The 142998-nt window shown below is 40.3% G+C and overlaps 3 protein-coding genes and 1 long non-coding RNA gene across 7 annotated transcripts in view; 2 read left to right on the plus strand and 2 right to left on the minus strand.

Moving 5' to 3' along the window:
* Positions 1-17586: 17586 nt before the first annotated feature.
* LOC134293736 (uncharacterized) lies at positions 17587-25991 on the plus strand. The gene is made up of 5 exons (XR_010000700.1): positions 17587-17617; positions 17952-17987; positions 22769-22921; positions 25003-25053; positions 25794-25991. It is a non-coding gene; the product is annotated as an uncharacterized LOC134293736 (long non-coding RNA).
* A 6009-nt stretch (positions 25992-32000) lies between these two features.
* Positions 32001-119752, minus strand: LOC103279937 (free fatty acid receptor 2). Of its 4 annotated transcripts, XM_062962442.1 has the most exons (29): positions 64433-64546; positions 58487-58507; positions 58190-58246; positions 56912-56935; positions 56284-56340; positions 53281-53304; positions 52414-52470; positions 52238-52261; positions 50642-50698; positions 49398-49421; positions 48923-48979; positions 48748-48771; positions 47708-47764; positions 46486-46509; positions 46056-46112; positions 44466-44489; positions 44012-44068; positions 43701-43724; positions 42918-42974; positions 42743-42766; positions 41754-41810; positions 37814-37837; positions 37336-37392; positions 36774-36797; positions 35456-35512; positions 35112-35135; positions 34123-34179; positions 32751-32780; positions 32001-32155 (listed from the first exon to the last, which is right to left on the minus strand). In XM_062962442.1, exons 1-29 carry the CDS (start codon positions 64505-64507, stop codon positions 32153-32155), a joined length of 1158 nt encoding a protein of 385 aa, XP_062818512.1. In that variant the 5' UTR covers positions 64508-64546; the 3' UTR covers positions 32001-32152. The 4 variants fall into 4 exon arrangements, with proteins under 4 accessions (XP_062818512.1, XP_062818513.1, XP_062818514.1 ...); XM_062962443.1 differs by lacking the exons at positions 42743-42766; positions 42918-42974; positions 43701-43724; positions 44012-44068; XM_062962444.1 differs by lacking the exons at positions 37336-37392; positions 37814-37837; positions 41754-41810; positions 42743-42766.
* On the plus strand, positions 87177-94869 carry LOC107983260 (uncharacterized). The gene is made up of 5 exons (XM_062962494.1): positions 87177-87390; positions 89005-89056; positions 90668-91041; positions 92416-92517; positions 94379-94869. Exons 1-5 carry the CDS (start codon positions 87177-87179, stop codon positions 94477-94479), a joined length of 843 nt encoding a protein of 280 aa, XP_062818564.1. The 3' UTR covers positions 94480-94869.
* A 20530-nt stretch (positions 119753-140282) lies between the features above and the next one.
* The window catches only part of LOC100568262 (free fatty acid receptor 2), a 19382-nt gene continuing 16666 nt past the window's right edge, over positions 140283-142998 (minus strand). Inside the window, exon 2 of the mRNA XM_062962754.1 lies at positions 140283-142998. This exon is cut by the window's right edge and continues 1320 nt beyond it. The gene's annotated coding sequence lies outside the window, so the exon portion shown is untranslated.

A 142998-nucleotide genomic window follows, 5' to 3' on the forward strand; every position in this document is an offset into this window, starting at 1 on the left:
TTTTATGGTTATTGTGTTGATGTGAGTGCTGTGTGTCATTGGGCGAGTAAGTTTAAAGATGTTGAGGTGGGAACAACTGACTTGCGTGACAAACAAAGAGTTGGACGTCCTATGACAGCAACCACCGAGTTTCACAAGCAAAAGGTTGAAAGATTGATTCAGATGCACAGTACTCACATCAACACAATCACCATAAACAGTTTGCATTCTCTGATGAATCTCCTTTGAGGTGACACCTTCTGCTGTCAATCATTCAATGACTGCATGTTGCTTAAGTTTTATTGACTGACTGTCTGCACAGGGTTCTATACTTCACACTTTAACAACACAACCGTTCAATGCTAAGGCTTCCCGCCAAATGGAACTGTAGAGGAGAGTCTACTGAACAGGCCAGTACCTGCCACATACCAGTACTGCCATCTGTTGAAGAGTTACGAAGGTGGAGGCATTACTTTTCATTCAGCCTTCGTATCTCATATTCAAACGCACATCAAGGGAATGTTGAACCACCATGACATTAGCAAGACAGGATTTGGGGCTATATGAAGGGGATTCAATTGCACAACCACCACCATTTTTTGGGAGGGGGTTTCATCATCTTCTGGGCAGAAAAGCATTTTGACAGAAAAGCATTTTTCCTAGAAAGCCCACAAATAAAACCCAATATAAAACACCCTCGTAAGTCCATACCAGTATGTAGTGACAAAATAAGTGCAGGCAAAATAAGTCAAATGAGATCACTGTATTAACATGTTGCTTATATTTACGAATATTAAATCTTTCTGAGGATTGTTAAGGCAAGAGTATTGTATGGAAGGGGGGCAAATTAAATATCCCTTTATCTTATATTCCAGACACAATAGTTAGTAAATTAATTCCAGAAGAAGAATATAATTATAAGGAAAAAATGGAAGTAATGGTAATCGACTTACCATAAGGCCACCCTTACCACCTCCAAGTAGAAACCCTAAATTCTATATAAAAAAGAAAAGGTGTCAATTACACTCTGCAGGCTAAAGATGCCTAGCTCTTTGAGCCGCTCCTCATAGGGCTTGTTCTCCAGATCCTTGATCATTTTAGTTGCCCTGTGTCATGGTTGTTATGAAAATTAAAGTGACGGGAATATGTTATGTAGGCTTCCTCACACTTTACAATCCATTACTTCCCTACACTCCTTAGAATCATGTTTCCTAATCCAATGTCCCTAAATAATTTTGGATTAAAATTCCCAGAATTTTCTGCAGTTTTTGAGATTTGAAGTCCAACAACACCTGAAGACCCAATGTGGCAAACTCATGCTTTAGAAGTAAACAGGATACCGTATATACTCGAGTATAAGCCGACCCAAATATAAGCGGAGGCACCTAATTTTATTTAAAACTGGGAAAACATTGACTCCAGTATAAGACAAGGGTGGTAAATTTCAGAAATAAAAATAGATACCAATAAAATTACATTAATTGAGGCATCAGTAGGTTAAATGTTTTTGAATATTTACATAAAGCTCAAATTTAAGATAAGACTGTCCAACTCTGATCAAATCATTATTCTCATCTTCTTCAATGTAAATGTGCTTATGTATCCTTTTAATAAGAATAGAGTAAAATAATACATATAATAATAATAATAATAAATACAGGAAAAATACATGTAATAATAAAGAGAGTAAAATAATAAATGCAATAATAATAATAAGATCAGAGTGAAATAATACAGTAGAGTCTCACTTATCCAAGCTAAACGGGCCGGCAGAAGCTTGGATAAGCAAATATCTTGGATAATAAGGACGGATTAAGGAAAAGCCTATTAAACATCAAATTAGGCTATGATTTTACAAATTAAGCACCAAAACATCATGTTATACAACAAATTTGACAGAAAAAGTAGTTCAATATGCAGTAATGTTATGTTACTGTGTTTACGAATTTAGCACCAAAATATCATGATATATTGAAAACATTGACTACAAAAATGGCTTGGATAATCCAGAAGCTTGGATAAGCGAGTGTTGGATAAGTGAGACTCTACTCTACATGTAATAATAAATAGAGTAAAATAATAAATGCAATAATAACAATATCAGAGTGAAATAATAAATGTATTAATAGTAAAAATAGAGTAGAATAAATGTAATAGTAGCAACAATAATAGAGAAAATAATAAATGTAATAATACCAACAATAATAGAGAAAAATAATAAATGTACCATATATTCTCGAGTATAAGCTGACCCAAATATAAGCCAACCAGGACCCTCACCCGAGTATAAGCCGAGGGGGGCTTTTTCAGTCTTAATAAAAGGCTGAAAAAATGGCCTTATACTTGAGTATATACAGTATATGTTTGAGAAATCATTATTTCAAGAGTATGAGAACTGAGGAGGGTAGCTTTTCTTTAGAATTTTGGAACAAAACCACTGTGTCTAAAAGCTTTATTTAACGTAAAGTTTTATTTAACTTACTGGCATCATTTCATCATCATCATCATCACCATCATCATCTCCAGTGTCCTGTAAAATAAACTCTCCATTATCTTCACTTATCAGGGGGATAGTTTAAACTAGACATAGTAAGAAACAAGATTCTGGAGGTGCATAACCAGTTGTGGCTTCTAATCCAGTCTATTGAGCCCTCTCATAGGTCTTCTGCCTTCTCTTTAGATGGTTCTTCTCTCTCACAGTATCGTGCGGATACTGAAAAAGAGGGGTGCTGGAGAAATTGGAATAAAAGATTAAAATATACATATGCATATGAATTAAAAGAGAACTGGTATGACTGATGTACCGTTGGTACCTCACACCACAAAAATTGTCAAGATGTTATAAAAATTTACAAAACAACTGTTGGAAGTGCGAAACTCAGGAGGGATCTTTTTTCCATATGTGGAAAAAATTGCAAAAAAAAATTGGACAAAAATACATGGGAAAATTCAAGAAATATTAGGAATAAAATTCCAAATGAAACCAGAATACTTTCTCTTAGGAATGCCAGATTTTGAAATGGATTTAAGAAAATATATTCTATTTAATTATTTGGTGACAGCGGCTAGAATGATTTATGCTAAAAATTGGAAATCGAAAGAAGTACCCCAGATAGAGGATTGGATATTGAAAATATTAGACATTATGAACATGGACAATTTAACACAATATCTTAAAAGAAACCAAGGTATACCAAAAAAAATCAGCTGACTGGACTCTTTTGAAAGAATATTTTAAATAAGATAAGAAGAATTGCAGATTCCCAACCAAAAAAATTGTATGAATATTTGGGAGGTGGTGTTTTTTTTTTTAAGAAAAGAAATGTATATTTCTATATGAATATATGGACACTCTTTTTTTTCAAACCTCGATGTAAGAGATTGGAAGTCGACAAACTTTCCATTTTTTTTAATTTATTTTTTTATTATTATTTTTCTGCAGTACTCTTTTGCTATTTTCCTACTTTTCTCTATCATTTATGTTCTCCCACTTTCAATGTAAAGAAAAATACTCGCGGATTTGTAATTATACATTCATAATTTTATTCTGCTTCTATTTTTTTTATTCTTTTTTATTTTTATTTTCATTCAATAAATCTTAATAAAAATATTATATATATATATATATATATATATATATATATATATATATATATATATAAAAGAGGGGTGCTGGAGGATTGATCAAGACTATTCCCGCCAAATCTGGAAAATTGGGAGCTGTACATTTGTAATCAGGACTTAAAACCAGATGGAACTGTTGGCTCCAAAGTTCATCATTAACCCAGTTAAGAACTGCAAATAATACCACTATCCTAAGGGATCTAGGTCTTTCAGGGCACCAATTGAAATGCTGTTCCAACCCATAGGACTGATTCCCTCTTACCCAAGAATTTGCAGAGGCCACAGAAAGAAGGATAGCCACGAAAAAGATCCGCATCTTCTTTGTCACTCTTGGACTCTTCCAGACCTTAAAGCTCTTGGAGTGGCACTTTGCCCTGAACAGCTACATTTTATATACTTGATTTGGGAGGCTCCACTGATCAAACCTAATGCTTCTATTGTTTTCTATCTGTTTTCTTTCTCTATAAGGAAATACTGGGGATCAAGCATCATGCTTGAAGCTAAAAGAAAAAAAATAACAAAAGATACATAATGCCATTGCCTGCAATTCTGGAGGTTCTCAGAGCATTAAATCTTCTTGGTTAGACCCAGCTAGAGGATATTCACTGAATCAATTGGTGTCTATTGAGTCAATATGTTGATAAATCTCATTGATTCAATACATATACCTGGTGGTGGCGCAGTGCGTTAAAGCCCTGAGCTGCTGAACTTGCAGACCGAAAGGTCCCAGATTCAAATCCCGGGAGTGGAATGAGCGCCCGCTGTTAGCCCCAGCTCCTGCCAACCTAGCAGTTCGAAAACATGACAATGTGAGTAGATCAATAGATACTGCTCTGGCGGGAAGGTAACGGCGCTCCATGCAGTCATGACCTTGGAGGTGTCTACGGACAACGCTGGCTCTTCAGCTTAGAAATGGAGATGAGCACCAACCCCCAGAGTCGGACACGACTGGACTTAACGTCAGGGGAAAACCTTTACCTTTACTAACGGAGGTTTAGAACAGGATTCAAGGCATCTTTCTTTCACTTAAAAATAATAAAATTGTATATACTGATCATGCAAAATGGCTATTTTACAGCATGCAGAAACATTTTCATTGCACACAAATACATACCTCTCTTCAATCAATCCAGTTTAATGTGCTTCTCTGAGCATGAAACAAAGACCAAAAAGACTACAAAGCTATTAGTAGTTTTTTGTTTGAAGCAGCTTATTTCACCAGGTTGTTGGGAAATGACAACGTAATGTGTGGCCAAGAGGATCTTGTATGAGGATAAGGCTATTAGTAATGCTTATCACTAAATAAAATTATTATATATTTCAAAATCTTAATTTATGGATTTAGGTGGGGGTTGCTATCAAGTGACTTTTGATGCTTGACAGCATTATAAATGAAGGATATCCAGAAGTCATGAACAGTCCTGCTCTGGTCTTGCAAGCTCAGGACTGTGCCTTCCAATACTGAGACTAAGACTATCCACCTGTAACATGGTCTTCCCCTCTTTATCTATTGTTGTCCACTTTACTGATAATTGTTATCTTTTTCATTGAGTGATGCAATATTGTTTTGGACTGAGTGTCCTACACTATCAGGACGGAATGGATTATATCAAGATCTGGATGTTCAGTGCTTACTAGGCCAAATTAAACTCGACATCCTTAACTTGGCTATCCAGTGTCTTTAGCTCAGTGATGAATGTATGGCATATGGATCATAAATCCAGGGACAAATGCAAGATACTTAGGCAGAAAAAATGAAATGCAAAGATACAGAATGGGGGACGCCTGGCTCGACAGCAGGATGTGTGAAAAAGATCTTGGAGTCCTCGTGGACGATAAGTTAAACATGAGCCAACAATGTGATGCAGCAGCAAAAAAAAGCCAATGGAATTTTGGCCTGCATAAATGGGAGTCTAGTATCTAGATCCAGGGAAGTCATGCTCCCCCTCTATTCTGCCTTGGTCAGGCCACACCTGGAATCACACTGTGTCCAATTCTGGGCACCGCGATTGAAGGGAGATGTTGACAAGCTGGAAAGCGTCCAGAGGAGGGTGACTAAAATGATTAAGGGTCTGGAGAACAAGCCCTATGAGGAGCGGCTTAAAGAGCTGGGTATGTTTAGCCTGCAGAAGAGAAGGCCGAGATGAGACATCATAGCCATGTACAAATATGTGAGGGGAAGTCATAGGGAGGAGGGAGCAAGCTTGTTTTCTGCTGCAGACTAGAACGTGGAACAATGGCTTCAATCTACAGGAAAGGAGATTCCACCTGAACATCAGGAAGAACTTCCTGACTGTGAGAGCTTTTCAGCAGTGGAACTCTCTGCCCCAGAGTGTGTGGAGGCTCCTTCTTTGGAAGCTTTTAAGTAGAGGCTGGATGGCCATCTGTCAGGGGTGCTTTGAATGTGATTTTCCTGCTTCTTGGCAGGGGGTTGGACTGGATGGCCCATGAGGTCTCTTCCAACTCTATGATTCTAAATCCCCACAGTGTCCACAGAAGGAAAATGTAAAGACAGCATTCAATAGTTTAGACTTCGCAAATATAGTCTCTAAAGCACAATATTCATTCTGCCACCTCATTCAGTTGCATGCTTGGTCATGTTTTAATCAGTGCTTAGACATAATCTTGTCGATAGGACCTCAAAGACTCTCTTCAAGTGTTTGTGCTTTATCTACACCTAGTGTCCATGCCAAGAACATTGTGTTTTTGGCTCATTTTTCTGATCCACAACATGACGGTCAAATGACTTGTGTATACAGGATGCTCATTCAACTAGATGCTCTTTTGCTGATAATGTTCATTTTCTCAATTTCACTTATCATCCTATTACAAATAATGTTTTAAGACTTAAAAGAGTAACAAAGTCACTTGATTCAACTGAAGTCCTCAGATGACATGGTGGATATATTGCTTGGAGCCAAGTTGGCTCCAAGCAATATATCCACCATGTCATCTGAGGACTTCAGTTGAATCAAGTGACTTTGTTACTCTTTTAAGCCTTAAAATATTGTTTGTAAAAGCAGATTCTGAATTCTACTGTACTTAACCAGACGTGAATGCGTCTGTGTATCCACTTGTAGCCAGTGTTTTTCCTGATTGGTTACATGGGGCCACCATAGTGTCATAGATGTGACATAATCCTGAATTGAGCAGAATCAGATTAATGAAGAAGCATTTAAATAAAAAGGATGGGCCTAAAGGAACAGGATTTGAGGGAAAAGCAGCTGCAAACATGTGGTGGGAAAATGAAAAGAGGGATTTGAGGTTTCAAATACTGATTTACCTAATGAAAATTAAATAGGTAAAGGTAAAGGTTTCCCCTTGACAGTAAGTCTAGTCGTGTCCGACTCTGGGGGGTGATACTTATCTCCATTTCTAAGCCAAAGAGCCGTCGTTGTCCGTAGACACCTCCAAGGTCATGTGGCCAGCATGACTGCATGGAGCACAATTACCTTCCCGCCGGAGGGGTACCTATTGATCTACTCACATTTGCATGTTTTTGAACTGCTAAGTTGGCAGAAGCTGGGGCTAACAACGGGAGATCACCCGTCCCACAGATTCGAATACTGACCTTTCGTTCAGCAAGTTCTCCAACTTATTGGTTAAATCCACTGTGCTACGGCGAGCCGTGGTTTAACCAGGTGTGCAACTGTGGGAAAATCGAAAAGCAATTCTATATATTTATTTTTATTATTATATATAAAATCACAGAATAACTTTAAAGTAACTTATCCACTAACCTTTTAGTAGTCACAAGTCATTCTGCCTACTCTTTTTATCTATGACATTACCACCACCAGATTTTTTTATAATCATTTTTATTGAGAGTAAAATAATAAAGAAGAAGCAAAACAAACAAAAAAAGTAGTATTTACTACTTTTTAAAATAAATTTTATTGTAAAAGGAAAGACCACCACCAGATTTTTGAGCTCATTATTATAAGGCCAACATTTGTGTTTGAATTAAGAAAAAGCCAGGTCCTTTAATACAGTAGAGTCTCACTTACCCAACATAAACGGGTTCTGATTTTACAAATTAAGCACCAAAACATCATGTTATACAACAGATTTGACAGAAAAAGTAGTTCAATGTGCAGTAATGCTATGTTGTAATTACTGTATTTATGAATTTAGCACCAAAACATCATGATATATTGAAAACATTGACTATAAAATGCATTGGATAATCCAGAATGTTGGATAAGCGAATGTTGGATAAGTGAGACTCTACTGTATATCTAACATGTTCCTTAGCTATATTGTGGTATGAAATGGCTAAAACTGGTGCTGGAAAAATTCAGTGAGGCTTATACATTTTGATACAGCCTTCTCCTATAATCTGAGCACTAGATTGATTGGTATCATTTTAAAAGTTGATCATAATATTACCTTCAGACTTTATGCCTTTCTGAATGTTGTGATTCAAATATAGAAATTACAAAAAATGCAAATATTAGAGAAAATTCACACTTGAATCAGATGTTTATTAAGGCTGGGAGAACTGCATGCAGAATATGGGTGAAAATTATGTATGAACATTGATATTACTTCTGTGTGTATATGTTTGTGTGTTTTAATTTGACATAATATATGCAGAACTAATACATAATTTGAATTGTCCATATTAATTTACAAAATAGTATCAAAGATACATTTCCTTTGCAGAGGAGAAAAAGAGAGGCTTGCAATGTTGTCTCTGCTAGACAACCAAAATTTACAGAAGAGTCCTTCACAATCTTGTCTATCAGGAATGATTTGTAGAAAGTAGAGCAACTGACATTGGGATTGTGTGCATTTGGCATCACAAAGATACAAAAATTAATAATATCTTTGTGACTGGCCCTTTAGGTGTTCTCCAAGCATTAAAGAAATCGCACATAAAGTCCTGGCCATGTCTGCAGGAACAGTGCTAAGCATCATGTCATGCGATGTCCATTAGGTTGCATGCCATGATGTTATTCTTATAATGGTTAGAATGATGAGTCCATTCTTTGACCTTTCCTTACTGATAAAGCTATCATCTCCCCTTTAAACAATAGAGTCAATGGTTCAGGCCCACTGAGGCTTGCAAAGTCATGTATAAATGCCACAAACTGGACTAGCCAGTATCACAAAGAATAGTTCTACCTGTGAAGTAGTAAAACCAAAACAAGAGCAAAGATGATGCTTTTTCCATTGGTGGTTGCTCTTTTCGTGGTGGTATCAGCTAATCCTAAGGTAAGGGGACATTTTTGCAGAATAAGGACTTTAGTTATTCATTTGCAAATTTAGAAGTAAATGAGGTTTATCCATCTAAAGATTTATATGATATCAAATTGATATTCAGCTGTTTGTCTTTGATGTTGTGTGAGCCTCTGCTTTCAGTCTGTATTCTCTTCCAGATTTTCTGTTCTCTTCTCTGACTTCATCCCTGGTTTTGTTTGCATCCTTCTTGTTCTACATTCATGACATTTTTGTATTGGAATAATGATTTCTAAACACCCATTTCCAAGGGTTTCCTAAAAGCAATGTTAATGAGCCTCTCTAAATTTTATCCCAGATTTGAAGTGCTATCCAAGGTGCTGAACTTAGTTAGGATCTAGAGCACTGATGGCCAACCTATGACATGTGTGTCAGCACTGACACGCCTAGCCATTTTTGCTGACACGCTGCTGCATGCAGATTGATTGGATGACTAATGCTTTTTGTGGCCAAATTTGGTGTGATTTGGTCCAGTGGTTTTGTTGTTTACTCCATGGGAATTATGCACATTACATTTTTATATATGTGTGTGTGTGTGTATAATATCATTCTATTAGTATTGTATTATTCTATTATTATTCTATTATTCTATTGTTGTATTATTCTATTATTATTGTAGTATATTATTATATTATTACTATTATATTATTATTATATTGTTATTCATGACTACATCGAAACTACAATAGAGAGAAATCAGCGTGGAAACTGCAAGAGGTACCATAGATTGTTGTACATGGAAATAATGGTAGTAAATAGTTTTTGATTTATACAGTTATATATTACAATTATATATTTTTGGTATTTAAACTATATATATTGTGAAATTAAGGTTTTTTTTCTCAAAGTGACACACCACCAAAGTCATGCTAGGAATTTTGGTGAATTTTGACACACCAAGTGCAAAAGGTTGCCCATCATTGATCTAGAGCAGGGGTTCCCAAACTAAGGCCCGGGGGCCACATGCAGCCCTCCAAGGTCATTTATCCGGCCCCCGCCCTCGGTTTTAGACTTAGCCTTGCCCTAAGTCTGAAATGACTTGAAGGCACACAACAACAACATTAACAACAACAACAATCCTAATTAACTTGACTATCCCATCAGCAAGAAGCAGGCCCACACTTCCCATTGAAATCCTGGTAGGTTTGTGTGGGTTAAAATTGTTCTTATTTTTAAATATTATATTGTTCTTTTGTGTTGCGGATTGTAGATGGTAAACAGAAACTCTTACGTGTGCCCGTGAGCCCAGAGTCACCCTGCAAAACAATGATGCACCACTCAGATTTGCAGAACAAATAATACAAGAACTTTACTAATTCCAAGAGATCCAAAGAACAATGGTATTCACAACAGTCCCTCTGATTGCTTACAGAAACCCAGCAGTCACAAACAGTCCTTTTTCAGTCCATAAATCTTCTTCAGTGAAGAATACAGTCCTGGTTCTTCATCCTCTTTTTCCAGTAGCAAACAAGGCCTCAGAAATAGCAAGGACTCTCTGAGTACAGAGCCATCTTTGCCAGGCAGCACTCAGTCACCCCACACACACTCACACTGAACAAAAACTTGTTCAAACCGGTTCTCCAGCAGCAGAACAGAAACAGTTTCAAATCAAATTACAGGTATTTGCAGGTTCAGCCAATTGGCTGTTTCAGTTAACACACAAATATAGCACAGTGCCTTTGCAAACCATAACATTTTGTTGGCTTTTTTGTTTTGTTTTTTGCACTACAAATAAGACATATGCAGTGTGCATAGGAATTTGTTCATATTTGTTTTTAAACTATAGTCCGGCCCCCCAACACTCAGGGACCGTGAACCGGCCCTCTGCTTAAAAAGTTTGGGGACCCCTGATCTAGAGTTTAGTACCTTGGATAAAACCATTGTATTTTCCCTATAAGTGTAGTGTGCATATCCCTTTCTTTCTTGGCAACTTTGCATGCCTTTTGCTAATACAAAGCAGCTAGAATAACAGATCCATGGTCAAAATGGAATCAATAACATTTTATCTGGAAAGTTTCAAAATGAATTTGGACATAGAGCAGATTAATGAGGATTTCGCTCCCACATTCAGTATTAGGCATGTAGCACAAAACTTCATGTTGGGATGTAATATTATGCTGTATTTATTTATCTGGGATTTCAATTGGACCTCCTTACCTGTAGATCAGTATAGAATTACACCATTGAGGTCTCATTCAATTCATTCAGTAACTCCCCTACTTTATTTTGTGTTGGTTTTTTGTACTGTTGGATCTGCTTCTCCTTCTCATTAGTTTCCTTATGACTGGAGAATAGTTTCTATGTTTTTTGGGATAGCAACCAGGCTTCTCTTCCTTCTTTTCTGTCTTCCTCCCCCACCGCTCCTTTCACCTCCTTTCCTTTCCCCATAGCTCTGTTGAGCCTTATGTAGATTGACATTTACTTCTTCTTTCAGCATGGCCCTGGTGAAGGGGGAAAACGTGAGCATGGTTTAGGACATCCACATGGTCGTCCACATGGACAGGGGAAGGTATGTTTGATGGGCTATATTTCCATTTTGACTATACATGCCAGTTTTTATAACACCATTCTGTTAGTTCTCATCCACTAAACAAAAGATCACAACGTATTTTTAACCTAACAAGATGACTTGTCCACATAACAACATATAGTTCCCAACATTTTGTTAAAAAATAGAACCCTAAGTTTGCCCAGGTCAATCTATCTGGCTATAAATAGGCTGAAGATTTATGCACTGTTAAATTTATGCACAATTGAATAACCTTGTCTCGGATTTACATATACCATATATACTCGAGTATAAGCCGGCCCAAATATAAGCTGAGGCATCTAATTTTACCACAAACAACTGGGAAAACATTGACTCAAGTATAACCCAAGAGTGGTAAATTTTAGAAATAAAAATAGATACCAATAAAATTAAATTAATTGAAGCATCAGTAGAGTAAAGGTTTTTGAAAATTTACATAAAACTGTAATTTAAGATAAGACTGTCCAACTCTGATTAAATCATTATTCTCATCTTCAATCTAAATGCCCTTATGTAGCCTTTTAATAATAATAGAGTAAAATAATAAATGTAAGAATAACAATAATATCAATGAAATAATAAATGTATCAATAATAATAAAAATAGAGTAAAATAATATGGGAGCCCCGGTGGCGAAGTGTGTTAAAGCACTGAGCTGCTGAACTTCCAGACCAAAAGGTCACAGGTTCAAATCCCGGGAGTGGAGTGAGCGCCTGCTGTTAGCTCCAGCTCCTGCCAACCTAGCAGTTTGAAAACATGCCAATGTGAGTAGATCAATAGGTACCTCTCCAGCGGGAAGGTAACGGCGCTCCATGCAGTCATGCTGGCCACATGACCTTGGAGGTGTCTACGGACAATGCCGGCTCTTTGGCTTAGAAATTGAGATGAGCACCAACCCCCATAGTCGGTTACGACTGGACTTAACATCAGGGGAAACCTTTACCTTTACCTTAAAATAATAAATGTAAGAATAACAATAATATCAATGAAATAATAAATGTATCAATAATAATAAAAATAGAGTCAAATAAATGTAATAGTAACAATAATAATAGAGTAAAATAATAAATGTAATGATAATAATACAGTAGAATAATAAATGTAATAATACCAATAATAGTACAGAAAAATAATAAATGTACCATATATACTCGAGTATAAGCCAACCCAAATTTAGGCCAACCAGGACCCTCACTCGAGTATAAGCCAAGAGGAGCTTTTTCAGTCCTAAAAAAGGGCTGAAAAACCTGAGTATATACAGTAAGTTAATTTAGCAGTTGAATTGGTGGATCTACTATGCTTGGAATGTCCAATTGCTATTGTTTAGCAATTGGATAAAAGATTGATATTCTCCCTACGTTGTCCTTCTGCATTATCTTGTATCTATTGAACAGCAGTCATTCACTGCTTTTTGGGGAAATAAGTTATGGGGGTGTTGCACTGGATGGAGGAGGAAATTACACACCGATAATGATACTGAGCGCTGAAACATCTGAACTTCACAACCTATAGATCTGGACTACACGTTTAAGGTTGCCCATCTTTAGTATCCTTCTATGAGCAGGAAAATTGATATTATTGTTTTATTGTTGTTTACAGGGATATGGAAAGAAAATTATTGTAGGATTGTGGCTTGCTTTAAAGTTGGAGTTACACATAGTTGCACATTTCCTAATGCACAAAAATATCTTACTTGGGCCACATCATTAGGAGAAATTCACATACCAAAACTGGAGATAGTTTAATGCAAAATCCATGTTGTGATGGCAGCTTTATTGGGTCAATCAAAAGGCACAAAACACATCATAGCCTCCTAGGCTTCTTGATCATAGAAAGAAAGGTAGTGATGGTATTTTTACCTACATATTTTTTAAAAATTTAGCATAAGCTTTATTGCATATGAACCCACTTCTTTGGATGCACTATGGAGTCAAGACTCATACTAAAATAAAAAGTGCTGCCCTTTTCGCTTCCCTCTGAAATATAATATTATTCTTCTGCATTTCTCTAAAAGCAAAAGGCATCATCAATATGTTTCTCAGGTGTTTTATAATGATTGTGATTTTTTAATGCCTTTTAAATTTATTTGTGTGTTATTGTATTTGATATTATTGTATGTTGGTTTTATATCTGTAAGCCGCCCCGAGTCCCTCTGGGGAGATGGTGGCGGGGTACAAAAATAAAATTATTATTATTATTATTATTATTATTATTATTATTATTATTCTCAGCAACTATTTTCACTATCTTCACTATCACAGTTTACCTCAATGTAAAGAGAAGGCATAGGCCAGGGGTCGCCATACTAAGGACCGGGGGCCGGATGCGGCCCACCGAAGCCATTTATCTGGCCCCCACAGCACAAGGGCTGAAGGGGGTTGGGCTAAATGACCCAAGGGTTCTCTTCTTCTCTTACAACCATTATTATTATTATTATCATCATCATCATCATCATCACCATAAAAGCTGGGTGGCCATCTGTCAGGGGTGCTTTGCTTGTGCTTTTGGTCCACAGAGGCAGAAGGGGGTTGGACAAAATGGCCCAAGGGGTCTCTTCCAAGCCTCTTTATTATTTATTTATTTATTTATTTATTAACATTGAGGCTGGGTGGCCATCTGTCAGGGGTGCTTTGCTTGTGCTTTTGGTGCACAAAGTCAGAAGGGGATTGGACTCAATGGCCCAAAGGGTCTCTTCCAGCCTTCTTTATTATTATTATTATTATTATTATTATTATTATTATTATTATTATTATTATTATTATTATTTTATTGTATGACACAGCAAACAAGATAGACATGCTGGATTTCATATCACAAAATCACAAGTCGAACACTTCCCAAGTGTCTAGGACTGTGTGATGTATTTTCGGATGATGTGTGCAGATCCCAGTAGGGTGGCCTTTTGCAGTTGGCAGATCGTAATTTTGTCAATGTCTATTGTTTCCAAATGGCAGCTGAGATCTTTTGGCACGGCACCCAATGTGCCCAAGGCTGGGTGGCCATCTGTCAGGGGTGCTTTGCTTGTGCTTTTGGTGCACAAAGGCAGAAGGGGATTGGACTCAATGGCCCAAAGGGTCTCTTCCATCTCTCTTTTTATTATTATTGCTGTTATTATTATTGTTATTCATTATTATTATTATTATTATTATTATTATTATTATTATTATTATTATTATTATTATTGCTCGGTGGCCAACTATAGTCCGGCTCTCCAATGGTCTGAAGGATTGTGAACTGGCCCCCTGTTTAAAAAGTTTGGGGACCCCTGGCATAGGCTCTTTGAGATTTTCCATGATACGCAGTCCTTGCCTCTATAGGTCTCAATCATAATATGTGTTATCTTGCTAGGATAATAATATTTCCTCTCATAGCAATGCAATAACCCCTGATAATGCCTGTCTTCTCCACTACTGGAAATAAATATGACCCTTGATTTCAAAGAGAGTTCTTTGTAGTGAAACCCATGTTTCTCATCCACAGAGAAGGTTCAATGTAGGACATCCACTTCCACCCAATGATGAAGACGTAAGTTTTCCCCTCAATTATTGTTTTCTTGGTTTTCTTCCTAGTTTCCCCATTTATTAGTCACAGAATAAATGTCTAATGGAGATGAAATGGAAAATGGCTTCCTAATATTCTCCACTAGTCCAGTTTGGGGCAACTCTTGATCACTATTGTCTTGTGGAATGAGCTTGTGTGAGAAATATTGAAAGAAAGAATAGGTATAATCCTCCAGTACTTTAGCTGGACATGAAATGTGTTGTGGTAATCTCTGAGCGGTTAGACTCAATTTAACCCTCTCTGGGGGAGATTCCACCAAAATGTAGCAGAGTAGCAAAAGCAAAAACTTTCAAATGCAGCAGTTACTTACACGTGGTGAGCAAAGAGAAGCCTCTGACTATTTAGGATTGCAATGGACTGCAGAGTCTCAATAAAAGTTCAAAAAGTATTTATTCAGGTAAAAAGAACTCCATTGTAGATAGAAAGGTTTGGGAGCTGTCTAGTCTACTCTAGACTGGTTTCTAAGGAAAAATAAGAAAGGAAAAATAACAAACATCTAAATAATTACATCTTGCCAGGAGAGATGGCAGGACGTGTTGTTAGCTTGAAGAACAAAGGGAGAAGAGCGAACCAAAATGGTTCCAACCTCATGGTCCAGTTTGTTGGGGCCATAAAAGACATTCTGACCAATGGGAAGTTAGTGTCCCTAAAGATTCACATTTCTACTAACTTCAAAGTAAGGGATGTGACGTACACAGGATAGAGGGAAACACAGTAAAGCCTGTCTAGGCATGCTTTGGAAACAGGGAAAGGATTCCCTCAATCTAACTCTATCATCTATCTAACTACATCTAGACTTGAGTAGTCCAGGATGATTCCCAACAAAATGGACACACTTACTCCCCAAAGAGATGTTCCCATTCCCCTAATAAATGCAGTTTTACCTTTTTTCTCTCCTCCTTAGTCTGAAGACGAGATGGAAAGACCTGTTCTGGATGTAAGTAATAGTGTGTTGCATTTGCCAGCAGGAGATACACAAGACATACTAGTTTGGGTACATGAAACAGCTGAGCACAATCTGCCCTTTTGTAGACCTAGAACCTGCTCCCTGGCTTCTCCAGATGACCATGCTCCTTTCCCATGAAATAACAGAGGAGTTTGAAACGTTTTTCCTAAAGGTTATAAGAGCTATTTTTTGAAAGTGCACACAGACAACAGGATGAAGACTAATCTTAGTAAGGTTTTCCCCAACATTAAGTCTAGTCGTGTCTGACCCTGGGGGTTGGTGCTCATCTCTATTTCTAAGCCAAAGAGCCGGCATTGTCTATAGACACCTCCAAGGTCATGTGGCCGGCATAACTAAATGGAGTGCTGTTACCTTCCCGCCTGAGCGGTACCTATTGATCTACTCACATTTCCATGTTTTCGAACTGCTAGGTTGGCAGGAGCTGGAGCTAACAGTGGAAGCTAACCCCACTCTCCAGATTCAAACTGCAAGTTCAGCAGCTCAGGAGTTTAACCCACTGCGCCACTGGGGGCTCCAATCTTAACACATGTTGAATTTTATGTTCTTGGCCTACCTTAAGTGTCACAACTGGGAGAAGTTTGCTATGTGATCTCAAGTCAGCCCACTCATACACACAGAATGCTATAAATCCCAGGATGGACTGTTATGTGATTGGATCAGGGTGTATTCAAATATTATTCCACAATCCAAAGACCATTCTCCTTCAAGTTAGCTACTACAGGGAGGAGGGAATGAAGATGTTGTCCTTCAAAATTATTTTATTTATTTATTTATTTATTTACAGTATTTATATTCCGCCCTTCTCACCCCGAAGAGCAGATCACATTGCACACATATAAGGCAAACATTCAGTGCCATAACATAGAACAGAGACAGAGACAGACGCAGGAAAGGGCTGGCCTCGAACTCATGACCTCTTGGTCAGAGTGATTTGTTGCAGCTGGCTGCTAACCAGCCTGTGCCATAGCCTTCTCCCCCCAAATTTGTGCCATTGCCAAAAGAGAGACATTCAAATTAAACACTTCTCTTTTTTGTATTTGCATTCCCATAGTCACTTTACCTGTAATTTTTCTTTGTTTCTGAATGCTTAACTGGTTTTATATTAAAGTTGGAGATTAAAGGAAAAAATCCACCCGGTAGATCAGAATTCTTATTTGGGGGGCAATGCCCTTACATACTCACCCATTTAAAGTGACAACTTTGATTTCTACAGTACCAGTTATACACTTTCACATATTAAATAGGAGCCCCCAGTGGTGCAGCAGATTAAATCCTTGTGCTGGCACGACTGCTGACTTGAAGGTTGGGTTGCTGACCTGAGGGTTGCCGGTTCAAATCCAGCCCGGGGAGAGCATGGATGAGCTCTCTTTATCAGCTTCAGCTCCATGCGGGGACATAACAGAAGCCTCCCACAAGGATGGTAAAAACATCAAACATTTGGGCATTCCCTAGACAACGTCCTTGCAAACAGCCAATTCTCTCACACCAGAAGCATCTTGCAGTTTCTCAAGTAGCTCCTGACAAAAAGAAAATAAAACAGCTTCAATGGTCCACCAGCATAGCAGGGATGAGAGTAGTTATGATCAAGAACATACTAAGAACACAATTTCCTGGTCAAATATTCTGTTCTTGCAGTTAAATGCTAAATTCAGAAATGACTACCAACATTTGTTTTTTTCTCCTCTTTCATTCTGCAGCCATCTACACTGGAAGGGGTGAGTATTAAGAAAATGTTACAATAAACACTGTGACAAGGCAGCACCATAGAAAACAAAGAAATAGTTTAGTTAGCAAAGTAGAGTGTTTATCCATTGCATATAATGGTGAAGTAAATTATCCCTTATATAAAATGGCAAAATCAAGATTTGCTTTTGGGATTTTTTTAAAATCATGATTACAGAACTTTGGATATGGAAAACCAACTGTATTAGTACAGTATATAAATAAATAATAATTCTAATTAACACACACACAAATAAAGCTTTTCTTACTATCATGTCTGGGATGGAAAAACAGAAATCAATAGCTTTTATTTTCCTCTCCTTTCAGGTTGATTTGGAGAATGGATTTGGGGGAAGATTTCCCGTGAGTATGCATTATTGACGCACAGGGATTATATGGATCAACACATTCCATCATCTCTTAACCATAAAAAGCAGCCCATACACGCTGTAGTAGTCTTATCTATTAAGCCCATATGAGGGGCATATGAGCATTTGTATTTTTTCTTTTGATCTGTGATGCCAGTTGTCATCAAACTGAAACCAGGGAAGGACTTAAGCATTTTTTTCAGCATAAGGTATATAATCGAGTTTTGAATTCTAATTCACATCAGCCCTGAGTTCATGATGTTTGGACTGTGAAGAAATATAACACATACACATCCACCCCATGACCCAAATCTAGAGAACCTTGGGGATGTGGAAGTGGAATAGTGGTAAATCCTGAACAGTAGCCATGAATTAGGACATTCTACATAAAGTTATTATCACAGGGAGAGTTCAAAGAGTTGCGTATTGTTGTTGTTGTTGCTCAGCATATGAACAAACCTGTTTAGTTGATTTCATTTTCCTGAGTGGATATCTCTTGTAAAGTGAGTGAGTCCCGTAAAGCTAGGGAGCCATTGGAGTGGTTTACATATATGATTATGGCTTTGGAGGTCAGAATTTGCACCCGTGATCAGCCATGGAAACCTACTGGGTGACTTTGAGCACACACTTTCTCGTCCTCAAAGGAATAATAATAATAATAATAATAATAATAATAATAATAATAATAATAATGTTTGACATGTGATCCAATACAACAGCCAACGAAGTGTCTGCTGTGGACTTATCTTGTTGTGTTTCAAATAATAATAATAATAATGGGACCCTGAAGAAGGAGACAGAAGGCCTGATCCTTGCAGCCCAGGAGCAAGCCATCAGAACAAAGGCAATTAAGGCCAAGATCGAAAAGTCAGCTGATGACCCAAAATGCAGACTGTGCAAGGAAACCGACAAAACCATTGATCATATCTTCAGCTGCTGTAAGAAAATCGCACAGACAGACTACAAACAGAGGCACAACTATGTGGCCCAAATGATTCATTGGAACTTATGCCTCAAGTACCACCTCCCTGCAGTAAAGAACTGGTGGGATCACAAACCTGCAAAAGTATTGGAAAACGAGCATGCAAAGATACTGTGGGACTTCTGAATCCAGACCGACAAAGTTCTGGAACACAACACACAAGACATCACAGTTGTGGAAAAGAAAAAGGTTTGGATCATTGATGTTGTCATCCCAGGTGACAGTCGCATTGATGAAAAACAATAGGAAAAACTCAGCCGCTATCAGGACCTCAAGATTGAACTTCAAAGACTCTGGCAGAAACCAGTGCAGGTGGTCCCGGTGGTGACCGTGGGTGACCGTGGCACGGCCTTTTGGGTGCCGTGCCAAAAGATCTCAGCCGGCATTTGGAAACAATAGACATTGACAAAATTATGATCTGCCAACTGCAAAAGGCCATCCTACTGGGATCTGCGCGCATCATCCGAAAATACATCACACAGTCCTAGACACTTGGGAAATGTTCGACTTGTGATTTTGTGAAACGAAATCCAGCATGTCTATCTTGTTTGCTGTGTCATACAATAAAATAATAATAATAATAATAATAATAATAATAATAATAACAACAACAACAACAACAACAACAACAACTTTATTCTTGTAGCCTGCCACAACAACAACAACAACTTTATTCTTGTAGCCTGCCCCATCTCCCCAGATGGACTTAGGGCAGCTTACATGGGGACCAAGCCCAGCAATATAATACTAGTAATACAATATAATAATATTAATTATATATTATATTGCATGTAATCTATATATATAAAAGAGTGATGGCATCACGGCAATTCACAAAACAACAAAAGTACAGGCCCCCCAACCTCAAAATTTGACAACACAACCCATCATCCACGCCTCAAGGTTGATACAACAAAAAGAAAAGAAAAATAAAGTCCTAATTAGAGGGAGAGCAATAATTTTTTTTATCCAATTGCTGCCAGTTTAGAGGGCTAATCTCTGCCCACTTGGTTGCCTAGCAACCAAGGGACAGCCAGGTTTCAGTTAGGGGACAGGCAGATTTTGGCCTCACTTAGGCTTCTTCCACAGATTATCTAATTTGCACTGGATTATATGGCAGTGTAGACTCAAGGCCCTTCTACACAGCTATATAACCCATTTATAATCTTATATTATCTGCTTTGCACTGGATTATCTTGACTCCGCACTACGATATAATCCACTTCAGTGTGCATTTTATACAGCTGTGAAGAAGGGGCCTCAGATAATCCAGTTCTGAGCAGATAATATAAGATTAGAAATATACAGTAGAGTCTCACTTATCCAACGTAAACAGGCCGGCAGGATAAGTGAATATGTTGGATAATAAGAAGGGATTCAGGAAAAGCCAATTAAACATCAAATTAGGTAATCGTTATACAAATTAAGCACCAAAACATCATATTATACAACAAATTTGACAGAAAAAGTAGTTCCATGCGCAGTAATGCTATGTAGTATTTACAGTAGAGTCTCACTTATCCAACACTCGCTTATCCAACGTTCTGGATTATCCAACGCATTTTTGTAGTCAATGCTTTCAATATATCGTGATATTTTTGTGCTAAATTCATAAATACAGTAATTACTATATAGCATTACTGTGTACTGAACTACTTTTTCTGACAAATTTGTTGTCTAACATGATGTTTTGGTGCTTAATTTGTAAAATCATAACTTAATTTGATGTTTAATAGGGTTATTCTTAATTCCTCATTATCCAACATATTCGCTTATCCAACGTTCTGCCGGCCCGTTTATGTTGGATAAGTGAGACTCTACTGTACTGTATTTACAAATTTACCACTAAAGTATCACAATGAATTTAAAACACTGACTACAAAAACATTGATTATGAAAAGGCAGACTGCATTGGATAATCCAGAACATTGTATAGCGAATGTTGGATAAGTGAGATTCTTCTTTAATATGAAATAATTACTGGGATAGAATAATGCAGAACAATATAATCTCTAAAACCAGGACAGTAAATAAACAGGGGAATTCCACACAGGAAACAATCAGGGCCAGCTAACACCTCCCAACAAAGTATTCCCATCATCAAAGTCTGGCAAATCCTGTTTTCTCAGGGCCACAGACAGTAGAAGCACATAAAATATCGCAAACAACACCACTCTGAAAACAAGGAAATTCCAGACAGGAAACAATCAGGGCCAGCTAACACCTCCCAACAAAAAATTCACTCAGGGAGGAAACAGCCAGGCTTTAAAGCTGCAAGGCCATTACATCTTAATCATTTTTCCTAATTGCAGCATTCATACTTGCCTCCAACAAACAAAAAAACCAATCAGAAATATTGTATATTCACAACCTTTAGGAAATAATATCCCCTGATGGCGCAGCGTGTTAAAGCGCTGAGCTGCTGAACTTCTGGACTGAAAGGCCACAGGTTTGAATTGGGGGAGCGGAGAGAGCCCCCACTGTTAGTTCCAGCTTCTGCCAACCCAGAAGTTCGAAAACATGCAAATGTGAGTGCATCAATAGGTACTGCTCCGGCGGGAAGGTAACGCCGCTCCATGTAGTCATCCCACATGACCTTGGAGGAGTCTACGGACAACGCCGGCTCTTCGGCTTAGAAATGGAGATGAGCACCAACCTCCAGAGTAAGACACGACTGGACTTAATGTCTGGGGAAAACCTTTACCCTTGACCTTAACTACCACCAATTCCTCAGTACTTTATTTCCCATACCACCATACCTCGCCACAGCAACGCGTGGCCGGGCACAGCTAGTATTACTAATAATATTACAATATATTGACATAGTACAATATAGTAATTTATTGCCAGTATTGTGCTATGCTAATAATATAATATTGAATGTAAATTTAATTTATAAGCTGCTCTGAGTCCCCTTCGAGGTGAGAAGGGTGGGATATAAATGTATTAAATAAATAAATAAATAAACAAACAAACAAACAATAGAATACAACAACATAAAATACATTCCAATTGCAACAAATAAATGCATCAGAATTATAAAATCACAACATCACTCAATAATAGCCTAGCCAGTAGCCAAGAAAGGTGAAGGCAAACCACCTCGGAACTAATTTTGTTGAGAAAACCACATGATAGTAATTCACCTTAGTCTCATCATGATTTAGACGCATAAAATAACAATAATGACTTTTGATTGCCCATTCACAATTTTTTGCTTTATAACATGAACAACTTGTTCAACTGTCAGCAATTCTGAAGTTTTATTTATTATTTATTTACAGCATTTATATTCCGCCCTTCTCACCCCGAAGGGGACTCAGGGCGGATCACATTACACATATAGGCAAACATTCAATGCCTTTTAACATAGAGCAAAGACAAGACAAACATAGGCTCCGAGTGGGCCTCGAACTCATGACCTCCTGGTCAGAGTGATTCATTGCAGCTGGTTGCAGCTGGCTTGCTCTCCCGCCTGCGCCACAGCCCAGGCCTAAAGTTCTGTAACCTTCTCTCCTTTTGCTGGTCTATGACTGTAATAAAGATTGGTTTGTTTGAAGTTCAAAATTTCTGGAAGACCAAAGGTTGAGAACTACTTATAAGTCCAAACACTTTGAACCCAAGATCCCTAATTCCACTTCTACATCTACCAACTTGATTTGCTTGCTAGGGATGATGGGCTATATAGTTCACCATTTCTGGAGGACAACCATTTGAGGTGCCTCAGGACGTTCATTTGGACCAACTCAAAAACTCTAAACATATGAGAATAATAGCAATGTTATATTTTTCAGTTTGGACCAGGAGGCCCAGGAAGAGGCCAAGGAAGAGGCCAAGGAAGAGGCAAAGGAAGAGGCAAAGGGAAAGGCAGGGAGGGAGGCAAAGGAAAAGGAAAAGGCAACGGAAAGGGGAAAGAAGAGGAGAAAGGATCAGGAGAGGAATCTGAGGTGAGAAATGAAGTTTCATTCCCAAAGAGCATGTTATATTTGTAGATTTTGAATTGTATTGGAGTGCTTTTAATGTAAACCTCTTTGTGGAGAGAAAAATATAAATACACATAATAATAATAATAATAATAATAATAATAATAATAATAATAATAATACATGCATACCCAATAATAATACATCACACAGTCCTAGATACTTGGGAAGTGTTCGACTTGTGATTTTGTGATACAAAATCCAGCATATCTATCTTGTTTGCTGTGTCATACAAAATAATAATAATAATAATAATAATAATAATAATAATAATAATAATAATAATAATAATCCATCTGTTTTGGACTCACTGTTGTCTACCAAACAGAGAATCCACTATTACCTGCACTGTTATGACAAGGTCACAGTTGAAAATGAGATCCCACATGACTAGAATCCAGTTGGTGACCTATGCATTAGACATGTCCAAAAAATCATTTTGAATCGTATATCGAATTTATTTCGGATTGTTCTCGCTTTTTGATACGCATTCCGAGACATTGTCTCACAGCGCAACCAACAATGTAATTCGAACCATTGTTGGCCCATTCTCTAATTGTCTCTTAATGTTTCGTTAATTTTTTTTCCGTAACCTACCTTGAATGGGAGCTTAGCACAGCCTAACATGGCTGCCGCTCCCCGGCCAATCAGAAGCTTCCACAATGGACACAAAGGTGGGGGCTAGGGTCCTCTGCGTCCATGTGGAAGATTTCCATAAAAGCCCATTGTGTAGCCTGGGCGAGCTATTCTGGGCTGGGTTTTGCGCAGAGAGGGTGGTGGTCTGCAAACGGAGAGCAAGCAATCCTCTTGAGGGAGAGAGAGGGTGAAGGGACCCAGTCTGGCTGTTCCCACAGAGGACTTTGGAGAAAGGGTTAGGGTTTTGTTGCTGGTTCTTTCTCTTAGCAAGGGAATTTCTAGTTTTCAAAGTATCTTTGTACTCCTTGCCAGGGCATTGCTTGGCGTGGTGGTCACTGGTCCATTTCTAATTGAAGGCATTGGGTTGAGGCTTGTGGGATTACATAGTCAGAGACACCATTGATTTCCAGTGTCCTTCTTGCTTACAAATATAGCAAGGGAATTTCTAGTTTTCAAAGTATCTTTGCACAACTTGCAAGGGCATTGCAAATTTGATGAGGATAGCTCAAGAAATGAGGGCGGGAGAGCCTTGTAAAAGCCCCCCCCCCCCCCCCGGTTCCTTTTTTTGGCGATTGCGCATGTGCGTCCGCCATTTTAGAAACATTTAGAATCATTACGAATTTTCGGAAATATCTGAATTTTTTGGGTGAAAAAATCGGAAATACTTTCTATATCGAAGCGCCAGTGCCCCCTACTTTAGAAATGAGATTTGAAACATTTTTTTCATCGATCGGACATGCCTACTATGCATGCCTTACAAATGTTCAAATGCTCAAGGAGTGAGGGGCCATTCCCCCTCCCCTTGTGATCTGCACTCATCTATTCAAGACAACCCCCCGTAGAGTTTACCTATACTTGGGAAACTGATTTCTAAATCTCTTATTAAAATATTTTATTTGAATATTCTTTCCATTCCTAATGGGCAGACAATAGATTGCTCTTGCTCCAAGGGATTATAAGCAAGAAAGCATTAACTTCTGCTATTGTTAGGATTGTTTCATGTTATTAAATTGGTATGACTAATCTCTGACTAATCCCCGGTGGCGAAGTGCATTAAAGTGCTGATCTGCTGAACTTGCAGACCGAAAGGTCCCAGGTTCAAATCCCGGGAGCGGCTTGAGTGCCTGCTGTTAGCTCCAGCTCCTGACAACCTAGCAGTTCGAAAACATGCAAATGTGAGTAGATCAATAGGTACCGCTCCGGCGGGAAGGTAACGGCACTCTATGCAGTCATGCCGGCCACATGACCTTGGAGGTGTCTACGGACAACACCGGCTCTTCGGCTTAGAAATGGAGATGAGCACCAACCCCCAGAGTCAGACATGACTGAACTTAACGTCAGGGGAAACCTTTACCTTAATCTCTGATTTAAAAAACCCCAGGATATATTAAATTCCATTTCCTTTCTAGGCTGATCCGGAAGAGGTACCTGAACAGTAAGCAATAAGGACCACATCATGGGTAAGTTCACTCATTGCTTTCATTTTCCAGATATACATTTCTTGACCTAATTGCCTCCTCACATTTGTGATTTTGATTTTCGCAGAATTGAGTATTTACCAATATAATTTGAAATGTTCTTCCTAGCAATTTTTTGGTCTTCCAATGTGACTCTATGGTCAACTTCTTCTGGTCATTCTGGAGGACTAATGGTGAATATACACTGTAGGGTTAATGCAGTTTGACACTACTTTAGCAAAGGGTGAGACTAGAGTCATGTTGGAAGACATAGATATTCATATAGAAGTGTTCTCTCAGGTAAAAACATATTAATTTCAAAAGGAATTGGCAACATGCGCTCCTCCTGCCCCCATATTCCCTGTATCTGCTTCCCAAGGACTTTTCTTCACTTAGAATCATAGAATCATAGAATAGTAGAGTTGGAAGAGACCTCATGGGCCATCCAGTCCAACCCCCTGCTAAGAAGCAGGAAATCGCATTCAAAGCACCCCCGACAGATGGCCATCCAGCCTCTGCTTAAAAGCCTCCAAAGAAGGAGCCTCCAAATGGCAAAACTGGACCATTAAACAATTATGTTGATGGGTGATGGTTAGCATTGACTAAGATGCACATAATCTTTTGTACCTTCACCATATGGCTGCAGACATGACCCCCTTTTTTAGACAAACATCCATATTTGTTATCTCTGGAATGTATATCTTTGTGTCTCTCCAAATTGATCACATTTTTTTCTTTTACAGCATTCACCTAACATCTCTGTGATCAAGAACTGGCAACTTGATTAGATACCTTGTTCCAATGATACATTAATGAAATAAGCAATCTTTAGTAGTTATTGAGGGCAGTGCCGATGTTTGATTCCATTTCATTCTCTCGTAGAACATATTCTATAGGAATACTTGATGAGAATAAAAATTAAAACATTTATTTCAAAGCAATATTCTTGTTACACATTGTTTCTAAGAAATGCTTTCCTAAAATCGCCAATTTGCAAGCAATTCAAAAATTACCAATATTCAGCAAAAATAGCTACCAGTTTTGCTATTTCCAGAAACCAGATAACAATGGGACCCTTTTTTCCAGTTTGCTTAAAGCTTCCTTCCTTCACTCAGCAAAGGCCACTATCTCTCCCTCCCCCCCCCCCCAAATGAGTGAGTTAATAAAATAGAAAATGTTTAATAAAATGTAACACACACAAACACAGGGTGAACAGAGACTCTCAAATCCTTTCAAATGGGTGGTGGGGAACATTTATGGCAAAACGAGTCCAAAGGGATTTAACTCATTCTGACATTTTTTTAACCCTGATCGGGAGCCGATGTCCTCACTGTGGAAGAACATGCAAGTCAAGAATAGGGTTCCACGGTCACCAAGATACTTGGAGGGCCATCATACTCGCACAACGAGGGATTGTTTAAGTGACATACATACATAATATTATTTATTATATAAATATATATGTTTGCATGGGGCCCCTGATGGCACAGTGTGTTAAAGCGCTGAGCTGCTGAACTTGTGGAACAAAAGGTCCCAGGTTCAAATCCGGGAGCAGAATGAGCACCCGCTGTTAGCCCCAGCTCCTGACAACCTAGCAGTTCAAAAACATGCCAATGTGAGTAGATCAATAGGTACTAGGCTTGCTCAAATAATTCGTTTTCCCCGTTAACCGTTATTAATTCGTTATTTTCGTTTGTTTTGAAGCAATATACGGCATTGGTTGTCCACACGTCTGGATATCGCGGTTTCGAATCGCGAGAGGCCGTTTTTTCTTATTTCTTCGTTTTTTTCGTTAGGAAAAAAAAGCTTTTGCAAATCACCCAAACTCCCACCATTCAGGCCCTTTCCTTTTGCCCCTCAGCAAAAGGGGCGTCACGGGCTCAGCCAATGGGAGGGGGCGAGGGGGAAGGAGGCCGAGGAGGAGGAGGAAGACGGAGGGGGGAAATGGCCGCCGCCGCCGCCGCCTCGCCTCAGCTCAGGCCTGATACTCAGAGGTTTTGACGTCTGTGCGAAGCTAGGCAAGTGGGGTTTATATATCTGTGGAAGGTCCAGGGTGGGAGAAAGACCTCTTGTCTGTGGGAGGCAAGTGTGAATGTTGCAATTGGTCACCTTGATTAGCATTGAATAGCCTTGCAGCTTCAAAGCCTGGCTGCTTCCTACCTGGGGGAATCCTTTGTTGGGAGGTATTAGCTGGCCCTGATTGTTTCCTGTCTGGAATTCCCATTTTCTGGGTGTTGTTCTTTTACTGTCCTGATTTTAGCTTTTCTGTAGCTAAAAATGCATATAAAATTGATTCTATAGGGAGGATAAATGATTGGATTTCAACTCCTACAGCTTAGCTTTCTCTGCCAATAATGGTACCATATCAAACTAAACCTCCCAAGATTCTGTAGCAGTGAGCCATCTTGGATATTGTAAGGGATTTTTTATTATTATTATTATTATTATTATTATTATTATTATTATTATTATTATCAACACAACGACGTTGTATGGCACAGCAAACAAGATAGAGATGCTGGATTTCGTTTCGCAAAACCACAAGTCGAACACTTCCCAAGTGTCTAGGACTGTGTGATGTATTTTCTGATGATGTGTGCAGATCCCAGTAGGGTGGCCTTTTGCAGTTGGCAGATGGTGATTTTGTCAATGTCTATTGTTTCCAAATGCCGGCTGAGATCTTTTGGCACAGCACCCAGTGTGCCCATCACCACCGGGACCACCTGTACTGGTTTCTGCCAGAGTCTTTGAAGTTCAATCTTGAGGTCCTGATAGTGGCTGAGTTTTTCCTGTTGTTTTTCATCTATGCGACTGTCACCTGGGATGGCAACATCAATGATCCAAACCTTTTTCTTTTCCACAACTGTGATGTCTGGTGTGTTGTGTTCCAGAACTTTGTCAGTCTGGATTCGGAAGTCCCACAGTATCTTTGCGTGCTCATTTTCCAATACTTTTGCAGGTTTGTGATCCCACCAGTTCTTTGCTGCTGGGAGGTGGTACTTGAGGCATAAGTTCTTCACTTTGCTTGACATATTCTGCCAGGGCATGTTCTTCTTCTTTGACTGCTTGCTTTACTTGTAAGAGTCCTCTGCCCCCTGATCTTCTAGGCAGATATAGCCGGTCAACATCACTTCGAGGGTGCAGTGAATGATGAATGGTCATGAGTTTTTTTCTGTCCAAATTGTCCAGTTCCACCTGTGTCCAATTTATAATGCCAGCAGTATATCTTATGACAGGTATGGCCCAGGTGTTTATGGCCTTGATGGTGTTGCCTCCATTGAGCTTGCTTTTGAGAATTTTTCTGACCCTTTGTGTGTATTCTTTGCTGATCACAGTTTTCACATGTTCATGCTTGATGTTGTCCAGCTGTAGTATGCCCAGATATTTATAGGCCTCTGGCTGGTGACACTTTATTGTTTGGCCATTGGGCATATTTATGCCCTCACTTTCAATGATTTTTCCCTTCTTCAATGCCACTGTCGAACATTTGTCCAAACCAAACTCCATGTTGATATCAGTGCTAAAAATTCGGACAGTGTTGGTCAGAGACTGGATTTCAGTTTCCGTTTTTCCATATAGCTTCAGGTCATCCATGTACATCATATGTGAAATTTTGTGAGAATTCTTAGATATTTGATAGCCGAGATTTGTTTTTTGTAAGATTGTTGACAGAGGGATCATGGCAATAATGAAAAGCAGAGGGGACAATGAATCTCCCTGGAAAATTCCTCTCCTGATGTTGACAAGTCCATAGCTTTCATTTCCAACAAACAGTTCAGTTTTCCAGTGCTCCATCATGTTTTCAATGAAGGTGCCAACGGTTTTACAAATCCCGATGGCGTCCAGGCACTTGATGATCCAGCTGTGTGGGAGTGAGTCAAAGGCCTTTTTGTAGTCAATCCACGTCATGTGAAGATTAGCTTTTCGGCTCTTACAGTTCTCCAGAATCATTTTGTCAATCAATAACTGGTCTTTTGTGCCCCTGCTTTTCCGTTTGTTGCCTTTCTGTTCATCTGGCAAGATGTTTTTTTCTTCAAGATAGTCTTGAATTCTGTCAGCTATGATGCCAGTCAGTAGTTTAAACATAGTGGGCAGACACGTTATTGGCCTGTAGTTTCCTGGTGCTGCTCCTTTTGCTGGATCCTTTTGTATCAGGTATGTTCTTCCAGTTGTTAGCCATTCACTGATTATTATTATTATTATTATTATTAGACCTTGCTCCCAGGAAGGTGCCTTCGCTGTGGCTCCCAACTTATCTATCTACCTTTCCACATATTCTCCACATTGTGTGTATGTGTATGTATATTATATATACATGAGCCCCGATGGCGAAGTGTGTTAAAGCACTGAGCTGCTGAACTTGCAGACCGAAAGGTCCCAGGTTCAAATCCCGGGAACAGAGTGAGTGCCCGCTGTTAGCTCCAGCTTCTGCCAACCTAGCAGCTTGAAAACATGCCAATGTGAGTAGATCAATAGGTACCGCTGTGGTGGGAAGGTAATGGCACTCCATGTAGTCATGCCGGCCACATGACCTTGGAGGTGTCTATGGACAACACTGGCTCTTGGGCTTAGAAATGGAGATGAGCACCAACCCCCAGAGTCAGACATGACTGAACTTAACGTCAAGGGATACCTTTACCTTTACCTATACACACACACACACACACACACACACACACACATTATGCAGGGACTATATATATATATACACAGTATATATCACACACACACCAATTTAACAAAGTTTCAGCCACAAAAACAAAGTTTCTGAAGTAGAACAATGACTTTCACAGTAAAGACAACCCAATTTAACAGGAAATAAGACTTTCAAACCAGGAACAGATTTCTGCAATTATTAAAAAATGGTTTATTATAAAAGCTATGAAAATTCGCCAAAAATCAGAGGATAAGGGAAACGTTCCAAATTTTGGTGAGCTATCAGTGTTAAATGTGTTCTACCACTGTACCAAGTTGGAAGAAGATCACTCAAAAAATGAGGGTGGGAGAGTCCTGTAAAGTCCTCTCCCTCTGTGCTGTTTTTGGGAATTGCGCATGCGCGTCCGCCATTAACGAATTAATTTAGAAAATAACGAATTTTCGTTAATTTCCAATTTTTTTGGGGGCCAAATTCGGAAATACCATCAGAAACGAAAAGCTGCCCCCCTCTAGTTTTGAAACGAGTTTAGAATCAAATTTTTCGTGGATCGATCAAGCCTAATAGGTACCGCTCCGGCGGGAAGGTAACAGCGCTCCATGCCGGCCACATGACCTTGGAGGTGTCTATGGACAACGCCAGCTCTTTGGCCTAGAAATGGAGATGAGCACCAACCCCCAGAGTCAGTCACGACTAGACGTTAAGTCAGGGGAAACCTTTACCTATATGTTTGCATACAGATATATACATGTTTGGATATTGAAAGGCTCACAGAACTTCTGAAATAGAGGCATCAGTTCAGATATTCAAATATGCAGAGATCTGCATCCATACAACAAACTAAGAAGAACATGTTGATACTTTGAGATCCTTTCCATGAAGTCTGGCCACTTCCCACTCATTTGTACATTGAATATTCTGAAATGGATACTTCTGTTCCAGAAGTCTTGGTAGCCTCCTGTTATTTCAATACACATTACCTCTAAATAAATACATAAATAGTGACACTATGCATCCAGACCCAGGTGACCAAACACCAACCTGTCCCAACTTCAACTATCCTGCCTTCAAGATTCCACACTGAGATCACTCGCTGGAGCAAACTAGTAGCGTATTTTAAGACATTTTAAAACCCATATGAGCTGGGATTCTGTTAAGATAACACAAATTCACAAATCACAGTGATTTCTGGTTGGCGCTGAGGAGAGAAAGTGACTTGAAGCCTAGGCATGCAACGCACAAATTTATCATTATACACTGGCAATAGTGGTGGTTGCACAGACCGCATACTCATCATTGGCTAGTCTCTGCAAGTTGTACATCCTATAGTTTTCACTGTGGTTTTAAGCTGTGCCACTGTATTGTTTAGATGTTTTTTATTCTCTGACAACAATGATTGTCTTCCTCCTGCCACTGTTCCTTCTGCCAGTGACAAAGATCATCAAAAAATCAGATTCCAGGTTCAGGAAACAAATGAAGTGCATTGCACATCTGGGGTTATCCAGTGTCTTCTGGCCTTTTTACTGCAATATATAACTAAGGACAGATAAGTCATCTTTTGTAAATGGTCCATAACGGAGAGCTAGTTAAAGTGCAAATCAGTGGCAATATGACTGAAGACCATTTATATGATTTTTGGGCTGTGAGACCCTTTAGGTAAAGGGTTTTCCCCTGACATTAAGTCCAGTCATGACCGACTCTGGGGGTTGGTGCTCATCTCCATTTCTAAGCCAAAGAACCAGCATCGTCTGTAGACACCTCCAAGGTTATGTGGCCGGCATGACTGCATGGAGCACCCTTACCTTCCCTCCGGAGCAGTACCTATTGATCTACTCACATTTGCATGTTTTCGAACTGCTAGGTTGGCAGGAGCTGGGGCTAACAGTGGGTGCTCATTCCGCTCTCAGGATTTGAACTTGGGACCTTTCGGTCTGCAAGTTCAGCAGCTCAGTGCTTTAACACACTGCACCATCACCAGGGGCCCTTTACCTATCAAAATTATTCTATTTCAGTCAAAAAGATTAATAATTTCTGTGAGAAGCCTTAAAGGGCTTTTATATAGGTAGTAGTCCCCTACCATCACACCTGGAAATACCACTTCAAATTATAAAACACCTGCAAGTCAACTTCCGGTCATTTCTGGTTTCTTTTCTTTCTGTTATTAAAGTTCTTACGGCTACCAGGAGATCCCAGAAGGCAAAATAAATGACCATCAAGTGCAGCACAGTGACCCAGCCCTGCCCTAAAGCAACAAATATTGGTAGAGACCAGAACAGAAAGAGACAATTCTTATAGCTTGAATATATTATTGGTTTATTTATTTGTAAGGGGGACAGGGGGGATCTGTAGTGATGTCAGGGTAGTTTCCTTCAATGGTCATTCAAGATGAAATGATCGAAAAAATGCTGAATGGCATTGGTTGGAGAGTGTCTGGACTTCTGTGGCCATTTACTGTAAAAGAAAAGAAGAAACGTTAATAAGAATTAAAACCCAGAGAGATTTCAAATGGATCATTTAAGAGGGAAGGGAATAAGAAGGCACTTAAGACTTTCATAGAGATGCAAGGAATATATTCATCCTTGAGAAAACTTCATTGCTCTCTGAAAAATCAAAGTTTTCATACAAAAGCAATCCCAAAATATGATAAAAGTGCAAAAGCTCTCCTTGCACCTAGGAATAAATCATTGGTATTTCCACAGTTGCTCTAAAAACAGCAACACCAAATTAATGGTTGTCCTTCCCTGTCACCATTTTGTGAGTGACAGAAGTCAATAAGTATTTCAGGTCCTCAATACTTTCAGATAAGTTACTGGCAATACTTAGATATGGCCAGCATGGAATAGTGATTTGAGCATGGGGCTATGACCATGGAGACCTAGGGTTTGAATCCCAGTTCAGCCACTGGTGACCTTAGGTAAGTCACATTTTCTTAGCCTCAAAGGAAGGCAAAGACAAAATCCCTCTGAACAAATCTTGTCAAGAAAAAAAGTTTTCCTTAGAGTCCCCATAATTCTGAAGTGACTTGAAAGCACACGTCAATACTTACATAGAATATGATAGGTTCATCATTTGTATTCTGTAAAGCAAAAAAACAAAAACAAAAAGCCAAAGGGTTTTATTCTTGCACTGTCAGTCAGATTTATGTTTCCAATGAGGGCAGCACACTAAACAGATAGATTTTCAGGCTTTCCACTTGGCTCCAGAGAAGTTAAAGTTCATATGAAAAACTGTCAAAGAATTGTCTACTCTATGTTGACTTGGAAATAATTTAATATGTCTGGCATTTTTACAAACAAACCCAAATTAAATTCTTAAACTAATATGTGAAGAGGAAAAGAACAACCATTTGGTTTTTCACACTTTGCTAATATTTACCTTAAATGCTTTTTTAAAAAATTAAGATAAATTATATTGCCAGTAACTATGAGTTGGGTTTAGATTTCAAGGGGAGATCCAAGCAGGGAGAAGGGGTAAAGAGCTCTTTCCTTTACATTGATCAAGAGATCATGTAACTGGTTTATTTAAATTTGGCAGTGAATCCTTTGAGGTATGAGGTATATTGTAAAGAATATTCTCCCATTTATTCATACACAGTAAAAATAATTTGTTAACCACTGAAAGCTAGTTTGCTTTCTTGATTGTTTTCTTGCTTTCTTTGGGTTCATCCAGAGAGCACCGAAAGTGCGTGCCCCCTTGCGTTTTTCCCTGGGGCGTCCAGATGATGCCTCAGGAAAAAATAAATGGTTTCGGCACAAAGCAGGAAAACCCTGCTTTGTGCCGAATTAATGTGATACTCCTTCATTAATTTTTCACTAATTTTTCACAGAATTTGCATGAAATTTTGTGCAAAACCAAATGTCCAGGAACCTACATCTTTCCAGTGTAGTATAAATCTACCCTTGCATGGTTACGTGTTAGTTGGCCTATGGCACCCTTATGCTGAATACTGGGAGATATACAACACTAACAAAAGGTGCTCACTTATCATCCCATTGTGCAATGGGAAATTCACAGTAGCCGTCTTTGCAATCCCTGTGAATTTAGTGATACAATGAAGGTTCTGATGAATAGTAATACATCATGTAAGAATGCACAAATGCACTGCTAGAACCTTGTTGGTTGGACTCATTGACTCCCTTATTGAATGGTGAATCTCGTACATAGGCAAATTCTGTTTATTCAGTCATTCTTTTCTAATCACAAATAATAATTAAATAATTTGTGGAGCTCCACATAAGCAACCATGAACTGGATATTTTAATAATAAATAAAATAAAATATGCACAACAACCAAAGAGATGCAATTGTGTATGCAAGGAAGCTTGGAGTTGTGTTTGACAGCAAGAGGATGTCATCAACAAATCTAATCTTCACTGCCATATAATGCAGTTTGAAATTTGTGCATTGCCTATACTTACGCCATTGTTGTTGAAGCTGTCATCACCCCCTGAGTTACCATTAAAGCTGCCAATATTCTGTTTAGAAAAAATAAAATAAAATGATGAATTAATGTTCAGTGACTCCCTCTAACTCTTGAGTCATTCCAAATAGTTCTTAACAAGGTCTGTTTCCAGGGTGTTAAAATATCTTTTGTAAACACAAAGCATTTTTGTGGTCTAAAACAATGCCTATCTTTTTGAGAGGAACTACAAAATTCAAATTTCTGTCTCCATTGAACAACTCCTTCCTGTTACTTGTTCTATTCCAATAACATGCTCCAGAATGGATCCAAATTGGCAGATTACTGTCAATATTTTGAACCTGGTTTGCAACTTATGCCCTCTTTTATGATCTCTTGTGTTGAAAATTATCTTGGGGATCTCTATTAATGGTTATCCAAAGCCCAAATGAAAAATTGTGCTTTTGAAATGCTTTAATGCAATGCCAAGGATAGTGAGTAATTTAATATAATTTTTAACGAAATTATAAAATACATGACAGTCACTGCCTGAGCAACTGTGGTCTTGGGTTGGAAAGAACATAAAAAGCGGGAAGGCAAAAAATGGTTTGAATATCTAGAGGACTTCATGCTCCAGGATTACATCTTTGAAAGGAGAACTAAATAATACATCAGGCCGAATCAAGAAGCACTGGGATCTGAAATGGGGAAGATTTACAGATAAAGTAGAAGTGAACTATTCTCTCTCCATGACTGATCAATGAAAATAATATTTGAATGAAGAAAAGTACTGTTCCCGGAGGGTAGGGAAAGAGAGGGGTGGGAGGGGAGTAATATCGATAGACATAGGTGGGAGATACATGTGGAATCGGCAATGTTAAGAATATCAAGAGAATGGCATTCTGTATGTATTTTGAAATGGTGAGTGGTTTTGATATTATACCTGTGTTTACAACAAAAATGTTAATTTTAAAAAAGTCAAATAATGAGTCATGTTTTCAAACTTACCCCTGGAGCTGCTGCAAAGCTGTTCTGCAATGAAGAAAAGAAAAAGAGTTGAAAGGGGAGCAAACATTAAATATGTCTCTAAACAAGCAAGCTTTTATCAGTAGAGTAGATACTACATTCAAGAAAAGTAACCCATTGACTGTCTTCAGGGATATTGAGTAGCCATGACCATTGTGTTTCAATTCACAGAATAGGGATGGGCAAATATATGGGATCCAGGGGTGAATTTCCCCTTGGCCCACCTGAAAAATGCCAAAAGGAAGCTGACAGAAAAACAGCCACAGGGTCCCTCAAACTGGTTGCAAACAAGATTGGACAATTGACAGACTCCTTCTTGTACTTACCTGATTGCCATCAAAGCTGTTACCACCAATGGCATTGCCATTAAAACTGTCCACACTCTACAAAAAAGTGCACAAAGTGATGCATTAGTATTTGGTGACTCCTTCAGGGTATGAACAGTTCCTTAAAATGTTGTAAGACTGGTCTGTGGCGCAGGCTGGTTAGTAGCCAGCTGCAATAAATCACTATGACCAAGAGGTCATGAGTTCGAGGCCAGCCTGTGTGAGAGTGAGCACCCGACCATTGAAATAAAAAATAGCCCTGCTCGTTGTTGACCTAAGCAACCAAAAAGATAGTTGCATCTATCAAGTAGGAAATTTAGGTACCACTTATGTGGGGATGCTAATTTAACTAATTTAAGGTAAAGGTAAAGGTTTTCCCCTGATGTTAAATCCAATCATGTCTGACTCTGGGGGTTGGTGCTCATCTCCATTTCTAAGCTGAAGAGCCAGCGTTGTCCGTAGACACCTCCAAGGTCATGTGGCTGGCATGACTGCATGGAGCGCTGTTACCTTCACGCCGGAGCAGTACCTATTGATCTACTCCCACACTGGCATGTTTTCGAACTGCTAGGTTGGCAGAAGCTGGAGCTAACAGCGGCCGCTCACGCCACTCCCGGGGTTTGAACCTGGGACCTTTCGGTCTGCAAATTCAGCAGCTCAGCGCTTTAACACACTTCGCCACCAGGGCTCCCTAACAAATTTACAACACCATAAAAAAAATCATCCAGCAGCATTTGGAATGAGGAAGTATCCAAGGACCCGGCGTCACAGTGGATAATGAAGCAGCTGCTCCCCCTGTGGCCACAATCGAGCATACCCTCAGGAAGCTAGAAGCTGGAGAAGGTTAAATTGCCTCTGTGTCTTTGTCTCTGTCTCTATGTTCATATGGCATTGAATGTTTGTCATGTATGTGTACATTGTGATCTGCCCTTTGGGGTGAGAAGGGCAAAAAATAAACACTGTAAATAAATAAAATAAATAAATTGTACCTTTTCCTACACATGGAGAGACATTATTAATTAATAGTCCCAGTCATAGTAAAGCTATTGACTCAACTGGTATCACCAGTTATGTTAGAACAGTACTGAAATTGGGATTCTAAGAGGATGTGGCCTTAAAACGTTCAGTCTATTTTCTCGACAAATCAAATAGATGCCAAATTTATTTCTTTATATTGGGGATAGGGAGAGGCAGATTTTAATTGAATGCAATCACAGGGAATTTTTAAAATAACTATTCAATTTCAAAGAAAGCAATCATTGGACATGTTTTAACCTAAGGCTAATTTCAGCTGTTCATTTCTATTGCTGATACTTACTCCTGGATCAGCTGCAAAGCTGTTCTGCAATTTTTAAAAAGGAGAAAGGGAAGAAGTTGAGTATGTCTCCAAAAAAGGCAAGATTTCATTCTGTTTGTTCTTTTGCACCAGAGAGAGAATAATCTTCTATAGTAAAATCCACTACAGTAAATAGTAATAAAAGTACAGTTTGTAGCAGAGACAAAAAAAATTCCCTAGTAAAAGGACACTTCAGTATAAAAGGAAAAGTTAAAGGTTTCCCCTTGACATGAAGTCTAGTCGTGTCTGACTCTGGAGGCTGGTGCTCATTTCCATTTCTAAGCCAAAGAGCTGGCATTGACCATAGACACTTCCAAAGTCATGTGGAACATTTGCATGTTTTCAAACTGCTAAGTTGGCAGAAGCTGGGGCTAACAACGGGAGCTCACCCCATCCTGTGGATATGAACTGCCAATCTTATGGTCAGCAAGTTTTGCAGCTTAGTGGTTTAACCAACTATGCCACCATGGCCCTAAGGAAAGATAGCCTCCCTCAAACTGGTGGTCAAACAAGATTGGACTATTGAGAGACCTCTTGTACTTACAGCATTGTTGTTGAAGCTGTTGCCACCAATTGCATTGCCATTAAAACTGTTGGCACTCTATAAAAAAGGTACACAATATTATATATTAGTATTTAGAGACTCCTTCAGTCTATGAGCAGTTTCATAAAATTTTGTAATATTTCCTATACATCGAAAGACATAATTAGTAATCTCACTTATAGGAAGGCTATTGAATCAACTGGTGTAAATATTGAAGTAAATCCAAATGATAGAACAGTATTGGAGCCGGGATACTAAGAGGATGTGGGTTTAAAACATTTTGCCCATTTTCTCTAGAGAAAATATACATATTAACAAATCAATTACTCTGTATTGCAAATAAGGTGAGGCAGGTTTTTTTCTTCCATTAAATTTTAAACATTTTTGAAATAGCTATTCAAATCCAAAGAAAGTAATGATTACAAATATATTAACACAATGCTAGGTTCAATGAATCATTTGTATTGCTGATACTTACTCCAGGATCAGCTGCAAAGCTATTCTGCAAATTTAAAAAGGAGATAGGGAAGAAGTTTAGTGTGTCTCCAAAACATACAAGCCTTTGTCAAGATTTAATCCTGTTAGTTTGTTCATTTGCAACAGAGAGAGAAAAAATATTCTGTAGTATAATCCCACTTCAGCACGGCCATTCAAAATAATAATAAAACATCTACCGTATATACTCGAGTATAAGCCGACCCGAATATAAGCAGAGGCACCTAATTTTACCACCAAAAAACTGGGAAAACATTGACTCCAGTATAAGCCGAGGGTGGTAAATTTCAGAAATAAAAATAGATACCAATAAAATTACATTAATTGAGGCATCAGTAGGTTAAATGTTTTTGAATATTTACATCAAGCTCAAATTTAAGATAAGACTGTCCAACTCTAATTACATCATTATTCTCATCTTCTTCAATGTCAATGTGCGTATGTTTCCTTTTAATAATAATAGAGTAAAATAATACATGTAATAATAATAATAATAATAATAATAATAATAATAATAATAAATACAGGAAAATAATACAAGTACAGTAGAGTCTCACTTATCCAAGCTAAATGGGCCGGCAGAAGCTTGGATAAGCGAATAACTTGGATAATAAGGAGGGATTAAGGAAAAGCCTATTAAACATCAAATTAAGTTATGATTTTACAAATTAAGCACGAAAACTTCATGTTATACAACAAAAACTACAGAAAAAACTACAGAAAAAGTAGTTCAATACGCAGTAATGTTATGTTGTAATTACTGTATTTACGAATTTAGCACCAAAATATCACGATATATTAAAACATTGACTACAAAAATGGCTTGGATTATCCAGAGGCTTGGATAAGCGAGGCTTGGATAAGTGAGACACTACTGTAATAATAAATAGAATAAAATAATAAATGCAATAATAATAATATCAGAGTGAAATAATAAATGTATTATTAATAATAGTAAAAATAGAGTAAAATAAATGTAATAGTAGCAACAATAATAGAGAAAAATAATACAGTAGAGTCTCACTTATCCAAGCTAAACGGGCCGGCAGAAGCTTGGATAAGCGAATAACTTGGATTATAAGGAGGGATTAAGGAAAAGCCTATTAAACATCAAATTAGGTTATGATTTTACAAATTAAGCACCAAAACTACATGTTATACAACAAATTTGACAGAAAAAGTAGTTCAATACACGGTAATGTTATGTTGTAATTACTGTATTTACGAATTTAGCACCAAAATATCACAATATATTGAAATCATTGACTACAAAAATGGCTTGGATTATCCAGAGGCTTGGATAAGCGAGGCTTGGATTAGTGAGACTCTACTGTAAATGTAATACCAATAATAATAGAGAAAAATAATAAATGTACCATATATTCTCGAGTATAAGCTGACCCAAATATAAGCCAACCAGGACCCTCACCCGAGTATAAGCCGAGGGGGGCTTTATCAGTCTTAAAAAAAAGGGCTGAAAAACTAGCCTTATACTCGAGTATATACAGTAATTTATGGGAGGGGGAGGGAAGAATATGTTAAATGGAGAAAATGGCAAAAATTGTGTTTCCCATGTGTATGCAAACCATAAAAATTAGAACTGTGGATTAAAAAATGTTTTGCAATTTTGGACTTAATCTTTACAAAGAATCTACATGAATTCTTTGCACCCTTTTCTGGTCTGAACATAGGCCTCTTCCGCACTGCACGTTTATCCCAGGATCTGATCCCAGGATATCTGCTTATCCCAGATTATCAGGCAGTGGAGACCCAGGGTGCTTCCAGAATGGAAACGTGGGTTTAAGAAGGAGGGCAAAAAATCCTGGGACCTGAGAGAAGGTTCCCACATAGACCTGTTGGTCCTGGGATTTCTTCCCCCGCCGTCCTCACTGACCTCCCCTGTAATGGAACAGGATGGAAGGTAAACGGGGACATCCAGCAATTTTTTTAATCACTCTGTTATGTGCTGAACTGTATATGAACACATGCAAGTATCTTAATATAAATATAAACAGATTTGCATGTGTGCATATAAGATTCAGTACATAACAGTGATTTTTAAAAAAATATTTGCCAGACTTCTTTTTTTTTTGAAATATTTTTATTGGAAATTTTGTGTTTGAGGTTAAAAAAGAAATCTGAATTAGCAAGTAATAAAGTTTTCACATCGAAAGTGGGAGAAGACTAATTGTTTATAGAAAGTAGGAAATGAGATATAAGAGAAAGAAGAAAAGAAAAAAAAAGGAAAAAGAGAGAAAAAATATGAAAACTATATGGTAAAAAGAAGAAAAAGATAGAAAAATAATAATAATAAAATGGAAAAAATAAAAATAAATAAATAAATGTTGACTTCCATCTAACTTTAACTGGTTCATCATAGATTTTTTTTAATATAATTAAATGTTCGTAAAAATTGGTAAATCACCACATCCCCTTTGTCCTCATCAGTCTCTAAAATTGTATCTATTCAGCAGATAGGGTCAAATTTCATTTGTTTTAAATAGTACCAGGTCCCAGTTGGTTTCTTCCTTTGGTAAACCTTGGCTTGGAGATAACCAATATGTAAGTTTATCCAGACTTCTTGCTTCCCCTAATCATTTATTCAAGCTCCGTTTCACAGAGTTCTAGTTGCTCTCCATTTTAGCATTTTTGGGCTTTTAAAAAGCAAACATGTGCTGCAGCAGTGGGGAGGAAAGGAAGCCATGTGTTTTTGGTGAATGCAAAGATATACAGCGATGTGAATATGCTCATTTTTGGGGCATTATCGGGATAAAAGGGGAACTTTTATCCCATGTTTTTCAGTTGTTGCAGCAAATCAGTGCACATTTAGCACTAACATCATGTAGCCAACCCATTTTTTAACACGGGAAATTTCATTATTTAGGTCCTGTGTAGATGGGCTACCATCATTCAGTTTAAAGCAGATCAGATTCTGGGGTATAGGACAGTATAGAACGGGCCAAAGTCTTTGATATATTTTCTCTGTGTTGAAAGAACAGGAAAATAATCTTTTTTGTTTGTTAAGGAACACCACACTTCTTATAAAATGAAAGACCTCCACTAAAGAGGTCTTGTGAGCTTACTCAAAAAATAGGGAAATGGTGTTTTTCATGCATGCATGTGAGAGAATCAAATAACTGAGATAATTTTTTTTTCATGTCAGGAGCAACCTGAGTTGCTTCTGGAGTGAGAGAATTGGCCGTCTGCAAGGACGTTGCCCAGGGGACGCCTGGATGTTTTGATGTTTTTACCATCCTTGTGGGAGGCTTCTCTCATGTCCCCGCATGGAGCTGGAGCTGAAAGAGGGAGCTCATCTGCGCTATCCCTGGGTGGGATTCGAACCTGGCAGCCTTCAGGTCAGCAACCCAACCTTCAAGTCATGAGGCTTTTATCCCCTAGGCCACTGGAGGCTCCTGAGATAATGCAAAGTTGTGTATATTGAAAATGTGCAAAAGGAAAGCAGGAACCATTTGATCATTGAATTTATGGTTAGTAACCACAGAACAGGCTTGAGCACCTGCTCTTAGCTCCAGCTCCTGCCAACCTAGCAGTTTGAAAACATGCCAATGTGAGTAGATCAATAGGTACCGCTCCGGCGGGAAGGTAACGGCGCTCCACGCAGTCATGCTGGCCACATGACCTGGAGATGTCTATGGACAACGCCGGCTCTTCGGCTTAGAAATGGAGATGAGCACCAACCCCCAGAGTCAGACATGACTGGACTTAATGTCAGGGGAAACCTTTACCTTTACTACCCACAGAACAAGGGTGGGCAAATACATGATATCCAGGGGTGAATTTCCCCTGGACCCACCCATGAAATGAGAAAAATTCCTAAGACCAGCTGACAGAGAAACAGACACAGGATCTCTCAAACTGTTGAGCAAACAAGATTGGACAATTAACAGACTTCTCATACTTACTTGATTGCCGTCAAAGCTGTTACCACCAATTGCATTGTTATTAAAACTGTCTACACTCTACAAAAAAAAGCACAACGTTGATGTGTCAGTATTTTGTTCAATGAGCAGCTGCACAATTTATTTATTGTTTCTTATACATTGAGAGACATAGTTTATATTTCCAGATATGTTGTCTTATTGAATAAACTACAGTCAACATTTATGTAACTCCAAATGATAGAACGGAAATATTGTAGTTGGGCTATCAAGAAGATATGGGTTGTCTTTAAACATCCTTCACATTTTGACTTCAGAGTTCAGATTCCTACCTACTTTCTTTGTTATTACAGTAGAGTCTCACTTATCCAAGGTAAATGTGCCGGCAGAATGTTGGATAAGTGAATATCTTGAATAATAAGGAGGGATTAAGGGAAAGCCTATTAAACATCAAATTAGGTTATGATTTTACAAATTAAGCACCAAAACATCATGTTATACAACAAATTTGACAGAAAAAGTAGTTCAATACACAGTAATATTATGTTGTAATTACTGTATTTACGAATTTAGCACCAAATTATCACGATATATTGAAAACATTGACTACAAAAATGGCTTGGATTATCCAGAGGCTTGGATAAGCGAGGCTTGGATAAGTAAGACTCTAGTAAGTACAGTAGTCTAAGTACAGCATCTAATTAATTTTAGTGAATATGGACTAAATGTTTGAAAGGCATCAACAATGTATCATATCGGTTAGTCTGGAATCCAGTAAGTACAGTAGATTCCAGACTAACCAATATGATACATTGTTGATGCCTTTCAAACATTTAGTCCATAATCACTAAAATTAATTAAATGCTGAAATCAATTGCTTTATATAGCGGATGGGTTGGGGCAGGTATTTTACAATCAAAACCCTGGGGATTTTTAAAATTCAAAATGCAAAGAAAGGAAATATATCAAGAAAATACTAGGTTGAGACAGTCATTTCTATTGCTGATACTTACTCCTGGATCAGCTGCGAAGCTGTTCTGCAATTTTAAAAAAGAGATAGGGAAGTAGTTTAATATTTCTCTACAACATGTAGGCCCATATCAAGATTTCAACCTGTTTGTTTGTTTGCAGGGAAAAAAACAAATCTTCTAAAGCAAACTGACAATTGACTGACTCTCCTGTACTTACCGCATTGTTGTCGAAGCTGTTGCCACCAATTGCATTGCCATTAAAACTGTTGGCACTCTATAAAAAAAGTGCACAAGATGATGTTTTAGTATTTGGTAGTTCCTTTGGTCTAGAAGTAGTTTATAAAATTTTGTACAGATACCTATACATTGAAAGACATAGGTCCCATTTTTTATCGTGTCAGAAGCGACTCGGGAACATACTGCAAGTCGTTTCTGGTGTGAGAGAATTGGCTGTCTACAGAGACGTTGCCTAAGGGATGCCCAGATGTGTTTCTGGGAGGCTTCTCCAATGTCCCGGCAAGCTAGAGCTGACAGACAGAGGCTCACTCTGTCTCACAGATTTGAACTGGCAACCTTCAGGTCAGCAACCTAACCTTCAGGACAGCAGTTCAGCCGGCACAAGGGTTTAACCCCTTGCACCATCGTGGCTCCTATAGGTCCCACTTGCCAAATTGCTCTCTGAGGTAGCCAGGATAAGACAATTTCCCTTTTTAGTCTTAGGTTGAAACTTGCCTTGTATATATTTGCAGTGTTTTTACCCTAGTTGTTGTTGTTGTTGTTGTTGTTGTTATTATTATTATTATTATTATTATTATTATTAGTTCATATGCATCTATCATTGCACTTGTTTTGCTTTTAAGCCATCTTAACAGTTTATGAATCTGCTGTGCATTTTTTCCACTGTGCAAATTGGGTCTTTGGACAATGATAAAGATTGAAACTGATAAATCTGATATCATAATGTTAGATTCATTCAGTAGTTAGTACTGCTGATACTTACCCCTGGATTAGCTGCAAAGCTGTTCTGCAGTTTTAAAAAGAAGATAGGGAAGAAGATTAATACGCCCCCAAAACATGCAAGCCTTTATCAAGATTTCATCCTGCTTGTTTGTTTGTTTGCAGCAGAGAAAAAAAAATATTGAAGTCAAAGAGCATGGGATTGTAAATACAGGGACCCAGGTGTGAATTTCTCCTGGACCACCCTGTAAAATGAGAAACTTTGCCTAAGACCAGGTGGCAGAAAAAGACAGAAGGTCTCTCAAAATGGTGGGGAAATAAAATTGGGCAGTTGAAAGACCCCCCTGTACTTACCGCATTGTTGTCAAAGCTGTTCCCACCAATTCTGTTGCCATTGAAACTGTTTGCACTCTACAAAAAAGGGGCACAAAATGTTGTGTTAGAATCTGGTGGTTCCTTCTGTCATTGAGCAGTTCCATAACATTCATTACAGAGAGACATATGCATTGAGAAACATAGTACAGTAGTCCCAGTCAGAATAAATGTATTGAATCAACTGATGTCAACACTTATGTAAATCAAAATAAGAAAACAGTAATGCAGCCAGCCATTATTTTCAACAGAAAATAGATGATCAAATCTATTTATTTATATTGGAGAGAGAGAGAGAGATGATAGATGATTGATAGATAGATGATAGATAGATGATAGATAGATAGATAGATAGATAGATAGATAGATAGGAATGTTTTGAAATGTGTTAACATAATGCTAATTTCAGTTGATTGTGTGTATTGCTGATACTTACTCCTGGATCAGCTGCAAAGCTGTTCTGCAATTTAAAAGAGGAGATAGAGAAGTTCAGTACATCTCCAATGCATGCAGACCTTTATCAAGAATTCATCCTGCTTGTTTATTTGTAGCAGAGAGAGAAAAGTAAAGGGCCACTACAGTGCATACAATAGTAGTAATAGTAATAATAATAATAATAATAATAATAATAATAATAATAATAATAGGAAAACGAGCACGCAAAGATACTGTGGGACTTCCGAATCCAGACTGACATCAGAACAAATGCAATCAAGGCCAAGATCGAAAAATCAGCTGATGACCCAAAGTGCAGACTGTGCAAGGAAACCGATGAAACCATTGATCATATCCTCAGCTGCTGTAAGAAAATTGCACAAACAGACTACAAACAGAGGCACAACTATGTGGCCCAAATGATTCATTGGAACCTATGCCTCAAGTATCACCTCCCTGCAGTTAAGAACTGGTGGGATCACAAACCTGCAAAGGTTGTGGAAAATGAACACGCAAAGATACTGTGGGACTTCCGAATCCAGACTGACAAAGTTCTGGAACACAACACACCAGACATCACAGTTGTGGAAAAGAACAAGGTTTGGATCATTGATGTTGCCATCCCAGGTGACAGTCGCATTGAAGAAAAACAACAGGAAAAACTCAGCCGCTATCAGGACCTCAAGATTGAACTTCAAAGACTCTGGCAGAAACCAGTGCAGGTGGTCCCAGTGGTGATGGGCACACTGGGTGCCGTGCCAAAAGATCTCAGCCGGCATTTGGAGACAATAGACATTGAGAAAATTACGATCTGCCAACTGCAAAAGGCCACCTTACTGGGATCTGCACGCATCATCCGAAAATACATCACACAGTCCTAGACACTTGGGAAGTGTTCGACTTGTGATTTTGTGAAACGAAATCCAGCATATCTATCTTGTTTGCTGTGTCATACAATGTCGTTGTGTCAATAATAATAATAATAATAATAATAATAATAATAATAATAATAATAGGTGCAGTTTATGTGATGGGAAAGAATATTTAAAATGAAGGATTGGTTAAAATAGTGTTGGCTGTGTGTGTAAAAAGCATAACAATTTGAACTTTGTTTTGAAAAAATATTTTGCAATTTTGGATTTAATCTACACAAAATAACACAAGGATTTTTGCAGTCTTTTTTGTTCCGAACACAGTCTTTCTTCACAGAATCTATTGAGGTGGTTCCTGTGCTATATAAGAACAGAATAAAAATGATTTTTGTTTGCTAAAGAACATGACACCCATTATAAAATACAAAACTTCCACCCAAAGAACTTTTGTGGTTTAACTCAACAAGGGGGGAAATGATATATATAATTCCTGAGCAGATGCAGAAGGCAAGCTGGAATTGATCAGTCATGATTTTTTTTGGTTTGAAACCATAGAGAAGGAGTTTGTAAATACAGAGGGCCCAGGGATGAATTTCCCCTGGACTCACCTATAAAATGGGATAAGAATGCATAAGGGCAGCTGACAAAGAAATAGACATAGGGTCACTCAAACTGGTGGTCAAACAAGATTTAACCATGGACAGACTCCTTGTACTTACAGCATTGTTGTCAAAGCTGTTTCCACCAATTGCATTGCCATTAAAACTGTCCACACTCTACAGAAAAGAGCACAAAATGATGCATTATTATTTGGTGACTCCTTAAGTCTCATAAGATTTTGTACCATTTCATATATATCGAGAAACATATTTACTTTGTAGTTCCAGTCATAGTAATGCTATTGAATCAACTGATGTCAACACCGAAGCTAGGATACCAAGAGGATGTGTGCTTAAAATATTCAATCCATTTTCAAAGAAAATAGATGCCCAAACCCATTTTTTTATATTGGGGATAAGGAAAGGCAGATTTTTGGAATAAAATCTTGGGAATTTATAAAATAGCTATTCAAATCCAAAGAAAGCAATAATTTGAAATGTGTTAACATAATGCTAATTTCAGCTATTCATTTGTATTGCTGATACTTACTCCTGGATCAGCTGCAAAGCTGTTCTGCAATTTTAAAAAGGAGAAAGGGAAGAAGTTTAGTATGTCTCCAAAGCATGCAAGATTTCATTCTGTTTGTTCATTTGCAGCAGAGAGAGAATAATCTTGTATAGTAAAAAATTCACTACAGAAAATCTATTCATAATAGTAATAAAAAAGTGCAGTTTGTAGCCTAGACAAAAAAAATTCCCTAGTTAAAGGCTACTTCAGGACAGATATGGTTAATAATAAAAAGGTATAGCTTATGAGTGGAAAAAGAAAATGTTTTAAATGAAGAAATTGTTAAAACTGAGTTTAATGTGTTATGCAAACCATGGGAATTAGAACCCTGGATTAAAAAATATTTTGTAATTTTCTACTTAATCTACACAAAATTAAGGTAAAGATAAAAGTTTTCCCCTGACGTTAATTCTAATTGTGTCTGACTCTGGGGGTTGGTGCTCATCTCCATTTCTAAGCTGAAGAGCCGGCGTTGTCCATAGACGTCTCCAAGTTCATATTGTCAGCATGACTCCATGGAGCGCAGTTACCTTCCTGCCGGAGTAGTACATATTGATCTACTCACATTAGCATGTTTTCGAACTGCTAGGTTGGCAGAAGCTGGGGCTAACAGCGGTAGCTCACCCCGCTCCCCAGATATGAACCACCGACCTTTCGGTCATCAAGTTCATCAGCTTAGTAGTTTAACCCACTGTGCCACCGGGGGCTCTTACACAAAATTACCAAATGAATTCTTTGCACTCTTTTCAGTTCAGAACACTTTCTTTTCTTCACAGAATCCATTCATATGGTTTCTGTGCTATGAAATAACAGAACAATAATCTTTTTGTTTGTTAAAGAACACCACACCTGTTATAAAATGCAAGACTTCCACTAAAGAACTTTAGTGAACTTACTCAAAAAATAGGGAAATTATGCCATTCATGCTTGCATGTGTGAGAATGAAAATACTGAAATAATGCAAAGTCGTATATAGTGAACAACATGTACGAAAGGAAAGCTAGAATTGACTGATCATGGAATTTATGTTTAGAAACCATAGAGCAGGAGTGGTCGAATACATGGGACCCAGGGGTGAATTTCCTCTAGACCCCCCGTAAAATGATAAACTTTGCCTAAGACCAGCTGACAAAGAAACAGACACAGGATCCCTCAAACTGTTGAGTAAATAAGATTGGACAATTAACAGACTCCTTGTACTTACCTGATTGCCATCAAAGCTGTTCCCACCAATTGCATTGTTATTAAAACTGTCTACACTCTAGAAAAAAAAGTACAAAGTTGATGTGTTATTATTTTGTAGGGTTTTTTTTTTGGTCTATGAGCAGATGCACAATTTTTTAAAGTTTCTTACACATTAAGAGTTATAGTTTGGAGTCCTAAACAAAGTAGACCTATTGAAGCAACTACAGTCAACACTTTTGTAATTCCAAATGATAGAATGGAAATATTGTAGTTGGGCTATCAAGAAGATATGGGCTATCAAGAAGATAAACATCCTTTGCATTTTGACTCCAAAATTCAGATTCCTATCTAATGTCTTTCTTACTACTTTATTGCTACCAAATATAGATTCCCGACTGAAATACCAGCTACACTGTTGATGCCTTTGAAACATTTAGTCTATATTTTCTAAAACCAAATAAATGCTTAAATCAATTGTTTTATATAAGAGACTAGCTGTGCCCGGCCACGCGTTGCTGTGGCAAAGTATGGTGGTATGGGAAATAAAGTATTGAGGAATTGGTAGTAGTTAAGGTAAAGGGTAAAGGTTTTCCCCTGACATTAAGTCCATTATAAATGGGTTATATAACTGTGTGGAAGGGCCTTGAGTCTACACTGCCATATAATCCAGTTAAAATCAGATAATCTGTATCTTATAGGCAGTGTGGAAGAGGCCTAAGTGAGGCCTAACTCTGCCTGTCCCAAGTTGCGTGGATTGCTAGGAGACCAAGTGGGCGGAGCTTAGCCTTCTAACTGGCAGCAATTAGATAAAACAATTATTCCTCTCCCTCTAATTAGGACTTTATTTTTCTTTTCTTTTTGTTGTATGAACGTAGAGGCATGGATGAGGGGTTGTGCTGCCAAGTTTAGTGTTTCTGGGATGTGTAGTTTTGTTGTTTTGTCCTAGGCCGAAATTTCATTACCCTTTTATATATATAGATAGGCTGGGATTTTTAACATTCAAATATGTTTTCAAATATATTAAGAAAATACAAAGTCATTTCTATTGCTGATACTTACTCCTGGATCAGCTGCAAAGCTGTTCTGCAGTTTTAAAAAAGAGATAGGGAAGCAATTTAGTATTTCTCCAAACATGCAAACCTTAATCAAGATTTCACTCTGTTTGTTTGTTTGCAGGAAAAAAAACCCCAAATTTTTTAAAGCAAATTGGCAATTGACAGACCCCCATACTTACTGCATTGTTGTCGAAGCTGTTGCCACCAATTGCATTGCCATTAAAACTGTTTGCACTCTATAACAAAAAAAGGAGATAAGATAATATGTTAGAGCTTGGTGGCTCCTTCCATCTATGAGCAGTTATATAAGATGTTTCACAATTTCTTGTACACTAAGAGACATAATTGTTGGTCCCAATTATAATAAAGCTAATGAATCAATTGATGTTAATACTTATGTAAATCGAAATGATAGAATAGTACTGCAGTTGACATACCAAGAGGATGTGGACTTTAAACATTACATCCGTTTTCTCTACAGAAAATGGATTATCAAATCCATTTCTTTATATTAGGGACAGGGCAAGGCAAGTTTTTCTTGAATTAAATCTTGGACATTTTAAAAACAGCTATTCAAATCCAATGAAAGCTATTATTTCAAATATGTTAACATAATACTAGATTCAGTCGGTCATCAGTATTGCTGATACTTACTCCTGGATCAGCTGCAAAGCTGTTCTGCAATTTAAAAAAAAGAGATAGGGAAAAAGTTTAGTAAGTCTCCAAAACATTTGACTTTATTAAGATTTAATCATGTTTGTTTGTTTGCAACAGAGAGAGAAAAAAATCCCATAGTAAAAAGGCACTTCAGTACAGCCATTCATAAAACTAATAAAAAAAGGTCCAAATTATGGGTTGGGAAGGAAAAAAAATACCGTATATACTCGAGTATAAGCCGACCCGAATACAAGCCGAGGCACCTAATTTTACCACAAAAAACTGGGAAAAGATTGACTCCAGTATAAGCCGAAGGTGGTAAATTTCAGAAATAAAAATAGATACCAATAAAATTACATTAATTGAGGCATCAGTAGGTTAAATGTGTTTGAATATTTACATAAAGCTCTAATTTAAGATAAGACTGTCCAACTCTGATCAAATCATTCTCATCTTCTTCAATGTAAATGTGCTTATGTATCCTTTTAATAATAATAGAGTAAAATAATACATGTAATAATAATAAATACAGGAAAATAATACAAGTAATAATAGAGTAAAATAATAAATGCAATAATAATAATAATAATAATAATAATAATAATAATAATATCAGAGTGAAATAATAAATGTATTATTATTAATAATAATAAAAATAGAGTAAAATAAATGTAATAGTAGCAACAATAATAGAGAAAAGTAATAAACATAATAATACCAGTAATAATAGAGAAAAATAATAAATTTACCATATATTCTCGAGTATAAGCTGACCCAAATATAAGACAACCAAGACCCTCACCCGAGTATAAGCCGAGGAGGGCTTTTTCAGTCTTAAAAAAGGGCTCAAAAACTAGGCTTATACTCAAGTATATACAGTATTTTTAAATGCAGGAAGTGTGTTTCCTGTATTTGTGAAAACCATGACAATTAGAACCCTGGATTGAAGAAATATTTTGCAACATTGAACTTAATCTACATGAAATTACACATGGAGGAGGACCACTAAAAGGATCAAAGGTCTGAAGACCATGCCTTATGAGATTATGCCCTAAAGAGCTGGGTATGTTTAGGAGTGATGTGTGATCCAAAAACAAAGTTATTACAAAACTGGACGGTGCTGGCATTTCATGGCAAAATGATAAACTTTGCCTAAGACCAGCTGAAAGAGAAGCAAACACAGGATCCCTCAAACTGTTAAGCAAACAAGATTGGACAATTGATAGACTCCTTGTACTTACTTGATTGCCGTCAAAGCTGTTACTACCAATTGCATTGTTATTGAAACTGTCTACACTCTAGAAAAAAGCACAAAGTTGATGTTTAAGTATTTTGTACTTCCTTCCATCTATGAGCAGTTACATAAGCTATTTACAGTTCCTTATACATTCAGAGAGGAGCCCCGGTGGCGAAGTGTGTTAAAGCACTGAGCTCCTGAACTTGCAGACCGAAAGGTCTCCGGTTCAAATCCCGGGAGCGGAGTGAGTGCTCACTGTTGATCCAGCTTTTGCCAACCTAGCAGTTCGAAAACATGCCAATGTGAGTAGATCAATAGGTACTGCTCTGGCGGGAAGGTAATGACGCTCCATGCAGTCATGCTGGCCACATGACCTTGGAGGTGTCTATGGACAACGCTGGCTCTTCGGCTTAGAAATGGAGATGAGCACCAACCCCTAGAGTCAGACATGACTGGACTTAACGTCAGGGGAAACTTTTACCTTTACTATACATTCAGAGATATAGTTTGTAGTCCCAGAAAGAGTAGACCTATTGAATCAACTACTGTCAACACTTAAGTAAAGGTAAAAGTTTTCCCCTGACATTAAGTCCAGTCATGACCGACTCTGTGGGTTGGTGCTCAACTCCATTTCTAAACCGAAGAGCTGGCATTGTCCATAGACACCTTCAAGGTTAAGTGCCGGCGTGACTGTATGGAGCACCATTACCTTCCCGCAGAAATGGTACCTATTGATCTACTAACATCTGCATGTTTTCAAACTGCTAGGTTGGCCAAAGCTGGGGCTAATAGCGAGAGCTCACGCCGCTCCCCGGATTCAAACCGCCAACCTTTTGGTCAGCAAGTTCAGTAGCTCAGTGGTTTAACCTGCTGCGCTATTGGGGGCTCCTCTGTCAATACTTACGTAACTCCAAATGATAGAATGAAACTACTGTAGTCAGGCTACCAAGGGGATATGGTTTGCCTCTAAACATCATTTGTGGTTTGACTCCAAAGTTCAGATTTCTATACAATTTCTTTCTTACTACATCATTGCTACCAAATATAGATTCCAGACCAGCAGGTCAGCTTCTGTGTTCATGCATTTCAAATATTTAGTCCAATTTTTCTAAAAATAAATAAATAATAATAGATGCTCAATGCAACTGCTTTATATTGGGAGTGGGGTGGATAAGATTTTCTCAATCAAAACCCTGGGAATTTTTAAAATAGTTAATCACCAAGCACAGAAAGCAATGATTTCAAATATACAGTAGAGTCTCACTTATCCAACATAAACGGGCCGGCAGAACATTGGATAAGCGAATATGTAATAATCCTATTAAACATCAAATTAGTTTATGCTTTTAAAAATTAAGCACAAAAACATCATGTTATACCGCAAATTTGTCAGGAAAAGTAGTTCAATACACAGTAATGCTATGTAGAAATTACTGTATTTACGAACTTGGCACCAAATATCACAATATATTGAAAACATTGACTACAAAAAAGCATTGGATAATCCAGAACGTTGGATAAGCGAGTGTTGGATAAGTGAGACTCTACTGTATTGTCATAATGATAGACTCAGTCAACCATTTATATTGCTGATACTTACTCCTGGGTCAGCTGCAAAGCTGTTCTGCAATTTTAAAAAGGAGATAGGGAAGAAGTTTAATATTTCTCCAAACATGTAAGGCTTTATCAGGATTTCATTCTGCTTCTTTGTTTGCTTGCAGCAAAATCCCAAAATTTTCCAAAGCAAATTGACAATGGACAGACCCCTGCACTTACCGCATTATTGTCGAAGCTGTTGCCACCAATTGCATTGCCATTGAAACTGTCTACACTCTGTAAAAATAAGTGCACAAGATGATGTGATAGTATGTGGTGGCTCCTTTCATCTATAAGCAGTTCCATAAAGTTTAGTACAGTTTCCTATGCATTGAGAGACATAATTGGTAGTCCCAGTCATAGGGCCCTTCCAGACAGGCTCAAAACATGGGACCTGTTTCAGTTTTCCCGAGACATCCAAATAACATCTCAGGTTAAACTGCATTAATCAGGAGAAAACCTGTCCAGATCTTTCCAGCTTTGGGCCCTGTGAAGATCCCAGATGTAGATCAGTTCCTACAGCCATCCCGGTTCTTTGGGCTCCTGGAGCCTGAAGGAACTGAAGGGCACCCACCCTCAGTCCCATTTCCCCCAAAAATCAATTGATGTTGAAACTTATATAAATACAAATGATAGAACAGTACTGTGGCTGGGAAACCAAGAGGATTTGGGTTTAAAATGTCTAGTCCATTTTCTCTACAGAATATGGATTACCAAATCTATTTCTTTTTTCTTTTTCTTTTTTTGTTTGAGTATATTTTATTCAGGATAATTTTCTCACTGTTAAATATTTTTCATGTGTTAAGAGAAAACTACAAGCTGTCAAACTCTTAAGGTATCTGACATTTCCATTTTAACATTGCCATTGAAACTGGCAATGTTAAAATGTTAAACCCAAATCAATTTCTTGAAATTGGGAGTAGGGTGAGGCAGATTTTTTCTTGAACTAAGTCTCGGGCATTTTTAAAGGGCTATTAAAATCCAAAGAAAGCAATGATTTCAAATATAATGATAGATTTAGCAGTCATCAATATTTTTGATACTTACTCCTGGATCAGCTGCAAAGCTGTTCTGCAATTTTAAAAAAGGAGATAGAAGTTTAGTATGTCTCCAAAAATGCAAGCCTTTATCAAGATTTCATCTTGTTTGTTAATATGTTTAAAGCAGGGAGAAAAAAACTTCTAAAGTAAAAGCTCACTAGAGTAAATCCATTAATAATAATAATAATAATAATAATAATAATAATAATAATAATAATGGAAGTGTTCGACTTGTGATTTTGTGATATGAAATCCAGCATATCTATCTTGTTTGCTGTGTCATAATAAAATAATAATAATAATAATAATAATAATAATAATAATGTTATTATTATTATATTATATATATTATATATATTATATATATTATATATATTATATATATATAATATTATATTATTATATTATATATATTAATATTATATTATTATTATATTATTATAACCCCTCTGCTTTTCATTATTGCCATGATCCCTCTGTCAACAATCTTACAAAAAACAAATCTCGGCTATCAAATATCTAAGAATTCTCACAAAATTTCACATTTGATGTACATGGATGACCTGAAGCTATATGGGAAAACAGAAACTGAAATCCAGTCTCTGACCAACACTGTCCGAATTTTTAGCACTGATATCAACATGGAGTTTGGTTTGGACAAATGTTCGACAGTGGCATTGAAGAAGGGAAAAATCATTGAAAGTGAGGGCATAAATATGCCCAATGGCCAAACAATAAAGTGTCACCAGCCAGAGGCCTATAGATATCTGGGCATATTACAGCTGGACAACATCAAGCATGAACATGTGAAAACTGTGGTCAGCAAAGAATACACACAAAGGGTCAGAAAAATTCTCAAAAGCAAGCTCAATGGAGGCAACACCATCAAGGCCATAAACACCTGGGCCATACCTGTCATAAGATATACTGCTGGCATTATAAATTGGACACAGGTGGAACAGGACAATTTGGACAGAAAAACAAGAAAACTCATGACCATTCATCATTCACTGCACCCTCGCAGTGATGTTGACCGGCTATATCTGCCTAGAAGATCAGGGGGCAGAGGACTCTTACAAGTAAAACAAGCAGTCGAAGAAGAAGAACATGCCCTGGCAGAATATGTCAAGCAAAGTGAAGAACCTGCTTTGATTGAAGTCAAAAATCAGAAACTCCTCAAAACACAGCAGACAAAAAACCAGTACAAGAAAACCGCACTACAAACTAGAGCTGACAGCTGGCACAACAAAACACTGCATGGAAAGTTCCTTGACAAAATTGAAGGAAAAGCTGATAAGGAGAAGACCTGGCTCTGGCTCACGAATGGGATCCTGAAGAAGGAGACAGAAGGCCTGAACCTTGCAGCCCAGGAGCAAGCCATCAGAACAAAGGCCATTAAGGCCAAGATTGAAAAATCAGCTGATGACCCAAAATGCAGACTGTGCAAGGAAACCGACGAAACCATTGATCATATCCTCAGCTGCTGTAAGAAAATCGCACGGACAGACTACAAACAGAGGCACAACTATGTGGCCCAAATGATTCATTGGAACTTATGCCTCAAGTACCACCTCCCAGCAGCAAAGAACTGGTGGGATCACAAACCTGCAAAAGTATTGGAAAATGAGCACGCAAAGATACTGTGGGACTTCCGAATCCAGACTGACAAAGTTCTGGAACACAACACACCAGACATCACAGTTGTGGAAAAGAACAAGGTTTGGATCATTGATGTTGCCATCCCAGGTGACAGTCGCATAGATGAAAAACAACAGAAAAAACTCAGCCGCTATCAGGACCTCAAGATTGAACTTCAAAGACTCTGGCAGAAACCAGTGCAGGTGGTCCCGGTGGTGATGGGCACACTGGGTGCTGTGCCAAAAGATCTCAGCCGGCATTTGGAAACAATAGACATTGACAAAATCACCATCTGCCAACTGCAAAAGGCCACCGTACTGGGATCTGCACACATCATCAGAAAATACATCACACAGTCCTAGACACTTGGGAAGTGTTCGACTTGTGGTTTTGCGAAACGAAATCCAGCATATCTATCTTGTTTGCTGTGCCATACAACGTCGTTGTGTTGATAATAATAATGTAATAATACTCTGGCAGAAACCAGTGCAGGTGGTCCCGGTGGTGATGGGGACATTGGGTGCCATGCCAAAAGATCTCAGCCGGCATTTGGAAACAATAGACATTGACAAAATCACGATCTGCCAACTGCAAAAGGCCACCCTACTGGAGCTGCACGCATAATCCAAAAATACATCACACAGTCCTAGACACTTGGGAAGTGTTCGACTTGTGACTTCGTGAAATGAAATCCAGCATAGCTATCTTGTTTGCTGTGTCATAATAAAATAATATTAATAATGCCCAGTTTATGTGACAGGAATGAAAGAATATTGTAAACAGATAAATTGCTAAAAATTGTGTTTCCTGTGTGTGTGAAAACCATGACAATTAGAACCCTGGATTGAAAAAATATTTTGCAATTTTGGACTTATCCTGCACAACATTACACTTAGATTCTTTGCACCCCTTTCTGTCTAGAACATAGTCATTTCTTCACAGAATCTATAGGGATGGTTCCTGTGCTATGAAAGGATAATAATCCTTTTTGTTTGTTAAAAAAACAATATGCCTGAAATAAAATACAAAACTTCCACCCAAACAACTTTTGTGATTTCACTCAACAAAGGCGGGTGGGATGATACTGTTCAGGCTTGGTGTGAGAGAATGGAATCACTGAATTAATGCAAAGTTGTATATATTGAGAAGATGCAGAAGAAAAACGAGAATTGGTTGATCATGATATTCATGGTTAGAAACCATAGATCATGGGTGGGCAAATAGAAGGGATTCAGGTATGAATTTCTCCTGGACCCATCTATATATTGGGAGAGAAAATGTGCCTAAGAACAGATGACCGAAACGAAGGTACAGGATTCCTCAAACTAGTGGACGAGTAAAATTGGACAATGGACAAACCCTCTGTACTTACCGCATTATTGTCGAAGCTGTTGCCACCAATTGCATTGCCATTAAAACTGTCTACACTCTACATAAAAAAGCATGATTATGTGTTAGTATTTGGCGGCTCCTTTTATCTACAAGCAGTTCCATAAAGTTTTTTCAGTTTTCTATTGAATCAACTGAAGTCAACACTTCTATAAATCCAAATGATTGAACAGTACTGGAACAGTACTATTACGTGATTTGAATGATTTTAATTGTTATAATTTTTAGCAGTTGTTTTAATGTATATGTTTATTTGCTGGATATGTGTTGTATGGCATCGAATTGTGCCTTTATGTGCACTACTCTGAGGTACCTTCACGGTGAGAAGAGCAGGATATAAATATGGCAAATAACAATAAAAACAACAACAACAATGATAACTGGGATACCAAGAGGATGTGGGCTTTAAACGCTTAGTTCATTTACTCTACAGAAAATAGATTATCAAATCCATTCCTTTATAATTGGGGTGAGGTAGGGAAGTTTTTTCTCAAATAAAACCTTGGAGAATTTGTAAAGTTAGTATTCAAATCCAAAAAAAAAGAGTGAAGATTTTTAATGTATTAACATAATGCTTTCTTTAGCTGGTCATTTCTATTGCTTATACTTACGCCTGGATTAGCTGCAAAGCTGTTCTGCAATTTTAAAAAGGAGATAGGGAAGAAGTTTAGTAAGTCTCCAAAACATGCAAATCTTTATCAAGAATTCATTCTGTTTGTTTGTTTGCATCAAAGGAAAAAAAAACTCTTGTGTAGTAAAAGTCCACTGTCGCACATCAATTCGTAATACAGTAGAGTCTCACTTATCCAATGTTCTGGATTATCCAACACATTTTTGTAGTCAATGTTTTCAATGCATTGTGATATTTGGTGCTAAATTTGTAAATACAGTAATTACTACATAGTTACTGCATATTGAACTACTTTTTCTGTCAAATTTGTTGTATAACATGATGTTTTGGTGCTTAATTTGTAAAATCATAACCTATTTTGATGTTTCATAGGCTTTTTCTTAATCTCTCCTTATTATCCAACATATTCGCTTATCCAACGTTCTGCCAGCCCGTTTATGTTGGATAAGTGAGACTCTACTGTAATAATAAAAAGGCCCAGGAAGGAAAGAATATTTAAAATGGAGTACTGTAAATGGTTACAAATTGATTTAAAAATGTATTTTCTTTGGGAGAATCATGACAATTAGAACTCTGGATTGAAAAAATATTTTGCAATTGTGGACTTATTCTGCACAAAATTACACATAGAACTGTCACTCATTATCTGCTCAAAACACAGTATTTTCTTCACAGAATCCATTGAGATGGTTTCTGTGCTTTTTTTATCGCGTCAGAAGCGAATTGAGGCAAGTCGCTTCTAGTGTGAGAGAATCGGCTGTCTTCAAAAACGTTGCCCAGCGGAAGACCGGATGTGCTACTATCCCTGAATGGAAAGCTAGGGCTGACAGACAGGAGCTCACCCTGTCTTGCGGATTTGAACCGCCAATCTTCAGGTCAGCAGTTCACCAGCACAGGGTTTAACCCACTGTGCTATGAAAGAATAGGACAACAATATTTTTTTATTGTTAAAGAACACTACACCGGTTATAAAATACAAAGAAGCATTGGGATTTCACCCAACAAGGGGGGAAATGATACAGTTCATATTTGAGAGAATTAAATAACTGAAATTGTCCACTCTTAATGCAATGTTGATCATGGAATTAATGGTTAGAAACCATGGAACAGGTGTGGGAAAATACATAGGGACCCAGGGGTGAATTTCTTCTAGATCCACCTATAAAAAGAGAAACTTTGCCTAAGACTATCTGACAGAGAAGCAGACTGATAGGCAAACAACATTGGACAATTGACAGATTCCCTGTATTTTACTTACCGCATTGTTGTCAAAGCTGTTGGCACCAATTGCATTGTTATTAAAACTATCTACACTCTACAGAAAAAAAGAGTACAAAGTTGATGGGTTAGTATTTTGTACTTCCTTCAGTAGTTACACAAACTATTTGCAGTTTCCTATACATTGAGAAACGTAATTGATAGTCCCAATCATAGTAATTGAATTGATTCAATTGATGTCAATACATATGTAAATTATTGATGTCAATACATATGTAAATTATGTATATTAACACAATGCTAGATTCAGTCAGTAATTTATATTGCTGATACTTACTCCAGGATCAGCTGCAAAGTCCTGCAATTAAAAAAAATGAAATAAGGAAGAAGTTGAGTATGTCTCCAAAACATGTAAGCCTTTCTCAAGATTTTAAATAACAATAAAATCCAGTATATTTTAATGAGTGAAGTTGTATAAAACATTTCCTGTGTGTTATAAAACCATGGATTGAAAAAATATTTTGCAATTTTGAACTTATTCTGCACAAAATTTCGACTGACTTGTTTCCAACAGTTTTTTCTTCACAAAATATAATACCTCTACACGGAAATATTATTTTTTGTGCAAATATGCTCTTTCCTATAGAGCAAATTTAGGGGAAGGGATGCTACAAAAAAGTCTTTAGTTATAGCATGTTATACCCAGAACCCGTATTAGCAGCATGGAAAGTAGTAGTAGTAATAATAATAATAATAATAATAATAATAATAATAATTTTATTTTTGTACCCTGCCTCCATCTTCCTGCAGGGATTCAGGGTGGCTAACATGGGACCAAGCCCAGATTTTTACATTAAACAAGATAAAATACAATTCACAATAAAAATAAACATCATTGACATTTAACACAAATTAAACCACCATTTTAAATTCAGTAGAGTCTCACTTATCCAACATCCAGCAGAATGTTGGATAAGCGAATATGTTGGATAATAAGGAGGGATTAAGGAAAAGCCTATTAAACATCAAATTAGGTTATGATTTTACAAATTAAGCACCAAAACATCATGTTATACAACAAATTTGACAGAAAAAGTAGTTCAATACTCAGTAATGCTATGTAGTAATTACTGTATTTAATAACAATAATAATAATAATAATAATAATAATAATAATAATAATAATAATAAAAACTTTATTTATACCCCGCCACCATCTCCCCAATGGGGACTCGGGGCGGCTTACATAGGGCCATGCCCAGGACAATAAAATATAACCATATCATAATGCAATTGAATAATATAATACATAAAATAAACAGTACAACATAAGATCAAAACAGCAATATAACAAGGGCGGGCCGCATGAACGCTACATTTAAAAACTAGATTAAAAATTAAAAACTCTGTGTGAGAAAGGGATCAGAATAAAAACCTCGAGGGACAGGGACATCAGATAGTGAACCAGTCTAGGTATTTACGAATTTAGCACCAAAATATCACGATGTATTTAAAACATTGACTACAAAAATGTGTTGGATAATCCAGAATGTTGGATAAGTTAGACTCTACTGTAATAATACAATGGCAAATAGAACCACCAAGTAAAAGCAATACCGCGGTTAAAATATTAAAAGGCTATTAATAAAAGTTAAGCTTTGGTTCAGATCCATGATGGATCTGAACCAAACTTGACAGACAGACCCATCATGATCCAACTTAAAATACATTGTTTACTGTACAGAAAATGCTGTTTTCTTCACCATAAACCAAAAGAAATAACTGTAAATTTTGCAAATAATAAAACTAAACTGCAAAGGGTCTTCAAAGCTTGTACCTGGAAGAAAATTGCCAAAGTCACTTGTTCCTTCCATCGTGAATGAGAATAGTGATAATCAAATCCCTATGTTAAATCCATATACAACAGGAAACAAAGCTAAGCTCAGAAAAGGCATGTTGTACATGGAAAACTCTTGAAATGGGAATCCATTGAGATAGTTTCTGTGCTATGAAAGGATCCCGAAACAGGGATGCTAAACTCTATTGTGACATGATAAAAAATATATCAGTGAGTCCCTACAAAATTGCGAGCATCTTGCTCAGTCTCATTGCCCTCTTGTGGATGTTTCAAAGCAATGCTTGATTTTTCCATCCAGTTTCAGGAAAACTTGCCTAGCTTTTCAGAGACACCCAACAGTTCCCGTGCACTTTGTTTTGTGCGGAGGAGGAAAAATGTCAAAGAGAGGAAGGCTGTTCCAAAGACATGAGCAAAAAGGAACCATGGACCCTCCTTGGAGTTCTAAGCTATTTTATGCCATTTTTGGCTTTACATTATTATTATTTTATTATGACACAGCAAACAAGATAGATATGCTGGATTTCGTATCACAAAATCACAAGTCAAACACTTCCCAAGTGTCTAGGACTGTGTGATGTATTTTCGGATGATGCGTGCAGATCCCAGTAGGGTGGCCTTTTGCAGTTGGCAGATCGTAATTTTGTCAATGTCTATTGTTTCCAAATGCCGGCTGAGATCTTTTGACACGGCACCCAGTGTGCCCATCACCACCGGGACCACCTGCACTGGTTTCTGCCAGAGTCTTTGAAGTTCAATCTTGAGGTCCTGATAGCAGCTGAGTTTTTCCTGTTGTTTTTCACCAATGCGACTGTCACCTGGGATGGCAACATCTATGATCCAAACCTTTTTCTTTTCCAAAACTGTGATGTCTGGTGTGTTGTGTTCCCGAACTTTGTCAGTTTGGATTCGGAAGTCCCACAACTGTGATGTCTGGTGTGTTGTGTTTCAGAACTTTGTCAGTCTGGATTTGGAAGTCCCACAGTATCTTTGCGTGCTCATTCTCCAATACTTTTGCAGGTTTGTGATCCCACCAGTTCTTTGCTGCTGGCAGGTGGTACTTGAGGCATAAGTTCCAATGGATCATTTGGGCCACACAGTTGTGCCTCTGTTTGTAGTCTGTCTGTGCAATTTTCTTACAGTAGCTGAGGATATGATCAATGGTTTCATCGGTTTCCTTGCAGAGTCTGCACTTTGGGTCATCAGCTGATTTTTCAATCTTGGCCTTAATTGCCTTTGTCCTGATGGCTTGCTCCTGGGCTGCAAGGATCAGGCCTTCTGTCTCCTTCTTCAGGGTCCCATTCATGTACCAGAGCCAGGTCTTCTCCTTATCAGCTTTTCCTTCAATTTTGACAAGGAACTTTCCATGCAATGTTTTGTTGTGCCAGCTGTCAGCTCTAGTTTGTAGTGTGGTTTTCTTGTACTGGTATATTAATAATACTCTGTTTCCCCTAAAATAAGACATCCCCAGAAAATAAGACCTAGTAGAGGTTTTGCTGAATTGCTAAATATAAGGTCTCCCCCCGAAAGTAAGACCTAGCAAAGTTTTTGTTTGGAAGCATGCTCACCGAACAGAACACTAGAGCATGCAGGATCGGTAAATGTACGTACCATAGAGTGTTGTGCATGGAAATATTGGTAGTAACAAGAAATTCTTGACAGGATTCACAGTTTGTCTGGTTATGCTGTTTTGTGATGACAACTACTGTACAGTATTTAATAAATTTTCATTTTTTTTTTGTTCAACAATAAATGTGAATTCTTCTTTATGGAAAAATAAGACATCCCCTGAAAATAATACCTAGCGCATCTTTGGGAGCAAAAATTAATATAAGACACTGTCTTATTTTCGGGGAAACACGGTATTATTAATAATAATATTGATATAATTAATATACTGCCCTAGTCTTCAAGGGACTCGGGGAGGTTTCCAGCATTGCAAGGAAACCATACAACAACTTAAAAACATACAACAACAAAACATAATACAATAATGAGCATAAATACACTAAGAGAGAATGAATTATTTCTCCTGGTTGCTCCTAGCATCAGCAACCTACCTTTTAATTAATTTGCAGCATCCTCCCATCCCACATGTTTTGATATTTTTTTTTAAAAAAATGGCTGGAATCCTACAACAGATGTACAACCTAGATTCACAGACCCATAGCTTCTCCATATTACCTTTGATGCATCTTCATGATCGTTGCAATATTGTCACAATCATAAATCCCACCCACCCACCTCCCTGCCTCACTTGACCGTGCTGCAAATCCCATTGGCTTCCTGGAGTTTAAGGTGGGATTTAAGGGTCAATTCCTTTGCTATTTCATATCTATGTTTACATAGTCACAGTCTTTCTAAGAAGGTAAACTATATTCCTCTTGAGTGCAATGAAATTCCTTTCTCCTTTGGCAAAGAAATAGCGAGGAAACTAGGAACTACAACATAAAAGAAACATGATAAAATTTCCAATAAAAATTCCAAACAACATTTTCTGCATGTCCAAGAAAATTTTACAGTGTTTCTTTTACAGGCTTTTTTGATGATACTGGGAAGAAAGTCTAAAAATAAATGTAATAAATGTTCAGTTTAAAAAGATCCAAAGATTTTTCTTGTGCTTCTTTTACTGCCTTTATACCCGGTATCATTGCTGATCTAGTTTTTTTATTGTGCATCTTTTGCTTGGTTTATTCCCAGTCTCACTGCTGTTCGAGCCATCTTTGAATGTTTCCATCTTTCTCTCAACATCAAAGATATACCAAGAGTGCACTCCATATGTTTGGGGATAGTGGTTCCCCAAACCAGCATTACTCATGGTGATAAATGTTGGGAGCTGTAGTACAATAATATCTAAAGGGCCAGGCAATTGCATCCTCTAACTTTAATTCCCTAAAGATATCACTATACCCAGAAACTTACAGATGGAGAATGAAAAACAGTTGAAAACCTAAACATTGCTACTAAACTAAAGGCCTCTTTACAAATAACCCAATTTTTCCATTTTTGGTCAGGGACTGGATGGAGACTGTCAGGTGCCCACTTTTATAACAACATCAATTATAACAAATACAAACTAGTATAAGTCACACAAGAACATATATTAACACCCGAAGAAGGAGATACTGAAACAAGGACTATGTACCTAGGATTACCTTGTTGTGTTTATTCTTTAACTACAAGATATCGCCGTTATTATCCTTGTTGAACTCTTGAATACCACCTGTATCAGTATAGTGAATATATACGAACTTGAAATCATCTATTATTGACAGAACAGGTGTTAATATATGTTCTTGTGTGACAGTGTGTATTGTTATAAAAGTAAGTACCCTGTCAGGACATTGTACAAACTGGATACCTATGTTTTCTTTTCACATTAATAGAATCATAAATACATATAAGGCATAAGGTAGTGTGAATACAGTAGAGTCTCACTTATCCAACATAAACGGGCCGGCAGAATGTTGGATAAGTGAATATGTTGGATAATAAGGAGAGATTAAGGAGAAGCCTATTAAACATCAAATTAGGTTATGATTTTACAAATTAAGCACAAAAACATCGTGTTATACAACAAATTTGACAGAAAAAGCAGTTTAATACTCAGTAATGCTACGTAATAATTACTGTATTTATGAATTTAGCACCAAAATATCATGATGTATTGAAAACATTGACTACAAAAATGCGTTGGATAATCCAGAACGTTGGATAAGCGAGTGTTGGATAAGTGAGACTCCACTGTACTTATATTTAAATTATTTTCTTAAAAACCTCTATATTCATATATACCATATTACACCACTTGACTTTTCATAGATACATAAACATCTGTGCATATCTAGAACCTCCGGTAGCCTAGGGGATAAAAGCCTTGTGACTTGAAGGTTGGGTTGCTGACCTGAAGGCTGCCAGGTTCAAATCCAACCCGGGGAGAGTGTGGATGAGCTCCCTCTATCAGCTCCAGCTCTATGCGGGGACATGAGAGAAGCCTCCCACAAGGATGGTAAAACATCAAAAACATCCGGGCGTCCCCTGGGCAACGTCCTTGCAGATGGCCAAATCTCTCACTCCAGAAGCAACTCCGGTTGCTCCTGACATGAAAAAAAAAATCTAGACTGTCGGGTGCCATCAGACAACACCTTCTCCCATCCACACCATATGATGGGGAAAGGAGGGAGGGCACGCGGGGCATCACGAAGCTCCCCGCACACCTTCCATTTCACCAGAGAATGTTGCCACAACAGCATGCCCCCCCCCCCCCCCCCCGGGCCTTGTGAAGAGGTCCTAACTAACTAAATCATATATCCAATTTGATTTTGGAAATTGCACCAGGTTTTCAGGTATGTGTGAAACTGAGTTTCAGCTTTAAGCAGTCAACCTCTTGGCCTCCCACCAGAATGCAGAAAACACGTTCATCCTTACCAGGGGTGCAGCTCTGATGCTCTGTGGGGAGAGCAGGCAGGCAACAAGGAAAGCGACCACACCCCACTTCGCCATATTTCTCCCTTTCTGTCTTGAGTTACAGTGGAAATGGCAGCAAACTGTAGGACTCTATTTATGCTGGGTGTTATCACGGGGAGTGCCTTGATGACTCAGCCTTGGAAGGTTCCAAGACCTGCTTGGCTTAGTCCCACCTTCCTACCTTTTCTGAGCTGTCTTTATGGACGTTATCTGACTCTTTTGCTTTTTTTTTTTGTATTTTCTATTTGTTCCTTATGTATTTTCCACAGACACCCCCAAAAGCTGGGGCAATTTATCCACAGGTAAATGAAAGTGCTTTAGATTAACTCTAATAAAAAAAGGAACCATATATGAGTAGAGTGGCAAAATCCTGCAAATCTCTTGGAAAGACATTTGGACAAATACAGCATGCTGGAAGAAGCAAAGACCACTAGCATTGAAGCAATGCTCCTACATCAACAACTCTGCAGGACTGGCCACGTTGTTCGAATGCCCGATCACCGTCTCTCAAAGCAATTACTATATTCCCAACTCAAGAATAGAAAATGAAATGTTGGTGGACAGGAAAAGAAAGTTACAGATGGGCTTAAAGCTACCTTTAAAAACTGTGGCACAGACACCGAGAACAATAATAATAATAATAATAATTATTATTATTATTGACACAACGATGTTGTATGACACAGCAAACAAGATAGACATGCTGGATTTCGTTTCACAAAACCACAAGTCGAACACTTCCCAAGTGTCTAGGACTGTGTGATGTATTTTCGGATGATGTGTGCAGATCCCAGCAGGGTGGCCTTTTGCAGTTGGCAGATCGTAATTTTGTCAATGTCTATTGTTTCCAAATGCCGGCTGAGATCTTTTGGCACGGCACCCAATGTGCCCATCACCACCGGGACCACCTGCACTGGTTTCTGCCAGAGTCTTTGAAGTTCAATCTTGAGGTCCTGATAGCGGCTGAGTTTTTCCTGTTGTTTTTCATCAATCGACTGTCACCTGGGATGGCGACATCAATTATCCAAACCTTGTTCTTTTCTACAACTGTGATATCTGGTGTGTTGTGTTCCAGAACTTTGTCAGTCTGGATTCGGAAGTCCCACAGTATCTTTGCGTGTTCATTTTCCACGATCTTTGCTGGTTTGTGATCCCACCAGTTCTTTGCTGCTGGCAGGTGGTACTTGATGCATAAGTTCCAATGGATCATTTGGGCCACATAGTTGTGCCTCTGTTTGTAGTCTGTCTGTGCAATTTTCTTACAGCAGCTGAGGAGATGATCAATGGTTTCGTCAGCTTCCTTGCACAGTCTGCACTTTGGGTCATCAGCTGATTTTTCGATCTTGGCCTTAATTGCATTTGTTCTGATGGCTTGCTCCTGAGCTGCAAGGATCAGGCCTTCTGTCTCCTTCTTCAGGGTCCCATTCGTGAGCCAGAGCCAGGTCTTCTCCTTGTCAGCTTTTCCTTCAATTTTGTCAAGGAACTTTCCATGCAATGTTTTGTTGTGCCAGCTGTCAGCTCTAGTTTGTAGTGTGGCTTTCTTGTACTGTTTTTTTGTCTGCTGTGCTTTGAGGAGTTTCTGATTTTTGACTTCAATCAAAGCAGGTTCTTCACTTTGCTTTACATATTCTGCCAGGGCATGTTCTTCTTCTTTGACTGCTTGTTTTACTTGTAAGAGTCCTCTGCCCCCTGATCTTCTAGGCAGATATAGCCGGTCAACATCACTGCGAGGGTGCAGTGAGTGATGAATGGTCATGAGTTTTCTTGTTTTTCTGTCCAAATTGTCCAGTTCCACCTGTGTCCAGTTTATAATGCCAGCAGTATATCTTATGACAGGCATGGCCCAGGTGTTTATGGCCTTGATGGTGTTGCCTCCATTGAGCTTGCTTTTGAGAATTTTTCTGACCCTTTGTGTGTATTCTTTACTGACCACAGTCTTCACATGTTCATTATTATTATTATTATTATTTTATTCTTGTACCCTGCTTCTATCTCCCTGCAAGGACTCAGGGCGGCTTACAAATGCAAAAGAGAATACATACAAAAACATCAAATACCAAAAACGCACAAATGAAAAATTAAAACATACGATTAAAATCAAACCATTAATAAGAAAAAGTTAAAAACACAGCAATAAAATATAAGGATGGGCTGGAACTAGGAAGTCCTGGCCCTTGAGCGGTCTAGCTGGAGGTCAGCTGTGACCAGCAGTGCTGTGGAGTTTGAAGAGGCAAGAATGGAGGACGAAAGGGAGAAATGTGCCACATTAAGCCAACCCTGACCAAGACCGCTTTTCACCTGGAAACCTATGTCCTCACAGTGGAAGAACATACAGGTCAAGAATAGGGCTTTATAGTCGCGTACGTACCCACTCCCAGGACACTACACTTGGAAGGCCATCATACTCGGACAATGAGGGATTACCTAAGTAAGTAAGTATAGAATAAAACAATGAGTCACCAATCAGAGTTTGAATGGTAGGGGTCAAATCACTTTCGTCTAATAACAAAACTCATTAGTCCTTATGGTCACACATTTATCGAATATATATAACTTTATTCTTATATCCCGCCCCATCTCCCCGGAGTGTGTTGGGGAGGCTCACATGGGGACCAAGCCCAGAATCTAACCCTTTTTTCACAGATGAAACCTGTGAAACATGGCCAAACAACATCACAGTGTTATCAAAAGGGTGAGAGCAAAAGGAAGAATACACAAAACTATTTTATGCTCTGATGAGAATTGGTTACATGTTTCTTGGGTTTCATCTGTGCAATACTGGAAGCTATACTATTTATTGCTCCTGCCAACCTAGCCGTTCAAAAACATGCAAATGTGAGATCAATAGGTACTGCTCTGGCAGGAAGGTAACAGCGCTCCATGCAGTCATGCCGACCACATGACCTTGGAGGTGTCTATGGACAACGCCGGCTCTTCGGCTTAGAAATGGAGATGATCACCAACCCCCAGAGTCGGTCACAACTGGACTTAACGTCAGGGGAAACCTTTACCTTTACTATACTATTTATTAATTGTTGGATAAGTATGTGACCATGAAGATGAGCCACCTTTTCTTTTATAACAATTGTGATTATTAGACAATAGCTATTTAAAAGTCAGTGTTATATTATATCCAGGAGTCCAGATTCTGATGGGTGACTCTTTCTGTTATGTTTTATGATGGTTGAACACTATACGTTAAAAACTGATTTCTTGTTTGTTGGCTTGCTTGCTACTCGGTCACTCAAATCAATCCATCACCTAGCTTTCTTGTTTGCCCATTTTTGTGTGTTATTTGTTTAAGGTGGGTGGAAAGGTGATTTGCATAAAGAAGGGCAAAACCCACTGAAAGCTCAAGAAATTCGATTTGAAAATATCTATGGGAGGGGTAAGAAAAGGTGCTGGGGTGTTGTCAGTACATTCATTGATAAGATTGGACTTGTTTGGACATTTGATAAGACATGGTGCCAACATGATAAAATGAGAATTAAAGTGCAAGAAAGAAATCATAGGCATACAGCCTTTCCATCTTTTATTCAGTTTTTCAAGATAGTGCATGGGAAGATCCAACAAAATTTATCCTATTTCCAGAAGCCTGAAAGTGTATGGACACTAAGACCTTTTCTACACTGCCATATAAAATCCAGATTATCTGCTTTGAAGTGGATTATATGGCAGTGTAGACTCACATAATCCAGTTCAAAGCAGATAATGTGAATAGTAGTGTAGAAGGGGCCTAAGGGCAGGACTCTCTGAGATCAAAGTTGTTTGCAGATGGCTGAATGCGTTCAGTCATCTGCAAACCACTGTGTTTCTCTGCTTACCAAGAAATGACTTCATGACTATTCTCTAGTTTCCCAAACAAAGTTTTCTCCAAGTTTTGCAGTTCTTCAGTCATTGAAGCCTTGGCAATGGTTGGGGCCATTCATTTGGTAAGACCCGAACTGGTTGTAACAAGTGGTCTGTTTCCTGTTACCTTAAGAGGACAAGTGTTTAAAACATTGCATATCTTTAGTTTGTACAACTATCAGGAGTGATTTTCACACTGATCTTCCATATGTCCTTGATTTAATTTAATTTGTGCTCGACTTGTGATTTTGTGCTACAAAATCCAGCATATCTATCTTGTTTGCTGTGTCATACAATATAATAATAATAATAATAATAATAATAATAATAATAATAATAATAATAATCAGCTGATGACCCAAAATGCAGACTGTGCAAGGAAGCTGACGAAACCATTGATCATATCCTCAGCTGCTGTAAGAAAAACGCACAGACAGACTACAAACAGAAGCACAACTATGTGGCCCAAATGATTCATTGGAACTTATGCCTCAAGTACCACCTCCCAGCAGCAAAGAACTGGTGGGATCACAAATCTGCAAAAGTATTGGAAAATGAGCATGCAAAGATACTGTGGGACTTCCGAATCCAGACTGTCAAAGTTCTGGAACACAACACACCAGACATCACAGTTGTGGAAAAGAAAAAGGTTTGTATCATTGATGTTGCCATCCCAGGTGACAGTCGCATTGACGAAAAACAACAGGAAAAACTCAGCCACTATCAGGACCTCAAGATTGAACTTCAAAGACTCTGGCAGAAACCAGTGCAGGTGGTCCCAGTGGTGATCGGCAAAAGGCCACCCGACTGGGATCTGCGCGCATCATCCGAAAATACATCACACAGTCCTAAACACTTGGGAAGTGTTTGTGATTTTGTGATACAAAATCCAGCATATCTATCTTGTTTGCTGTGTCATACAATATAATAATAATAATAATAATAATAATAATAATAATAATAATAATAATAATAATAATAATAATTTGCTTATGCCTTGCTCCATCTCCCGAAGGACTCGGTGTGGCTTATGCTTCCTGAATGAAGTTTGGGAATTATAGCAAACAGGAAGGTTCTATTTATATTGAATGTTATCATGGGCTGTGCCAACCTTTATGTGCCTCATTCTGTGACTCCACCTTAGAAAGACCCAAAACCTGTGTCTCCCACGCTTGTTTGTCTCCACAAATTCCTGGTCTTTGCAGGCTGCCTGCTCTCTTTTGTTCATTTTCCTTGTTTCTCTATGTTTGTTCTGTAATTCGTCGTTTCTCTGCTTTGAATTTGTGACAGCAGAGTGTCAGTAGGATATCTGACCTGGCTTGGTCCATCTGGGAAGCAATTCTGATTGGCTCCCTGGATTTATCACAAAGCCAAAACAGTCACAGTCTTCCTGTAGACACTCGGGCAGAGTCCTTTGCATTCCTTCATGCAATGCTGTCCATCACAACAGTTTATCTTCTTCCTTGCTTCATTCCTTCTTCATGTGAACAAGCAGAGAAGACAGTACTTGTAGTATCAAACAGGCTGCAAGTCAAGAGCTTCCGCCCAGGAGCAAACATTCAGTAAGCCCAGTATTACATTTCAAACATCCTGCCGTTATGCCCCTTAGGGAGTGGCCCAAACTAGTTGGCATTAATTAGTCCAATTACACAACCCGAGGATTGTGATTAACCAAGGAGAGTTTTTTTAAAACACATATATGGTAGTGATCCCGTAGGAACTTAGCCCTTGTACTTTAATATGACCCCATCCAACACAGGCTGAATCCCAGTTCCCTGGTCTGCCTTCTGAATGACCAGGAGTACCTCTGTCTTGTTTAGGGTCAGGACAGTTTCCTTGGCATTAGATGGAAAGAGGTAGTAGACTTACAGGAATTGATAATTTCAGTGACACAACTCAGAATTCTTTTCCTCCAATTCAAGATGAAGTTTTTCTTAGTCTGAGCTTTCCTAGGTAAAGGAAATTAAGTCTAGTCATGTCCAACTCTGGTAGATTGGTGCTCATCTCCATTTCTAAGAAGAGCCAGTGTTGTCCATAGACACCTCCAAAGTCATGTGGCCGGCATGACTGCATGGACGACTGTTACCTTCCCACCGCAGCAGTACCTATTGATCTACTCACATTCACATGTTTTCGAACTGCTAGGTTGGCAGAAGCTGGGGCTAACAGCAGGAGCTCACTCCACTTCCCAGATTCAAACCACCGACATTTCAGTCCGCAAGTTCAGCAGCTCAGCGGTTTAACCCATTGTGCCACTGGAGGCACCAGTGATGATGATGAGGATGATATGGCGCAGCTGGCTAGTAATCAACTGCAATAAATCACTACTGACCGAGAGGTCATGAGTTCGAAGCCCGGGTCTGGTTAATCCCCCGACCATTAAATAGCCCAGCTTGCTGTTGACGTATGCAGCCCCGAAAGACAGTTGCATCTGTCAATTAGGGAAATTTAGGTACGCTTTATGCGGGAGGCTAATTTAACTAATTTACAGCCACTAGTGGACAGTGAAGCAACAGCTCCCCCTGTGGCCGGAATCGTGAAGCTGGAAAAAAAATGTTAAATGCCTCTGTGTCTGTCTATATATGTTGTTTGTCTGTTGGCATTGAATGTTTGCCATATATGTGTTCAATCATTGTAATCTGCCCCGAGTCCCTTTTGGGGTGAGAAGGGCGGAATATAAATACTGTAAATAAATAAATAAATAAAACAGTAGAGTCTCACTTATCTAAGCTAAATGGGCCGGCAGAACCTTGGATAAGCAAATATCTTGGATAATAAGGAGGGATTAAGGAAAAGCCTATTAAACATCAAAATAGGTTATGATTTTACAAATTAAGCACCAAAACATCATTTTATACAACAAATTTGACAGAAAAAGTAGTCCAATACACAGTAATGTTATGTTGTAATTACTGTATTTACGAATTTAGCACCAAAATATCACGATATATTGAAAACATTGACTACAAAAATGGCTTGTATTATCCAGAAGCTTGGATAAGCGAGGCTTGGATAAGTGAGACTCTACTGTAATAATAATAATAATAATAATAATAATAATAATAATAATAATAATATGATTTGCCAATTGCAAAAGGCCACCCTACTGGGATCTGCGTGCATCATCTGAAAATACATCACACAGTCCTAAACACTTGGGAAGTGTTCGACTTGTGATTTTGTGATACGAAATCCAGCATATCTATCTTGTTTTTCTGTGTCATACAACATTGTTGTGTCAATAATAATAATAATATATTAATAATGAGGTGATAATCATTATTAACTCTTCTCTTAGCTCCACAGCAAAGCCACACAGGCCACAGATGCCAAACAAATCCAGGTTTTCTGTAAAACTGTGTGTGTGTGTGTGTGTGGGGGGGGTTGTTTTGACATAACATTTTTATTTTGACAAAATATGCACAACTGTTACAGATATACTCCATGGGGACAAAACATTCATTACAAAATAAACATACTTTCCACAATAGAGATATACAGTGAATTACACGAAGTATTTTAAAGGGTGATTTTGCAATTCCTTACTAGAAGAATAAGTGCATATATAAACCAAACTTCAAGTAACCAGATAGTTATGAATTATAATCAGCTTCCCCATAACTCTTGATTGCTTTGATTTGTACAAAGATACACATTTACAAAATGCTCCAAGTTCAGCAAACTGCACTCAACTTTATACGCTCAGTGGAACTATTATTTACTTAAGGTGGCTGTAAGTCAAATTTGCACATTGTGGGCATGACCTAGTAAGAGTTTGGGTACTCTGAGAAAATAATAAAAGCTTTTGGGCAGGGTCAGGAAAGAACTTGGGAATTAACAAACACATTGATAAGGAGAGAGATTGGTTTGGACTTTTTGATACGACTTTGCCAAAAAGATTCAAGGGTGATTAAAATCAAATGAGAAGCAGATTCAAGTCCCATAACTAGGTCTCCACTGAGGTGCCACAGCAATGAAAAAGGAATTGTCATATTAAGTGTCCCACCCATTTTTAGGATGCGAAATGACTAATCTTTTACTATTCCTCTGAAGAAAGAGGTGGTGAGACTGGAAGTTGTAGAAACCAGCTTCAAGTCCTTTCTGAGCCATGAAACCCATTGGACTAAAAACTTCTGCTCTCAGCTATGAATGCTCAAACAGGACACCCAAAACTTATATTTGCATTCTAGTAGAACACTGACTGAAATAGTTCTGAGATTCAGGGTGCTGGGCACTGCTATCTGGAGTGCTCGTCCATTTGTGGGGTGCCTTGAGATAACGGCGCTCCATGCAGTCATGCCGGCCACATGACCTTGGAGATGTCTATGGACAACGCCGGCTCTTCGGCCTAGAAATGGAGATGAGCACCAACCCCCAGAGTCAGTCACGACTGGACTTCACGTCAAGGAAAACCTTTACCTTTACCTTGAGATAAGTAGTTATGGCAAGACACTGAAGTGTTTCTCCAGTTCCATCTTCTTCATATGCCCCAGGATCAAGAAAATACAGTGTATGTCATTCCCCGACTCTCTTGGGCTTTAGGAAGAACGTAAAGAATGTAAATGTGCAAGGATTTAATGAGTAAACATTATATTCGACATGGTCTGAACTAAGGTCTATGTGCAAGGTTTTTGGAACAATTGAATTAAGTACCGTAATTATATGTTTTTAAGCTTGTATAATGTGTTTTTATTAATTATTGTTAATTGTTTAAATGTATTGTTGATATTTATTGATTTTGTTGGGGCAATAATAATAATAATAATAATAATAATAATAATAATAATAATAATAATCTGCCAACTGCAAAAGGCCACCCTGCTGGGATCTGCATGCATCATCCGAAAATACATCACACTTGGGAAGTGTTCGACTTGTGAACACTTCCAGCATATCTATCTTGTTTGCTGTGTCATAATAAAATAATAATAATAATAATAAAACTTTATTTATACCCCGCCACTGTCTCCCCGCGGGGACTCGGGGCGGCTTACATGGGGCAGAGGCCCAAACAACATAGGCCAAAATATAGGCAACATAATACAAATCACACTATAAAAAGATAAAACAGTAATACAATATATCAATTAAAACAAAAATACAGGATAAAAAATTGCATTTAAAACACATAAATGGTAAAATCGTAATAAATACAGAATAGATTATTAAAAACCCTCTGGGGCTGATTAATTAATGACTGTACAACATTGAATTTTGCCAGTTGTTATAAGCCTCCTTGAGTCCCCTCGGGTGAGAAAGGCGGGATAAAAATGTTTCAAATAAATAAATAAATTCCCTAACATCGTTGTCTCGATTATCTCAGAAATGCTTCAGCTGGAATGCTGCTAGGCTGCAAAGGTTGAGGTTTTCTTTGTGGGTGTGACATTGTCAGACATAACCACAATGATGGCACTCCATCACTATAACTGAGCTAATGATGCAAGATCTCAGCCATAAAGCTTCAAAAAGCCTTGCTTTCTTCCACCTCATTGTTTTATTTGTCACCTGGAACTTGTTGCACCACCATGACCAAAGGCAGCAACTCATAAATTATGTTACTGGCAATATATTACATGCACAGTTTGCTCCCTGCACTTTGGCTGCCCCATATTTTCTGATCGTGGTGGAGAGCTTCTGAGAATGAACACTGTGGACATTGTATCTTTGACCAGATCTAGGCCATCTTTGATGGGTTCAGTTCAAACTGGGGTCGAGGTTGTGTCTCGTGGTTTTGTGCTAACCACAAAAATCTAGGTTAGGTCAACTTATCGGCCACATAGGCGCCTCTCTACTTAGGAAAATGGCAGTCAATAGATATTTGGTTGCTTTCCTCTGATTTGCGGCACAATCAAGAAGATACAACAATACAACCCATGTGTCCTAGATAGCTTGTCCCAGAACAAAACTGAGTAAATAAACAGGCATACTTCTAAATGCTACACACTAAAAACAAATACTATGCATTCATCCTAGCCAACTGTGTCTCCAAAGAGGGAGAGAAGTATAATAGTTTCGTTGCTGAATTAGGACTTTAAAGACAAGAGTTCAAATCATCCCTCTACCTTAAAAATCCACCGGGTGACTATGGGCAGGTCATATTCTCTCAGCCTCAAATGGCAGCAATGGCACACCCCCTCTGAACAAATGTTGACGAGAAAATCCTTCCAAACATTCACTTTAGAGGTACCATAAAGGTAAAGGTAAAGGTTTCCCCTGACGTTAAGTCCAGTCATGTCTGACTCTGGGGGTTGGTGCTCATCTCCATTTCTAAGCCGAAGAGCCGGTGTTGTCCATAGACACCTCCAAAGTCATGTGGCTGGCATGACTGCATGGAGTGCCGTTACCTTCCCGCCGAAGCGGTACCTATTGGTCTACTCGCATTTGCATGTTTTCGAACTGTTAGGTTGGCATTCCGCTCCCGGGATTTGAAGTTGGCACCTTTCGGTCCGCAAGTTCAGCAGCTCAGCACTTTAACACACTGTGCCACCAGAGGTCCCTAGAGTTACCATAAGGACTTGACAATACACACAATACTTAGTTAAAATAAGGTAGAGTTTGTGTGGCAAGATCTGATTAAACTCCCTGTTCTGCGTAGTCATTACAGGGACCCCCAAGTCCCTTTGGGGACATGGGGTGAGGTACAAATAAAGTGTTGTTAAACACGCACGCACACTTTTATTTTTTACCATGATAACATGATAGCTGATAGCCTAATAAAGATTTTTCAATAAAACCCTCACTTTAAAACAACTTCAAAGCAATTAAGTTAGAGAGAAACGTGTCTGTTTGATAGTTACCATATGGATTTCTCCTGTCTAGCACATTTATAGTTGCCATCAGTTTCATTTAGTTAAATGGTTAATCCATCACAACAAGATTGCTGTGATTCCAGAATTACCCCAAGGGAACCAAAGTAGAATGTAAGCCTCATACAGCTAGTAAGAAGAATTGGTTCATTATAACAGTAGACAGCTTTAGATTTGACAGGCCTACATTGATATGCCCAAGGGGGAAAAGGAAAGTTAAAGAAGCGTGGGCAATGTTCTCACCCAAAGTCATCAGCATGATGGCTTTACCAATGTTCTTCTGCAACTGGTTGGAATAAGATGTTTTTGTTTGACCCTTATAAGTTTCATTCTCCAAGGACCTCATCATATGAGTAAATTACAGCATTGTAGGATGCTACTGCCCCAATTGAACCACAGAGCCTCATGCAACCCATCAGGCAGCGTAGGCTCATTTCTGGCGGGGCTCCGTGGCTTAACCATGGCACATGTCCTACAACGCAACATGGGCGCCTCCCTATGTTCCATTAGGAACAACCAGGCTAGCAGGAGGAAAACCATGCAGCAATGCTTCCCCACGTGTGATGGAGAAGCGTCGCTGCTGATGTGGGGTGCTGAGACTGCCCCGCCGATTTGCCATGGAGGCTGGTGAATTGGAACGTAAGACCGCATCAATGTGATGAGGTCCCAAATCTATTCCATCTGGTTCTGAAAATAGCATGAGGATCAGTTCCCGCTCCTGAACCATGCCAATTCTTGAGACAAGATGCCTGAGGCCAATCTGCACTACTGTCATACCCCAGCCACCTTTGGCTTCTGAACCTGATCCAGAAATGAACTTTGACCAGGATGAAGCTTATTCTGACCTTTTGCCCAGTTCTCCGAGCTCCTTTCAGTTACAGCTGCTGACTGTTGATAGTTCAGATGCTTCCTTAATTGGGAGAGATACTGGAGATGTTACTCCTGTTGCTGAACCAGATGTCCAGAGTTCCCTAGAGAACGTGCCCTTCAACCAAAGGGAGTTTTTGCATCGCCAGAGATCAGAAAAACAAGGGCTTAGAAGGAGTAACCGCTTGGCATCTCCAGGGGATTGTGGATAAGAAGATTCCCTTGGGAACCTTTGGGGAGTTTGGTCTCCCTTCGTTGGGATCTGATCTTCGTTCCATAAAAGTGCCTGGCACTGCAAACAATTTGCGGTATCAACGTAGCGTTTTCCTGAGAACACTTCACCAACTCCAGTTCCCTGACTTCATCAAGCCGAGCCGCGACTCCCGTTTTAAACTGGAGTAAATTCACTTCCTTGCCTTGTTCCTGAATCAAGTTTGATCTTCGCTTCGTCTTGTTCCTGCTTTGATATCCACGATCTCCTACTGACTGGGGACCTTGTTATTCAGCCTTGCTTCCTTGTTGGTCCCCGCTCAAACTTCCCAAGTTTGAGTGTGTTTCGGTTTTGGACTTTGGACAATAATATTGGACATCTTTTTGGACTTATTCATACCTTTTCACAAAGAACTATTTCCCACTCATCCCTTCTGCTTATGCATTCCTGAATTTATATTTGCTTTAATAAAGATATTATATGATTATTGGTCTCTGTCTAGTTTCCAGTGTTCACGCTGCCTTGGGGTGCAACAACTACACAGTTATAGCACTATAATTCCAAAGTGCTTGCATATATGCAGTTTTACATAATGTTTTATAACAATGTGCTTTTCACTCTACTATACCCACCTGAAAGAGAGGTGGGTAAGAAATAAAATTATCATTATTGTTGTTATTATTTATTTATTTAACATATAAATTTCAGACAACATCGAGTAACAATCAGAAACAGATTGAGTAACAAGTATACATGTTTGCACAACTAACAGAAGACTAAAGGTTCAAGTAGAATACATTGAAACACTAATAAATGCTACAGTTACAACTCTAAGTTAAATAAACAGAAGTGATATGTTACTTTTTGCACTTTATTGGCCCAGTTCTTTTTAGCCGACCCAGGATTTTATCATAGTATATTTATTGTATCTTGACCTATGACTTGTTGTATTGTTGATTGATTGTTTTATTGTTATGTTTTTATATTGTTTGTGACCTGGGCTTGGCCCCATGTAAGCCGCCCCGAGTCCCTTCGGGGAGATGGGGCGGGGTATAAAAATAATAATAATAATAATAATAATAATAATTATTATTATTATTATTATTATTATTATTATTATTATACTTCCAATTAGTATACTAACTCTGTCTTCTCTTTTAAAAAATAATAATTCTAAATTTGACTTTAAATACCGTAATTTTTTTACATATATTCTAATTCTACATATTGTTTCATCTCAAAGTATCACCGAGCTGGCTTTTGTATTGGATCACATGTTGGACACTTCCCAAGTGTCTAGGACTGTGTGAAATATAAGTGGATAATGCATGCAGATCCGAGTAGGGTGGCCTTTTGCAGCTGACAGATGGTAATTTTGTCAGCGCCAAATGTTTTCAAGGACTGGCCAAGGTCTTTAGGCACTGTACCCAGTGTGCCAGTCACCACTGGGACCACTTTTACTGGCTTGTGCCAGAGTCTTTACAGTTCGATCTTTAAATCCTCATATCATGTAAGCTTTACCAGTTGCTTCTCATCAATCCTGCTGTCACTTGGGACTGCAACATCGATGAGCCATACTGTGTTTTTTTCCATGATCGTGAGGTCAGGAGTGTTCTTCTTGTTGTTGTTGTTACAATGTTTCCATCCTATGAGATCAGAAGATTGGCATTTTGGCATTCTGAGCCCAGCGCTGCTCCAAACTACAAATCCCAGGATTGCACAGGATGGAACCATGGTGGTTAAATGAGAACCACAGGGTTTTCTTTTTCCACAGTGAATAGACTCCTGCTCCACAGATCGGTTGTGTACAGAGAAAATATTGGGTTCCCCCCTATCTGTTATTCACTCATTTAAATCAAACATCCTGATATTAGAGCTGATAACTAATAAATGTTTCAGAATAAGTGATTATCTTTTTTAAAGGCCTGACTAATGGCTAACACCAAATGTTTTGCATCCCCACCCTGATAGAATTTTTCAAGGGAGGAGGCTAAACGTGGCAAGTCAATATGGTCTATTTGGGCTTTAACGCCACCCAAGATAAAACCACTCGCTCTGTGGGGAGTTGATTTCAGGGCACATAGTTGAGAACTGCAGAAATCAAAGGAGCATGGTGCATACAAGGCACATTTGCAGGGAGGGACATGGATAAGGAGTTCCCTCTAGCACTGATGAAGTGGCCACACACACCCCAAGAGAAGACGACTTTCATATTCCCCATCTACATTGACTATTTGGTGCAGTTGGAAGCTAGCTTTAAATTGTGCTGGCTAAACAAAAAACTCCAACAAAAATACACAAGAGAAAAGTCTTAATGCACATCAGTGCTTTATGCTATATTGTAATAATCAGCATATGGGTCTCAAGCTCATTCCAGGACTTCTCACGTAATCATCCACACTGTGAAACCACTTTCTTCAATACGTCATTTAGTGAAGCCACACTAAATGACCTGTCTAGATGGGGCCAGAGATTGACACAGAACTGCAGCTTGAACAATCACAATAATTATTATCATTTCTAAAAAGGAATGCATTCCACATAGCCTAGGATAATTTATTATATCTCACTAGGAAAGCTCCAGTGGGTTAAACCGCTGAGCTGCTGAACTTGCAAACTGAAAGGTCGGTGGTTTGAATCTGGGGAGCAGAGTGAGCTCCTGCTGTTAGCCCCAGCTTCTGCCAACCTAGCAGTTCAAAAACATGCAAATGTGAGTAGATCAATAGGTATTGCTCTGGCGGGAAGGTAACGGCACTCCATGCAGTCATGCCAGCCACATGACTTTGGAGGCATCTACAGACAACGCCGGCTCTTCAGCTTAGAAATGAAAATTCAGAGATTGTATAGAAGGGGAATTTAAAGTGAGAGAGTTCCTAATGAATGGTGTTTTGCAGTTGTCAGTTGGTAAATGCACTCTTTTTTTTTTTTTTGCTTTTCAAACTGTGGTACATTAACCTTCTGCTGCAAAAAGTGAAACCATTCCTTCTAGTTGTCTCATATGGCATCCTCTTAAAGATACAGAAACCAACAAAAATGCTGACTTTGAACCCTTCCACAAGGCCATAGCAAAGTAAAGGTAAAGATTTCTCCATAACATTAAGTCTAGTCGAGTCTGACTCTGAGGAATGGTGCTCATCTCTATATCTAAGCAGAAGAGCCAGTGTTGTCCGTAGACATCTCCTAAATCATGTGGCCGGCATGACTGCATGGAGTGCCACATAGCCATATAACCCAGAATATCAAGGCAGATAATCCACAATATCTGCTTTAGACTGGGTTATCTGAGTCCACATTGCCGTATAATCCAGTTCAATGAGGATTTTATACAGCTGTGTAGAAGGGGCCTTTGTCTCAGGAATTAAGGCAATGCAGTAAGAAGAATTTCATTTTCCTTCCCATATAATGCAGTTTAATACTGGTTAATTGTATTATTAAACTGCATTATATGGCAATATAGATGAAACCACAGTTGCATAATCATAAGACACTAGATTGGATCTACAACAAGACAAAGTGAGGCAGTTACTTTAGTCAGCCGATTTTGAATGTGGAAGGGCTACAAATCTATTATTATTTTCATTACAGTAGAGTCTCACTTATCCAACATAAACAGGCCGGCAGAACCTTGGATAAGCGAATATGTTGGATAATAAGGAGGGATTAAGGAAAAGACTATTACACATCAAATTAGGTTATGATTTTACAAATTAAGCACCAAAACATCATGTTTAACAACAAATTTGACAGAAAAAGTAGTTCAATACGCAGTAATGCTATGTATTAATTACTGTATTTACGAATTTAGCACCAAAATATCATGATGTATTGAAAACATTGACTACAAAAATGCGTTGGATAATCCAGAATGTTGGATAAGCGAGTGTTGGATAAGTGAGACTCTACTGTATATTGTTACTGAAAAGCAGAGAGTGATATGAAAGATGTGGTGTTTTTGCCTCAATGTTTCAAACACGTTTTTAAAAATCCTCGAAAAAGTTTGTTTCTGAAACCTATGAGTAATATATTTTTTTTCTAAATGTAAAGGTTTCACTGCAATTTAGACCTTGAAAAAAAATAAAACCTCAAGCGTTGATGGCTTGGGTTCCCAATTCTCCAAGTCATGCAACCAAAGTTACAAACACCACTCATTGAAATATCCTCTCCTTCACAACCATTTGAAATAGAAACCATATCCAAATTTCATCTTGGCAATTATATGTGTAATATCAAGGTATCAATCCTAAGTTTTGACCCCGACGTTTGGGGTGTCCATCTTGACTTAGAGACAGATATCATTAGTTGCTCTGCCTTGAACAGCAACAGGTTTTTGGAGAGCTTGGTTAGGAGGGACAGTTGGGTTTTGCTTCATGCGTCTCTCTCTAGTCTCTTTCACTTTTGTGGAGGGAACCTCAGTCATTTGTGATCTGCGAAGCTGAGCTACCTTCAAGGATGAGGTTGATACAGGTGTGTCTCCTGCTGGAAGCATCTCTCCTTCTCTGTATTCCAAGTCCTTCCACAGGTGAGTAGAGAAGGATGGGTAGGAGGCTACTTCAATCCCTTTCAAACCTGGATTTATCAAGGCGTGCAAAATGTGAAGGTGGGTGAAAGCAAAGATGACAGTTTTTTCCCCCATCACTACAGCCAAGTTCTATATTATGGTAAAATCTTATGCTTGTCCCTGCTTAGAATTCCAAGGTCAACATTGCAACACTTTCCTACCCCGTGTATAATACAGGAACAAAAAACTGAATTGGTTAAGATCCTTGTTCCTAGTGTTGCAATGAGGACAGAGATTAAGGAGAAAATGACCAAAATATCATATTCCTTCCCATTTCAGTGATTTTAAGAGGCAGGCCTTGCTCTATGGTGGCTGATTTTGGATGTAAATAATTGATTATTCTCTTACTATGCTCTTATCTTTACAGCTATTTATTAATATTCTCTGTCCAATAAGAATGCAGTGTCAGTCCTCGTTGGTCTGTTTTTGCATATGTGTGTCTGGGATTGATGTTTTTATTTTAAATAATTGGTTATAATTCTGCAGATCTTCAGATTTTTCCAGGCCTGCTGGTGCTAAGGATTTGTGAGAAATTTCATGTTTTTTTTTCTAAAATAAAATACAATAAAAATCAATTTATTTTTGTATCTCTCACACCAATGCACAGAAACTCATAAACTTTATATACCCAGGGGTCCAAGGCTTGTGGTTCTTCTTGTTGTGTGCTTTCAAGTAGTTTCTGGCTTAGGTGACCCTAGGGCCAAACCTGCCACAGTGTTTTCTTATGAAGATTTGGCAGCCTCCCGAAGCCCCTTCCACACAGCTGAATAAAATCCCACATCATCTGCTTTGAACTGGAATATATAGCAGTGTGGATTCAGATAACCCAGTTCAAAGCAGTTATTGTGGGACTTTTTGCCTTCATATTCTGGGTTATATGACTGTGGGAGGGCCCCGAGAGAGTGTGGCTTCCCAAACATCCTTCTTAATGTGGACATTGCTGGGCTTCTGCTCTGTCCTAAAAAGGAGGGGCAGAGCACCGAAAATATGTGTGTAGTTTTTTATAAAAAGGGAAGAAACACTTTATGCATTTTGAAAATGTTTACAAAATGTTATACTCATTGTGCTATGTACATCCATTAATACATCCATTTGCAAATGCACAGTAAAATACTTGCAGATTTTTTTCCATTAAAGAAGTCCTCACATAACCTAGATGGACTGACTAAAGATGGGATACGTTAGGAGGTCTGGAGAGCCAGAGCTTGGCTTCCCTAACTCATTCTCTTCCTCACCAACTTATCACTTCATAGAATCATAGAATCATAGAATAGTAGAGTTGGAAGAGACCTCATGGGCCATCCAGTCCAACCCCATTCTGCCAAGAAGCAGGAAATCGCATTCAAAGCACCCCCAACAGATGGCCATCCAGCCTCTGCTTAAAAGCCTCCAAGGAAGGAGCCTCCACCACGGCCCCGGGGAGAGAGTTCCACTGTCGAACAGCCCTCACAGTGAGGAAGTTCTTCCTGATGTTCAGGTGGAATCTCCTTTCCTGTAGTTTGAAGCCATTGTTCTGTGTCCTAGTCTCCAGGGCAGCAGAAAACAAGCTTGCTCCCTCCTCCCTATGACTTCCCCTCACATACATGTACATGACTATCATGTCTCCTCTCAGCCTTCTCTTCTGCAGGCTAAACATGCCCAGCTCTTTAAGCCGCTCCTCATAGGGCTTGTTCTCCAGACCCTTAATCATTTTAGTTGCCCTCCTCTGGACGCTTTCCAGCTTGTCAACATCTCCCTTCAACTGCGGTGCCCAGAATTGGACACAATATTCCAGGTGTGGTCTGACCAAGGCAGAATAGAGGGGGAGCATGACTTCCCTGGATCTAGACGCTATTCCCCTATTGATGCAGGCCAGAATCAAATTGGCTTTTTTAGCAGCCGCATCACATTGTTGGCTCATGTTTAACTTGTTGTCCACAAGGACTCCAAGGTCTTTTTCGCACACACTGCTGTCAAGCCAGGCGTACTTGAAATACTCTTTCAGATTTTCCTCAAATAATAGATAAGAAACCTTCCTCAATGAAGCCATGTCAAACTGTATTCTAGCTAGTTGGAGTGTTCCTTCCCAAGTGAACATCCTTTGAAATTATGGATTTGCCGTAAGTCGACAGGTGACTTGAAAGCTCATGCATGAAGACACGGGTCAAAGAACATGACAGAGTCCATTAAAATATTAACAGACCAGAAGTAGGCTTGCCATGTGAAACAACGGCTTCAAACTTCTGGAGATTCTACCTGAACGTTAGGAAGAACTTCCTAACTGTGAGAGCTGTTCAGCAGTGGAACTCTCTGCCCCAGAGTGTGGTGGAGGCTCCTTCTTTGGAGGCTTTTAAGCAGAGGTTGGATGGCCATCTGTTGGGAGTGCTTTGAATGCAATTTTCTTGCTTCTTGGCAGAATGGGTTTGGACTGGATGGCCCACGAGGTCTCTTCCAACTCTATGATTCTATGATTCTCCACCTCTTTGGTGTAATGGATGGGTGGGAGATATCATTTAACTCCTACTTGGATAATTGCTCATTTATAATCTAGATCAGGGGTCCCCAAATTAAGGCCTGCGGCCCAGATGTACCCTCCTAAGCCATTTCCCGACCTAAACTATAGACTTAGATTCACCCTAACTCTGAAATAGCTTGAAGACAATGTGTTGTCGAAGGCTTTCATGGCCAGGATCACAGGGTTGTTGTGTGTCTTTCGGGCTGTGTGGCCATGTTCCAGAAGCATTCTCTCCTGACGTTTCGCCCACATCTATGGCAGGCATCCTCAGAGGTTGTGAGGTATGGAGAAAACTAAGCAAAGAGGTAAATATATATCTGTGGAAAGTCTAGGGTGAGAGAGGTCAGTGTGAATGTGTGTAGTTAATCACTTTAATTAGCATTGAAAAGCTTATCTGCTGTCTTCTTCCTGCCTCTGGGGCATCCTTTGTTTAGAGTCGTTAACTGCCCTAGGTTGATTCATGTCTGGAAATCCTCTGTTTTCAGAGTATTGCTTTTTATTTACTGTTCTGATTCTTGAGTTTTTTAATACTGGTAGCCAGATTTTGTTCATTTTCATGGTTTCTTCCTTTCTGTTGAAGTTGTCCACATGCTTGTGGATTTCAATGGCTTCTCTGTGTAGTCTGACATGATAGTTGTTAGAATGGTCCAGCATTTTTGTGTTCTCAAATAGTATTCTGTGTCCAGGCTGGTTCATCAAATGCTCTGCTATGGCTGATTTCTCTGGTTGAATTAGTCTGCAGTGCCTTTCATGTTCTTTGACTCTTGTTTGGGCGCTGCGTTTGGTGGTCCCTATGTAGACTTGTCCACAGCTGCATGGTATCCGGTAGACTCCTGCAGAAGAGAGAGGATCCCTCTTGTCCTTCGCTGACCGTAGCATTTGTTGGATTTTCTTCGTGGGTCTGTAGATAGTTTGTAGGTTGTGCTTCTTCATCAGCTTCCCTATGCGGTCAGTAGTTCCCTTGATGTATGGTAAGAACACCTTTCCTCTGGGTGGATCTTTGTCTTGACTCTCATGGCTTGTTCTTGGCCTTGCAGCTCTTCTGATGTCTGTGGTGGAGTATCCATTGGCCTGTAGAGCCCAGTTTAGGTGGTTGAGTTCACCTTGGAGGAGGTGAGGTTCACAGATTCTTTGTGCACGGTCTGTCAGGGCTTTGATTGTGCTCCTTTTTTGACTTGGGTGATGGTTGGAGTTTTTATGAAGGTATCTATCTGTGTGTGTAGGTTTTCTGTAAACTGTGTGGCCCAATTGTTGATTGGGTTTGCGGATGACCAGAACATCTAGAAATGGCAGTTTTCCTTCCTTTTCTTTTTCCATGGTGAATTGGATGTTTGGGTGGATGCTGTTAAGATGGTCCAGGAATTTGCTGAGTTCTTCCTCTCCATGGCTCCAAATCGTGAAGGTGTCATCTACGTATCTGAACCAAACAGTTGGCTTTTTTGGTGCTGTTTCTAGGGCCTGTTTTTCAAAGTATTCCATATAGAAATTTGCTACTACTGGGCTGAGAGGGCTCCCCATGGCCACTCCATCCTTCTGTTCATAGAATCCAGTGTCCCACTGAAAGTAGCTAGTAGCTGACACCCTCACACTAATCAAACAAAACTTCCCAGAAGACATCACAGCCCTGTTTCACCATTGCCTCACCACTAGCTACTTTCAGTGGGACACTGGATTCTATGAACAGAAGGATGGAGTGGCCATGGGGAGCCCTCTCAGCCCAGTAGTAGCAAATTTCTATATGGAATACTTTGAAAAACAGGCCCTAGAAACAGCACCAAAAAAGCCAACTGTTTGGTTCAGATACGTAGATGACACCTTCACGATTTGGAGCCATGGAGAGGAAGAACTCAGCAAATTCCTGGACCATCTTAACAGCATCCACCCAAACATCCAATTCACCATGGAAAAAGAAAAGGAAGGAAAACTGCCATTTCTAGATGTTCTGGTCATCCGCAAACCCAATCAACAATTGGGCCACACAGTTTACAGAAAACCTACACATACAGATAGATACCTTCATAAAAACTCCAACCATCACCCAAGTCAAAAAAGGAGCACAATCAAAGCCCTGACAGACCGTGCACAAAAAATCTGCGAACCTCACCTCCTCCAAGGTGAACTCAACCACCTAAACTGGGCTCTACAGGCCAATGGATACTCCACCACAGACATCAGAAGAGCTGCAAGGCCAAGAACAAGCCATGAGAGGAAAGACAAAGATCCACCCAGAGGAAAGGTGTTCTTACCATACATCAAGGGAACTACTGACCGCATAGGGAAGCTGATGAAGAAGCACAACCTACAAACTATCTACAGACCCACGAAGAAAATCCAACAAATGCTACGGTCAGCGAAGGACAAGAGGGATCCTCTCTCTTCTGCAGGAGTCTACCGGATACCATGCAGCTGTGGACAAGTCTACATAGGGACCACCAAACGCAGCGCCCAAACAAGAGTCAAAGAACATGAAAGGCACTGCAGACTAATTCAACCAGAGAAATCAGCCATAGCAGAGCATTTGATGAACCAGCCTGGACACAGAATACTATTTGAGAACACAAAAATGCTGGACCATTCTAACAACTATCATGTCAGACTACACAGAGAAGCCATTGAAATCCACAAGCATGTGGACAACTTCAACAGAAAGGAAGAAACCATGAAAATGAACAAAATCTGGCTACCAGTATTAAAAAACTCAAGAATCAGAACAGTAAATAAAAAGCAATACTCTGAAAACAGAGGATTTCCAGACATGAATCAACCTAGGGCAGTTAACGACTCTAAACAAAGGATGCCCCAGAGGCAGGAAGAAGACAGCAGATAAGCTTTTCAATGCTAATTAAAGTGATTAACTACACACATTCACACTGACCTCTCTCACCCTAGACTTTCCACAGATATATATTTACCTCTTTGCTTAGTTTTCTCCATACCTCACAACCTCTGAGGATGCCTGCCATAGATGTGGGCGAAACGTCAGGAGAGAATGCTTCTGGAACATGGCCACACAGCCCGAAAGACACACAACAAGCTTGAAGACACTCAACAAACAACCATCCAAATTAACTTGATTTTCTCATCAGCCAAAAGAAACCCACATTTCCTATTAAAATAGTGGTAAGTTTATGTTGGTTAAAACTGTTCTGCATTTTAAATATTGTATTGTTCCTTCATGGTTTTATTTTGCACTACAAATAAGATATGTGCAGTGTGTAGTCTGATACCCTCAACAGTCTGAAGGGACTGTGAACTGGCGCTCGGCTTAAAGAGTTTGAGGACCCTTGATCTGAACCTCCGGTGGCTCAGTGTGTTAAAGTGCTAAGCTGCTGAACTTGCAGACTGAAAGGTCCCAGGTTCAAATCCAGGGAGTGGAGTGAGCGCCCGCTGTTAGCTCCAGCTTCTGCCAACCTAGCAGTTCGAAAACATGCAAATGTGAGTAGATCAATAGGTACCGCTCCAGTGGGAAGGTAACGGAATTCCATGCAGTCATGCTAGCCACATGACCTTGGAGGTGTCTACGGACAATGCCGGCTCTTTGGCTTAGAAATGGAGATGAGCACCAACCTCCAGAGTCAGACACGACTAGACTAAACGTCAGGGGAAACCTTTACCTTTACCTTTTTTTGATCTAGATTGTACATAAGACTTAAAGCTGTTAAGAGAAATAGATATTTCCTCACTTTGAAAACTGTACCTATATTCTCCAAGGACTGCAGTCTGCTCGTAAGGAGACTTATCCTGAGGCCAGATATGATATAACCTTTATAATCAAGTCCATGTTGTTTCTCCCAGCCGTCAGTGCCAACTTTTCTGTGGTTCAGTTTCCATCGGAGGTCGTTGCCATCATAGGAGAGGACATCACACTGAACTGTGCCTTTTTCATCCAGACTGGGCGGGCTCCTTCAGCCAGAGGGGCCATGTCCTGGTTCAAAGGCCTGCCGGGAGCTGAATCAGCAGTGGATAAAGGACACCGCTACAACATATCTTATCCAAACACATTCCTCAGCTCAGGAGAAGGATCGCTCATCATCACCAATGTCTCCTTGGAGGATACTGGGAGATACACCTGTAAAATGATGGTCTGGGGTCTAGGCGAAGTACGTGGGAATGGAATAAATCTACAGGTTTATGGTAAGAAGGACCAATTACAGGTAGGCTCTTTGGGACACATCAAGCTGCTGCACTGCAATCATCCAGAGGCCAGCCCTCCATTGCTCACTATCTCTGTTGGCTGTTAAGGTAGGTTTGGGGAGTCAGGTTAGAAAACAATCCATAGTTATGTATTTATTTTAATGATGTAGGCACCTAGCAACATGTCAGGGGGGACTTTCCTGTTTATAGAATCATAGAATCCGAGAGTTGGAAGAGACCTCACAGGCCATCCAGTCCAACCCCCTGCTAAGAAGCAGGAAAATCACATTCAAAGCCCCCCTGACAGATGGCCATCCAGCCTCTGCTTAAAAGCCTCCAAAGAAGGAGCCTCCACCACAGTCCGGGGAAGAGAGTTCCACTGCCGAACAGCCCTCACAGTGAGGAAGTTCTTCCTCATGTTCAGGTGGAATCTCCCTTCCTGTTAGTGGGATACAAAATCTGCTCCAGGTTCTATTCCACACTATACCAGTGCTACCAAATGTGTTGAACCTGTTTTGTGAATAGAATTCAGCACCTTGGATAACTTCCAACACATAATCTTTCACTTTCTTTTCTTGTCTCTGTAGTTGGAGCACCAACTCCGATTATGGTAATATTTGTGGGTTTTTCATCGGAGCCCTTGGTGGCACAGTGGGTTAAACTGCAGAGCTGCAGAACTTGCAGACTGAAAGGTCCCAGGTTCAAATCCGGGGAGCAGGGTGAGCTCCAGCTGTTAGCCCCAGCTTCTGCCAACCTAGCAGTTTGAAAACATGCAAATGGGAGTAGATCAATAGGAACCGCTCCAGCGGGAAGGTAACATGCAGTCATGCTGGCCAAATGACCTTGGAGGCATCTACAGACAATGCCGGCTCTTCAGCTTAGAAATGGAGATGAGCACCAACCTCTAGAGTCAGATACAACTAGGCTTAACATCAGGGGAAACCATTACCTTTACCTTTCCATTGACACACTGCATTCTGTCCTTTGACTTCTTTTGCCTCATCCCTCCTCACAATAAATGTCACTTCATTTTTATTTAGGTTTTAATTTCCCGAGTAAACTCTGTATAATTATCTGATGCAAAATGTGCCTTTCCTGTCAATTTTAATTTGATCACCTCGAGCATTGCAATGTTTGTGTGCCCCAAGCTTGTCTAACATGGGAAGGCCTACTAACATACCATCAGCTAGCCTATTGCTTCACAGAAACAGTGTGGAAAGGTAGTGCCATGATAAAAGCCATGGCAATACTATACAATACATACTACTGCAATCTTTTATAGTGTCTGTCTGATCAGTATTTGTGCTGTTTCTTTGCTGCCCCCTGCTGGAAAGGTGGGGAACATTGTGCGGATTTTTCCAGAGTGTGTGCCTTCAAACCATCATGCACTCAAATTATTTTGAGACAAATCCTTCTCCCTATCTCATCTTTCTTAACCAGAAGTTTCATGCCCTACCACAGGTAGATACGTCCCATATTAATCTTTATAATTTATGATAACACCTCGCAGTCTGTTGAACAGATATTTTAAATTTCCTGGCTCCTCAATGTTTATTGGCTATTGTTGTTTTCTGGTTTCAGTGAGATTTTATTTTTCCTGTTTTTAATTTTTAGATTCATATGCCTCAGACTTGAACACTGATCCAAATACTATTTGCAATCAGAGGTCTGCTCTTTGCCCAGCTTTAATTGCCATTTGAACAATAACAACAACATGAGAAAAGAAACATGCGCTTTGAAGGAAATACATGGGAATTTATACTTTTCTGATAGAGCTATTGCCAGTATCCTGTTAAACCAACTCTTTACTGTCAGCTTCTCTAACCTTTTCCAGGTTTTCACTATTTTGAGTCATGTGGCACATAACAGGAGCAGGATAAGATTTTTATTTACCAGATCCTTATTCTTACTTTATTTATTTATTTATTTATTTACAATATTTATATTCCGCCCTTCTCACCCCAAAGGGGACTCAGGCAGATCACAATGTACACATACATGGCAGACATTCAATGCCATTAGACATACGACACATAGAGACAAAAACACAGAGGCTATATAACATTCTCCAGCTTCAGGCTTCATGAGGGTATGCTCGATTCTGGCCACAGGGGGAGCTGCTGCTTCATCATCCACTGTGATGCCGAGTCCTTGATGGAGTACTTCCTCATCTTCCGGCACGCACACTGCTGTACATGTTTATGGTGATGTAAATTAGTTACATTCGCCTCCCCGCATATGTGGTCCCTAAATTTCCTACTTGACAGATGCAACTGTCTTTCAGGTTGCTTAGGTAAACAACGAGCTGGGGCTATTTAATGGTCAGGCACTCAATCCAACCCGGGCTTTGAACTCATGACCTCTCAGTCAGTAGTGATTTATTGCAGCTGGCTGCTAACCAGCTGTGCCATAGCCCAGCCCCCTGTTGAATACAGAAATCAATATTTCCCCCACTATTTGGCTTATCCATGGTAGCACTTCATCCAAGAATCTCGATACTTTGGGGCACGTTAGCCACATGAAGCTCTGATCTCTTATTCCTCCGTACCTTCTCCAATATAGCTGGAAAAATGCTAGGTAGTTTGAGTGGATAATAGTATTTTCTTGTAGTTGTGCTGAGATTGATTTATAATCTTGAGTCTGATTTCCATGGTTTCTCTTCCATTTTAACCCCTAAATCTGATTCCCATACTAATATGGGGGCTGGGCTGTGGCGCAGCCTGGTAAGCAGCCTGCTGCAATAAATCACTCTGACCATGAGGTCATGAGTTTGAGGCCAGCCCGTGGCGGGGTGAGCACCCGTCAATTAAAAATAAAAAATAGCCTCTGCTCGTTGGTGACCTAGCAACCCGAAAGAAAGTTGCATCTATCAAGGAGGAAATAAGGTACCACTTATAAAAAGTGGGGAGGTAAGTTTAACTAATTTACAACGTTGGAATGAGGAAGTGTTGTCAGAGTGGATGATGAAGCAGCTGCTCCCCCCTGTGGCCAGAATCGAACATCCCCTCAGGAGAAGGTTAAATTGCCTCTGCGTCTGTCTGTCTCTGTCTCGGTTTGATGTGTTTATGGGCATTGAATGTTTGCCCTATATGTATATAATGTGATCCACCCTGAGTCCCCTTGGGGGTGAGAAGGGCGGAATATAAATACTGTAAATAATAAAGTAAATAAATAAATAGCAATCCATTGAATAGTCCGTGTTTTGCTTCCTAAATTGCTTGATATATTTTTGAGACTTGTTTTTTTATTTGATTTGGGAAATGTTGAGAAATTGAAGACATGGGCGTTGTCTGGACAACTCATATCCTGCTACAGAAGTGGTCTCTGGCCATGTGATTGGTAACAACTTTCTTCTCCTTCCCACAGCCCGTCCCTCCCATCCCATCATTTTCTTACAGATCCAAACTGAACCCAAGCCAAGTTGGACCCTTGTTTGCAGAACACATGGCTTCTACCCAGCTTCAGTGCAGCTTACATGGTATCTTTCTCGACAAAAGCTACCTTCATCCCAGCAAAATTGGACAGACCCCGCCGGGTTCCACCAGGCCTCCAGCTTCCTAGATCTGCCTTACCCCCACCAGAAAACAAGCTACACTTGCAATTTGGAGCATCCATCCTTGATTGGACCAATAAATGTTCAGTATTTCTATGGTGAGTAGAAAAACGTAGGTTATTGAAAGAATTTTCTTTTCCTAGTGGTGGTTTGAAGAAGTACAGAAAGTCGAGACTCACAAAAGTGACATTGGTGGAAGGACTGGGGAATCATTGCTGGAAGGACTGGGGTATCATCTATGCCATTTATTCACCACTTTTCCCCCACAAGTGAAATTGAATCTGTCTTATAAGATATATAGTACAAAGTCTGTATCCATGGAACCATCACCTGTGGTTTTACTAAAATCCGAACAAATACATTCTCTCTAGGAATTTCTAGGTCCTCCAGTGTGATTCTGTGGTATGCTTCCACCAGACACTGACCATAGCAATGGGCTGTGGTGCAGCTGGTTAGTAGTCAGCTGCAATAAATCACTACTGATTGAAGGGTCATGTGTTTGAATCCAGCCTGGGTCGGATTGAGCGCCTGACCATTAAATAGCCTAGCTCGTTGTTTACCTAAGCAACCCGAAAGACAATTGCATCTGTCGAGTGGGACATTTAGGTACCGCTTTATGTGGGGAGGCTAATTTAACTAATTTACGACACCATAAGAAGCGTGCGGAAAAATGAGGAAGTACTCCATCAAGGACTCGGTGTCACAGTGGATGATTTAAGCAGCAGCTCCCCCTGCGGCCGGAATCGAGCATAACCTCATGAAGCCGGAAGCTGGAAAATGTTAAATTGCCTCTGTGTCTCTGTCTGTATGTCGTATGTCTAATGGCATTGAATGTTTGGCATGTATATGTACATTGTGATCCACCCTGAGTCCCCTTCAGGGTGAGAAGGGTGGAATATAAATACTGTAAATAAATAAATAAATAATAACATTGCACAGAGGACCTAGAAATGCTAGAGAAGTCTTTTCTAGGTCTTCTAGCACAATTCTATGGTATGTTTTCACCGTACTGCAGAACCGGAGTACACAGCTGCACAACCAATTATGTAACTACCTATTGTAGCTATGGACTCCCTCCTTGTGCAATAGTTGCTCCATCTTGATCCCCATTGCTAAAGTTCCCGCTGGTCAAGTTTCTTAAGCAGTACATTGAGGCTTGTGCGTCAAAGTCATAGGGCTTGCTCGGCTTCAAATAGGATGTCGTCGTTGTAAAAGCTCTGAGAAAGTCCAGGTGCTTTCATAAAAGCATTTTACAACAACAAAAAGTCACAAGAGGATTCAAACAATTTTCAGAATTATGTTGTTTAACAGTTTAAGTGTTTTAGTAGCAGAAAGATGCAGGGGTAAGAAAAGTTTTCATATTGACTCCAGTGTTAAAGGCAGAGGAATCATGCTGTGACAAATGCTGGCAACCTTTGAAGAAACCAGATCAATTTTCTATGATAGTAAACTCTATGCTTTTCTCCTTCTAGAACCCCAACTTCAGAGCTGCTTAACTTCTTCATCGATTGAGATCCTGAATCTGCTCAAGATTGGAACAATCTTCAGCATCACCATTGGCTTTCTGGCACCAGGTACAGAAAACAAATCTCCTCCCACCCCACACTGGATCTCTTTGGGGATATCATTCAAAGACATACACCAATGCACAAAGGGATCTTGTACCACTTGCAGAAGATGTAGCGTATATTATTCTTGCAATGAGAGACTGGATTCTCTTTGGGATTCAGCTATCAAGCAGTTCAAATCCGGGGAGCAGGGTGAGCTCCCCCTGTCAGCCCCAGCTTCTACCAACCTAGCAGTTCAAAAACATGAATGTGAGTAGATCAATAGGTACTGCTCCGGCGGCATGGTAACAGTGCTCCATGCAGTCATGCCATCCACATGACCTTGGGGGTGTCTATGGATAACGCCAGCTCTTTGGCTTAGAAATGGAGATGAGCACCACCCCCCAGAGTTGGACACGACTAGACTTAATGTCAGGAGAAACTTTTACTTTTACTATCAAGCAAAGATTAGCAATTTTGACAAGATAGATTTCATTTATTTCTTGGACTATTTGATTAACCTCTTCTCTCCATCCATAATGTTTTCCCCTGAAATCATAGTTCCCAAGTGCTTTTATTCCTTCTGTGTTTAGTGATATGGATCATATCACTTATCCAAGCAGGCGTTACACATGATAAATGAGATATACAGTGTTCCCTCACTACTTCGCGGTTCACTTTTAGTGCATTCGCTGTTTCGTGGTTTTTCAAGAACTCTAAGAGACTATTATAAATCATAAAAAATTACAATTTACAGCCTAAGAAAGGGAGGAAGGAGAAGCCAAAGGGAGAGAAAAGGAGCCCAAGAGGCGACGGGAGGAGAAGGAGGCGATTTGTCAACACACAATTGGTTGATAAAGACTTAAAATAGTGTATAACTACTAAAATAATTAATAAAGATTAAAATAAATATAGTGTCCCTACTTTGCGGATTTTTATTTATTGCGGGTGGTCCTGGAACCTAATCCCAGCAATAAGTGAGAGAACACTGTAATGATGTTATGATGGCATCACTAGGCCAAATGGGGGGCAATTGAGGGTGTCAGTAGCATAGAATCATAGAATACCCTGTTTCCCCTAAAATAATACATCCCCAGAAAATAAGGCCTAGTAGAGGTTTTGCTGCATTGCTAAATATAAGGCCTCCCCCAAAAGTAAGACCTAGCACCATTTGTGTTTGTAAGCATGCCCAGCGCCTGACAAACAGAATACCAGAGCATGCAGGTTTGGTAAATGTACATACCATCGATTGTTGTACATGGAAATAATGGTAGTAACAAGAAATTCTTGATAGGATTCACAGTTTGTCTGGTTATGCTGGTTTGTGATGACAACGACTGTACAAGATATAATAAATGTTCATTTTTTTGTTCATCAATAAATGTTAGTTCTTCTTCATGGAAAAGTAAGACATCCCCTGAAAATAAGACCTAGACCATCTTTGGGAGCAAAAATTAATATAAGACACTGTCTTATTTCCGGGGAAACACGGTAGTAGAGTTGGAAGAGACCTCATGGGCCATCCAATCCAACCCCCTGCCAAGAAGCAGGAAATTACATTCAAAGCACCCCCGACAGATGGCCATCCAGCCTCTGCTTAAAAGCCTCCAAAGAAGGAGTCTCCACCACACTCCGGGGCAGAGAGCTGGCAGCTTACATGTAAGTGGAATGTTGAATCCACTCTGGGGTTTAGCTTAGACTATAAAGAACCTATTCACAGTGTTGGGTCCATCTTGAAGATAAGAGTCCAGTAATTTGGATAGGTCCTGTAAAATTTGGCCTAAAACTCAGGAGAAAAAAGTAGGCAGTACTGTACTCTCCAAAACACAGAGGTCATATGGCTATTTGGACTCTTAACCATGCGTATTCTTTTGTCTTCGTTTTGCAGTGTGTGTAGGTTTCTGCAAAAAGCATCCAGGAAGATCCCCCATTGCTCATTTTACAGGATCTCAACGCATCCTGGATTCCCACACCAAAGGAGTCTTTTAAGAGAAAGACAAATGCAACTTTTGCAGAGCAATGGACCCATTTTAATATATCTACATTTGAAGAGAGAATTCTACTTCATGTCTAATAAGAAAACAGGAATTTCAATTTATAATCTGTTGTATATGTTTTGCTCCTATAGATAGATACAATTTTTTTTGATTGACTGGTTTGTTTTGTTGTGCTATATGTTATCTATACAGGATGTCTATAAGGCCACTGCTTATTTTTAGTATACCATTTAAAATATTTTTAAAAATCTATCCCTGTAACCCTACAAAATCCAACAGTAGAAGATAGCCAAACATCTTTCTGCTCTTTGTGGAATAGTTCTGGAGTTCTTTTTAAAATCTTTATCTTACCATTAAAACATTCAGCAACAATAAATATATAAACAGATACTTGTATATGTGATGATCAAAAATGAAACAAAATTACAAAATTGGCTGTTCATTTTCACGGTGGATAGAGGGGCAAGACTGAAGGCTGACTCAACCTTCAAACTCAAAGAATTGCTGTGAGTTTTCCGGGCTGTATGGCCATATTCCAGAGGCATTCACTCCTGACGTTTCACCCACATCTATGGCAGACATCCTCAGAGGCTGTGAAGTTTGTTGGAAATAGGCAAGTGGTGTTTATATATCTGTGGAATATCCAGGGTGGGAGAAAGAACTCTTGTCTGCTTGAAACAAGTGTGAATGTTGCAATTGGTCACCTTGATTAGCACTGAATAACCTATCAGCTTCAAAGCCTGGATGCTTCCTGCTTGGGGGGGGATCCTTTGTTGGGAGGTGTTAGCTGGCCCTGATTGTTTCATGCCTGGAATTCCCCTGTTTTTAAAGTGTTGTTCTTTATTTACTGTCCTGATTTTAGGGTTTTTTAAAAATATTGTTTGCCAGACTTGGCTACAGTAAAGAACAACACTCAGAAAACAGGGGAATTCCAGGCATGAAACAATCAAGGCCAGTCAACACCTCCCAACAAAGGATTCCCTGGCAGGAAGCAATAAAACTGGCAGCCAGAGGAACCTTGATATCCCAATCATGCAATCCATTAGTTGACATTGTTGGACTGCAGATTCTAGCATTCTTCCTCACTGACTATACTGTCTAAATTTACTGAAAATTGCAGTCCAATAACATTTGGGGGATGAGATGAGATTTTCCAACCATTCTTCTAAAGGAAACACATCTCAGGAACCTTTCATTTTCGCGACAATTTTGCTTCCCTATAACTTCTCATTAGGACTGCTGTTCATTCAGTAGTTATGTCCCTGTTCATAGGAGCTAAAAATATCCCCATCCTTATCTAGTCTGGAATCCTGCTGCTTTACATCTCTCCTGACAGCTTCTGGAAATGCACCCAAAAGGAGATGCCAGCCAGCCTTGCTAGGATTCCTCCTTCTTGCTTAGTCATTTGTGCTCAGCCTTTTCTTTCTTTCTCAAATCTAAAAAGCATTTTCAGAGTCATTGCTCTCATCCTTTCACTGAAGACCCAGATTAGAGCCAAGATGTGACAGATGAGGAACTGAAGTTCTGAGTTCAGGACGGACATGAGATTTCAAGTGGTGTCACCAAAGTTCACATTCCCTGGCTAGGAAATAAAGGAGTTTGAGCAACACATACATTTGCCTAATCTCAACAACTGACTGTTCCAAGATTCATGTCAAAGGCAAAATAATGATTCCATTGAAGATGGAGGAGGAAAAATAATCTCAGTCCAGTTTATCGAAATGCAACTAACTTTCCCAGGCAATTTAGGAGCATCAGTAAAAAAATAGAGGCTACCTCTAACCATAATAATGAATTATATATAAAAGAGTGATGGAATCCTGGCACCGAGCAAAACAACAAAACTAAACACCCCCAACCTCGAAATTTCACAACACAATCCATCATCCACACCTCGAGGTTGAAACCACAAAATATCATGTCACAAACCTCCACAGGCCCTAAAAAACCCCCAAAACCAGAGCTATTCTGTGCAATTCCAATGGGCCACAGCAACAGCTAGTACTTGATATTTAACCAATTTCTGAATCAACCTGATGAGTATTTGCTCACTACTATAAAATGGCAAAATCAAGATTTACATTTCTGAGTTTTTATAAAATATTTGCTATCAATGGATGGTTGAATCCATTAATATTAGAATCTATGAATAAGGAGGTCAAAAAGCGGTATAAGGAACATGCATACAAACAGAAGTTTCATTTTTGGATATTTCCATTACCTTTACAACCGCTTCTGTCTCCATTCTACCAACACTAAGCCTCAGTATGTATATACAATGGGGAAAACACACATTTTTAGATGACCAAGAGTTACACAAGGGAAGACAAATGGACTGGAGAGACAGCCTCAATGTTCCAAGCAGAAGCAACATTGCCAAGGTTGTTCCTTTCCAAAGCAAGATTGGTGGTTTGCTTTCACTAGCTGGCCTTCTGGGCAGCATGACAATGCCTGAAAAGGGAATGCTTCAGTGGCTTTATGTCTTAACCAAAATATATACTGAATTAGAGACAAAAAAGTCACAGAGAAAAGGTCTGCTTCAAGTTACAAAGCATATTTCGCACATATTTTGGAAAATGAAGTCCGAAACAGCTACAGCAGAGTTTCTCAACCTGGAGGTCAGGACCTCTGGGTGGGTCACTAGGGGGTGTTAGAGGGGTCACCAAAGACCAGTATTTTCTGTTGGTCATGGGGGTTCTGTGTGGGAAGTTTGGCCCAATTCTATCATTGATGGGGTTCAAGGAGCTCTTTGATTTTAGGTGAACTATAAATCCCAGCAACTACAACTCCCAAATGTCAAGGTCTATTTTCCCCAAACACCCCAGTGCCCACATTTTGGCATATTATTTGTGCCAGGTTTGGTCCAGATTCATCATTGTTTGAGTCCAAAGTGCTCTCTGGATGTAAGTGAACTACAACTCCAAAACTCAAGGTCAATGCCCACCAAACCCTTCCAGTATTTCCTGCTGGTCATGGGGGTTCTGTGTGCCAAGTTTGGTTCAGTTCCATCATTGGTGGAGTTCAGAATGCTCTTTGATTGTAGGTGAACTATAAATCCCAGCAACTACAACTCCCAAATGACAAAATCAATCCCCCCAACCCCACCAGAATTCAAATTTGGGCACATTGGGTATTTGTGCCAAATTTGGCCCAGTGAATGAAAATAATCCTGCATATCAGATATTTACATTACGATTCATAACCGTAGCAAAAGGAGCAATGAGAATAATTTTATGGTTGTAGGTCACCACAACATGAGGAACTATATTAGAAAGCATTAGAAAGGTTGAGAACCACTGATCTAGAGGACCAAAGACAGAACTACCAGTGTTGATTTTTTTTTTGTGTCATGAGCAACTTGAGTCGCTTCTGGAGTGAGAGAATTGGCCGTCTGCAAGGACGTTGCCCAGGGGACAGCCGGATGTTTTGATGTTTTTTCCATCCTTGTGGGAGGCTTTTCTCATGTCCCCGCATGGAGCTGGAGCTGATAGAGGGAGCTCATCCGCACTCTCCCCGGGTGGGATTCGAACCTGGCAGCTTTCAGGTCAGCAACTCAACCTTCAAGTCATGAGGCTTTAGTCCACTACGCCATCGGGAGCATCCTTAAACTGATGGTTGAATACACTGGGTTTCAAAACCAATCCAATGAAATTCTTAACAGCTCTACTCATCCTATGAACCTAATGGTTGTACCTATTGGTTCGTGCTTGCTTCTACTTCTGCTACAGACAGCATTCATGACAGATTTTCACTCCATCTTTGGGTCCATGTATTTTATTTATTTTGCCACAGAAGATAACCCTGAAGACATTATCACATTGTGATCTCATCGTGGAGCATCAAGTGCTTTGCAAACATTCGCTAATTGTGTGTTCTTAACCTCCACGGTATCTTACTATATTGAAATTGTTTTATTGTGTGCAGTGTTTGGCACCCAGGAGACAGGGGATGGGAGAGATTAAATCAAGCCATGAACCCAGAAACTTTGTTTATTGTCTCTATATCCACATTTTTTCCAGTGCTTTAAACTGTTTGCGTCTATTTTGAGATGAAGTTTGTCCCAAGCTGGTCACACACACAAAAGCCCTATCTTGATCTTGTTCCAACTCGTGCCATCCAAACAAATTGTCTCAAAAGCAGCAATGTTGTCCTTTTTCTGATAGCTCTCTCTAATACATGCTTATCTCTCTCTGAGCCACTCTGCATCGCATGCACACATAGAGAGTTATGACCACCTCCATAATAATAAATCATGAGATCGGCTTTTTCCAGAGGTCCATACATCAGACATGCTCTTCAGTCTGTCATCGGGACAATGCTTCCCAAATGATAAATTGGGCTCTTAACTGGAGCAACCACAACGGGTCAGCAATGACTTACAGAGAGACTTAAGTAAAAGGAGTCTCTCTGAAAGCAACTCAACTAATATAAGAAACTAGCTGTGCCCGGCCACGCGTTGCTGTGGCGTTGTCTGGTGGTGTTGGTGAGAAATTGTTGAGGTAGTGGTGGTATTGAATGTCTGTTGTATGGTTGTCTTTATGTTTAGTATGCATTTGGTTGTTTGTGTACTGTGAAAGTGGTGAGGATAGAGGACACCGTTTATGTTGGATTAATGAGACTCTACTGTATATTTGTAATCTTATATTATCTGCCTAGAACTGCCCCTTCTACACAGCTGTATAAAATGCACACTGAAGTGAATTATTTGGCAGTGTGGACTCAAGATAATCCAGTTCAAAGCAGATAATATAAGATTCTAAATGGGTTATATAGCTGTGTGGAAGGGCCTTGAGTCTACACTGCCATATAATCCAGTTAAAATCAGATAAACTGTATCTTATAGGCAGTGTGGAAGAGTCCTGAGGCCTAACTGTGCCTGTCCCCTGGACTGAGTAGGTTGCTAGGAGAGCAAGTGGGTGGAGCTTAGCCCTCTAACTGGCAGCAATTGGATAACAACAATTATTCCTTTCCCTCTAATTAGGACTTTATTTTTCTTTTCTTTTTGTTGTATCAACCTAGAGCTGTGGATGATGGGTTGTGTTGTCAAATCTCGAGGTTGGGGGGCCTGTAGTTTTGTTGTTTTGTCCGCTGCCCTGATGCCATCACTCTTTTATATATATAGATACATCGGGGTAGCCATGCAGCTATGAATCAAGATTTTAAAAAATCCAGAATGTGCAAAATATATCTGTAGTGGGCCAAATAGAAAACATCAAATACCTTATGTACGTTCTTGAAGCTCCACTGGCTTCTTCATCCATCAAAACCATATAATAATAATAATGATAACAAGAACAACAACAACAACAACTTTATTCTTGTATCCTGCCCCATCTCCCCGAGGGGACGTGGGGTGGCTCACATGGGGACCAGGTCCAACAATATATAATAAAATACAACAATATAAAATACATATCAATCACAACAAATTAATGTATCAAACTATAAAACACAACATCACAAAATAAAAACATAGCCAGTGGACAAAGGCGATATAATGGCACTTCAACCTTCAGAGGAGAAAAGTGATGATGTTAAAGTCACAGGACTACATTTTATATATTTCTGCTAGTAACCTATTTCTCATCATGTGATTGTCCAGTTTGTAAGTGTATACCTGTCGAATTGATGTCTTCTCCCTTTAGTTGAAATGAAAGTCAACAATCAATTTTGGGGAAGAATTTGTGGGTCTCAAGAGCCAGCATGTTGTAGTGTATGAGGTTACCTTGGGCAAATCACATTCAGAGTCACAGAGGAAGGCAAAGGGTTCCTCTAAACAAAACAGACCTTGCCAAGGAAACCCAATGAGAGAGTCATCATAGATTTGAATCAACTTGAAGGCACAACAACAACAACAAGAACAACAACAACAGTCCTTCAGGGATGGCCATAGACATTTATAAATCCACTAGCTGTGCCTGGCCATGCGTTGCTGTGGCTTTTTGGATTTGTTTGTTGGCCAGGTGGATTAGCAGCAAACTCTCAAGCAACCAGAGACGACTCTCAGTTATCTGGCATTGACCGCTCCCCACGGGTGCCGGTTAAATGAGAGTCAACTGTCATAGTATTAATACATACTCTCAAGCAACCAGAGATGACTGCGTTATCCGGCATCGACCACTCCCCAAGGGTGCCGGTTAAATGAGTCAACTGACATAGCATTAATACAAACTCTAAAGCAACCAGAGACGACTCTCCGTTATCCGGCATCAACCACTCCCCTCGGGTGCCGGTTAAATGAGAGTAGACTGTCATAGCATTAATACAAACTCTCAAGCAACCAGAGATGAGTCTCTAATGTTCTGACCATTTCTAATTTAAACTAAACAGCGAAACTGAGGCCCTGGGCTGATTGGGTTGCTAGGAGACCAAGTGGGCGGAGCTTATCCTTCTAACTGGCAGCTATTGGATAAAAACGATTATTCCTTTCCCTCTAATTAGGACTTCATTTTTCTTTTCTTTTTGTTGTATCAACCTAGAGCCGTGGATGATGGGTTGTGTTGTCAAATTTCGAAGTTGGGGGGCCTGTAGTTTTGCTGTTTTGTCCGGTGCCCTGATTCCATCACTCTTTTATATATATATAGATTTAAATGGCCATAGAGGGAGAAAATTAATCCAGGAGATGCTTAAACTGAGAATTAGATCTGCTCTCAAATATCTTAACCATTCTACGCATGGTATCCAAGATCGTCCAAATTTTCAAGTGCTATGATTTTTCATAATTCTCATAGCAGCAGCTTTATAATCCTCCACACTTTTCTCTTTGTATGAAATAGCATCCACTGTAAAACAGGCCCTTGTGGCATTTTACATACAATTGAAAGCCACATTACATATTCTGATCAGTGCATTTCAAAATATATTAAAACCAGGGAAGGAGACCACAGATTTAAACAAGAAAGATCAACACTGTTAGTGCAAATATAAGCAAATCAAGACCTTGTTTCCACACAAATTACAACCTTCTGCTTTTTAAAGTCTCTTTGTGGTTTTTAAATAAAATCTCCCTCTGAATTTCATTTTCCTCCTTGCTTTATCTTCCGGTACTGGTGTAACCTTATTAACTGCCGATTTCCCCACATCTTCCTCAACAACTCTTTCTGCCACCGGAGGCTATTTCAGAGGGCGCTGAACCCTATAATGACTCTGGTCAGTGCTAAAGAGACACTTGCCCATGCATCCTGTAAGATGATGCTAACCATTCAAGTTGAGACAACCAATTTTACTCAGATTTTCAGAGCAACTAGATACATTTCAAGGATGTTCCATGATAGCAGAGCTAACCCTCCCATAAGGCACAATGATATAACTTCTTTGGGTGGCAGATATATTGGACAGTATTCAAGATATTCTTCTTGAGTGCCAGGCACCATGACTGTTCCACGGTGCCACACAGTCTATATTACTCTCCAAAGGTCTCTTGCTACTAGCAACTTCTAATTGCCAGTTCAATAAGTTTTGCCTCCACCAGCAAGTGTCTTTAAGCAACTTTGCAAGACAGGGACCAATGAGTTGCACCTCCTGTTCTTGAATCCTTAAGTGCCATGTCAAGGGGAAACCATACACAATACTTCCCCTTTCTCATTGAAGAGATGGGCGTCCACCTTCAACTTGTCAAAAATTGTGAGATCATGCTCACCAAATTAGTTTCCTCCATTCATCTCCAAAACAACTTCTTTCCAATTCTGGATGGAGGATGGTAGAGTTCACTTATCGTTCTTTTCAGATATCAAAAACCAAGAGGCAAGAAGGCTGACTATGATTCCTCAAGCCAGTGAGGGCAATACTTACATCAGTGTTGTGGAACAAAAATTCTAATACCAGATATGACTTGAGAGTTTCCATTCTGGAGGAAACTACTCCTATTTTACTGTCTATTATTTGGCAGACACAGGAGTAATTAGGAAGTTCCCATAGAGAGCGGAGGTCATAGCTTCGAAGAGCAAATGGACTCTTGAGGGCTTGGTCTCCTCAGGTTTTGAGTCTTTCTGAAGAAGACCTTATGCATCAAAGAAGGCAATGTAAAGATCCTTTTCACCCAGTTCAGAAAGTTCCAACATGAACGTTGTACAGCAGAAGAAGAAAAGTAGAAGATGATGGGGTCCAAACTGGCACTGAAGGTGCTGGGAATCAAGGCTTCGTCCCTCCACTCGGGACTTTCCCACTGGATGAAGCCAACCACATGGGAGATGTTGTAGGGTGAGAAACAGATTATGAAAATAGCTAAAGTAGCTGCCACCAATCCTACAGCGCGTTGCTTTTTGCTCTTGCGGATATGCGCTGATGTAATCACAATCCTCATAAAGCTAAAATAGCAGAAGCAGGTGATCAAGGAAGGCACCAGGAAGAGGACAATGCCCAGCTCTAGGCGGACGGGGAGCAGGATGGTGAGCTGTTCATTGGTGAAGTTCCTGTAACAGAGGTCTTTGGAGAAATTGACTGGTAGAGAGAAATTGTACGGGTGAAACTCTGTGATGTACACAATACTACAGTGCCCAAAACAGCAAGTCCAGAGGGTTAGGCTGGCCACTACTACGTAGACCAAATGGCGCCTCAGCCTGTAGTGTAAGGGATACGCTACACCTAGGTATCGCTCCACGCTCACTGCTGTGAGGAAAAGGGTGCTGGTGTAGATGGTGCTGAAGTAGAGAAGGCCACTAAGGGGGCACAAAAATAAAGGCAGAGCCCAGTGGCCCACAAACTGTTCAGATACCTTCAAAGGCAAGAAAGCCAGGAAGATAAGATCAGAAAGGGTGAGGTTGAAGAGGAGGATACTATTGGGAGTTGCTTTGGTCCTCAGCTTCTTAACAAGGGCATGCAAGGCCAGTAAGTTGGTGGGAAGCCCTGTTAGGATGGCAAGTACATAGATGGAAAGGTAGAAGCTCCGGGCTTCATAGCTGGAAGGCATGTTGGAGGCACTTCACCTGTTGAGAGAGAAATTACATCTGAGTCAATGTGTAGATGATAAGGAAAAAGATTCATGTGTTCTTTTCAAGCATTCTGGCCAGAAATATAGAAATATTTTTCTGGGATCTTGGACAATTCAGGATCCTGTTGTAAGTGAGTTCTGGATAAGTCATGCTTCCAGATTAAATACTTTAATTCTACAATATTAGAATTAGGGGCCGGGCTGTGGCGCAGGCTGTTGAGCAGCTGCAATAAATCACTCTGACCATGAGGTCATGAGTTCGAGGCCAGCCCGTGGCGGGATGAGCACCTGTCAATTAAAAATAAAAAATAGCTCCTGCTCGTTGCTGACCTAGCAACCCAAAAGATAGTTGCATCTATCAAGTAGGAAATAAGGTACCACTTATTTAAAAAAGTGGGGAGGCAAGGTTAACTAATTTACGACCTGGAATGAGGAAGTGCCGTCAGAGTGGATGATGAAGCAGCTGCTCCCCCCTGTGGCCAGAATCGGACATCCCCTCAGGAGAAGGTTAAATTGCCTCTGGGTCTGTCTGTCTCGGTCTCTGTTTGATGTGTTTATGGGCATTGAATGTTTGCCCTATGTGTGTATAATGTGATCCGCCCCGAGTCCCCTTCGGGGTGAGATGGGCGGAATATACTGTAAATAAATAAATACATTTTGATATTATTTTTTTAATTTGAAATTTTATATGTTTTTAACTATGTGTTGTTTTACTTATTATTTACTTGTTATTTTATATCCAATTTTGAGCCCCACTTTAGATAAAAAGCAGGATATAAATGACATTTCTAGAACAGAGACCAGAGAAATACATATAGTCTATCTCCCCTCATGTTTTTCCTACTGGTTCTTTCTGGCCAGATAAATAGATTGTGAAATGTGTGGTATTCAGCAGAAGAGTGGTATAGTGCAACTAAGGATTCAATTATTAATTACATTTCTTTTCAAGGGAAACAATTAATAATTTTAGCAATTTTCTTGGCAAATTGAGAAAATTTTAGAACACCACCCAGTTTTCAAGGCCTATTCAGAATTCATGAGAATTCTATAAGAATTAGTCTGTGAAGAATTCAAACAGCTATTTTGCTCAAAAGCCAATATTTTTTTGGCACAGGAAACAGGGTTGGTTTTTTTGCACATACATAATATTTCTCCATGTGGACATTATTTTCTGTACAGAAAAAAATCTGTACAGAAAATAATTCAGTTTTTGCAACTAAAATGCAACTTTGCACAGAATAAGTCCCAAACTGCAAATATTCTCCAGGATTCTTCTCATTTGTGTTTCTCATTATTTGAAAAAATATGTTTTTTTGACAATTTTTAAAATTTCTTTTAAAATAGTCATTCTATCCCTACATGCATCCAATTATGTGAGTACATTTGCACGAGGCAGGGCTTTACCAAGGGGTTCAGCCTTGGTGAACTTTGACCAAGATGGAAAACATTGATATGACAGAGGCACATAATTCTAGCAAGGTGAGATTTTGTGAAATTCCTAAGAGAAATCATTAGCCGGTATTTCGCATTGCACCCTGCTGTTTACTCTCTTTAGTGGGCATAGGGCCACTCTTTCTTCCACTGTGGCCATAAGTTCATGCCATGGTTAGCAATGACCTTAAAGAATTTCCTTCTTATTGGTTGCAGGCCCAGAAAATGTCAAGAGGGAACCTTGGTTTACAAACCATACAGTGAGACAGCTATGTGTTTAGATAAAGGATTTGGCCACCAGCCCTGCACCAGCCAACTGGCATAAAGCATTCTGGCCCATTTGGCATCAAGTCTCGGGCAACTGTGACCTTCTTCTCTTTTTCACCCTATGCTTTCTGACTTCCTGGGCAAAGAAAATCCCAGCTATCAGGAATGGATACATGGTGGAATAGAAGTAGCACATCTCCAAGTGACAGTGAACATAACCATCAAATGTTATCAAATGGGCTGTGGCGCAGCTGGCTAGTAACCAGCTGCTATAAATCACTACTGACCGAGAGGTCATGAGTTCGAAGCGTGGGTCGGGTTAAGCCTCTGACCATTAAAAAAAAATAGCCCCGGCTTGCTGTTGACCTAGCAGCCCCGAAAGACAGTTGCATCTGTCAAGTAGGGAAAATTTAGGTACGCTTTATGCGGGAGGCTAATTTAACTAATCTACAACACCATAAAACTGCTCACGAGGAAAAGGAGAGGAAGAACAGCCACCAATGGACGGTGAAGCAACAGCTCCCCCTGTGGCCGGAATCGTGAAGCTGGAAAGATGTTAAAAGTGCCTCTGTGTCTGTCTAAAAACTGAATGTTGTTTGTCTGTTGGCATTGAATGTTTGCCATATATGTGTTCATTGTAATCCGCCCTGAGTCCCCTTCGGGGTGAGAAGGGCGGAATATAAATACTGTAAATAAATAAATAAATGTATCCATAAAGTTATTAATCAACAATATCCTCTCATCGACTCAGAGAAGCATACTTCACCAAACCACAATTCCCATAAATCTGTAGCATGGAGTCATGGCAATTAAAGAGTTTTTAAACCTGTGCCTGCAATTCCCCATCCACTTTGACAGCACAGAGAGTAACAGATACAGAGTCATCCTCAGTTGGGATCAGCAAAGCAAATTAACAAAGAAAATAAGAGCTGGACAAAGGTTAATATTCTTCTGGGACCGCGGGAGGTGAATGAAGGGTCAGGACTGGAAGGAGAAAGAACTCGGGAAGAACCATTTCCTATGGCTAATAAGAACAGTGACAGGGAGCTTCATGGCAGAGAAGGCTGCTTCATTTTAAAATTATTGTTTACTTTGGAAATGGGTATTTTCTATCTTGCTGATTTGTGTGTGTTACTTCTCTCGGCTTTTATCCGTTTACACTGTGATAGCAGCCTGGAGGTTTGCAAGAGCTGATCTGAGAAACAGAGAGAGGCTGCTGCATCCAGGGAGTCAGCTCGCTCTGGGTAAAGAGGGCCCCAACACCCCATTAATCTGCATCTTCTAAGATGGTTGGAAAACTGAAACTCCCCCAAAAGATCCCAGAGGAGGCTTATTTCCTCTTGGTTCCTTTATCTGGAAGGAAGAATTAGACCAATCAAGCTTAATTTTAACAACCTTTGTAAGAGCTCTGACATCTCGGCTCATCCAGATAGATTACATGTGAGAGTCACTGGCTTGAACAAATATGTGTATTGACTTTTTGGAGAGAGAAAAAACAGTTCTGATGTCTAATCTAGAACATGATTATTTATTTATTTACAGTATTTCCACCCTTCTCACCCCGAAGGGGACTCAGGGCAGATCACATTACACATATAAGGCAAACATTCAATGCCTTGACATAGAACAAAGACAAACGCAGGCTCCGAGCTGGCCTCGAACTCATGACCTCTTGGTCAGAGTGATTGGTCTCAGCTGGCTGCAGCTGGCTGCTCACCAGCTTGCGCCACAGCCCGGGCTGATTTTGCGAGTATGCTCCCACCCACAATTAGCAGCGTTTTAATTTATTTCATTTGGATCCCGCTCTCCACCTTAATGGGACCCAAAGAGGCTCACAACATGAATTAAAACAAGTGTGTAAATTTTAAAAAGTATAATTAAAAATTTAGCCATATTAACAAGAACCAGTATGTGTTTGAGAGAACTACATAGTTCTTGTGATCTCGTGCAACTATATCATTCTATCTGATCTCCCAGCATATCAAATGGAGGAGGGCAGACGGTTCAAATAACTATTAATTGAATCATGCGTTTGCTCCTGTATTCCGAAGTTGCTCCTCAAATGTCAGGAAACCTCTTTTTGCTAAACAATTTTCCAATATTTTCCTATATTCTTTCCTTCCCTATTGTATCAGTTCCCTAATTGTAATAATCTATGGAGACCCCAGTGGCACAGTGGGTTAAACTGCTGAGCTGCTGAACTTGCTGACCAAAAGGTCAGCAGTTTGAATCCGGGGAGCAGGGTGAGCTCCTGTTGCTAGCCCCAGTTTCTGCCAGTTCGAAAACATGTAAATGTGAGTAGATCAATAGGTACTGCTTCAGAGGGAAGCTAACAGCGCTCCATGCAGACATGCCAGCTACATGACCTTGGAGGTGTCTACAGACAACACCGGCTCTTCGGCTTAGAAATGGAGATGAGCACCACCCCACTGAGTTGGACACAACTTGCACCTCCCCATGGCCAAGTTAAGCATAGCCAAATGTTGGAGATAAAAGAGTGAAGCTTTGCCTCTGTTTATGGGGCCGGGCTGTGGTGCAGGCTGGTAAACAGCTGCTGCAATAAATCACTCTGACTATGAGGTCATGAGTTCGAGGCCAGCCCGTGGCGGGGTGAGCACCCATCAATTAAAAATAAAATATAGCCCCTGGTCATTGCTGACCTAGCAACCCGAAAGATAGTTGCATTTATCAAGTAGGAAATAAGGTACCACTTATAAAAGTGGGGAGGCAAGTTTAACTAATTTACAACGTTGGAATGAGGAAGTGAGGAAGTGCCATCAGAGTGGATGATGAAGCAGCTGCTCCCCCCTGTGGCCAGAATCAAACATCCCCTCAGGAGAAGGTTAAATTGCCTCTGCGTCTGTCTGTCTGTTGTCTCTGTCTCGGTTCGATGTGTTTATGGGCATTGAATGTTTGCCCTATATGTACATAATGTGATCCGCCCTGAGTCCCCTTCGGGGTGAGAAGAGCGGAATATAAATACTGTAAATAAATAAATAAATAAATGTGCTATCTGTCTCTGTCAATTATATAACGACACTGAATGCTTGCCATATATGTACCTGTAATCTGCTTCGAGACCCCTCAGGGAGATATAGAATATAGAATATAAATAAAGTATATTAAGTATATATTTTCTTTTCTTTTTTGCCTTGATACATTCAGCAAATCATAACTCGCTGCTTCCTTGTACAGATAATTTCAATAAAACCAGCATGCTTGGATCCTGACAGGTAGACTGTAAGCAGTTTATGAGCCAGAAAGGGGGGGAAAAGGTTCCCAATGTTGACATTAGATATCAGTCACTGTTAATAGCCTTGCAGAGAGCTATGCTGTTCCCAATAGAAATAATTGCAGGCTAACATAATCTATCATTGCACAACAGCTTGATTAAGACCAACAAAAACGCCATATAACATTATCATAAGAAGCTAATGAAATGCACCATGTGGTTGTTGATTGGAGATAAAAGGCTCAGAGTGATGCTTGACTCTGGGCGTACAGGTCAGCGTAGAATCACGATTGGATTCAGACAGAGTCTTCATATTCAAGAATGTTTGATAATGTGTGCTAAAAGTAATTTGCTCTTCCGTCACAAGCATAGCAAATTGCCTTTCGAAGTTGAGCAGGGGATCTGGGATCCCCTGCCTTGAAACAGTCACTATCCTCTCTCTCTTTTTCAGGCTACTCTACCCTATATCATAGGATTGTTGTGTGAATAAAATGGAAAGAAGAATCATGCACACTGACTTGAACTTCCTGGAGTCAGGACAGAAAGGTGACTAATTCATTGTATTTACTAAGAACGGATAAAGCCAATAATAGGGACTGGCACTGATGACACAGAGAACATATGTGTTCCTGGTGGGGACAGGTTGTCCAGTAACTACGGTTAATTGCATCCTTCTCTCTTCTTGCCCCAGAAATAATGAGACAACTAGATAGAGACCCGGGCTGTGGTGCAGGCTGGAGAGCAAGCCAGCGGCAACCAGCTGCAATGAATCACTCTGACCAGGAGGTCATGAGTTCGAGGCCCACTCGGAGCCTGTGTTTCTCTTGTCTTTGTTCTATGTTAAAAGGCATTGAATGTTTGCCTATATGTGTAATGTGATCCACCCTGAGTCCCCTTCGGGGTGAGAAGGGTGGAATATAAATACTGTAAATAAATAAATAAATAAATAAATAAATAAATAAATAAATAAAGACTGTCAGGTGCATAGCCATACAGAGAGAAGTCCTTGGACTAACAGCATCTAGGCATTGTGTTATGATTGGCTTGGAAATACATTCAGTGTTATTAGTTTCCTGGCTGAAACAAAGATTTCTTGAAACTTGGGAATATAGCACATAAGTGGGTCTTTGGTGCCATTTTCTCTGGATATTTACACTTCCCAAAGTCTTCTGAAGGACTACCCTATATAGGTAATGGTAAAGGTTTTCCCCTGACATTAAATCTAGTCGTGTCTGACTCTGGGGGTTGGTGATCATCTCCATTTCTAAGCAAAAGAGCCGGCATTGTCCATAGACACCTCCAAGGTTATGTGGCCAGCATGACTGCATGGAGTGCCGTTACCTTCCCACCAGAGGGGTACCTATTGATCTACTCACATTTATATGTTTTTGAACTGCTAGGTTAGCAGAAGCTGGGGCTAACAGCGGGAGCTCACTCTGCTCCCTGGATTTGAACCACTGACCTTTCAGTCAACAAGTTCCACATGTCAGCGTTTTAATCCGTTGTGCCACTGGGGGCTCCAGACCCTGTATATAAATGCACAAAGTGTTTTCTAAATACATCCTGGAGTTTTTTACAGAAAACACAGTCTTCATCTTCTTTGCAAAAAAAAAGATGGAGTTTTCAAATGTATTGTATAGAGCAGTATGGTCCAACCTTTAGTTATCCGAGGGCCAATCAAACTTTAGTATAGGAATGTGAGACATTCCAGAAAGAAAAGAAATTAATATTGTGACATTTATTTATTTATTTGCGACATTTATATCCTGCCCTTCTCACCCTGAAGGGGACTCAGGGTGGTTTACAAGTATATATACATACAATATATTATATTATACGACTATATTGGAATGTTGTTAGTAATATTGCATGTAATATAAATATGCAATTATAATAGTGAATTATAATTATTATTATATTATTAATAATGTAATTGGACCACACTGGTATAGAGCATAATTCCCTAAGATGCTTTTGGAGTGTGCCAGTCCAAGGAAAACACTGCACAGGAAACATTTATTTTCCCCCAAAGCAGGGAGAAAACTATGGAAATGATTTGTCCATATATGCAAAGATTTCCCTACCTCCTGAAAAATCACTCCCCTGGACACATCCTCATGCTGCCTTACAGAAAAGCATCTGTTTCTGGACTCAGTATATATGAGACCAGCAAAGAACTCAATAGAAAGAGATGAGAGCATAAGGTGACAGAAATGAAATTTATCCAAAACAGATGTGCTCTTGTTAGTGGAGAGGAAATTGCTGTGGATCTAACTCTATTGCCTTTGTCTCCTGATAAGGTGAATGAGACATTTTCAGATTGCTCACTGGCAAGATTAAACTGATTTGCTTCTGGGAAGGCACTGCATGCCCTGGTGCTGATGCAATTACAGCAGGCAATCTTTATGATTCAGCTTGACAGCCTTGGGATCCCTTCTAACTCTGAGATCAAGGAAAGAGAACAATTCCCATTATCTAGATTCTGGTTATGCCTGATGGGAACTGCAGCCCCCAAACATCTGGAGAGTGACATGTTCCCAGTCCTACTTGGAACCCTTTGTGGATGTACAGATCAACACCGCTATAAACAAGCAGATTTGTGCTTATATGGAACACATGTATTTCATCACAAAGACTTTCACCGATTCTCCCTTACATGTAACTGGAGCTTTGTTAAACTAGGACTCACACCAGGATCTTAGTCCTAGATTTATTGTAGAAGCCCAAGATGTGACTGCCTTCGGTACACCACAATATCTCCAAAATGCAACATCCAAAATATAGTTATGAACATAAATAATCAAGGGAATTCCTGCTAATGAACAGAGGGGTTAGACTGGATGGTTCTTGTGGTTTCTTCCAACTATGATTCTACTAAATATGATGGGGTGCACAGAGATTGGACTACAACTCCCATCCTTCCCAGCAGGAGCCACAGTCTAACCTCCGGAGGCTATCGGTTCAGGATGCCTGCTCGCTGATAATCTACAAGAACTATAACTCTCCCAAGAGAAGTGCTGAGCTAAACCCTTGCCTCAAAATTTCTCTGCCCCTTATGGAAAGGTTGGTGGTTCAAGGGAGTGGAGTGAGCTCCCACTGTTAGCCCCAGCTTCTGCCAACCTAGCAGTTCGAAAACATGTAAATGTGAGTAAATCAATAGGTACTGCTCCGGCAAGAAGATAACGGTGTTCCATTCAGTCATGCCGGCCACATGACCCTGGAGGTGTCTATGGACAATGCCAGCTTAGAAATGGAGATGAGCACCAACCTCCAGAGTCGGACATGACTAGACTTAAGGTTGGGGAAAACCTTTACCTTTACCCTTACAGAAAGGGATACATTAACCACTATTAGTGCAAACTGACTTTTTCCATTCTGGTCCAACTCCAACTTCCAAAAACTAAGTGACTAAAACATAACTTGGGGAAAGATGACAGGGCTGGAAAGAATATTCAGAATTATTCATTCTTGGGGTTGTTGTATGTTGTCCGGGCTCTATGGCCATGTTCCAGAAGTATTCTCTCCTGACGTTTCACCCACATCTATGGCAGGCATCCTCATCCCATGAAAGCCTTTGACAACATATTTATTCTTGGGTTAAAATAACAGGTTCCAGACAGCCAGGAACCCTCTTTGAAAGCATAATAGATCAATGAGAATTTTGTACCATTTTCTCCTGCTATCCAGAGTATATATTTCTTCAGCACTAATGCTGGAACCACATCTTCCATGGTCCCCAAAGGCATCTAGATGCCACTTTCGAGCATCTTACTTAAGGCTTTCTCACTCTGCCTAATAGAAGACCCAACCATTGTTCTGATATTCACAGGTCAACTCTTACTGTGTATTTTTTTTAAAAAACAAAAACAAAACACTAACATTATCAGACTATGACAAAACTAGACATTTCAGCAGTGAGGGAATAAGAGATGGTAGATTTAAGGTCCTCTGGGAACTCTTGTATTCTGATCCATACTCGCCTCTGTGGAGCCAGGCTGAGCTCTGTCTGACATCATCCAGACAGACAAAGTGAGACTCTTCAGCTAAGAACATGCTCCTCTAAGTTTGATCAACACCTAAAGACGCAACGGCAGTGAATTCAATTTTTTTCCATTGCCATTGACACCAAATCCCACTTAAATGGAGCCAGCACTCATAAGGCCAAAAGGAAATGGTCTTGACATGGGAGGCTGGGATCATAGTTGTGATTTCATGCTTTTTAAAGTGCAGAATTAGTGCAATATGATACTATGCTAACTGCTCTGGCCAAATGCTATAGAATCATGGGAGTTGTAGTTTGGTGACGCACCATTACTATTTAGCAGAAAAGGATGAAGACCTTGTAAACCAGTGGTTTTCAATCTGTGGGTCTCCAGATGTTTAGGCCTTCAACTCCCAGAAATCCCAACAGCTGGTAAATTGGCTGGGATTTCTGGGAGTTGTAGGCCAAAACACTGGGGACCCACAGATTGAGAATGACTGTTGTAAACCTAGTAGTGGGATGTTTGACACACCCAATGTTTTGGATTACAATAACCAAACTGTCTGTATCTTCTAAGTGTTAAAGTCCAATATATAGAGAGGGCCAACATATCCTTGTACAATGCACATACTCTTCAGGGCAGGCTTTACTACTAGCTAGTGAGGCAAGCAGTGTACATGGCTAACATGGGAAGGAAGCAGGATAAGAACATACCTTCCAACATTTCGCAGACGAAAACTAGGGCACGTGGAGCCAAGTAACATCAGAGTATGGACATTTTTCGTTATTTCTCTCTTCTCCCCAGGATGAAATTTGGAGGAGAGAGAAACTGGGACATTTTAAAGACAGCTGAAAAAGAGGGAGGATTGAGAATTGATCCAGAGTGTTCCATCCAAACCAGAACAGCTGGAGGATCTGGGAGCTTCCCAATCATTTCTTGCAAATCTATTAGCCCACGTTCCTCCATTGTAAGGCACAGCTCTATGCGCCACATGGCCTGTCCTTCAAAGGCCAGCTGCTTACATGTGCCACAGAGAACACTGTCCTTTTGCCAATAGGTAAGGTTTTCCCCTGACATTAAGTCCAATCATGTCCATCACTCTGAGGGTTCAGTGCTCATCTTCATTTCTAAGCCGAAGAGCCGGTGTTGTCCATAGATGCCTTCAAGGTCATGTGGCTGGCATGACTGCATGGAGTGCTGTTACCTTTCTGCCAGAGCAGAACTTACTCCCATTGATCTACTCACATTTGCATGTTTTTGAACTGCTAGGTTGGCAGAAGCTGGGGCTAACAGCGGGAGCTCACCCCGCTCCCCAGATTTGAATCTGTGACCTTTCGGTCTGCAAGTTCAGCAGCTCAGTGTTTTAATATACTGCGCCACTGGGGGCTCACCCTTTTGCCAATGTTGAAGTAATATTCAGCATTCAATTCAGTTTACTTTTGTATATTGAATGGGCTAAGTGCTGTAGGCTCTATTTCAAAAGAAGGAATTGGCAAAACCGCCTTTTTGTATTTCTTATCTAATAAAATATTTTAAAGTTCATGAGGTTGCTATAAGTCAAAAGGCAAATTGAAGACACATCCACAGGTAGGAGAGAGGTGGTAGCCTAGCCTCCCCTTACACCTTAAACAACAAAATAACTTGGGCTAAACCTAATTGCCTATACTAATAACAAATTCATTTTTTAATAATAATAATAATAATAATAATAATAATAATAATAATAATAATAATAATAATACCTCACAACCTCTGAGGATGCCTGCCATAGATGTGGGCGAAACGTCAGGAGAGAATGCTTCTGGAACATGGCCACACAGCCCGAAAGACATACAACAACCCTGTGATCCCGGCCATGAAAGCCTTCGACGACACAATAATAATAATAATAATAATAATAATAATTAAAAAAACTTTATTTGTATTCCACCCTATCTCCCCAAGGGGACTTTTTAGGCACTGGATTAAACTTCTACATCCCATGGTGGGGAACAATCTCCATCATTCCAGCCATTGTGCATGTCTGGAGTGATGGGAAATGTAATTCAAGACTTTCAAAGGATCCCAGGCCAGGGAAAAGTGCCCTAAACAAGGACAAAGCATTTGCAGCACTGACAGTGTCCACACAAAGTTGCCTTCTTTGGCCCATCATGATCGCCAGCTCCCGATCTTTGTATTTCTCGAATCCCATTTAACATTGTTGGGTCATCAACATCACCCTGCCTCACATTAAATTATTCTTTAATTGCCGTCACATTTTGGTCACTCCATAAAACAGACAACAAGGAGAATCATTACTGCTAATGGCTCAGAGGGGAAATCTAATTTCCTGACTTTCGTATTTTTAATTGTCCACTAAAGTGGTGTGTCATAATTGACGGGAATTGTAAAGAAAAATAAGCTAATTGAATAATCTTGGCTGACTGATAGTAAATACAGAAAGAATATTGACAATCACACCCTTCCTCCCTCCTTCCCTCTCCAAAACGTATTTATTAAAATGGAATGGAATCACCATTTACTTCAAAGTTCTTCAAAGCTTTTGCAATTTTTGCTTCAAAGCTCTTGGGAAAGTGTAACGCTTAACCAAAGTACCAGGGTTGGGTGAGAAAGCCGCCCTCCTCTCGTTCTTAAGGACAGTTCAGTATAATTTGCCCCATATTACTGTGTTTTCCAAATGTTCCAATTTAGCATGGAAGGTCCCAATTAATTCTCTATCACCCCCATTTTAAGCCGCTTTCTAAGGTCTTCCAGGTTTTTTTCCTCCTTCTATTTTTCCCTTCATCTTCAACTTGCTTTAGTTGCCGCAAACTGAGTTCAAATTGCAAAAATATAGTTTGTATTCAATTAATTTTGCAGATGGGAATGGAAAAGGAGAATCTTGCACTTCCCAGGAGGCTCAGGCACAAGCAAAGTTGCAGGACCTTGTAGCTCATCCATTTCTCATCATTAATAACCTTTGTCACTTTGATGATTATTTGAAGTTTCTTGACAATATTTATCCTAGTTTTTATTTGGATACCTCTAAATATCTCAATTTGGCAAAGACTGTCTTCCTAATAATAATAATAATAATAATAATAATAATAATAATAATAATAATAATAATTTATTTTTCTATCCCGCCACCATCTCCCCAAAGGAACTTGGGGTGGCTAACATCGGGCCAAGCCCAGAACAAGAACAAAATATGACAGTTAAAACCAATATAAGTAAATAAAAACAATATCCAGTTTTTCAGACATCTCCAAAATGCTCTATTACTCTCTTCCTCCCACTTCATTTCTTTATCCTCATCTTACTTCAGTTCATGCAAACTGATTTCAAAATGAAAAAGCAAGGTGCATCAGTTAACTCACTGGAGGGGGGAAGAATGAAATGTTATCTTTTCCAGTAAGGTAAAAGTAAAGGTTTTCCCCTGATGTTAAGTCTAGTTGTGTCCAACTCTGGGGGTTGGTGCTCATCTCCATTTCTAAGCCGAAGAGCCGGTGTTGTCCGTAGACACCTCCAAGATCATGTGGCCGGCATGACTGCATGGAGCACCATTACCTTCCCACAGAAGCGGTACCTATTGTTCTACTCACATTTGCTTGTTTTCGAACTGCTAGGTTGGCAGAAGCTGGGGCTGACAGCGGGAGCTCACTCTGCTCCCCGGATTCGAACTGCCAACCTTTTGGTCAGCAAATTCAGCAGCTCAGCAGTTTAACCCACTGTGCCATCAGCGGCTCCTACCTTTTCCCATAGGTTCAGGAAAAAGCAAACTTTCCATATTTTTATAAAATATTTCCATGTTGTAGTCCCCAGAATCTCTATGCTTAAGTGGAGATGAGAAATGAATTATCTCAACTTTTAAAGAAACATTCAATGCTCTAGCCATAATGGGTTTCAGAATAAAGCTCTGTCTGTAACACAGTCAGAGTCCATCTGAGAAATAGCAGCAGAATTTCAAAATGCATACCACTCTGAATGTGGGAAAATGTTTTAAAAGATGTACATAGGTGGCTAGCTAGTGAGTTGCCCAACTTATTATACTGCTGGATGTACAATGTAATTTGGGATGTATAGGATATCAGATGGGGTAAAGGGAATTTCACTTCTTCCAAAACATTAGTTTGATGCACAAACTCCACTAAGGAAGCACAGCAAGTCTGTAGAGTTCTTTAACAAGAAGGTCTTTAACCTCAACAGCTGGGAGATGATCCAGACCTTAGAATGTTTGGAAATCTGTTGTGCAATAGTGTTGTTCCACTCCTATACATTTTCTCCAAGGTAATTATGCAAGCACACAATAGCAGCTAAGATGTAGCTCAGTTTGGAGACTGGTTGGGGGAACAGGTGTATCCACATGATACAGAGACTTGTACTTTAATTTTTTAATGTGCAAAGGATTGGTATTATATTTGCACACACTGCTACTTCTTTTCTCCCTGAAAATGTGATATGAATTCATGGCTGACTGTTTATGGACTTGTGCCAATCCAGGAATAACCATTCGAACTTCAAACCTAACAATTCTCATCAGCACAGCCAATGCAAGAAATGTGGGGTTTGCAATACAATTATTCCTACTCTTGGTTTACACTATTGTTGGTCCCAATGAGAACAAACTTCTGGAAGCAATGGGATTTATTGATGCATTACTTACCATTCAACAATTGATTCTCTGATCAGGACTAACCAGCAAGATTCCAACCATAAACTCTCAGCCTTCTCTTGTACCTCCTATAAAAAAACAACAGAGGTAGCAACCAATGAGACATCATAAATATCATAATGATAAATAGACACATTGGAGAAGGGCAACAAGAATGAGCAGAGATATGGAAAACGCAACACAGGAGGAAAGGTTGAAAGAGCTGGGCATCACCTCAGTGAAGAAAAGACTGAGGAGGACATGATGGCATTCTTTATTGAGTGTCACAGAGAGGAGATTGCAGAGTTATTTTGTTACATTTGAAGAGTAAATCAACACTTATGTATCTCTTATTGATTCAATGTGTGTACTCACGTTGGGAATACCAATACAATTCAGATTGCTATTCACAAAGATAATGTTTAAACTAGGACAGCAGTTACATGAAAAGTGGCACATACCTCTTAGGATGCCTGCCATAGATGTGGGCGAAACATCAGGAAAGAATACTTCTGGAACATGGCCATACAGCTCAGAAAACGCACAACAACCTTGTGTGGCACATACTTTGTTCTGAGCTCTGGACCATGGTTCCAAGCCACAAAATTCATCTGATTAACAAAATTCTCCCCTAGGACCTGGTGCCACATTTGTGCCCACTAATTACAATTGTTTATTTCTTTCCTGGAAACTTAGTAAGAATTGTATTAGTCTAGGGACCATCACTTCTAGTAGTCCTGTTTTGTAGCACATGCAGAAGTCCTCCACGTGAGGAGAGGTCAATATACATATAGAACTCATTCCATAAATTGGGAAAATAATTTTAATAATTACTCACAGAAATCAACACAACTCAGAATATATGTAAAGGTAAAGGTTTCCCCTGATGTTAAGTCCAGTCGTGTCTGACTCTGGGTGTTGGTGCTCATCTCTATTTCTAAGCCGAAGAGCTGGCATTGTCCATAGACACCTCCAAAGTCATGTGGCCGGCATGACTGTATGGAGTGCCATTACCTTCCTGCCGGAGCGATACCTATTGATCTACTCACATTTGCATGTTTTCGAACTGCTAGGCTGGCAGAAGATATATATATCTTCTGCTATATATATATAGCAAAATCCCCAAGCTTTACTCTGACTGTGCAGGTCATAAGAAGCCAGGGCATCAAGCCTATTGGCAGCTATATGAGGGACATAGTTTACACAACCTTACAATCTCCCTGAACATTTAACAATTACATGTCAATATTGGGCTCCGGATTTTGCAACCACTACGAAGCTCAGTTTTCTTGGTACATTTCTCCCCTTTCTCTCTTATCTAATCTCCAAATAATGCATTGCCTTCTTACTCATGATTATCCTCATAACAACCCTTTGAGGTAGGTTAAGCTGAGGGATAGAGTGGGAAGGAGAAACAGAGAGAGCGAGACTGAGACAAAGTATCCATTTGCACTAAAGAATTTAGTAAAGGTAAAGGGTTTCCCCTGACATTAAGTCTAGTCATGTCCGACTCGGAGTGTTGGTATTCAACTCAATTTCTAAGCTGAAGAGCCGGCGTTGTCCATAGATGCCTTCAAGGTCATGTGGCTGGCATGACTGCAAGGAGTGCCGTTACCTTCCCGCTGAAGCGGTACCTATTAATCTACTCACATTTGCATGCTTTTGAACTGCTAGGTTGGCAGAAGCTGGGGCTAATAGCGGGAGCTCACCCCACTCCCCAGATTCAAACTGCTTAAGCAGCTGAGGGGGAAAAGGAAATAGTCTGAGGCTGTTAGGAATTGTAGGAGTTGAAGTCCAAAACACCTGGAGGGCCAAAGTTTGCCCATGCCTGCTATAGGGAAAGGTAAAAGTTTCGCCTGACGTTAAGGCCAGTCATGTCTGACTCTGAGGGTTGATGCTCATTTCCATTTCTAAGCCGAAGAGCCAGCATTGTCCGTAGACACCTCCAAGATCATGTGGCCGGCATGACTGCATGGAGTGCCATTACCTTCCCGCCGGAGCAGTACCTATTGATCTACTCACATTTGCATGTTTTCGAACTGCTTGGTTGGCAGAAGCTGGAGCAACAGTGGGCGTTCACTCCGCTCCCGGGATTTGAACCTGGGACCTTTCGGTCCACAAGTTCAGCAGCTCAGTACTTTAACTACTTCGCTACCAGGGCTTCTTGCCTGCTATAGATGCATCCTATTTTTTTCTAACTTAAACATCCAACCATTAAACATAAACCCAGCTTGGTCCCACTTTGTTCAGACCAAGCAACCGGAAAGTCATATTTGGGGTGCATCTACACTGAAGAATTAAAGCAGTTTGGCACCACTTTAGCTGCCAGGGCTGAATGCTATAAAACCACGTAGCTTCACAAGGTTTTTAGCTGGTGCCTCACCAAACTACAACTCCCATGAGTCCCTAGCATTGAGCCAAGGTGATGTCAAACTGCATCCTTTCTCCAGTGTAGAAGCATCCTTGGTTGCATTGTGTATGCACATCATGACAGATGAATCATTTTTCCCCAACTCTTTAGCTTTTTCTTACTAAGTTTGGCTTACTAAATGGGAAACATAACATTGGGACAGACTCACATCCATGATAGAGACAAACACACCCTTCTTGAGACTTACCAGGGAAGGAAAGTGAAGCTCCTACTGCATCTGCTGTCCCTTCGTTCTCCTCCAGCTGCAGAAGGAAAGTGGATCTCTTTTCCTTGCCCTTTTCCCAGATCCCTGCTTCCCCTCCGCTATCCGATCCTACTGGAATTGGAATGGAGAGACGGATCGCCTTCCACCCCATAGATCGCCCAGGGGGCGGGGCTGGAAGATGAGTGGGCGGGGCCTCAATTTGGGCTGCGTGGGGAGAAGGGGGAGCTTCTATTCACAATCCTGCCGCGTGCCTCCTGCGTGACTCCAACAATTCTTTACCAGGTGCTTTAAAGGAGGCAGCTTTCCTGCGCCACGTGAATATTTAAGGCTGGGAAGCAGGTCACAACCCGGATCAGGATCTTGAGCTCCCATTGGACTCCCACTGAGGCCGAGAGAATGTGATTTGCATGAATTTCCATAATCATTGTGGGATTTCAGTGCCAGGGTTCCAGAGCTGTAGTCCAGTGCTGGAACCTGATAGGAGCTCTCCAAGGTGCTGAACGCTTCTACCTCTTTAAATACAGTAGAGCAGGGGTCCCCAAACTTTTGAAACAGGGGGCCAGTTCACGATCCTTCAGACCGTTGGAGGGCCGGACTATAGTTGGCCACCGAGCAATAATAAATAAATAAATAATAACAACAATAATAAAAAAGAGGGTTGGAAGAGACCCTTTGGGCCATTGAGTCCAATCCCCTTCTGCCTTTGTGCACCGAAAGCACAAGCAAAACACCCCTGACAGATGGCCACCCAGCCTCAATGTTAATAATAATAGTAATAATAATAATAATAATAATAATAGTAATAATAGTAATAATAATAATAATAATAATAATAATAATAAAGAGGGTTGGAAGAAACCCCGTAAGCCATTTAGTCAAACCCCCTAATAACACAACACACCAGACAGCACAGTTGTGGAAAAGAAAAAGGTTTGGATCATTGATGTCGCCATCCCAGGTGACAGTCGCATTGACAAAAAACAACAGGAAAAACTCAGCCGCTATCAGGACCTCAAGATTGAACTTCAAAGACTCTGGCAGAAACCAGTGCAGGTGGTCCCGGTGGTGATGGGCACACTGGGTGCCGTGCCAAAAGATCTCAGCCGGCATTTGGAAACAATAGACATTGACAAAATTACGATCTGCCAACTGCAAAAGGCCACCCTGCTGGGATCTGCATGCTTCATCCGAAAATACATCACACAGTCCTAGACACTTGGGAAGAGTTCGACTTGTGATTGTGTGATACGAAATCCAGCATATCTATCTTGTTTGCTGTGTCATAATAATAAAATAATAATAATAATAATAATAATAATAAATAATAATAATAAAGAGGGTTGGAAGAAACCCCGTAAGCCATTTAGTCAAACCAAACACACAAGCAAAGCACCCCTGACAGATGGCCACCCAGCCTCAATGTTAATAATAATAATAATAATAATAATAATAATAATAATAATAATAATAAGGGTTGTAAGAGAAGAAGAGACCCCTTGGGTCATTTAGCCCGACCCGCTTCTGCCCTTGTGCCGTGGGGGCCAGATAAATGGCTTCGATGGGCCGCATCCGGCCCCCGGGCCTTAGTTTGGGGACCCCTGCAGTAGAGTCTCACTTATCCAAGACTCGCTTATCCAAGGTTCTGGATTATCCAAGGCATTTTTGTAGTCAATGTTTTCAATATATCGTAATATTTTGGTGCTAAATTCGTAAATACAATAATGACAACATAACATTACTGCATATCAAACTACTTTTTCTGTCAAATTTGTTGTCTAACATGATGTTTTGGTGCTTAATTTGTAAAATCATAGCCCCGGTGGCAAAGTGCGTTAATGCACTGAGCTGGAGACCGAAAGGTCCCAGGTTCAAACCCCGGGAGCGGCGTGAGTGGCCACTGTTAGCTCCAGCTCCTGCCAACCTAGCAGTTCGAAAACATGCCAATGTGAGTAGATCAATAGGTACCGCTCCAGCGGGAAGGTAATGGCGCTCCATGGAGTCACGCTGGCCACATGACTTTGGAGGTGTCTACGGACAACGCCGGCTCTTCGGCTTAGAAATGGAGATGAGCACCAACCCTTAGAGTCGGTCATGACTGGACTTAACGTCAGGGGAAAACCTTTACCTTCACCTTTAGCAACTCAGTTAATTCCTTCCCAAGTCTGTTTTATTTTCATGCCCTACCACCTGCTCCCATACCATATTTGTGTACCACGTTCTTTTAAACAACACCCCTAATAAATAATATTTAAAGACAGATATATTTTATCATCTAGAGGTTTTGTCTAATTGGATTTATCTTTATCCTTCTCCCCACCACCACCACCTTTTTATAAGCTTGTTCCTTATACCATTACTAATACCACTGAAATGAACAGGAAGTGTGGGTGGGGGAGAGAAATAACCAGGAAACCAGTGTTCTCTAAGTATCATTGGACTCATTTTATTGGCCCTAATGGTCACGTACAGGGAAGTCGTTTAAACTGGAGCAGGATGGCCAATGAATCCTTCTTTCTAGACTCAATATGAGCATCAGCATCAATGTGTGAAGGTCACATAACAAAAACCATTTCCAACCTGACATTTCAAAACCATTTAACTTACTATGCCTCCCATTTGACATGTTGGTTGAACATGATGGGATTTGTAGCTCAATACTTCTGGAGAGCACCAGGTTATAAAAGGCTGGTAAAGGATACTTGTAGAAACCAATACCCAGTACTGGCCCAAAACATTTTTTTCTTTCCAAGACAGAGTATTAGATGATATCTCCCCTGTTGTTGTTGTTTTAACTTATTTGGTGTATTTATATATCAGTTTTAACCCTGAAAATTTATTTATTTATTTATTTATTTACAGTATCTATATTCCACCCTTCTCACCCTGAAGGGGACTCAGGGCAGATCACAATGTACACATACATGGCAAACATTCAATGCCATATGAATATAGCGACAAAGACAGAGACACAAAGGCAATTTAACCTTCTCCAGCTTCCAGCTTCCTGAGGGTATGCTTGATTCCGGCCACAGAGGGAGGAGCTGTTTCATCATCCACTGTGGCACCGAGTCCTTGGATACTTCCTCATTCCAAATGCTGCTGGACAATTTTTATGGTGTCGTAAATTAGTTAAATTAGCCTCCCCGCATAAGCGGTACCTAAATTTTCCTACTTGATAGATGCAACTATCTTTCGGGTTGCTTAGGTCAACAACGAGCTGGGCTATTTTAATGGTCGGGTGCTCACTCCGACACGGGCTGGCTTCAAACTCATGACCTCTTGGTCATAGTGATTAATTGCAGCTGGCTACTAACCAGCTGCGCCACAGCCTGGCCCAAGCAGCTTGGGAAAGCTAAGGTTAAATAGAATATACTTAACATCATAATAATAATAATAATAATAATAATAATAATAATAATAATAATAATACACTTTATTTATATTCTGCTTTATCTCCCCAGAGGGACTCAGAGCGGATTACAGTACACATATAAGACAAACATTAAATGCCTTCTTATACAAACAACAACATACAATACACAGATAAGGTAAAGGCCTTTCCCTTTTTTCCATCTGCGGCATCAGGAAGCAATGCTCAACTTCCAGCCATGGGGAGGTGCTCTTATTCCATTTTTCATGCCAAAGAAGTCTTGCTGTCCGGAGACATCTCCAGTCTTTTTTTACTGGTATGTGGGGCACCCCTTTACTTTCCCAATGAATAGTACCTATTGATCTACTCGTATTGCATGCTTTCGAACTGCTAGGTTGACAGAAGCTAGGACTGACAATTGAGAGCTTATCCCGACTCATGACTTCGAACTATTGACCCTCCAGTCAGCAGCCTTTCCTGCAGTGAGCGCTTTAACCACTGTCTACCATGTCCCATTGTGCTATCATGACCCCATAAAACACAGAACAATTCTAATATCAAAATCCACTAAGGATGCATCAACACTGTAGAATTAATGAAGTCTGAGGCCACTTTAATTTCCATAGCTCAGTACTATAGGATCCTGGGTTCTGTAGTTTGGTGAGGAACCAACACTCTCTAAAGAAAAGCACAATTTCAATGATCAGATGCACCCTTAGATCACAAACACAGCAGTAACAATTCAAAAGGCATCAATGACTAAGATAGGAACCACCTTTCTCAGTAGAGACTTGATTGCCCAAAGCTCACCTAATAAAAATGTGTTCACTGGGTTGTTGTATGTATTCCGGGCTGTATGGCCATGTTCTAGAAGTATTCTCTCCTGACGTTTCACCCACATCTATGGCAGGCATCCTCAGAGGTTGTGAGGCATGGAGTAACTAGGCAAGGAAGGTTAATATATATCTGTGGAGAGTCCAGGGTGTGAGAAGAGATATATTAACCTTCCTTGCCTAGTTTCTCCATGCCTCACAACCTCTAAGGATGCCTGCCATAGATGTGGGCGAAACATCAGGAGAGAATACTTCTAGAACATGGCCATACAGCCCGGAAAACATACAACAACCCTGTGATCCCAGCCATGAAAGCCTTCGACAACACAATGTGTTCGCTTCTTGGCCCAAGGAGAAAGCCAGCCTTGGAAACAGAGATAGTTGGCAGTTCCATTATTTCAGAATGGTGGATCCATCCACTCTTTTATGGGAACTACTCCAGATTTTACAAGAGCTATCCAACATACTGAGACTATTTTGGGAATAAGGCTTCAGCACCTTGGATAATTCCCATAAAATGCCCCTGTAAAACCTGGAGTAGCTTTTACAGGCGTATTTTATGGGAACCATCCAAAATAGATTCAGCACCTTTGATAGCTCCTGTAAAACCTGGAGTAGCTCCCATAAAACTGAGCTGCAGAAGCCCCAGCTATGTCTGTGTAGATACCAGTTGCTCAGCTTGGAAACAGCCCACAAGAAAGTCCTCTCTGTTAGCCCGCTCCCCCATTTACAAGGATGTAAAGCCAGCATGGTTTGGGGTTTTGAGCATTGAATTAGATTTTTGAGAGGCTAGGTTTCAACTCCTGCTTGGACAGGGAAACTCATTGGGTGGCAAGTTACACTCTCTCATCCTAAGAGGAAGGAAATTGAAGATCTGCTTTGAACAAATCTTGTCAAGAAAATCCCCTGGTAGGTTCATATCAGGGTCATCATCAAACATTATTTGAAGGCACACAACAACAAAACTACTTTATAGATCATTACCTATAAAGCCCAAAATGGCTCAGGTCCAGGATATTTGATTAATCGCATTTCCTCTTATAGACCAACTTAGACACTGTGGTCATCGGAGGAGGCCCTGCTCTCGGTCCCACTCCCGTCTCAAGCTTGGCTGGTGGGAACGAGAGAAAGGACCTTCTCTGTGATCACCTTCACCTCTGGAACTCTCTCCCTAAGGAAATACAGATAGTCCCCTCCCTCCTTGCTTAAAAAAACAAACTATACTTCTGCTCCTTGGCTTATGAAGAGGAGGAGGATTAAATAATAATAATAATAATAATAATAATAATAATAATAATAACAACAACAACAACAACAACAACAATAACAACAACAACAACAACAACAACAACTTGCTGGATTTCATATCACAAAATAACAAGTCGAACACTTCCCAAGCGTTTAGGACTGTGTGATGTATTTTCGGATGATGCACGCAGATCCCAGTAGGGTGGCCTTTTGCAGTTGGCAGATCGTAATTTTGTCAATGTCTATTGTTTCCAAATGCTGACTGAGATCTTTTGGCACGGCACCCAGTGTGCCCATCACCACCAGGACCACCTGTACTGGTTTCTGCCAGAGTCTTTGAAGTTCAATCTTGAGGTCCTGATAGCGGCTGAGTTTTTCCTGTTGTTTTTCGTCAATGCGACTGTCACCTGGGATGGCAACATCAATGATCCAAACCTTTTTCTTTTCCACAACTGTGATGTCTGGTGTGTTGTGTTTCAGAACTTTGTCAGTCTGGATTCGGAAGTCCCACAATATCTTTACGTGCTCATTTTCCAATACTTTTGCCGGTTTGTGATCCCACCAGTTCTTTACTGCAGGGAGGTTGTACTTGAGGCATAAGTTCCAATGAATCATTTGGGCCACATAGTTGTACCTCTGTTTGTAGTCTGTCTGTGCGATTTTCTTACAGCATGTCTATCTTGTTTGCTGTGTCATACAATAAAAATAATAACTTTATTTTTATATCCCGCTCCCTTCTCCCCAGAGGGGACCCGGGGCAGCTCACATGGGGACAAGCCCAGTTCCAAAATACAATAAAATACAGCATAATTAAACCAATGTAAAACAGGCAAAATAGTATAAACATACAAACCAGCATAAAACATCAGCATAAAACATTAGAACATTAATAATTTGAAAGCACATGGAGTTGCAAAAACTCAAACTTCTTGTCACCCTATGTATATCAAAAAATGGGAGCACTCTTACTAGTCAGGTAGCATCCAGTAAAACCAGTACACTGTGAGTGTCTAAGACTTGGCAACTATGGTGGAGGCCATTTTTAACAAAATACAAACTCAGGCGGTGTCACGACCCAGGCAGCAGAGCACCAATAACCATACACAGAGGCCAGAATCTATCTAATATCTTTATTAAGGAAATATATAAAGTTAATAAAAGCAAGCGTATGAATTAGTCCAGGAGTAGACCTTTCAGGAAAGGTCAAAATTAGTCCAAAGAAACAATGTCCAATATGAGATATTAAGGTCCAAAGTTGTAATCCAATAACCGAAACACTCACTTGCCAAGCAAGTGAGGGGAGATGACAAGGTCCTTTAGTCCATGAACTTGAGCAAGGCTAGGAAATAACTTGATTCTTGGAACACAAGGCTTGATTCAAGGCAACAAGGAAACGAGGAGCAAGAATAGGATCCGTGGAATTACTTGGCGAGGTCCGGAAAACAAGGCAAGATCCGGAGAGCAAACAAGGCTGGAAACGAAGGCTTGAAATCGGGAACAGGGCTTGAAACAGGAACGAGGCTTGGAAACGGAGTAGCTGTCCACACACGCTACTCCGGTAGCTGACGAATTGACTCCGCAAGATCCCTTTGTGGGTAAAACACCTAAATAGGGTCCCGTTTTTCCCGCCAAAGAGCAGTTCTCTGGAGAACCAGAAACGAAAGCTATTCTCTGAGTCCAGATGTGTGACTCCTTAAAGTTTCCCATGGAAAGCAGACTTAATCAGCTGAATGCTTAGCAGCTATCCTCGCACTCCTGCGAGAGGCCGCTTGAACTCCCCTCTGTTGTTTACAAAACTCATGGCGAGAAAACGTAGGAGATTTAGGTTCAGGGCTTGTTTGACAGACTTCTGGAAGACAAATCTCTTGCAGGTGCAAGGTTTCCAAATCTGGCTGGGAAAGTTCCAATTCTGACTGAAACGGTGAAAAACCCAAGTTTTCCTCTTCATCTAACACAACAGTGCCAGGAATGGGACTACATGGCCCATGACTCATCACACTATCCCCCTCCTCAAGCCCCCTCTCAAACTGGGACTCCCTCCCCGAGGCGCGAGGCCGCGGCTTGGCGGGATAGGTCTGATGGAAGCGGCGGGTTAAATCGGGAGCGTGGACTGTGGAAGCGTCTTCCCAAGAGCGTTCCTCGGGGCCAAAACCCACCCAGTCAATGAGATATTGTAGGCGGCGGCGGTGAAAGCGAGAATCCAAAATGTCCTGAACCTCGAACTCCTCCTCCCCATCTACTAAAACAGGAGTGGGAGCCGGCCGGTCTGCATCAGGGCGCACACCATCCGCCGGAAGGAGCAGAGAGCGATGAAACACTGGATGAATGCGCATAGAGCGCGGAAGTTGGAGTTTGAAAGTCACGGGGTTAAGTTGCGCCACCACTGGATAGGGGCCAATGAAACGGGCATCTAACTTCCGGCAAGGGCGATGGGAGGGCAAAAAACGAGTGGACAGAAGAACCCGGTCTCCTACCTTGATTTCGGGGCCCGGCTGGCGATGTTTGTCAGCGTGGCGTTTATAGTTCTCCTTGGCTTGGTCCAGTTGCTGGAGCAAAAGTTGTTGCACCGCTGTGAGTTCCTGCAGCCAGTCCTCTGCTGCGGGAACTTCTGAGGTTTCAATGACTGGGGGGAAGAAACGTGGATGGAAGCCGTAGTTTGCAAAGAACGGGGTTTCTTTAGTTGAAGCCTGGACCCCATTGTTGTAGGCAAACTCTGACAGCGGTAACAGGGAAGCCCAATTGTCCTGTTGGTAGTTCACATAACAGCGAAGGTATTGTTCCAAAGTGGCATTGGTGCGCTCAGTTTGCCCATCCGTTTGGGGATGGTGAGCCGAAGATAAACGAGAGTCTATGCCCAATAGTTTTTGTAGTGCTTTCCAGAAACGAGAGGTGAATTGGGACCCACGGTCTGTGACCAAACTCTTGGGCAATCCATGCAATCTGAAAACATGTTGGAGGAATAGATCTGCAGTCTCTTTGGCCGTGGGAAGGCCATCACAGGGAATGAAATGGGCTAACTTGGTGAAAAGGTCCACCACCACTAGGATCGTGGTGAATCCACAGGAAGGTGGTAGATCGGTGATAAAATCCGCAGAAATTATTTCCCATGGGCGAGATGGGGTAGGGAGGGGATGTAGAAGCCCTGAGGGCTTCTCCCTTCTTGTCTTGGAGCGCTGGCATACCGGGCAGGTGTTGACATATTTTTCCACATCCTTGCGGATCTTGGGCCACCAGAAATCTCTTAGGATCAAATGCATGGTTTTGAATAGTCCGAAATGCCCTGCTGGTTTGCAGTCATGACACAGACGAAGTGCTTTTTCCCTGCCCGGCCCTGGGGGAATGTAAACATGATTTCTATAGCAAAGTAGCCCATCCTTAAGCGAAAAGGGAAAATGTAGCCCTTGGCGAAGTTGATCCTGTGCCCAGGCATCTGCTTGCTGACTAGCCCTGATTTCCTGAGCACAAAGGGGCCCTGGGGTAGAGGGAGTTGATTCAATGGGAGTGGATTTGGTGTTTCCCACCGTGAGCGTGGCAAAGTTCTCGGGTTGTAGCAGCTGGGACTCAAAGGTCTCCTTGCGCCCTGCAGCGTATTCCGGTTTCCGCGACAGAGCATCTGCTTGCTTGGTCTGGGCTGGGGTTACATAATGAATTTGGAAGTTAAAACGTTCAAAGAATAAAGCCCAGCGTTGTTGCCTCTGATTAAGCTTGCGGGCAGTTCTTAGATGCTCCAGATTCCGATGATCAGTATGGACTTCAATGGGAAATTTGGCCCCTTCTAACCAATGCCTCCAGGTTTCAAAGGCTGCCTTTATGGCCAATAGTTCCTTTTCCCAAATGGTGTAATTTCTCTCTGGTGTGGTCAATTGACGGGAATAAAAGGCACAAGGATGAAGATGATCTCCCCCTGGTTGTAGGAGTACAGCCCCAATTGCCACATCGGAGGCGTCCGCCTGCACGACAAATGGGGTTTCAGGATCTGGGTGCTGAAGGATTGGCTGAGACGTGAATAATTTCTTTAGTTGCTGGAACCCTTTCTCTGCTTGATCTGTCCAGCGGAAGGGCTGTTTCCCACGGATGCAGCTGGTGATTGGGTCAGACCAGCGGGCAAAATCTGGAATGAACTTGCGGTAATAGTTCGCGAACCCCAAGAATCGTTGCACCTCTTTTTTGTTGGTTGGCGCCCGCCATTCCAATACTGCTGAAACCTTTGCCGGGTCCATGGAGAGCCCTAGTGGCGAGACGCGGTACCCCAGGAAATCTACCTCTTGTAGATCAAAAGCGCATTTTTCCAGCTTGGCATAAAGTCCATGATCCCGCAATCGTTGTAATACCATTCTGACGTGGTTCTCATGTTCTGATTGTGATCTAGAAAACACCAAAAAATCGTCCAGGTAGATGATCAAGAACCGATCTAGATAATCCTGAAAGATGTCATTGACAAAATGCTGGAACGTTGCGGGAGCTCCACATAATCCATAATTCATAACTCGGGACTCGAATAATCCGAATTTAGTCTGGAAGGCGGTCTTCCACTCGTCCCCTTTTCTGATGCGGACTAGATTATAAGCCCCCCGAAGATCCAGCTTGGTGTAGACCTTGGCTCCTCGAAGTCGGTCTAGTAGGTCCGAGATTAAGGGCAGGGGATAGCTGTTCCGCTTAGTGATATTGTTCAATGCTCTATAGTCCACCACCAAGCGTAAGTCCCCTGACTTCTTTTTCACAAACATCACTGGGGAGGCGGCTGGGGATTGAGAGGGTCTGATGAATCCCTTGCGAAGGTTTGTCTCTATGAACTCCCTGAGAGCTTCTTGCTCCGGTTCAGTCAGGGAGTAGAGATGTCCTCGCGGGATCGGGGCCCCCTCCACCAAGTCAATGGCACAGTCATAAGGTCTATGTGGGGGTAATCTCTCGGCTTCCTTTTCATTGAATACATCCCAATACTCTGAGTACTTCTTGGGCAAGGTGATAATGGGTTCAGTGTCTGTGGCATGGCAGACCTTGGCTACAAGGCAATGGTTTTGGCAATATTTTGAAGCAAACTGCAGTTCTCTGTTGGACCAGGAGATGCTTGGGTCGTGAAGTGTCAGCCATGGAATTCCCAAAATCACAGGGAAATGGGGAACCTCGGTAACAAAGAAGGAAATCTCTTCCATATGTTCCCTTATCCACATTCTGGTGGGTTCCGACCACTGGCTTACGGGACCTGTCTTGAGGGGGCGGCCATCGATGGCTTGCACCACACGGGCATTCTTGAAGTCATGATATTGTAATCCCAGAGAGTCGGCATACTCTCTATCAATGAAATTGTTGGTGGCTCCGGAGTCTATCATGGCATGGACCATGACGGGTCCTTTTTTTGCTGACCACAAGGTGACCACTAGAAGAAACAGGACCCCGGTTGGCGGCTCTTGAGTGGGTTTTTTGACCGGGTTGGCGAGCCTCTCTACGCCCGGTCGCTGGCTTCCCCCGCCGGCTGTGCGCCAGCCGCCTCAGACGTCTTCGTCTCCGTGGAGGACGCCGCCGCCAGACGGGCGGCAGGCTTCCCTTTGGCTGGGCACTCTCTGGCGAAGTGGCCCCCGTTTCCGCAGTACCAACAGAGATTTAGGCGTTGGCGGCGGGCCTTCTCGGCGGCATCTAATCTGGGACGCACATTGCCCAACTGCATCGGCACCTCCTCGCTCCCTCTGGGGTATGGGGCTGGTGGCGGGGGTCTCCATACTGGGCGCGGCTGGACGCCGGTGGGAGCGGGAGGTTTCACCCCAGCTCTACCGCTCTGGCCTCGGACCCATTGTTTTCTGTTGGCAAGCATGACTTCAGCTCGTAAACATTGATCAATGAGTGCTTCAAGAGAGTGGGGAGGATCCACCTTGGAAATTTCCTCCAGCATCTCAATGTTGAGGCCCTCCCGAAATTGTCCTCTAAGGGCTACATCGTTCCAGCCGGTGTTGTGGGCCAGCACTCGGAACTCGGCTATGTACTGGGACAAGGGTCTGTCCCCTTGGGAGAGGCGCCGGAGTTTGTGGCCGGCTGCCTCCAAATTGTCCTCGATTCCCCAGGTCTCCTTAAGGTGGTCCAAGAAGTGTTGCGCTGACCTTAGATGTGGGGAGACTTGGTCGAACAGTGCCGTCGCCCAGTTGGCCGCTGGCCCGTCTAGGAGACTGTAAACCCACGCCACCTTGATGTCTTCTTGGGGAAACTCGGCAGCACCGGCCTCTAGATAAGCCTGGCATTGACGACGGAAAACATGGACCTTAGAAGCTTCTCCAGAAAACTTGGTTGGCAACGCCATGGCCGGGAGACGGATTCCGCGTTCCTTCAAACCCTTTATTTCCCCATCCTGCGCATTGAGCTTATCACGGATCCGGTCCACCTCATCCTTGTCGATGGTGTAGCTGATCGGTTGGCCACCCGGCCCGGCTCCGGTAGACATTCTGGCCTAGGTTAATTGGTGCTTAGGGTGGCGGAGTCAAACTGTCACGACCCAGGCAGCAGAGCACCAATAACCATACACAGAGGCCAGAATCTATCTAATATCCTTATTAAGGAAATATATAAAGTTAATAAAAGCAAGCGTATGAATTAGTCCAGGAGTAGACCTTTCAGGAAAGGTCAAAATTAGTCCAAAGAAACAATGTCCAATATGAGATATTAAGGTCCAAAGTTGTAATCCAATAACCGAAACACTCACTTGCCAAGCAAGTGAGGGGAGATGACAAGGTCCTTTAGTCCATGAACTTGAGCAAGGCTAGGAAATAACTTGATTCTTGGAACACAAGGCTTGATTCAAGGCAACAAGGAAACGAGGAGCAAGAATAGGATCCGTGGAATTACTTGGCGAGGTCCGGAAAACAAGGCAAGATCCGGAGAGCAAACAAGGCTGGAAACGAAGGCTTGAAATCGGGAACAGGGCTTGAAACAGGAACGAGGCTTGGAAACGGAGTAGCTGTCCACACACGCTACTCCGGTAGCTGACGAATTGACTCCGCAAGATCCCTTTGTGGGTAAAACACCTAAATAGGGTCCCGTTTTTCCCGCCAAAGAGCAGTTCTCTGGAGAACCAGAAACGAAAGCTATTCTCTGAGTCCAGATGTGTGACTCCTTAAAGTTTCCCATGGAAAGCAGACTTAATCAGCTGAATGCTTAGCAGCTATCCTCGCACTCCTGCGAGAGGCCGCTTGAACTCCCCTCTGTTGTTTACAAAACTCATGGCGAGAAAATGTAGGAGATTTAGGTTCAGGGCTTGTTTGACAGACTTCTGGAAGACAAATCTCTTGCAGGTGCAAGGTTTCCAAATCTGGCTGGGAAAGTTCCAATTCTGACTGAAACGGTGAAAAACCCAAGTTTTCCTCTTCATCTAACACAACAGTGCCAGGAACGGGACTACATGGCCCATGACTCATCACAGGCGGCCACATGTTTTAAATAGTGATACCACTATTATACCTCTGGTTAAAATATGTTGCCCGTGTCTAGGCTCTATTTGCCCTGCTAGCCTAGTTAACATCCTTGGCAATAATCAACTCATTTACTCCCAATGAATTATGTCGGCTCTGGCATATTGATATTTCTATTTGATGTTTTATTTTATGTTTATGTAATTTTTTGATAGGCTATATCTTACTTTAATATCAGTTGTTAAATTGTAATCTTGATTTTATATGTTGGGTTATTATTCTTTGCTATTATGTTTGTATTGGTTATCGTTCTCAGCTATTGAATGTTTGCCTTTTGTGATTGGAATCCACCCTAAGTCCCTTTGGGGAGATTGGGTGAAATATAAATAATTTCATTTATTTATTTATTTATTTATTTATTTACTTACTTACTTATTTATTTATTTTACTGGAGTCCTAATATTAAAAAAAATACAGGGTAGTGACCACAGAAGCCTCCAGATATTTACCTGGCATGTTGTAGTGGATGGTTCTGTACCATCGCCGCCACCACCACCACCACCACCACCAATAATAATAATAATAGCATCATCCGAAAATATATCACACAGTCCTAGACACTTGGGATGTCATAGACAGAACGCCACCAAATAGAGTACAACACAGTTTATTGAGGTTACAGAACTAAAAAATGCCCGTAGGAAACAAAGGACTAGGCAAACACTTGTCTTCAGTGTGAAAAGTAACAGAAACAGCTTCGTTTGAATTAAAACGGTTCGAAAGAATAAACCGGATTAAACAGGAGTTTAATCCGGATTAAATCAAAAGTGCTTACTTCAGCCTGGCAATTTAAACAAACAAAAGTTGGTAAACAGAGGTCAAAATGAACACAAAAAACTGGCAGCAGATTCCTCTCTGCTACTCAAAAGCTACAGATGAGTAACTCAGGCTGTTTACTCCTCCGTGCAACGAGCGAAATCCAGGTCCAGGCACATCAATCAGGGTAACGGCGGTCAGCAGGGTCCCAATCCGGTCCAAGGTCGAAAGCCAAGCGCAGATGTCTAAAGTTCCACAAGTTCCACCGATAGCCACAGAAGGGATAGTCCAAGGTCGTAGTCAGTCAGTCAGTCCAGCGTCAATCCAGAGTAGGTAATTAATGTCCGTCAAAAAGACGACGGAGGTCCAAGCTATCAAGATTAAACACAAGTTGCACAGAAAAACCCCACACAGTTCCTCCCGCCATCTATGCCCAGTGTCCTTGGTAACTTACGTATCCAGCAACGAATCACACCCGTCTTCAGGAAGTTCCCCAACAAGAGCCCAAGCGTTCGTCCAGATTACCTTGCCCAACGCAATGAGCCATTGATCCTAAACCCCATTTTATCCTAGTTCATAACTCCTCATCGCTGTCAGCTGCTATCCTAATTCCAGGTGCCTCATCATCATCATCCTCATCAGGACTAAAACACCTTTGACTACGCCCCACAGCATCCCCAGCTGTGGATCCCGCTCCATCCCTCCAGCCCGTCCATGGGTCTGATCCTGCAACCCGCCAATCGTCTCCCATACTATCATTGCCGGTGACACCCAAATCCTCCCTTACACGAGTCCACTCCATGTCATCCTCCTCTGAGCTAACCATCTCTTCCTCCATTCGCTCGGTAAAACCCTCAAATGAGTCTTCATCTGTTGGTTCTGCAAATAAGTCCCGGAGCCGTTTCCTTTCGCACTCCTCAAAAGAGTCTGACTCTCGAGGAGTCTTACGACCCCGTCTCCTAGTATCGGAGCCAGAAGGCTCAACCATAACATGGGAAGTGTTCGACTTGTGATTTTGTGATATGAAATCCAGCATATCTATCTTGTTTGCTGTGTCATAATAAAATAATAATAATAATGTTACTTGGCACCCCTTGGGCTAGAGAACCCCAGCCCCTCACCATAAAATAAGTACCATGGAATATATACATTAAAACACATCATCACAAAACACATAAATGTTCTGTTATGTTCAGATGACATGCCATTTTAGGACAATGATGGAAATGTGAAGCATGTACGGTTTCTTTTTTCTTTGAGGCTGTCAAAAGGTCTTTTTTTGCACCAAATGAAAGCACTTCTGGATACTTTTTGTGGAATCTTTCCTCATCCCACTAAGTTGTGAGCAACACACGCACACAAGTGCGCACACATTTGTGGGTTCTTTGCTGAGATGTAATACATTAGTGCCTCCTTGTGTTTTCATCATTACATTGCAGACATAAGATAGTCCACAGGGGAAATCATAATGTATATCTGGATCTGTTTAAAGATCTCTGGGTTACTTGCAGGACATTAAAAATTATTCTTTACTTTCAATTGTTGACCAACAAGGACACTGTTGTGATCTAAATTATATCATTTTTACCTGGCCTGTTGTAGCAGGTGGTTATGTAATTGAAATGTAATTTTCAAAGTGGATGTTGATGTCAAAGGACTGTGAGCTTTATTCAGTTGTAGGCAGGGATGGCTGATGCTCCAGTGTCAGTGAAATGGGGGATCTGTTCCAGGTTTTAGTGTGAACATAATAGGAAAATCATATTCCGAACTTATTTGGGGTTTATACTGCCCTCCACTAGTTCTAAGACTCAGAGCAAAATCTTGGGTTTGGAAGTTTGAAATTTTGCTTAATTATTTCGACTGTAAGTGATAGACTCCGGAGGTCCAGTGAAATGACTTAGATCCCATAACTACTACCATCATGGATTTTTTTTTACTGTTTTTACTGTTTTACTGTTTCCAGTTGAGGATCAATTATGAAATCATCATGGTATGTTCATTTGCATTTTATGGCTGGTCCAAATGATATTCTTTCATGTTTCCTCAGCGTGCCTTTCTTCCTTTCCTCTCCTTACCATTTTTGTTCTGCTCTTGTTGCTTCTCCTTCTCAGTCACCTTCCCATCTTCTCCCCCTCCACCTTTCATTCTTCCAGGTAGGGGATTCAAGGGGCTGCAGTCAAAATAATGTAGAAAATAGCTTTTGCCTCCCCCCAAGTAGCATACACTGGCATCATATTGAAGTCTACTGGGTGGTGGTGGGCTCCTATGACTATGGGTAAGTGACTTTGCTCCAAGTTTTAAAGATAGTGAGCTAGTTTTTGAAGTAGATCCAACCCACTGGATAAATCCACCTTATTGATAGGGAAGCCATGGATTTGCTCCATGTTTTAGACTGAACCAAGTGAGCTATCCAGGGCACTGAACCTATTTGGGAGATGGACTTGGCACACTGGCTAAGTCTTGGAAATGTTCTACTAGTGCACAGACATGGAGGCAACTGCTTACATGAACATCCAGTGGGTAAGCACAAACTTTTCCCATGTCCTAGAATCCCAACAGTGTAGCATTGTAAACTGAGGTAGAATGCTAGTGTAGAGTTCTAGATTTCTTTATTTTTGGAAGAGCTGAGACTGCCTTTAGTATAAAATTGCTTGCCTAAATTCATCATATGTATGCACAATGTAATACACAGATGCTTAATATGTGCCTTTGTGAATAAAAAAGATACCATCAAAACATTAAGTCATTGCATTTCTTTCCTTTCCATAATGAAACAAACATGGGAAAAGAGGAAATTATGTGTCCAAAAATGCTGTGATCAAATAATAATAATGGTCCCGATGGTGATCGGCACATTGGGTGCCGTGCCAAAAGATCTCAGCCGGCATTTGGAAACAATAGACATTGACAAAATCACAATCTGCCAACTGCAAAAGGCCACCCTACTGGAATCTGCGCGCATCATCCGAAAATACATCACACAGTCCTAGACACTTGGGAAGTGTTCGACTTATGATTTTGTGATACAAAATCCAGCATATCTATCTTGTTTGCTGTGTCATAATAAAATATTATAAAATATAATAATAATAATAATAATAATAATAATAATAATAATAATAATAATAGTACACTTTATTTGTATCCTCCCCATCTCCCCGAGGGGATTCGGCATGGCTCACAATATAATTATACAAATCATCTCCACAACAACACACATAAATATATCCAATTTGTGAATAAAAAAATACTATCAAAACATTAAGTCATTGCATTTCTTTCCTCTCCATAATGAAACAAACATGGGAAAAGAGGAAATTATGTGTCCAAAAATGCTGTGATCAAATACTATTACTACTACTACTACTACTACTAATAATAATAATAATAATAATAATAAACTTTATTTGTATCCTGCCCTATCTCCTCAAGGGGACTCGGAGCGGCTCACAACAATATAATTATACAAATCATCTCCACAACAACAACACATAAATATATCCAATTTAAATTAAATCATGTACTCTGGGTGCCCCCATTTCACCTTAAATCTGAGTCTTTGTTTGTAGACTAAACACTTCCTGAGTTTCCAGAGTTCCCATTTCTCTTTATGTACATGATGTACTTGAAGCTAGGAACGAGGCAGAAACATATATGTAGCTGTTGCTACCACGTACCCAGGCTTAGCCATTTGACCCTATAATGATACTGAAAGCTTGGGAAAGTCAACTTCCCTCCCACTTTTGGGCAAGAACACCCAGAATAATGCTTCCTGGGAAATCCAGTAAGTGGTTTTTATAAGTACCCATCCAAGCTTGACAGTGCAATATGCTCATGACATTTAGCCAGTGAATATACTGGTGCAGTACAGACTGAATCACCAGACAATTGGAGTTATGGCTGTAGTTATAAGCAGTGAAAAGTCCCAGAGATAGGACTGCAAGAGTTTGGCTTCCTTTCAGTGAGAAAGAGCAGCATGAGTTTATGGAATTTTTGTAGCATGAGCTATCTCTACAAATATGCATGTAAGGCACAGGCAAAGAGCAAGCAGTTTCAAAGGGCAGCAGATTTTTCTCCATATTGGATCGCCAAACTAATTTGTTTTAGATTGCAAAATCTCTCTCTCCCTCACATGCACACAGACATACATGCATACTATATGTGCAATTTCACAGACACCACAATAAAGAAATAGGGCAACTGCTAATCGTGTGGAATGAGGGATTCTGCAAGTGGCAGGCCAGGAAAAGTAACTTTTACAATACTCCCACTAATATACAGTAGAGTCTCACTTATCCAACATTCGCTTATCCAATGTTCTGGATTATCCAATGCATTTTTCTAATCAATGTTTTCAATACATCGTCATATTTTGGTGCTAAATTCGTAAATACAGTAATTACTACATAGCATTACTGCATATTGAACTACTTTTTCTGTCAAATTTGTTGTATAACATGATGTTTTGGTGCTTAATTTGTAAAATCATAACCTAATTTGATGTTTAATAGACTTTTCCTTGATCCCTCCTTATTATCCAACATATTCACTTATCCAACATTCTGCTGGCCTGTTTATGTTGGATAAGTGAGACTCTACTGTATATGGAAAATGAAAGTGTTGGATCTTTCTTGAATCCGTCTTCAAATGCAACAGGTATCTTCTGGCTTTGGTTATCCATTAACTCTGTGTTTCTCCAGGGAGTGAATGTGTATGTATGTGTCTATAGGACATAACTCGTTTTCTTCCCTGCCTTCTGGGATTAATTAAAATGCTAACCCAGTTACATGAAAAGGGTGTCATTGACCCAGTTTCTCCTTTCAGAACAGGAAACAGAATCTGAAGCAACATATGCCCCAATGTAGGTCACAGGTAGGTTGCATACAAAAATCTTTCCAGCAGGCTAGGCAACCATTTTATGGATAACATTTGTTACTCTTATGTTCTGCTGATGTGGGACTGTAGTAGTGTTCCCCAAATACATTGCTGTGTGTTTCAAATAATTTCCAAATTAATATGTAAACTCTATCATGGGTTTTTCTGTCATTGAGCGTTTGTGTCTCACCCAGGTTTACTCAGTGTGTTTCCATCGCCAAGTGGAGAACCCAATGATGGTCTCCAGAGTCATAGCCCAGTGCTCAATCCATTTTGTCATACTGATTCTATTCCCAAATCATAGAACCATAGAATCATAGAATAGTAGAGTCAGAAAAGACCTCATGGGCCATCCAGTCCAACCCTCTGCCAAGTAGCAGGAAATCGCATGCAAAGCACCCCCGACAGATGGCCATCCAGCCTCTGCTTAAAAGCCTCCAAAGAAGGAGCCTCCTCCACAGTCCAGGGGAGAGAGTTCCACTGCCGAACAGCCCTCACAGTGAGGAAGTTCTTCCTGATGTTCAGGTGGAATCTCCTTTCCTGTAGTTTGAAGCCATTGTTCCGCGTCCTAGTCTGCAGGGCAGCAGAAAACAAGCTTGCTCCCTCCTCCCTATGACTTCCCTTCACGTATTTGTACATAGCTATCATGTCTCCTCTCAGCCTTCTCTTCTGCAGGCTAAACATGCCCAGCTCTTTAAGCCGCTCCTCATAGGGCTTGTTCTCCAGACCCTTAATCATTTTAGTCGCCCTCCTCTGGACGCTTTCCAGCTTGTCAACATCTCCCTTCAACTGTGGTGCCCAAAATTGGACACAGTATTCCAGGTTTGGTCTGACCAAGGCAGAATAGAGGGGGAGCATGACTTCCCTGGATCTAGACGCTATCCTCCTATTTATGCAGGCCAAAATCCTATGGGCTTTTTTAGCTGCCGCATCACATTGTAGGCTCATGTTTAACTTGTTGTCCACAAGGATTCCAAGGTCTTTTTCACGCGTAAATCTTGGACCACATAACTAGAAGGTCTCCTATGGAAACTTATTATATGAATCTATTTATGAGGATTCATAGATTTTGACACCAAAGCAGGCATGGGAAACGGTCTGGAGGGCCAGACCAGGAAAGGGGGGTAGCCAGGCACACGCTGGGTGGGATGGACCCGGGAGCAGGGCTGGCCCTAGGCAATTTTCAAGTGTAAGCAAACAGTATTTTGCCCCCCCCCCCCCAAATGCAGTGAGAGTGGAAGAAGAGAGCCATGTACATTTCCCCAAAGTGCTGGGCCTTTGTGTTGTTGAAGGCTTTCATGGCCGGGATCACAGGGTTGTTGTATGTCTTTCGGGCTGTGTGGCCATGTTCCAGAAGTATTCTCTCCTGACGTTTCACCCACATCTATAGCAGGCATCCTCAGAGGTTGTGAGGTCTCCGGCAAAGACCCAGCTTAGGGAAACCCAGGGAGCATTGCTGTTTCCTAGAACTTTTGTTTGCCCGCCTCTCTCTCCCCCTCTCTCTTTCTCTCTCTCTCTCTCTGAGCACTGAACCAGGCACCTCAATAGCGCCCCCAGGGGATTGGCGCCTTCCACATTTGCGTACTTCGCGTATAGTTTCAGCCGCCCCTGCCCAGGAGGAAAATGAGACATGTGGTGACTACCCCAATCCTCCTCCTCCATACTTCTCCCTTGATCTTCGGATTGTCCTCTCGGCATTATGCCGGGGGGGGGGGGGGGGAGGGCAAGACAGGCAACATCCAAGAGTCCTCCAGAAGGTTCTCAACCACGGCGTGCCTTTCTTAAGCTATCCTCCCAACATAAGGACAAGGCTGCTCACACTGTCCTTATGCCAAGCAGAGGACAAGACACGCGGTGGCTGAGAGCACTCCAGAGGACTCTCAGCTGCTGCATGCCTTCCTCCTCCATCCTTTCTGTGTAAGGATGTGGTGGGTCACCACGGCTTTATGGCAAGAGGACAGGGAAAATGAGGAGGGTCTGAGGAAAGTGTCTAGGGGGCTGCATCTGGTTCCTGGACCTTCGTTTGCCCATGCTTGCACTAAGGACACAGTTCAAGTAAAGACCACTTCAAGTACTTGTTGGGACATCTTTTTAGGGCCTCTTCCACCACTGCATAACAAAAATGAAGAACAATTTACACTGGGACAATAAATATGTGAGTTTATTCATAGACCCATTGGGCATGTTGTTCCATGTATCCCATTGTAGGCAATTCATTTCAGGAGAAGAGGGGACCCCCGTCCTCTCTCAAAGGCTTCATTATCTCTAGGACATGTTGCTTTTTAACAAAATGATTTATGAACCATCAATCCCCATATCAGAAAAAAAAACTCAGAGTCTGACACTGCAAGTCCTTATTCCAGAAAAAGTCCCACAGTGTTTAATTCACTTGGCAGTTTACAAAATATCAAAGCCTAAGTACCTATGTTTATGACAGCTCAATGAAGGATCTTTCATCCTAATCATATTGTTTGAATAGTTGAAAAAGAATAAATGAGACACTGGGAAAAATGCCGGAAAACTCTGGGCTAATGACCATTACAATTTTATATTGTGGGGTAAAGATAACGTTCTCTGAACAAGCCAACTTTCTGATTTTCTGATTCTCCTAGAACAGTGGTTCTCAAACATTGATTCTCCAGATGTTTTGAACTACAGTTCTCAGAATTCCTGGCTGTTGATCAAGCTGACAAGTTTTTCGGGAAGCAATGTCAATTTCAGACCACCAACGTTTGGGGACCACAGATCTAAAAGATGCGGAGTGTGTTAAACTCCACACTCCTTAAGCTACAAGTGAGAGATGCCTGACCCTCTAAGCTCCAGAAGTTTTTACCTGTATTGCTCCAGAAAGTGTGGAGGGCATTCCTGCCATGTTTGGTGGCCTACTGAGCCTGCTAGTTGTCAAATTGCAAATAAAATAAAATAGGCTCCAATTCTCCCCAGGAGATGTGAGGGGTATTTCCATTGCATTTTGAGACATCTCTGGTCCAACCTCAGTTTAGATGAAGTTGTTGTTTTTTTTTTGAAGAAGGAAGTGACTTCTCCTCATTTCCCATTGTTAAAAATGTCTCACCTTGTCCTAAAATGCTCCCAGAAACATAATAAAAATGTCCCCAGTGAAGTTATTTGGGGGTAAAATGAACGTTTTACAAGACTGTTCATGGAGAAATATGGTTCCCCAAAGTCTTCTAGTGGGCAAGCCTTTAGTCTTCCAAACTTGCTCTAGATGGTGTTGGCCTGCAAGACCTATCATACCTTTCTATTGACAGGGTGATCTGATGGGAGTTGTACTTTAACAATATATGGGAGTCCACCCATTCACTCACCTTGGTTAAACCCTTGTGCCAGCTGAACTGCTGACCTGAAGGTTGGGTTACTGACCTAAAGGTTACTGGTTTGAATCTGCGAGATGGAGTGAGCTCCCATCTGTCAGCTCTAGCTTATGGGGATGTAAAAGAAACCTCCCAGCCAGAGGCAGTTCAACCACCAGGCCAACTAGGCAGTTGCCTGTGGCGCCATCTTATTGGGGCGCCATCGAGGCAACTCCTGTCTCCTGCGGCCTGCCTCCGCAAGGTATTGAACTGCTTTTTCTGTTGATTTGTTGTAAAATATGATGTTTAGTACTTAATTTGTAAAATCTTAATGTAATTTGATGTTTAATAGGCTTTTCCTTCATCCCTCCTTATTATCAAACATTTTCACTTATCCAATGCTTTTATTTTTCAGTGATTGGTTTGTTGGGGGGGTGGCGAAAATTCTGTTCGCCTACACTTGAAAAATACCTAGGGCTGGCTCTGCTCCCAGCTAACACATCCCGGCATCCCCTGGGCAATATCTCTGTAGACAGCCAATTTTCTAACACCATAAATTACTTGTAGTATGTTCTCAAGTAGCTTCTGACACAATTAAAAACCTCCGTTTATGATAATTAGGTGCCCAATGGATTTTGGAAAAATGCTCAGACTGCACAATTAGTCAATGCACAATGTTAGGAGTGAGCAGGTATTTTTTTCAGATGTTAGCTCCTATCAGGCCTAGCCACCTAAATCACTAGCAAGGGATTATGAGAAACTCCAAAATATCTGGAAGGCATTGTCGTTCCCAGATCTACATTGACAGAAATGTCAATAAATAACTATGCTTTCCCCAAAAGAAAACATGAAGAAAATCCATAAAATAGAAGCCCTCTCGCTGTTGTGGACAGAACTTGGGAAATACGTTGAGTCCACAAAAGTTACTGAGAGCAGGTGGCTACTTTACCCACTGCTGCAAGTTGGCAATTAATTGCACAATTAATCAGATTGCCAGACAGGAGAGATAGAATCCCTTAGAAACCTTTTCTTAGTAAGAGCAAACAGCCCATGCTGATAAAACAAAAGGTAGCCATTGGTTTGTTTGTCTCTACAATAAAAACTTCTTCTGTATTAATACTGTCAGCAAGATTCCTTTCCTGATATCTTTAATGCCAGAGTGCTGTGTTTTCTTTTGCTTCATGTTTAAAACCTATTTAACCAGCCAGTTTGTATAAATGATAACAGGCCTCCTATTGACTTAATCAAATGGCAGAGTTTTACTGGAACAGGAAGTCTGAACTCTGAATTTCCTGGTACGCGTCAAAAACAAATCAGCCTACAAGAGTGGATGGCAACAAAATAAGTCATCATTTGTCCTTTATTGCAACAGTAGGCCAATGTCAAGGGTTCAAATCCTGAGATGGTTCACATTGGGTCCTAGCAGTGTTGCCATGATTCCATAAACAGATGAAGGCTGAACCGTGTGAGGCATCAGCTATGAAATGAATTGCGCATCTGAAACAAGTGGGCTAGTTGGTAACTGAATTGGCCAGTTCCCGTAAGTAGCTTCC

This window comes from Anolis carolinensis, unplaced genomic scaffold, assembly GCF_035594765.1.
Source record: "Anolis carolinensis isolate JA03-04 unplaced genomic scaffold, rAnoCar3.1.pri scaffold_10, whole genome shotgun sequence".
Classification (NCBI taxonomy): Eukaryota; Metazoa; Chordata; class Lepidosauria; order Squamata; family Dactyloidae; genus Anolis; species Anolis carolinensis.

Coding starts and splice junctions, on each gene's coding strand:
- LOC107983260 (XM_062962494.1), top strand. CDS start 87,177: ATGTCCTGGTTCAAAGGCCTGCCGGGAGCTGAATCAGCAGTGGATAAA. Junction 89,057..90,667: donor AATACTATTTGCAATCAGAG/GTCTGCTCTTTG, acceptor GAGAAATTGAAG/ACATGGGCGTTGTCTGGACA. Junction 91,042..92,415: donor AAATGTTCAGTATTTCTATG/GTGAGTAGAAAA, acceptor TTCTCCTTCTAG/AACCCCAACTTCAGAGCTGC.
- LOC103279937 (XM_062962442.1), bottom strand. CDS start 64,507: ATGGCGAAGTGGGGTGTGGTCGCTTTCCTTGTTGCCTGCCTGCTCTCC. Junction 42,975..43,700: donor GCTTTGCAGCTAATCCAGGG/GTAAGTATCAGC, acceptor CTTTTTTTATAG/AGTGCCAACAGTTTTAATGG. Junction 36,798..37,335: donor ACAGCTTCAACAACAATGCT/GTAAGTACAAGA, acceptor TAAAAATTGCAG/AACAGCTTTGCAGCTGATCC.